This window comes from Sinohyriopsis cumingii, chromosome 2, assembly GCF_028554795.1.
Source record: "Sinohyriopsis cumingii isolate HCF-2022 chromosome 2, ASM2855479v2, whole genome shotgun sequence".
NCBI classification, from domain to species: Eukaryota; Metazoa; Mollusca; class Bivalvia; order Unionida; family Unionidae; genus Sinohyriopsis; species Sinohyriopsis cumingii.
Genome location: NC_142962.1, coordinates 158,568,663 through 158,671,196, shown reverse-complemented (window position 1 = coordinate 158,671,196; position 102,534 = coordinate 158,568,663). Strand labels below are relative to the sequence as shown.

At 36.6% G+C, this 102,534-nt stretch overlaps 2 protein-coding genes and 1 long non-coding RNA gene across 3 annotated transcripts; 2 read left to right on the top strand and 1 right to left on the bottom strand.

The window, feature by feature from the left end:
• The first annotated feature begins 16,950 nt into the window (after positions 1-16,950).
• Positions 16,951-39,687, top strand: LOC149806192 (ADP-ribosylation factor-like protein 16). The gene is made up of 5 exons (XM_089951105.1): positions 16,951-17,094; positions 23,395-23,450; positions 24,310-24,429; positions 31,665-31,780; positions 34,177-39,687. Exons 1-5 carry the CDS (start codon positions 17,028-17,030, stop codon positions 34,343-34,345), a joined length of 528 nt encoding a protein of 175 aa, XP_089807231.1. The 5' UTR covers positions 16,951-17,027; the 3' UTR covers positions 34,346-39,687.
• Positions 39,688-51,236: 11,549 nt separating this feature from the next.
• On the bottom strand, positions 51,237-56,867 carry LOC149806191 (uncharacterized). Its single transcript, XR_016415096.1, has 3 exons — positions 53,612-56,867; positions 53,247-53,424; positions 51,237-53,025 (listed from the first exon to the last, which is right to left on the bottom strand). It is a non-coding gene; the product is annotated as an uncharacterized LOC149806191 (long non-coding RNA).
• A 16,433-nt stretch (positions 56,868-73,300) lies between these two features.
• LOC149806190 (uncharacterized) lies at positions 73,301-92,070 on the top strand. Its single transcript, XM_089951104.1, has 4 exons — positions 73,301-73,417; positions 77,022-78,028; positions 82,782-82,920; positions 87,527-92,070. Exons 2-4 carry the CDS (start codon positions 77,063-77,065, stop codon positions 87,589-87,591), a joined length of 1,170 nt encoding a protein of 389 aa, XP_089807230.1. The 5' UTR covers positions 73,301-73,417; positions 77,022-77,062; the 3' UTR covers positions 87,592-92,070.
• The last annotated feature ends 10,464 nt before the right edge of the window (positions 92,071-102,534 follow it).

Below are 102,534 nucleotides of genomic sequence, written 5' to 3'. Positions count from 1 at the left end.
CCAAGGTGGACTGACGATTTCGTCTTTTTTGTAAACGTACAATCTTGGTGGTCACTTTAAAGTTTCCATCCTCGCCAGACTGCAGTGCTTCTTTCAATACGCCAAAGTTCACCACTCGACTGTTGCAATAATTGTGAGTCAATCCTTTCATTTTACACTCAGTGTGCACTTCTCCTTCTTTGTCCCTTTATTCGTAGCCATATTTTCTAGGACCACAAATAGTAAACTTAGAATCTTCTTGTCCGGGTGTTCGTCTGTCCAGGCTCCTAAACGGTCTCCTTCGATATCAGGGTGACGTTGACCCTGACGATCGATGTAGATGCAACTGTCCGTGTAATTGTACAGGACGCGATCACTTAACAGTTCTATAGCTTTGTACAATTTTAAGCGAGCATGGGCTGTCACGTAAGTCGCAATGATGACATTTCCAAATTCGTTGGCTTCTACAAAGTCCAGTTCTTCTTCGTAATTCACTAAGATCAAGTCCTACGAACAACGTCCACGTGTTTCATGGATTTTGTTTTGTCGTGAACCATCTGGAAGTACTGAGGAGGTTCTGTCAAATACTCTGTCTTCAGTAAACACGGTCGTTGTGCCATTTTACCCCACAAGCAATTTAACACCACTTTGGCAAAAGATCGCCTTCATTCGTTTTTCTCGATGTGGTCTAAAGTGATGCCTTCCTGCTCCAAGTATTTCTCTTTGTGAATTTCATTTGGTCTTCGGGAGTGTGGCACCAGAAAGGATAGCCGCTGTCTTCTTGTTTCAGTTTCAAAAGGCATTCACGTAGTCTGCGAAAATGCCTTTCTGAGTCTCGTCGCTCTTATGGTACTGTTCTGTCTTGGAAAAGTCGTAAATTTCGTACACTTTTAATAGTTGGTATCCCATCAAGGCGCGTTCTTCTTGTATGTGCTGACAAGGTCGGTCTTCGTTGCAGGATTCAGCACAAGTACGGCACAAAGAAAACATTAGTTTCCCTTGGCAATGGTGAGATAAAACGGGATGGTACAAGCAGTGGCGTCGCTAGGGGGGGTGCGGGGGTGCGGACCGCACCGGGTGACACCATCTCAGAGGGGTGACATCAAAATGAAAAATTGCAAATTTTACAGAGCACACACTGCTCGGTCTAGTCGGATTTCATAAGCGGATAACCGATCATAGTTAAATACATGACTAGCAGGCACAGCAGTGGCGTCGCTAGGGGGATGCGGGGGGGGGGGGTGCGGACTGCACCGGGTGACACCATCAGAGGGGGTGACACCAAAATGACATTACTAAGGATTCTGTATGGTCTGTTACGGAAGGAGGACCATGGGGGTGACACCATGAGCTACCGCACTGGGTGACACCAACCCGAGTGACGCCACTGGGTACAAGTCCGTGGGAGGCAAGACTTTGCACTTGATGAAGCCTTGTCGAATGTTGTCCAGGTCAGTGTGTTCCGTCAGCAATTGCGGGTGCCCTGCAGGAAAGCGACAATATTTGCACACGTAAGGATACAGTGAACACGCGTTCAAGAATATGATTTCTTCTCCTTTCTCCTCGTCTGCTTGGTACATAAAACAGAAGACATTTGTCCATCCTCCATACAAACTATCACGCGGGTTCAGTGGGTCCACCAGTTTGTAACTTTCCACGATGCGTTTAAACTCGGGATCTGTTTTCAAACGGTGATTGTACTCGTGTTCCCACATTTCCACCACTTGGTATCCTTGCTGTTCTAACTTCAAGCGTTGTTGACAAGTGGCCTCGTACAAATCTTCCATGGTCCGGTGTAAAAACTGATTTTTAGTGTCTCGTTCAGGGTAGCAAAGGGGAGATACGTGCAATAAGCAGCCGTTAAACTCGTATACGATCTTGGGGTTTTCTAAGTCCCAACCATCCACAGAATACGTTCCGATGGTCTTTTCGCCTCATCCGTTGGATCTTTCTGTCTTACTTATCGCATAAGTAATGTAGACAGCGTAGGGCATTGACCGAGTATTGACGTTTGACAAAGCTGGTCATTTGAGGTCTGATGAGAGCCAGAGTATTTTCAGGCATATATCGTTGGCGATATACTAAGGGACACGCTTTCGCTTTAGTGCAGGCTTCTTTCAAATGGTCGATCCCTCCGTGTTTCATGAACAGTTCTCGAAATTTTCCACAGCAACGCCGTAAAGTGTCCACGTAAAAAAAACAACAATACTTTAACATTCCTTCCTGAAAATCGAAGGGGTCAGATGCATGAGCGTGGTACCAAGCAAAGTAAGCTTCTCGCTGTTTGGTACGCATGTTGTCGGGGTCGTAGTGGTGAGCCTCAGGCATATGGGGTAGAACGGCGTGTTGATTCCCGTCGGTATTGAAAAAGTGCGGAAAATAACCTTTGGCCATTTCTGTCATTCCAAGCTGTTTAGGCATTCGATTCAAAGGCATGGCCAAGTAACTCATTGAATCTTTAAACTGCACTAGACCCACTTGCATGGAAATGATTTTGGGCCCGTTCAAAGTGAATTTAGGACGTTCGGTGCCTTGTTCCGTATAGTATCTCAAAAGAAACTTCCATCGTATCCCGAGAAATTGTGAGCCATCACCATGGCATGGCGATGACAATCTCCGTAACGTTCGATGTCCTCTTGGCTCCACGTATCGTCGATGGGGTCTAAGATCCATTGGGAGAAATCGGCCGGCGTGTTCGGTCCCCGATATATTTTTTCACGTCCTCTAGGAATCTTGCTGCTGTGACGGCAATGACTAAAGATAGGTTCTTGGATGCACATCTAGCACGCTCGGTGAGCCACGCACAAATTAGGAATGTGAATGCCAGTCTCTTGCATTCATTCGAAATCGAGAAAGATGAAATTGCCTTTCTTCTGGTCATCGTCCTCCTCTTGTTTGGAATGATATTTTTGAATGTAGTATTCGTGTTCCAAGTCAACGATTTGGTGACAAATGTGACATCATTTCTTTCCTCGACATACGTGTAACTTGGCACTATTGGTACGTATACATTGTGCACAACTAGGGTACAATCTTAGCAGTTGACAAGCACTTAGCGGCTGTGAACCTTGCGTCTTTAGATATTGTTGGTAACAAGCAGGGCTGATTTAAAATGAGCTAACAAGCAGGGCAATGCACACGTGGTTGTCCTTTGTCCAGACACGGTTGAGAGACCAAACGTCCCTCACATTTTAATTCACATTGCTTGTGTTGCTGTCGATTGTTATAGCCATTGTCACATTTCTCCCAAAGACAACCGCATCCCAAGAATGCAGCGATACTGGTGATAGCATCGAAAAATTCATCGTGATGATAGACGTGAATGTATTTTTCGTCTTGGAAATCTTGGCCTCGAAACAACAGAGGGCAACGCACTTCGTGAGGGTGTACCTTCAATGTGTAGCGTGGAGCAAGACGTTTTGCTATTTTTGCATTTCAGGAATTCCACAAGGTGTGTCTTTGGATAGCCCCGCTTGTTGTAACAGGAGTTCTGCTTCTCTTCGCTGTTTGGCTCGGTCCGATCGTTGAATAGTTTTCCAGGCTCTTTTCCATTCTACCGTGACGTTCTTGTTGGATACGTTCGTCCTACGACGATGGCACGGGCAAAACACATCTGGTCTTCAGAGTTCTTAATTTGGACGAGGGCTTTAGAAGGTGTCAATTCTGCTGGGCTGCTAAACTCGATCCGAAACGGGGGACTTCAGACTGTCGTGATGAATGGAAAGTCTCAAGCGATCGTCTTCTTTGGCTTGACACTGTCGTTTCGGAGTGGATAACAAAGAATCCCACACCTCGGTGATGAAGCCCTCTGCATTCTCCAGTGGTACGTTGGACTTGAAATCTTTAAGCTTCATCATGTATATGTAAGCCGTTGTTCTAAATTTTCTAGAGGAGCGCTTTTCCGTCTCTCGAATGTGGTAATACTTTTCAGGGTTATATAATGGTGCTGAAAATTGGTTGGGCGTAGACTCTCTGGGTCTAGATTCTGGCTCACTCATATCATCTTGAAAATCACTGGCATGAATCTGTGCCAAGACTTCAGCTACTGTACGAGGCGATAAATCACGTTTCTGCCTATTACTTTCGTCTCTTTTATTGACTGCGAAAAGTCAAATGACTACATTTTAAAAGCCATGAGTCACTTTATATCCATGTCAGACAGCGTATATAAAAAGGGTGTGTGACTTCCGTTCCAATATTCATTTCACTCTCAAACCGAGTAGAACGATGGAAGAGCCCTCACAGATCGAACTTCTGATCAGAGCTTTCCGATGTGTCATAAAAAGTTATCTTCAGACAAGCCGACGGACTACTCTCCCTCCTTTCGAGATAAAAGTCAAGATACTTGCTATATCTGTTAGAAGAAAGGACATTGGACTACAGACTGTCCAGACCGTCCAAAAAGCAAGAAATGTGCCAAAAGAGACAAAAGTGAAGATACCTGTTATTATTGTCAAGAAAAAGGACATTGGTCTTCAGAATGCACTTAGAAACAACAGGAGCAAGAAGAAGAGAGCCGTTTCAAACAGGAAGAAGAAGACGTACCCTCCCCAAAGGAGGAACCCAGATACGTGCAGAAAGAGAAAAATGAGAAGAAAAGAAGACGAGGAGAAAGTGAGGAAGAAGAGGAGGAAAAACTGTGAAAGTGAAGAAATTATAAAAAGAACAGAGAGACTGAAAAAAAACCACAGAAGAAGTCTATGAACTTTCTATAGTGTTGTGTTGTGCTGTGAATTGGATTGTAAAGTTTGTAACAATATACATCAGACAGAAAACGTAAGTGTCTCTTGTTTTGATTTTTTAGAATAACTACCTACACTCACGCACACACTCACACATGTACATCATGGGTAAAAAACACGGTTTCTGAGTTTTAATTGCTTCTGGCAATTGAAATATTATATGTTTTCGAGAGAAGTGGGTGGCCCTGAAAAGGACCGTTAGGTATTTGTTTGCTGTTTTTTTTTTAAAAAAACTCAGGAACGGGACATAATCATCTTTAACTGCCTTAAGCCTTTACCACGGACAAGGCATACTTCTGGACTAGCTCCTGTCAATGATTTGGTAGAAATCACTAGGAGTGTTATCGCAGGCATAGTAACAGGGCTGGGTTGTTTGGCTCGGGAAGGTCATTTTTTCTTGGGTCATAATAAAGAAGTCTAATACATTTGTTTCAGACTCCTTAACTCTGCTGAAATGTCTAAGAGTACCGTTACCGTTTGACTTTCACTGTCCTTCTCTCTTAGACCTTGTTTGTTCTCTGCTACTTCTTCCTGTCGTTTCCTTCTTGCACTTCTTTTTCTCGCTGTTGCTGTGGAAGGAGAAAAGCTTGCTTCCTTCTGCTGCTGTAAAAATTTCTCCAATTCTTCTTTATGTCTCTGTTTAAAATCCTCGACGTGTGGTAAAGAAGGAGGCGAAGATAATGGTACCGGAACAAGTTCTTGAGAAGAAAGAAATTCGACTAAATCCAAATTAAAATCGACAGCTTCTGGAAGTAGGTCTGTGTTGACTTTGGTAGCGGCTGCTATACTATCGCTTCTCGTCTCCACGGCCGGTGCACCCCAATTCATCGTCTTCTTAGGTTTCGTCATGTTTGAAAACTGTCGCATGGATTGATTGCGTACAGAAACTAACGCATCTATAAGGGGAAGGTGACGTCAAAGACTGCTCTCTTCAGATTGAAAGACCGACTCCGTGTTGTGACTGAATTTTATAACGTGTGTTTGGATTGGTGAATAAACTCAATCCGTTTCGATCCACCCTTCCACTATAACTAAGACCGTTCAGATCATTCCCTTCACCTGTTTTCGTCATAAGATGTGCACGAAGTGCCCGTTATTCTAATCAGACGTAAACAGCCCCTCCCCAAAGAGAATTTTGAACTATCGCGGTTTTTTCAAATCTCCTCGTCCGTCTTGAACTGCAGTGACTATCTGTGAAGACAATAGAGGAAAAGAAGTACATGTGTGGATAGAGAGGGTAACTTCTAAACCTCTCTCTTTACACACACACACACACACACACACACACACAAATAATTGTTGGATAAATCATATCAATAATAATCCTTACAAATTTAACAGAGTAGAGTGTTTAGCTTTAGAAGTAGAAATTTGGAAACAAAATAAAAAAATGGCAACAGTGCCCACCAAATTTATCAGAGGAGAAGACCTCCTTAGAGAATTTTTTAGGACTGAAGAAGAGGAAATAGATCAAGGCAAATTGTTTAAAACCCATAGGGACCAGTGGTCTCAAGCCATTGGTCTCTCGGAAATTTCAGCAATGGAAAGACCCAGTGACGTGATAATTTTAGCGGCTTTGGCTGCTAGAGGAATTAATTCCACAAATCTGGAAACATTTTACAACATAGGGAGGGGAATCTACATCCTCTACCCCAAAAAGAAAGGACTCCTATTAAAAAAAGGAAACATTATGATAGTAGACAAGGTGGCAAAGGTGTCATCACCCCACCCACCCCCAATCACCAGAATCGTGGAGAAGAAATTTACGGAGATATTTGTCTCCAAATTTCCCAAGGAGATCCCCTTGGAAGTATTCCAAGAGGGTTTTCATAAATTAACAGGAATAAACCCCATATAAATCAAACATGCGGAGAAAAAGGTAGGAATATTCAAAATAATATTTTGTCTATTAAAACCATAATAGAATACGTGGAGTCAAGTGATCTGTCAGGTGCATTACTTCTCTTTGATCAACAGAAAGCAATTGACAGGAAATCAATTTTATAATACACATACTTCAAAAATGTGGATTTGGACCAGTTTTCATACAGTGGGTTCAAACACTATATACCAACATTGAATCTATTATACAAACAAATGGGGCTAGAACAAAGCTCTTCCCAAAAAGCAGATCAGTAAGACAGGGCTGTCCCCTGTCTCTGTTGTTATACGTGCTTGGTATTGAAGTACTTCAATTAGCAATACAAAAAGATGAAAATGTAAAAGGAATAAACATACCCAATATAAAAAAAAGAATGCAAAACATTTCAGCACTCAGATGATTGCACTAATTTATTACAACACATCAGTCCTATCAATATTTAATAAAACAATATGACCTCTTTGTGCTCGCTTCAGGATCTAAAATAAATCATGAAAAGACAGAAATTTTTACTCACAGGAAAATGGAAGAATAATCATTAAGAAATTCCATCAGAAAAAGTTGGACAACAAGTAAAAGTTTTAGGAGTATACTTACTAAGGCAAAATAATAAAGTCTAAATTTAGAACAGATTAAAAATAGGATTATAAAGCAGATAAACACTTGCAAAAGCAGATACTTCAATATAGTAGAAAAAACGCATATTGCTAAAAACATATTTATATAATTCTATATGGTATGAGTTTGACATAATTGACTTTGAAATACACTATATTAAAAAATAGAAAAGTTAATATAACACTTTATATGGAGCAATGGAATACAAAAATTATACACTTCAAAAGTGAAAACACAAAGGAGGCCTAAATATACCTAATCTGAAAATAAAACAAACAAGAAACTATATAGAGAGATTTAAAAATTTAACTAATGAACCAAATTATTAATGGCAATTCATTAATTTCTATTGGTTTGGGTTCTTAATGTCTCACAGACAAGATATATATCAAAATAATAAACTTATCAAAATTATCAACCTACCAATTAATGCTTCCAGACAAGCAAATGCATTGAAAGAATATATAAATGACAAGGAAATATAGGCATAAAAGAATAAGGACGAGATTTACAATTTTATAAGAGATATAGAATTACTACCAAACAAGACAGAAATACAGCAGCAGAAAGGGCGACAAGACCACTTTTATAGGGTCCATTTTGGAAAACTAAGGCTTCCTACGAAAACGAAAAAAATACGCCGATAACATGAAACCGAAGCCTCTAACTTTCCGAGAGTCAGTCTCTCCGCCGGGTTAGTTGTTTTTGTGACATTTTTTTTTTTTTGCGTTAGTGTTTTTTTAAAAAGTTCACCCACCGTGACACATATCCGTGGCTGCACCCTCTCTGATACTATCCAAAACTTTTATCAAGGCCTATACGATATCGTGATCGGGGGTCATGTAAGTTTACTGTTATAAATCCATGCGGGGTTGACTGAGCCTGACTAAATAAATTTTAAAGTTAATTATGTCCATATCACCGCTACACCAAGTCTAGTGAATATTTCGCAACGTGTGTGCATCAACTCCGTTAAATACAGCGAAAATATTACAGTTGTCTCTGATCACTTTGGGTATTTGTGTATACCGCTGAATAACATAAACCACGTCTGCGTTTTATGCCTGCCTCGAGAAAATATCCGAACTGGATTTGACTGTTTAGCCAGCATCACGTCATCATATACAACTAAATTATTAATAAATCCATCAAGGTCATCCACTGACGGTGCTTCACTTATATCAGTAATAAATTCAATAACATCATCGCCGTTCTCGTCCAACAATTTTGCATTTTCATTAAAATCCTTTAGTACTTCGTAACATCTTTCATATCAACTTACGGAGCAACTAAATACAATTCATCTCAATTGATCCACCTCATTATTAAAATAAGTAACAGTTGTGTTTTGCCAGACCCGGACGGACCAATTATAATCATTCAGACATAATTTGGTAGCGTTGGATGATGCCTGACCGGCACTTGCTTTCGTGTCGCTGAAAAATAAATTACATATATGATATAGAAATATAATATCGATTTGTATTGTGTGAAATGCTGGCGCGTACCCCCACAGGTGGATTAACAACCGTCACAACAACAACAAAAAAATCAGCACTTACGGGTAAGTGTGAACGATGTGGAACCAAAAATGTAGGTTTATTTCCCCTGACAAACCAACGGGCAAGACTATAAAAAAGGGAGGTGATATTGCCGCGCATTTAACAAAGTTACCAGGAACACAATGGGCTAAGTACCCAGGAGAAAAACACCTTCCAGTATATAATTACTGTGGTCCTGCTACCAGACTATATGTCCGACTTGATAACCAAGATCAGCCAAGGCCTGGTGAGTATCCAGTAAACGCTATTGATAAAACGTGTCACGCTCATGATGTAGCTTATAAAAGTAAAAACCTACAAGATAGACATATTGCAGATGTGAAATTAATTCATGCGTTAACTTCCATAAAAAATAAATCTTTCAAAGAATCATTAGCTATTTGGTTGGTTCGATCTGCGATGAAGGGTTAAATAGCATTAGGAAGTTGAAAATTTACCGAGCTGGCAATTAATCAACCGATTATTATTATAATGGAGTCGATTTATTATAGTCCAAGAGGATATTGGAGGGGTAGAGCAGCGATTAGTAAGCTCGCCAACGCAGCAAATGTTACACTTGTTGCTGCTGAAAAATGGTTAGCACGACAGGCAATATGGCAAATTTACCTACTACCACCTAAAAACATTCAGCATGCACATTTTGATGTTAGCGTGCCAAATGAAGTTCATCAGGCTGATATTTTATTTTTACCTTATGATACTATTAAAATTGGAACACGTCAATGAACATACAAATATGCGTTAACTGTCGTTGATGTTGCAAGTAGATGCAAGGAAGAAGAACGGCTATCAACAAAGACAGCAACTGGAGTAGCTTCTGCTTTTAAACGAATTTATCAACGTGGTGGTCTACTATGGCCACAGCTGCTACAACCTGATCCTGGCAAAGAATTTCAGGGCGCAGTATGATCGTTGATGAAGCAACAGCGCGTTAAAATGCGACGAGGACATACTGCAATTCACCGTGATCAGGCAATTGTTGAGCGATTTAATCGAACACTTGCTAAGCGGTTATTTGGATATCAGTATGCGAAGGATATAATTCAAGACAAAGATCTCGCGAATGGGTTGCAAGATTACCAAGTGTGATAGATGCATTAAATAATGAAATTACTCGAACAACTAACATGAAACCTATTAGCGCGATAAAAAAAAAAACATATACCCGTACAACGACGTGATTTTTCAAAACAACTAGTATTGGGTAATGTTACTGTACGATATTTATATGAACCTGGTGAACTTGAAGGTGGTAAGAAAAAGAGCGACTGATTCTTTCTGGAGTATTACCACACATAAAATTTGCAGCGTGGTAAGATCCACGGGTAGACCCGCAATCAACATATTAGATTCAACTGCTCCTCAACGTGGATTTACACGCGAACAATTACAAGTAATTCCTGAAGACACACAATTACCACCGCTATCACTTAACTAGCACCACTACGCCGATTACACTCAAGACAGGTGAGCATCAATTTTCGCGTGTATGACCAAGACTACTATCTTTTTTATCTATGGTAAATTGTTTTGAATTATTACTCGAGTACTGCCACAACATTATACAATTACAGCTCACACAATGATTAACCTGCTGTTGTCTCAACGTCATGATAAATTCAACATCTAGATCAAAGTCGCGTTTGTTTTTGTTTTTATTGTCACACTGTTTATAACCAGCTAATTTTTTTCTTACTATATCGCTGTCAGTAACATCATTGATGGTTACGAATCTATGACAATTCTCCGCATCTGAGATATTCTTCTGACTCGAGACACTGCAAGATAAACTAAGTTTGCCCATTCGACGCGATCATCGACAATCCAAACAACTGTATCAGAAATAGTTAACCCCTGAGATGAGTGAATTGTCATTGCATATCGCAGCGTCCTTGGAGTCTTGTTCGCGTGCAGCGCATCCTCAACAACACTAGCATCAACTACGACAACATCATATAATAGATATGCTGTTTCTCAGTCTGTCCTGGTATATCAACGTCGATATTTTGTCGTCGTGTATTAGCTGGTCTATAACACAATGGTACACGAAGATCAGAAAACTTTCTTTATGCAGCTGAAATAACCGCTCTTGAAGTGTATCACGAACTATCTTTCTACTTGCCACTATCAAATCATTTGGTCTCCACGTTTGCAGGAAATCGTTCATAGAAGTTTCTGAAATTATTTTACGCATTATTTCAAACTGAATTTTGATCAGTTGTAGTCTGATTAATTTCTTAAACTCCCTTAATTCTACATCAAAAGATCTATCATCAGCAGTTATCTCCTCATAATAATGTACAAAATTCTTTAGTCACCCGTGCGGACATAATCCAACAAACGGCGGTGGTTGACCATGATCTCCACACATGATCACATCTGTATTTTGTAATAACAGCCAACTGAGAAACATTTTTAATGTTTTTTTAGATACTGTGCATACTTCATCTCAAATGATAACCCTTGGAATATATTTCTCGCCCAATCGGTCAGGAGTCCATGTGTCTCCCTTCCATCGGAAAAAGCTATGATAATTACATGATCGCACTCCTCGTTGTTTGATTTCTCTTGCGAGTCTGTGTGTAGGTGTTAAAAGAACTATATCATCTGAATTCTGTCTAAAAATTCGATCACTCGAGATGTTTTACCAGAACATCCCGGTCCCTTTAGATAAACCATCTGGTGTCTGGATATTGGATCATACGCGGATGCCGCAGACGATAATTCTGATATCTGATTATTTTTGTAATAAATATCTTTGATTTCAACATCTGCGGATTCAGAATAATTACATAACATTTTTTGTTTTATTCTCCATTCACCCCACGATGCACCATTAGCGGTAAACTGAGTCAGCAATTCTGAATATTTTCTTTCGATATAGAATGAATCCGTAGCAACTCTGACGGCGGTGTTAGGGAATCTGTTTATCATCGATAATAAATTTATAGAAACATAAGCGAGCATTGAAGATCTTAAATGAGTAAATTGAGGTGACTCGCAATCAATATAACCAACAATTGTACCTAATTCGTGTTCCGTTAGACAAGTAAGCGTTTTCTCGACTAACAAATATATTTCTCTTCGTTGCATCAGCAATTGTAAAATCATATTCAACATCGTCTATGATCAATCGTGCATAATGTCGTTTTATGGTCATATGCTCCGCCTTGAGTGAATTTACCAATTACTCTTCTACCAAGATCCTTTTCGATTTTATATTCATGAGGTGGTGGTAACCAAACTTCTTTCTGAGGACGGTATGATATAATTGCCTCACTTACAATCAACAATATTAGTATTTTACAATCAAGCATATATCGTAACAGCACTATTGGTGCCCAACGTTTTTCTGAAAAGTGTCTACCAAACCAAATATAACAAATAGGATGAAGACCTTTAGCAAACTCGAATGACTCAATACGGGTGAATCCAGTTAGACTAAAATCAGGTAGGGGTCCGTTTAGCGATACTCTAGTCATATCGTGTGTGGGGTGACCAAATCTTTTAAAATACCCAGAACACTCTCCGTAACCAAGAAAACTTCCAGGATAACACGCGACCATAGCAACCGAGATAACATCGTTGTGATCATACTCGGTATTCCACAATCCACAGTGTCCTTTTTCACAGCAACTTAGTTGTACGTCTTCAAGAAATTCAAATCGTGTTGGCTTCCACGAATTTTTCTCTCTTGCAAAGTGAGCTGCAACAGATGAAACTGTAAAACAATTATATAATAATTGTTCAGTATTCTCTGTTGAAACGTTCTGCGTAAGATTTTTCATTTCTTCATGAAAAGATTCTTTACGATATATTTCGCCGTTAGGTCGTACAAATTGATCATATTTTCATCATTGGAACTCTTAAATAGCCATACTGATACAGGATCGTTTTTGCTTATTTCGTGAATAAAATCAAACATGTTTCTTCCAGAGTCTTGAGGGTAAAATCTTACGGTTCGATCTCGTGGAAATATTGTCACTGCTGTAGTCCAAGCGTGCGCATTATCGATTATGAACGATTATCGATTATCTCAACGATCAAAATTATTTTTTTCAAAATGAAATTTGTTGTGCTAGCAGAAATAAATTCCGCTGAGTGGATTATCCGTGACAAACGTGACCCTGTCCTTGCTAATGGAAAACCGCTGTGCTAAGTAAACATTCCAAGCCAGGAATGTTGACTGGTATTGACAGACCATATTATGAACGACCGTATCATATAACAGCGGTTATTTATGGAATTTTTCATCTAAATGATAACCCCAACATCGATGATCTTGCACCAGTGAAACTGCCAACGCACGCGATGGGACTAAATTGTGCAGCCGAACGAGTAATCGAACATTTTACAAACGCGATACGTGGAAATTGGTTAACGAATCTACGACGTGAAATAATAAACAAATGGGCTGAATCGGTCAAAAATCCCGCAGCTACAATAAATGATGTCGCTCAGTTAGAAAAAACACACTATAATTTCCAATAAAAGTAAAAACGATAACAGGAGAGATTTTACACGAATCAAAGAATAAGTCGGGGGGGGGGGCGTTTGAAATTATTGATCATTATCCGGGTGGTACTTGCGGGGTAAACGTATGTAAGATATATCCTTATTGTGCTTGATTTGATATTTCACTATTTGTCTCATAGCTGCCAAAAGTTACGTCATATACAAGATTGACCGCGATCGTTGAGGTTATATTTACAATTCCCGGTGAAATATGACGGCCTTGTCCGTGTTGTCCATTGTTGTGCCTGAGAATATTATCCTGCTGTGGTGTTATATTTCTCCGTTCAGCGAGTATATTAGGCGAATTTTCATCGATGCTATCGTCGAGGGATTTTTTTTAATATCTCGAATTGGGTTATATATCCAGGAAAATTGAATGTCGGAAGATCTGCTTCTGTTATTTTATGTTTATTGAGAAAAGATCTTCTAAGTTCACTTGATGCTTCAATAACTAAATTCATAATTCTGTTGTGATAATATTCAATATCACCAATGATCTGATTTAGAATTTCTATTTGTGTGATGATTTCATCTTTCGTAGACGTCACGTTGAAAAGATACTCGCTGAAATGCTGACGTAATTTTTTATTCTTGTTGTTTATGGTCACGGTTCATATGGTCGAAATCTTGTTCAATGTGTTCCTCGTAAATGTAACCTCGCAATTCTTCTATGTCGCTGTTAAAAGCCAAGCGTGTTTACCACGTTCAATCCTAAACGCGTCCCGTCTATCCCACCTTTGGGTTTTTACGTTCCATGTCGGAGTAATTCCATGGTACGAGCGTTTATCCGAAGTAAAATCAGCCCGTGTAGGCTGAGGTATTGGCGGTGGCGCCTCAGGGGCAACTTCAGGCCATCCATATACTGATCTGATCGTTGATTGATAGATATCACGGCGTAATCGGGAGAGTTTATTTCTATTGTGGCCGATAACGTTGGTTCATGGACTGTTTTGCTTTCTTACCTAATTTTTTGCTTAGTTAGTTGTATAGTTGTTTGTGTTATATATGTTGTATGTTGTAGATATGACTCGAAAAGATTTGCTTTCTTGCCTAAAATTTTATTTTAGTCTGTTGTTTAGTTGTTTATGTATGTATGTTGTCTGTTGTATGTGTTATCTCTGTCTCTGTCCAGCCAAAAACGTTATAGGTTTTTTTTTCGCTCTTTGGTCTCCATTGAGGTCAGCCACTTGCTACATTGTTACCCTTCTTTAGTACCGTGCCGTCATCTTACCTGTAATTGTAATTTCCCATTGCCACTCTAAATCTTGTCGTTACATCGTCCCGGGGGGGGGGGGTCTCGTGATGATAATTCCTATTGTCGCTATATCATCCAAGGGGGTTCTTTAATGCATTTTCCCATTGTCGCTATATCGTCCCCTATTACTACTTTTGAACCTGTTTTTGATTTTGGTAATATGATTTTGTTCCCGGTGAGATCTTGATATTTTGTGTTGCAGTTATATAGCTTTGTCCCATCCTCTTATGCCATCTGATTACTTTTCTTTAATATACGTAATAGTAGTTCTCTAATTAGGCTTTCATCTTATTAGACTTTTACTAATAGTATATTGATCAACCAAACATATAACAGTTGCATTTGGCTGATGATGGGGTCAGCTATCCAAGGTGGACGAAATTGTCGCAATGATTAGTGTTCGATGTGGAAGTACCGGCCCAAAACAGCTGGTTTGTGGAGTTGGCGTTAAAGGAAAAACACAGTTTTGTGTAGCTGTGGTAGAAAAAATATCGTGCGTTGAAAAGATACTTCGAGACAACAAACGACCAAGATGATATCAAAATTAAAAATAAACAAGATTACAGCTACCGTTATATTAAAAACAAAAAAAAATTGATCAACTTAATAAATCTATTGAACAAGTTGGTGAAAACTCGTTCGGCACCCCTTAGGTCGATTAACTCCCCAATGTTGCTCATAGCGTGAATTAAAATATTTACAGTTCATAATACATACAAATAATCACGATGTGTCATATATAGTTTATGTTGCTGTTAGTTGTTCATTCCAACGGTCCCATGTATTTTTTGTGTGTTATTTTTTCACTCTCCTATGTCCGCCATTTTCTCTGCTCACCCCCTCCTGCTGCTTGGGAAATTACCATCATCCAAGACAAATCAGGAAAATGCCTCACAGAAGATCAAAGAGATCCTCAAGCGATGGACAGAATACTGATCAGAATTGTACAATCATAAGACCCAAAGAGATCCAGCTGTACTAAATTGCCCTCAGGCCGAAGAAATTGATGAAAACTCCATTTTTCGTGAGGAAATAGACATTACAGTTAGGTCAATAAAGAAAGGAAAGTCAGCCAGCTTTGACAACATGTTAGCAGAGCTTATTCAAGTAGGAGGAGAAGATATGCAAAAATAGGCCGACATACACAAGATATAATGCTGTCAGGCATTTCTGCGCACCTAAGGTTTCTGTCACCATAATTGGAGCAAAATTCATACCGAGTTCGACAGATTGACGAAAATAAAATACTGCAATGCTTACCTTTTGAAAAGAGGCAATTGTCACCAGGATATTCTTTTCAAAATAATATTAATTTTGGACACACGGGATACCACACCCGTGTTTTCGTGACTCGCGATATGTCAGCCTATTTTGCACATAGCTTTGAAAAGCTGTAATGTTTATCCATGGGGCTATGGAAATGAAATACATTACTTTGGACTGTTTCTGTCATCATTTCGGTCGAGTAATTAAGTCAGGTTTAGAGCTAGTTTTACAAAATTCAACGTAACAATGCCAATAAATGGCAAGATATATTAAGCAAACTAAACTGATCGTGTAAAAATTAGTAAAGTTCAACATTTTATTAAAAAATTAAGCTATTATGTTGAAGAGAACCAACAATGAATAGGATGTAATGTATTTACAACGTCTCGTTTATGGGAAAAAAGTTACTAAAGAATTTAGAAACAGACTACACGCTGGGGAATTTCTTGAGAATCCTGTTCTAGCGGCATGTTCACATTTTGCATAACAGACGATTTTGTAATTGTGGGACAAGTTCTTGCAAACTTGGAAGTTTGGATTAAAATGCAGTATTGTTTTAAGGTATACATTTCTATCTTTTACACAATGTATTTATTTTATGATTATAAAAGATACATAGTAAATAGGGTTTTCTGGGTTGAACGTTCAAGACGGTCATGGAGTGAGTCTTCATGTTGACTTTTAGAAATCACATTTTCATATGCAATTAGGGTATAAATGTGGGATAAGTTTGCACACTTTATGAATATCACTTTAATCAATTAAAAGAAGACCATTCTTTCCTGATTCAAATTCGACTTTTAACCAAAAAACAACATGTGATCCAATGTTTACAGAAATGACGTATCGTTGCGCAGAAATACTCGACGCGCAGAATTGGTCGACATGATGGATATATATATATATATATATATATATATATATATATATATATATATATATATATATATATATATATGTGTGTGTGTGTGTGTGTGTGTGTGTGTGTGTGTGTGTGTGTGTGTGTGTGTGTTTACAACAAAGTGCCAATTATTTTATTTGGAAAAGTGCTGTAACTATGTTGTGTTCAGCAGAGCAATTCATTCCGCTCCATGTTTCGTGTTTCAATCTCGCCCGTAGTTTAAAGGCGGGATGTCAAAGAAATTTAGAAACGGGAACATGCTCAATAGCTATGGGATTTTGTGAATCTTGAACCTTTCATTTATACTATGTGTCTTCTTTTAGGTACGTCAGGTGTTGGGAAAACCTTGCTTTTAAAAAAGCTGCAAGCAATACGTATCCTTCTTTTAGACTTGCGTTGTTTCGTCTGGGACAAACGATGTGTTCCAGTTTTCGACTGTGTGACGTGTTTTCGTGAATCAGCAGATACTTTGTTCTTTTCTGTTCAGCAGTTTATTTTGAAGCAATCCGCCATGTAGCTGAAGTGAAACCAATGTCATTGTCATTAATTTTGTCACCTGCCTTAGAATGCATTTTTCGACGGTGATGGTATTATTTGCTTAATTAATTTTCTAAACGTATTTACTGTATATCAAAGTCTTTTCATTTAAAACTTCAATATGTTCGTGGAGATTTACACCATAAATTGGTTTCAGTCTAGGTTTTGTATTTAACTGTAGTTAACTGATGGCTCAAGAAGCGGATAATAACTTATTGGTCTAGTGGAGATTAAATACAGTGACTTAATTTTCTGTCAAAAATCATAGTGTGTATGTCAGTAAAGACAGTCATTCATTTAATTGAGTAGAGACTTAGTGATTGACTTTATTAATTAGAGTCATTCACTTAATTGAATGAGGCAACCCTCTTAAGGGAGACAGTAAACAATTATTATGTTTAATAAAATCCTCTTGAATGTCCTTGTGCATTCATTAAGATACATCTTTTTCTCTAGTCCTACATGTAAGACTGTGACGCTGATATTTATGTTTTGGGCGTCAGGGTTTTACTGCCTAACTAACAGCGCTGTGTAGTATATTCAGGAATATCTCACACAACTAGCAACTAAAATAACAGCGCTTTTCTACAAAGTAAAGTCATAATGTTTTAGTCAGACTTTAATTACTCTGATTTCTTTTTCTCAAATAAATTCAAATTCTCACAAAGGAAGTGGACTTGTTTTAAAGTTTCATTGGCCTACATTTCAGTTGACTAGAAAGCAATGAAAGTCAGGAATGCCAAAACAAAACCAGCATGTGCTATGTCTTACATTGAAGGAGTACTTTTTCTCCAAATGAAACATCAGAGAACCTTGGCATAAATTCATCTTAAATTTTGTAACTTAAACCTGACAATACAATACCTTTGTAACACAACCTACCTTCAGATAGTCAGTTACTTTATGATGTTTTTATGGACTAAAGTAAGAAATGTAAATGTGACACAAAGTACTATCATGCAAACTAATTACGAAACTTGAAGCTGTTTTTACTGCTTATATACAAACAATCATTACCTTGCCCACTTCGTTTTTGTTTTCAACTTTGATTAAGAAATACTGAGCTTTTATCCAAGTTACCAGCCCTATCATGCTAATTACGAAACTTGAAGCTGGGCTGTGTTTGAAAGAAATTTTGTTTGAGATACTGATGATGCTTATACAGCTACTGGCTGCATCAGGGGGCAGATATATTAGATTGTTTCAGTTTATGCTTAAAGCTAGTTTTTAAAGAAAAGACTACAGGGTTCCCATGCTATTGGGAAACAGTCTGGAGAAATAATAATTTTTTTGTGAAAAGTCCTTGAATTTTGCAAATAGTGATGTAAGTCGGGGAAAACCCGGAAATTTTCCTTCACAACTTGACATCTGAAACAGTTACGCAGTTAAGTTGTAACTGAACTGATCATGAGTTAAATTTATCTAGTTCTAACGAGAATATTAGGAGATTGTAGTATGGATCATTTGGGTCCTTGCCATAAATATATTTGTTGAGTCAATCAAAATGCTCAGTGGATTAGATTCGTCTGGTAGACTGTTTTTTTTTTTCACAGACAGTTCGATATCCATATATTTTTTATATATGGAAGGTATGAAAACCAGCCTAGAATCACAAGAGGCCAACATGGTTGCCTTAAAGCATTGCCACTTTGCACATGGGCTAGCAAACTTAAACGTTAAATTGAGTTATACCTGCGTGAAATCAATATGAAAATTATTTATTTTCTCAGAAATTGCGAGCATGAAAATCATTATGCCTTTAATCTGCTGAAAGTTGATAAAACTAATGCGTTGATGAAATTTGAGCTGGTACTAGTGGTTTTGATTGCTAGTCTCGCAAGCACACAGAATCTCACAACCATCATTTTCAAATATTGTAGAAAAAATTAAATGACTGTCGTATACTGGTTGTAATAAAAATACAAAAACGAAAGAGCACAAAATTCTCTATATTTATTCCGAGACCAACTTCCAGGGTTTTGTTGTATCTCATGACTACCAAGTTGACATGTGCTCTCTCATGCAGGGAACATGCGAAACTGAGAACCAGGCTACTCTTCTTGATGAATCAGACTGGCTAAGTTTCTTGTAGTTGTTCTCGAAATAAATATGTTGAGAATTATATATTCTTTTTGGTTTTTACAACAGGTTTCAGACTTTCATTTAATATAATTGAAATTTTGTACAACAACGTTAAAGAGAAGTTTGTTGCTGATATCACGTGACTATTGGACTTCGATGTCATTGTGTGAAAGTTGTGAAGTCATGTGACTATTAAAGCAAATGGCGAGTACCAGGTCAGGTTTCATCTATGCTGAGTTTCATCTAGTCTGTCAGTGGATTAAAGACATAAAGATTATAATACTATCTTACGGTGGTCGCAGATTCCAAATTTTTTAGATGTAATTGCTCTGAACCTACATTCCATCCTAAATGTCCAAATGTGAAAAAACGGGGTTGGAATATTCGGAGGAAACCCGGATTAGAAAATTGTAAACCTCTGAGCTGAACTTTGGTGCGAAACTATTACACAGTGACATGTAGCTTGAAGCATTGGTTCAGATCTTAAAAGAATGCAGGAAAAATTGGAAATTGTCCTCCCTTTGATTATATATCTAGAAACGATAAGAGTACATGTATCAATAGGTTTTGGGACTGTTTATTGAACTACAAAAAGACAAGTTGATTTGACAGAAAATTCAGTCCTTGTTTATACAACAATATATAATTTTGAAGGTCTTTTGTCAGAATTTAAATCAATCCTTTTGTTCCTAAATTCCCAGTGCATTGGTAACATTTGATAGGATCAATAATGTTTTCAAAATACAAAACAAAAAAATACAGTCTGAAAGTGATAAATTGTTTTGCACATATATGATACTGAAACATTAGTTCTAAGTAAAAGATGGCAGCATTCCCTGATCCATTCTGCAAGGAGCTAAATATAACATTACAGGATTTAGAAGATGAAACCAGCCTGAATCCTGTTCATGAAATTAGGTCTTGCAACATTGTTTCAATGACAATAATGAATAAACATTGATTTTTTTTCGAAGTTGTTTTACAGACATATGAACTATTGCTAATATGATATATTTGTATTAAGTTAAATGTCATAAAAGTTGTGAAGTGTTTATGTGCTGTTTGTAAATGAAAATATATAAGTCAGACAACACATTTAATAAGAGCAATGAATTCAGCAGGAAAAATGCAATCAGAATATCAAATATCAAATTTCATAATAATATCTCAACACAAAAGAAAGTTATAATTTTTTTATATGGAAATAACATTTTACTCGGTTCCATGCCTGCCACATCAGAATACATTTATATAAGACAAATTCTAGAAATATGTAAATATTTTGGAACTTAAAAATTGCATAACTTTTTTTCTAATGGAGATATTTTAAAAAATAAAACTGTTTTGGAATGCTGTTAAACAGATCTATATGACGAAATCAAGTGTTTGCAGTTATTTCAGTATCAGAAAAATGATGGGTTGCTTTTAGGGGACAATTAGCCAGTTACCAATTTGTGTAACTAATTATCACTAGTACTTGAACTCTCAATGGTTTACCCTGGTAATTGTTACATGTTGGCATTATATATGCTATTTACCAATCAATCATCATCAAATAAGTTCATTTAGACAGTGGTATATATTCACATTAATTAAATGAGGATTACTTTCATGTGTCTTTTGAATATCCATAGTGATCATGAGTAGGCTTCAAGGGTTTTTATTTAAAACATCCAACAACTAATTCATCTGAGAATGCAAGAGAAGTCTCAAATACGACTTCAGAACAATGCTGATGGTTAAAGAAAAGATAAGCATTGTGCATAGATATTCCCATAGCTCTAAGAAAGAAAGAAAGAGAATGCTGTTTGTTCCTGGTGTGCAGAGTACCAAAAAAAAATGCTTTATTGGAAGTACTGATTTGCACTTCTCTCCAATTACCAGACATGAGATATACCAGGATCATGTGCATGCTGTTGCATGGAGGATTGCCCACAATGTGTCAGCCCCATCCTCTCTCTCTCTCTCTCAGATGTTTTTTCTGCATAATCTGTTTTCTTTGATCCTTTCTCAGCCTCTCCAATACAGAAAATCTCTATGAGATACAACATTAAAAAACCTATTGTTTTATTTATATCTAACAGGGCTCTTGAAGACCCATGCTTCTGGCTCAGATATTCCAGAAATTCTCTTAAGAATGCACAGATTCTATTTGTAACACACCTCATTTTCCCCAGGGCTCTCGAGGACCCATGCTTCTGGCTCAAATATGCCAGAAATTATCTAAGAATCACAGATTCTCTCTGTAACACACCTCATTTTCCCCAGGGCTCTCGAGGAGCCATCCTTCTGTGTCAGATATGCCAGAAATTCTCTAAGAATGCACAGATTCTATTTGTAACACACCTCATTTTCCCCAGGGCTCTCAAGGACCCATGCTTCTGGCTCAAATATGCCAGAAATTATCTAAGAATGCACAGATTCTCTGTAACACACCTCATTTTCCCCAGGGCTCTTGAGGACCCATGCTTCTGGGTCAAATATGTGAGAAATTCTCTAAGAATGCACAGTTTCTTCCTGTAATACACATCATTTTCCCCAGGATGCTCAACCTTTTCATATTTTGGTCATCTGTGGCCAGTCTGCAGAATAGCTGATGGCTAGACTTAATGAGGCATGAAACCAGTGGGACTCATTAACAGTTAATAATTGCTAAGTATGTGTACATAATTTTAAATGATCATTCTTAGGATTGAACCTAATTGTTGAAATTTTATTGCGGAGGTGGGGGTGCTGGTTTGTGTTGTAGGGGTATAAAAATATAAATTTAGATGTATAATGTTAAATTTTAAATTTTGTTTACTGAAAAATATTTTCTTTTTAGCATAATATTATAAAATGGAGGAATTCAATCCTGATATTAAAAAATATATATCATGTGCTTTTTTATTTCCTTTATATCCTTTGAAAGTGATGGGCTGTCTATTTTATGCCAGGAAAGGGACTCACAGAAATATGCTGGGGACTCCTAAGTTCCAGGGGTGACAAGTCCAGGGCTAAGAATCTAGAAATTCTGTTGAGAGCCCTGCCTAAAATGTAATTGACTTGTGTTAAAGTATTTTCAGTATGTGGTCTGACCCCTAACCTCTCAAATTAACAGTCCAGATATTTAATATGGGATCAGGGATAACGTTACCAGGCAAAGTGGGTGACTAGTCACCTAAATAATGTGAGCTTTGCCTTCTTCTGTCAGGAAAGCAGAAATGACTTTGACAGTGAAAGACCATAGTTTGTGACTTTTGAGATGCTCCTTCACCATATCCAGGTAGTTGAGTTGTGTCCCAAGGCAAAATGTACTGCATACAGTATTGATATTCCACAAATTAGCTCTTGCACATTCACAGGCATTCTGTCTAAACAATGCATGACACTACTACAATTACATAGGCAAATAATAAAACCATAAATTTGTAATCCCATCAGTTGATTGTTGTAACAAACCTAGAAAGTGATTAGTTATATAAAAAAAATCCCTCTTTCTAAAAATAAATGAACTTGCATGTTATTCATGGGCTGTTTTCTTGGTTGTGTCAATTTAGCTGGAAAGAAATGTCTGGTTCATTCATATATCCACTTTACTGTTTCATTGTGTTGTCTATGAGTTGTTACAGCAATGATTGTTTGGCAGCAAATAAATTAGGACAAACAGTGTAGTATGAAGACACTTGGGGATTTTCTCTCATGTACATATTACAGGGGTTGTTTTAAAGTAGTTTAGAAATCGTTTTGACTTCCATTTTATTGCGAACTTTCAGAAAGTAAATGTATGTGAATGCCAACTTTGTATTGGTAAAGGAAAAACAAAGTGCATGAATATGTCCGACTCTGAACCTTCCCCTTTCCTACCATCATTTCCACCTGTCCTTCCAATAGTTGGAATGGAACAGTATTACGCAGTGTAGAATATAACAAGTAAATACACTTACATTAGACTTCATGTTTATTAAAGTGATATCCCATTCTAAAAAATCTCCATTTATATTCTGTTAAATGCACTTATTTTTAGTATCACTGTCTTCAGATATTTTCCTGTTTCCATTAACTCAGACTCTCAGATTCTAGTGCAGCTGCAGACAAAGAAAATGAAGAGGTGCCTGCCACTATTCCGACAGTGAGTAATCTTTACAAGCTTGTGGGATGAATGCCATTTTGTCATATTTGCAGCCAAGATGGTAACAGAAAAATAATATTTAACCAATGACAGTAAGACATGTGTTACATTATGTTAATGATAGAACACACATTATGCTGCATTTGACTGACTGGTATTCCCATTTGATTTAATGATCATGAAAAACAGAATAATGTGAAATCTCAAATGTGAAACAGATTGTACTATCATTGGTTGAATGCCATTTTTTTTTCTATTACACTCAGTTGAATTATAATAATTGCAAATTGGTTATCTTATAAATCCTTATTCAGATTCCCAGCATTAATTCTTTATGTCATCTTACAAGTGTCTTTTTTTATGACCCTATATTTATTTGCTCTTGTAAGTCCATCCAACCTTCCATGGCTAACTTTATTTTGGATTCTTTTACTGTCTGGACTTTTTATTCTGTAGGGGGCCGTGGGCATATTTTGCCAGTACAACAACAGATATGTCGTCTTTATATCTGAACTGTTATTAGACTTTGGATGTTATGTGCTAATAGTTTTGAGACAGTATATTGAGATTAAGGACAAATTAGAAATTTTGCTTAATAAATAAAAATATTTGTTAAATGCTAGGCCAATTGTGCAGAATTTACTGTCCACAAAATATGATGGAAAAAAATGTTTTTTGTGCAGTTTTGTGAAACTAAATGCAATAGATTTTTTCTGTAATGGCCAGTGTTACTAAAGTGCAGAAATTACTAGTAGTGCATATAGATTTTTATAAATGTTTATAACAGTTGTTTGAGTTAGTGCTTGATTTGCAGGTTATTGCCACCTTGTTTAAATACTTTTGCTTCTATTCTTCATAGGTTGGAACAAACCTTGTTAACCTCAATATTGGGAGGAGGAGTGAGCTCACTGTGAGGGAACTAGGGGGATGTATGGGGCCCATCTGGTTCAACTATCTCAAGGACTGTTCCTGTCTCATGGTAACTAAATAATAGTGGGTTTTTGGGGTCGGGGGATTGACTAGCTGTAATGCCAAGTGAGCTTATTGTATGGTGTCGCATACATTGTGTCTGTCATGCATGTGTTAAAAATTGATTTTTGCCACACTGGATGCCAAATTTTTTATCTGATTTTGATCAGACTTGGAATATCCACTTATATCATCAAGGTCTTTGACAGATATAATAATGAGTGAACCACTCCAGTGACCGAATTATGTAGAGCATCTGCCTCAGATGTGGGAGGTCAAGGTTCAAACCCTGGCAGAGTCATACCAAAGACTTATAAAATTGATATGCGCAGCTGCCTCGCTTGGTACTCAGCATTAAGAAGTTAGTGCTAGGAATGGTCGACCTGGTGTCAGGATAATGTGACTTGGTGGGATATGATGCATGATGACTAAGTACCAGACACTTCTATAAACTGCCACACTGCAGACATGTTAGCAATTTGACTAAAAATTTTAAAGCTACATTAAAAATCTAAATTACACATGCACGCACACATAAATTAACACACACATACAATGAGTGAGACTCATGCATAATAAAGAGGTGATCTTGCATATGATTGGCTGAACCTGTTACCACTCTGGAGGCCATATTTCTGGTCTGATTGTGATTAGGTCAGGCCTGGCTTATCTCATCAGATCTTTTTTCAGGCTCAGTATTGATGGCATTATTGCCTTTTTCCCATGAATATTATATGTCCACTAGAGCAGGTCCTTGTAACCATCATAGCTGTAGAAACCATTCAGCGTATTCTGATTGGTGTATACACTGTCTCATAGACATAGATATGCATTTTACGGTGCTGTCTCATAAACCTAATTACGGATATAGTTCTCACTTTTCATAATTAACTTTATATCTTCAAATGGTATGTTGCCTGTAACCAGAATAGTTCTGTAACCCTTACATATAATTGGACACTGTGGTAGGTGAGTTTGCCTATTACATGTAGATGTGCCTTTTAAATGTATCATCATTTTGGTCATATTTTGACAGAGTTATTGCTGCTGCTTTTAACTGCAATAACCAGAATCTACTTGGAAGATATACACCACTCACTCAATAACTCACACCCTGAAAACTCGCAAACCCGCTTTTAACGCATGGGTCAGGCATGTATCCCATATTTTAAACCAAAAATTACCAAAATATTGATCCCTATTTGTTGAACTTAAAAATCTCGATCAAAATTGGTACTGGAAACTTTGATATATCGCTTGTTTTATCATCAAAAATGGTAGATAGGACCTGGAAATTTTAATCAACATTATGAAAAATCAACTTTTAATAAGATGTCATATAATTTGATACGTTTTCTTTCCAAACAACATTTTTAGTACATCGCAATTACCAATATTTCAGGGAAATTTTGATCAATGAAAATGTCATGCCTAGTGAGGACAGTACTTTATTAAATAAATACCAATTAAATAACTTTTCTATCAATTGAAATTTGTGTTCTGGTTCTATATTTTAGTACCTGTTAAGTGTAATCATCATAAATGCAATGTGTCCTCTTGTCATTGTATGTGATATGTTCAATCTACTGTAGCATTTATGTCTGCAAGCATTTCTCTGAGAACCTAATTAAGTGCCCACCGTGTTTTGATATCGGACTAGTGGAATCATTTGTTGTATTATTGTACTAAATATAAAGCAGGCCTCCTTTTCTGTTATCACGTTAATTAGGTCTTTTGAATCGAATAAAGGGGGTGGAATTTTAAAAAAATATTAAAAGGCATGCAAATCCTACATTCTTAAGAACTAGTGGCCCCAATCATATGTCAGATAACTCATTTCAGTTGATCAATCGAACACTGTTGTACCGGTAAATGTTAATGTGTATGTAATCTAATTAAACTTCCTTAAAATTACCTGCTCAATCATAACTGTGATTAAAAATCGCAAGGAAATCAAGCAAAATGAGTACTTCCTGAAATAAAGAGCTTTTTTTCACAGATACAGACTATTATGGGGAAAACGAGTTTCAGAGAATTCCTGAATTCACATATAGAGATATCCTCAAGGATGATAAGAAGTTTTACTATTACTTGCAATGAAATCATGGCATCAACATTTTTCTAATTGAACAATACAAAAAATGAGTTTCAGTGTAGATAATTGTCTCATGAAATAATTGTTGCGTGTTTTTGATAAAAAAGGAATCTTGTTTGGTAGTGTATCAACAGTTAGTCTGGTTCCCCGCATAGTAGTCTCCTTGTTTCAGAAATATTGTTGAACATCACTCTGGGAACCAGACTAGTCAACAAAACAAAAAGCGTGACATAAACACGAATGTTTTCCAGTACTGTGGAATCATGTTATCGATCTTTCAGATGTTGAACATTTTGAAAACAAATTTAATTTATAGTGAATAATGAACAACTTCATCAGAAAAATGTTCTTGATTGACAATTATTCTTGACACGATTAAGGGTTCGGTCATAAAATAACCCCCTTCCGGTGGTTCTCTGGATGTCTAAGAGATTCTTTTTAGATCCCTCGGTAACTTGTGCCCTCGCTTAAAACTGCGTTCACAAGGTATCGAGGGAGAGGTGTACCATTACAAGTTTTCACTTCCAAGGAAAGTATACTCCATCTATATTCCCAACATTTTCCCTTCCTATGCCAGCAGAGTTTTGCCTTTACAATTTTCTAACACTTTGTCATTGTCACACATTTAGGTACTTGCATGAGGAGCCTAAGTGACTTCACATTCAGTTCAGACTATAATTATTTTATGTACATTCTCCCGTTACGAATGGGTACATATCAGTGAGTTTCTAAACCAAGGCATTCAGTATGTCTGGGCGCCAAGCTTAAATGATTTACTTGTACAGGCGGTCTGTGGACCTTTTTTCCTACAGGAATTGACTCGTAATTTATATTGTAACATCTGCTTTGTAAGTATCTAATAATGGTACTTTGGTTTTTTGTTATGTGCTGGATTTTGTGTGATATAGACACTTGAGTACATATCTGAATTGCTTCCACTCTGGTTGAACAAATACAGGTAAGCTTTCTATGCATGGTTTACTCAGTCACATCCTGCTCGTGTAAGTTACTATAGGCAACGCTTGAGTGACGTTTACCTGCATAAGCATTCCTTCCTTTTTAAAGAGCATTTGCATGGACAGCCTATGCGACTTCACAAGTTAGGTTCAGGCTACAAAATTTTTATATGTGTGCATGTCATTTATGCTCTTAAGAAATTCTTTATATATGTATAATTACATCTTTACTGGTACATACAGGTGAGTTTCCTTTATCCTGGCATCCTTAGCATTGGAACATCATGCTTTAGTGATTATACCTGTTCTTGCCATACTTGACCTTCCCTACAGGTAATTGAGATCGACTGCTAGGTAACCATCATTTGGTATAGCTCTATGCCCACACCGTATTCAAACATCACATGTACAGGCCCATAGGTTTATACTTCTCCTCCCTACAAGTGGTATTGTCATCATATTTTACTTGTATGCTTCATTGCTTTATTAGATTTTCTGTTATCAATTTCTAGGTCAAGTTTTTAAGATATAGCCCTGCATGGACATTGCATTCCAAAAGCAGGTGAAGGCTACACAGTTTTATATGTTTTGCTTTATCTGTCTTACAGAATAGAACTATGGGCAAAACAGGAATGCACAGCCAAGGACAATACATACATCTTCATGCTGACCTTCCCTCAGTGGGAGAATTTCTGGTTGACAAAGGAAAAAAGATAACTCTTACCATTTAGCCATGAAGCAGCGAACATCGACACCCTCTGAAACAACTTCATCTCCCAAGGAACCACCACAGGACTCAGCATTATTGGCAACTTCTATAGGCCTTACCAACTTGGGGTTCATCTATTTCTTTTGCAGAACAGTGCAGGAAGAACTAAACAAACAGCCCTATTCCCTCTCGCTCATCAGACACATTGATGGGGCACCTGGATCAAGCATCCTATAACCTGTCCCAACTTGACGGTCCAGACAACATCCTCCCTACATTGATGGCCTATATCCGTTAGACTGGCCTAAGCCATATACTAGGGATCATGAGATGCCAAAACAGCAACTCATAAGGGCTCAGTCACCAGAAAACAGCCTGGCTTCCACTTTGTCGAACACAACCTATACAGGCATTTATGGGAACCAGTCTAACCCATCATTTGTTACAATGCCCGACTGCGTTCCTCATGTTCTGACAGATGTCGCTTTGCAATTTCTTGACACTGTCATGAGACAAGACTCCTTAATTAGCAATCGCTTGGAAGTCATGTTTTGTTAAAAATTCAAGGTGCTTTAGGAGTTTAATGAGTGAGAGATCTCGTCACTCTTCGCCAGCTTGTTCTCAAGTGATGTCATCAGTTCTTGACTACCTGATGTCACGGAAAGATTCAGTCTTCCGAACCTCCATTGAGAAACTTTCCACCTTCAAATTTAAAATTGGTGGAATGTGACTCGGTGCTCTCTTCCTCACTTTCCTGAAGAACCACCATAAGGTCAAGCTACCGGCAAAGCCTTTTTCCACTAACCTTCCATTTATTGGCCACATTAAAGATGTCCACAAACAGGCCACCAAAGAGACCGACTATCCCTCCCCAGCAACCACAGCTTCGATACTGGGCGATTACGGGAAAACAACAAAAGGGCCCAAGGGCCACACATAAGGTACAAACCTCTGATGATCTTCCTATTGAAACTCCACCCAGCGAAAGCCACAGCTCTCACAAACCAAAGCAGATAAAGTTATGAGAGGGCCCTATCATTCATTCCAATGTTTGTCTGGACAGCTGATTGGGACAAGATTTGCCATCATGATTCTTGGACTCAACAAGTAATTTCCGAGGGGCTCTACATCACTTTACACACTCCTCACCGTCTGACCAAAGTCCAAACAGTTACAAATGTTGCAATGGACCTATTCAAAACCACCACATTGCAGCAAGAATAAATTACCTTCTTCAGAAAAGGACAGTAGAAAACATATGAAACACAAATTCTCTGGGGTTTTATTCCAGACTTTTCTTGATCCCAAAGGCAGTTGGCAGTTTGAGTCTGTTATCAACCCAAGCACCCTCAGTCAGTTCATTCACACCCCTTATTTCTCAATGGAAACTGCATGGCACATTTTGAATGCTGTCCAAGATGGAAACTTTGCCATCAGTGTGGACTTAAAAGATGCATAACTTCATGTCGCTATTCACAAAGCTTCCAGGAAGTTGCAGTGATTTGCCTACATCAATTCAGGGTACTCCCATTGGGACTCACCATCAGCCCCTGGGTCTTCACACATCAGAAGTACTGAGTAATTGTGTATGTCCAGACCATTTTGACAGCAGCAATAGCAAGTTACCTGAACAACAAGCTGCAGAAACATCAGGTGAATTATATCTTAAAACATGACCCTTGTTACACTGCATACCAATCTGGGCGCTCTCATCAGCAAGGAAAAATCTGACCTAGTACCATCTCAACAATTTGTTTGCCTTAATATGGAGTTCAATACACAGGTAACATAGTTCATCTCACTTGGGATCATGCAAAATGAGAACCATGGTGGCTTCTTTCCTTCCAAGGAAAACTCTATCAAGATGGGAATTCCTTTGCCTACTAGGTTTGCTCAACTCAGCAAAGGACCTCGTTGTCCAAGGTCACCTTTTTGCGCACCCAGGGAAAATTATTCTTGCCCCAATGGAGGCCAAAAGTTTGCCCACTGGACCAACCCATCGCCATCTGCACACAATTGAGACACCATCTGCTGAATTGTGGCAACCTAACTTAGCTCATGGCAGGTATACCTCTGCAAGTACAACAGCCCAAGATTACAGTCTGTATTGATCCAAGCATGGAGGGCTGGGGAGCTGTTTCATATACCTGAGGGGGACCAGAGATGGTATCTCCGGTGTAAGGGGATAAACATGCCTCCACCTCTTACCTATTCTCCTAAGGTATATGATTGCGTAACATGTTTAAAATAGAAACCAATTTTTCCTAGTAAAATGTTTCTTTGGGAATACTTTCCTAATCATAATATCTATATATCCTCCCAGCCTCACCAAAACTACATCCATAGGAAGCATAACTTACACTCCAGTAACTAGCAGGTTCACAGCTTTTGCCACCAATTATTATACCTAATGGGAGATCACTTTGCCTGACTGCCACCTAGGTCAGCAGAAAACTTTTAGGTCCCATTAGTTAAAAGTAGTATCTGGATTTGCAAGGTAGTAGTAGTTTTCCTAAGGTATCATGATTGGGTAAGTATTCTCAAAGAAACATTTACTAGGAAAAATGGTTCTAGTACAAGATTTTAATTTTACGGTTTTACTGAGCAAATAGTGGAGAACAGGGCCCTCTGATAGGTGAACAAAAAGAGTTCAACCACTAAAATAGAATGTATCAGATCTCTAATTATACTTAAATTGGTGTATATCTTTAACATATTTTATTTGTCTATACCATGCAAAGGTTTATTAAAAATTGTGCACATTGTTACACTCTGAACAGCATATTTTCAGTTGTTGGCTGCTTTGTTACATTGCCACAGGTACACAGATAGAAACATATATTGGTACTCAATTACATTTTTGTGATATGATAAATAATGTGCATGTGTGTATGATTTGGATTTTTAACATAGTTTTATAAACTTTTCAGTCATATTGCTACAGTGTATGTGGTGTGGCAGTTTATAGTGAATCTCTATCACAGGGGCATCAAGCCGCAGACATGTAGCATCTTGTCCCACTCAGTCACATTATCCTGGCACCAGGCCAACCAGTCCTAAAACTAACCTCTTAATGCCAAGCACAGCTATTAGTACCATTTTTTAAGTCTTTGGTATGTCTCGGCTGGGGTTCAAACCTGCGACCTCCCACATCTGAGGTGGATGCTCTAACCACTTAGGCAACTGGAGCAGTCCATATGAGAAATAATGAGTTTTAGGTTAAAATTCAGTTACTAATGTTCAAATACTTTTATTAATTTGAGCATTCAAGCAGGTGTGTTTGATTTGTACTTGTATTAATTTTGAGCATTCAAGCAGGTGTGTTAGATTTGTACTTGTATTAATTTCAGCATTCAGGCAGATGTGTTAGATTTTTACTTGTATTAATTCCAGCATTCAAGCAGGTATATTAGATTTGTGCTTGCTGATACATATTAATATTTCAGCATTCAAGCAGTTGTATTAGATTTGTAATTACATTTCAGTATATGGTGGATTTGTCAAATGCACTGCAAGTATCAGGTTCATGTATACAGCTGCTGACAGTCCTCAGTAACCAGTCATTGGCAGATGTTCCAGTCCTTCTTATCTTTAACAAGATGTGAGTATATGTATGTGTGAAATTAATGCATACATTAAACACCAGAACTGTCTGGTTATGTAAAACCCATAACTGTTCAGAACTAGTGATCAATCTATATAGGAATGAGTAATCTGCATAATCTTGTTATAATGAAACAAACTCTTTGTATGCCATCTGTATGTAAAAACATGTCTATCTGTCCTAGGCTAGGTCATCGGCAAGATCCTGTAGAACCATTTGACATAAATAAAATTGGTAGTCATGTTGTTATGGCTCAAAGGTCTTAAACTATATAACAGAAAGTAAGTAAAATTAACAATTTATTTCTCTAAGTTACAAAGTGAAAATATAAGAGGAAGTTTTATTATTGTGAATTAAATCAGAAATTATCCTAAGTGTTCTATCACAAGTCAAAAACTACAGAATATTCCAAAGGAATTCCAATAGTCTTGATGTTTCACAATGATATAATCCAGAATGTCTTTGAATGAGTCCTAAATATTCCCGAAGTAGTTATTTTATCCAAAAAGTCGATGAACACTGCAACTCCAATGAATAATTTATCTGAACACAACTATAAATGATTCCGTAGACTGATCATAAAATGGGAATGAATAATTGTTTACCAAATCCTCTTTTGTTCATACTGTCACCTGGCCTATGCTGCAATGGAATGTTCTGGAAAACTAATGATTTCTAATGGAAAATTTCTTCAAAATGTGAATAAGTTTAGGCCTTGAACTTAAATTTTAGAAAGCATCTTGTTTGCTTCATATAATTGTGACAAAAATCAGGTAGACAAAACATGACAATAGTCAGGTAGGCAAAAACTCTACCTTCAATCACAGACAAAAGTCAAGCATGCAATACAAATTAAATATACATAACAATGGTTCTATTCATATGTAGATACCAGATTAGAATTTTAGGCCATTGAAGCAGTATTTGCATTCTTTTTATTAGTTTCTTGCACTCTTTGGATTTTGGATAACTTAATTGAAAACCTTGTCAACAAGAGTACTCTGAAACTTTTTAATGGAGGCATATGAATTTTATACACATATGTAGATGACCCAAATGCATTTTTGTGCCATTAAAATGATTTTTTTTATCATTTGGGAGGTGGGAATTTATTGATCTATATGGATTGCTTTTGGTTTCAGTGGGGCATACTCTCCATGGTTTACAAGCACAAATCTAGCTGTGATTAGATTTTAGAAAACTCATGCAGTTCTTTTGTCCATTATGACAGTTACTCGCTACAAAAAAATCCATTAAATGACTTCTACTAAACAGAATGATTTGATGGAAAGCAATGAAACTAAATACAGCTGATCAGCTATCTAATATAGCGCAAGAGAGTAGAGAAAATTTCCATCATCTTTTTCATAATTAACAGAATTTAAAGACAGTTCAACAGAAAACACCCTTCTAGCCCAGATTTCATCATGATCTGCTCTTGGACTTGGCTTTTAGCCAGTTAAACATTCTGAGGTCTTCATGAGGCTCCCCCCACCCACCCCAGAGTTGTTTTCCCTGAGACCAGTGCAAGTATCCATGTAAACAATAATCATTAACCCTGCACCAAAATGTTTTGAAAATGAAAAATGTGTGGCCATTATCATTGACATAATTGGAGTTTCATAATTAAAAGTTAACCGTGGATGCGTTTTAAGGAATTTTACAAGCTGTACAAAATTTGAGTCACTGTGACATACCTTGCATGGTTATGGAAAAATGTTTTAGCAAAGTTTATATATACATACATGAGACCATTTAGCATTTATTTTACTACAAGTACGACCCGTTACCAAGGTTTAAATGTAGGCATAGCAGCTAAGTGCCCAAAGTAGGTCAATGTGACATGGTTTTAAAAAGATGGTTGAATCTTTTCATTGACATTTTTGCACACATACTAGGCTAGATTTTGACACTATGTTTTTCTATTCTGGAAGTCCTTATTTTCATTAGTTGCTAAATCAGATGGCAATCACTACATATTACACAGTCTAAAGCATGCATACAAGGGTGGAAACATGAACAGATGGACAGAATCACCAACTTGCCAGGTTTTCATTGGTAAAGGTTGTTGTTGTTGTTGTTGTGGGGTTTAACGCCATTTTTCAGCACGATAGGCTATACATGGCGGCCAGTATTAATGGTGGAGGAAGAACCCGGAAAACCCCGGAAAGAACCACCGACCCACGAGAAGCTACTGGCAGGCTTTCTCACATGCCCACATTCATTGGTAAAGGTGGGTAGAGGGATGGATGAAATTGGTAAATCATGTTGAATTAACAAAAGTTGTATGAACTGTAATTTCACTTTTGATGACAATATTCAATGGTCTTGTCTAGAATATATTCAGTGATAAAGTTTCTTTTCAACAATTCCTAAATTCTTTTTTATTTCAGAGACTTGCCAACAATTATGACTCGGAGTGAGGTTGAATCTCTGTTCAGACTGGATGAGATCATTTCCCATTCCAAACAAAAGATTACAGTAATTGAGATCAGTGCATACTCAGGTCAGGGGTTACAGACCATTCTAGACTGGCTACTGCAGAACTGTAATGCAAAGTAGAATGCAGGCTCAGTGCTTGTCATTTTCATTTAGTAATAGATAGTAGTCCAGTCCAAATGACATACAACTTTAAGAACAAATGAGCAAGTGCAGAAAAGTTATATGTAGATCTGTCAACCTTTGACTATTTGAAGGATGTGGAATTCACAACTACGAACTGTGTAGAAGTTATTTTACTTGTTTAATCTTCTGTTGTAAACTGCAGTCTTTGTTGTACACTGCAGTCATTGTTGCTTATTGATCTTCTAAGATGATCATGACAGTTAAATTAGCTTCATTACATAGCAGTATGTGACCATATGCCCCAATGTTTTGTATTTATTTAAAAGGTTACAAATCTTGTTGTTTGTTATTAGGACCCAGCACTGACATGCTGAAACAATATAGTAATCACCTCTTCATACATGTCCAGCCATTCACATTTCTTGTAATCACTACAGCTCTACAACCCATACTCGTAATTGGATGCCATTCAGTAGGTTAGTTGCATGTTGCATGTAGATGTTTCTTTTAAGGGTTGCTTTTTTCAGGTTCAGTTTTGATGGAGTTATTGCCTATTTTAATTCTCAGTGAAGTGGATCCTTGTAACTTGCATATCTCAGGAACTGTTCAACATATTCTGGTGACATTTTTGTGGTGAACATTGTCTCATAGACCTATAGAATGCCTCTTTGGGATTTTTCTCGTCAGCTCCATTTTGGTTAAAGTTATGGACTTGACAGTTATCATTATATCTTCACATGTTAATCACAATCAGCCTAGCTTGAGAATCATTCAGCATGTTCTCATGCAATCCGTCTTAACATTATCACATAGACTTGCATGTGAATACAGTAAGTTCTGATGCAGTAAGTCTGAACATTATCACATAGACTTGCATGTGAATACAGGAAGTTCTGATGCAATCAGTATGAATATTATCACATAGACTTGCATGTGAATACAGTAAGTTCTGATGCAATCAGTCTGAACATTATCACATAGACTTGCATGTGAATACAGTAAGTTCTGATGCAATCAGTATGAACATTATCACATGAACTTGCATGTGTCTACAGTAAGTTCAGTGTCATGTTTAGAGTTAAGCCACCAGATTGCTTGTCCCCCTGACTTTCCACAAGATAGCTTCACCAAAATTTGTTGGATTTCCAACAAATTTGGCTCATGGTTTCATGTTAATGAGACCATGAATGATCTTTGTTTCAGCATTCCATAGTCCATGTATCATTTATTGGAATTGCAGCCCTTCATTGCCTGTTGTGCTGACTTTGGTTTCTGCAGCACATCTTTACTAATCTTTGTTGGATTTTAACCATGTTAGGCATAGAGTTTAATATTACTAATTTCTGAAATGACTTTGATTTTCATTGTTCCACAATATTATTTATAGAAAGTTATAGCCCCTGGTTGCCCATTTTTTGGCTTTATTTCCAGAGCATTACATCTTTAATCGGTCTTGGATTTCAAGCAGTTTTTGCATGCATTTTTATATTGCTGAGATTTTGTACAGGTTTAATTTCCAGCATTCCACAGTGTCATTTGCAGGAGTTATGGCCCTTGATTGCCCGTTCATATGACTTGAGTTTTGACATCGCAACTTTACTAACCTTTTGTTTTATTTGAACCAAATATATCATGCATCTCTATACTGATGAGACCTTTAGTAAGTTAATATTAAATGTTCCACATTATTATTTGGATTATTATTATTTGGATTAGTTGTGTTACCTGATTTCCACTCCTCATAACTTTCATTTTTGCAGTATAACTTTAAAAAGTGTGTGATTTATGTGGATGTTTGGATTTTTAATGTAGCTTTAACAATTTTTCAGTCATATGGCTATGATGTGTGCATTGTGGCAGTTTATAGTGAACTTTAAAAAGAACATTGGTTTTCAGCCTAAGTTGTCATGCATTTTTATATCGATGGACCTTGACTGAATTGGATTTCAGTATTCCACCTCATAATTTAGAGGAGTCACTGAATGACCATCTTCTCCAAAATTTGTTTTTCCAACATACGTTCTTCTGTTTGATGCCAAGAAAACTAGTGGGAGAAAAGCCCTTTGTGTAGAACATTGCAGTGAGAGAGGCCCGTTGTGATGCACCTATTGTCAGTAGTTTTAGTTACTGTTGAAAATGTGATAATAAATTGAAATATTGTTCATTAAATCACAATTTATTATACATTCTGTCATTTAATTATGACATTCTACAATAACAGGGAAATAATTTGTTTCAGTGTTTGTAAAGTTGGATAGAACTTGTTCCATTTAATTATGTAATGCAAGGAATGTAGAGAAGACAGTCTAATTGCAAATAAAATATTCCACATAAATGGTAAAGAAAATTATTATTTTTGCCACTTTTTGAACAGCAGCTCTGTGGAGTGGGGGTGATGCTTCTATGTCCCATGGAGTTATTTTTGGCAATGTCTTATTGATGAATAATAATGTAAAATGATTTAGTTGAGAATGACATATTGAATACTTGATGAAAATATTTCACATAACAACTAAACTTTTGAATTCAAGGGACGTAGAGGAGACTTTCATTGCAACCAAAGTATCAACTTACAAAGTTACTTTTTATTCCATATCCACCAGCCTTGCACACTTGCTTTGGCAAAAAATCTTTTTGAAAATGAAGTTATTTAAATATTTCTTTTTTAAAAGTTCAAATATTGTTGTTTTATATGTGTTATATTTTTTTCAAAGAGGGTGATTCATACATATTTGACTAACAGTATTTTTGGTTGATTTTAACCCTGTGATATTTTAGACAGTATACTTTAATGATATACTTGATTTAAGTGTTTTGCATGATGGTCTGACTGCATTTGACAAATGTATGTTTGTATGTAGACTATAGTAATATACATGTAAAAATGTATGTTTGTATGTAGACTATAGTAATATGCATGTAAAAAATGTATGTTTGTAGACTATTGTAATATGCATGTAAAAATGTATGTTTGTATGTAGACTATAGTAATATGCATGTAAAAAATGTATGTTTGTATGTAGACTATAGTAATATGCATGTAAAAAAATGTATGTATGTAGACTATTGTAATATGCATGTAAAAATGTATGTTTGTATGTAGACTATAGTAATATGCCTGTAAAAAATGCCTGTATGTAGACTATAGTAATATGCATGTAAAAATGTATGTATGTAGACTATAGTAATATGCATGTAAAAATGTATGTATATAGACTATAGTAATATGCATGTAAAAATGTATGTATGTATGTAGACTATAGTAATATGCATGTAAAAAAATGCATGTATGTAGACTATAGTAATATGCATGTAAAAATGTGTGTATGTATGTAGACTATAGTAATATGCATGTAAAAAATGTATGTATGTAGAATATAGTAATATGCATGTAAAAAATGTATGTATGTAGACTATAGTAATATGCATGTAAAAATGTGTGTATGTATGTAGACTATAGTAATATGCATGTAAAAAATGCATGTGTGTAGACTATAGTAACATGCATGAAAAAATGTATGTATATATGTACACTATAGTAATATGCATGTAAAAATGTATGTATGTATGTAGACTATAGTAATATGCATGAAAAAATGTATGTATGTATGTATGTATGTATGTACACTATAGTAATATGCATGTAAATAATTCTTAGAGGCTTTTAGGAATGTTTAAGCAGCTTGCCTCGCTCAGATAGAAGTGGAGGGGAAAGGGATGGGTGCTAAATAATATATTACTCAAACAGATTAAAGTGTAAAAGTGGGGAGGGGGAAGGGATGTGTGCTAAATCATATATTATGCAAACAGATTAAAGTGTAGAAGTGGGGAGGGGGAAGGGATGGGTGCTAAATCATATATTATGCAAACAGATTAAAGTTTAGAAGTGGGAAACGGGAAGTGATGGGTGCTAAATCTTAGACTGTGACTGTACCATTGCTCACAGTACCTCATCACTGATCCAGATAAAGAAAGACAGAAATCATGAACTTACGCTGAACAATTACATTTTCTTGTGTTACTTTCCATTGATAAAATAGTCCTTTCTTTTCAGAGATGGTTTTTTTTTTGTTGACAATTAAAGTTTTAATAGAGGAAGTCATTGCAAAACCCACTACCATGCAATTATTGAGGTACTTAAATGTGTCATTTCAGCATTCCTGACTCTAATTGATAGTATAGCAGATTTCCAGTTCTGCTGGCAGTGGTTCAGTTTCAGACTTGTTTTTAGGGTAAAACTATGACTGATCCTCAGTATCAGGTGATTTGATTACGATGGAACATTCAGAACATTGTAATTTATTACGATGGAACATTCAGAACATTGTAATTTATTACGACAGAACATTCAGAACATTGTAATATGTTAGGATGGAACATTCAGAACATTGTAATATATTAGGATGGAACATTCAGAACATTGTAATTGTAATTTATTAGGATGGAACATTCAGAACATTGTAATTGTAATGTATTGCGATGGAACATTCAGAACATTGTAATTGTAATTTATTGTGATGGAACATTCACAACATTGTAATTGTAATTTATTAGGATGGAACATTCACAACATTGTAATTGTAATTTATTAGGATGGAACATTCACAACATTGTAATTTATTAGGATGTAACATTCAGAACATTGTAATTGATGGAACATTCAGAGCTTTGTAATTTATTTGGATGGAACATTCAGAACATTGTAATTTATTACAATGGAACATTCAGAACATTGTAATTTATTAGGATGGAACATTCAGAACATTGTAATTTATTACAATGGAACATTCAGAACATTGTAATTGTAATTTATTAGGATGGAACATTCAGAACATCACAATTTACTATGATGCAACAAAGTTTGTTCTCAGATAAAAATTGATACATTCTATTGAATCTTGTTCTGTGTAAGAAAAATTTAAATATTCACATTTTACAGCATGCACTGCTGGTACATTTTCTGGTCATACAGTAACCATATGTGTAAATTGATGTTGTGAATTAAAATAAAGAACAATTTTCACAGGTTCTGTAACTCTTTCCAGGCTCACTGATATATTTTATCTGCCTAGCATTAAAATATGGAATAGAAAGTTGTCTTAAGTTTATGCATTTTATTTTTAGTTTGAAAGGAACACAAATTTATATAAATGAAAAATTCAGCTAAATAAAAAGAATGAACAGTTAGATAATTTGGTACTCTTCTATTCATTTGTTTGGATGTAAAAAAAATTGTATTTATTAAAGATATATGTACTCTGTTTACTTTTTCCAAGACCCTCTGAATTAATGTTAGAAAATGCATGCCATTACAACTGAATAAATGACATCACTTTTGACATTCTGATTTTTTTTTGTTATTTACATATTTTAAAAAGAATAGGATAAAATTTAAGTGCATTAAATGAAACATGACACTGGAAGCTACCAGACGGAGTAGCATTATTTGATTTAAAAGTGTGCTAATTAGTTATGGGAATTTTTTTGTGTCTACTGTTGGACCAGTATATGCAGTGATAAGGAAAGTCATTAATGGAGAAAGTTCACTTTCAGTAAGAAAAATAATAATTTCTTTAAGTCTTTTGAAAACTTATGAAAATCCATTACCCTCCCTGAAACGCTTTTGAGAAAAAGCTTTCTGCAGCTGTATGAATAATGAGAAGATATTCAAATTATTAGTTTTTTTTTTGTTTCATTCAATACATTATTATTTTTTGCACAATACACTGTTTTACTGAGCTGTTAAATATAAATATTGATCTCTTTGTTTTTGGCCAGTATCTTGATTGGTTACATTGTCACAGTTCAGTAAAACGTGTTAAATTTAACAAATGCTGATTATTTTATCTCTTAAAAACAGCATTAGTAAATACAACAAAAAATTTGCTAAGAGTAAGCAAAAGACTTCATTGGTTTGTGTATTGTTTTTGTATCTCTTGCTGCATATAATTTTAGTTCTGTAATAAGTGTTTAATTTTGTCTATAAAATGTTTTAATATTCAAGACATGAAGAAATATAAAATGATTCGGAGAATAGTCAGGTTGTATGTAATACTGTAGTCTCTTGACAGTTTTTTTTGTGCACACATTACTGTTGTAAGATGCAAGAAAAAGCAGTCACTTTTCTGGCAATATTAATGGTGTTAGCATCAACAGTTTGTTAAACCATGCTTTGATTGTTGGTTTGATCCAGGCGTTGCTAGTAAGTTTGTGTCCAAGCAAATAAACAACTATGGGGGGAGTAATAAGGAAGGGTAATTTGTTCTACGGCAGTGTCATTTTATTTTACCCACAGTGGGTGATTATGAAATGTTGAAATTGGTAAATAGTATTTAAAAAAATCAATGTAATTTTGTACAATTGATATTGTGAATAGTAATATTGTATTGCAGATAGAATATATTCCATTTGAAATGGTAATTTTACAATTTTATAACGGTTAAATGTTACAATATATTTTGTAATAATTTATTGCAAATAAAATATTTTTGATTTTCTAACACCCAAGGACATGCTTTTTTACTAATTTTATAACACCCAAGGACATGCTTTTTTTTCCTGACTTTATTTTGTAATAATTTATTGCAAATAAAATATTTTTGATTTTCTAACACCCAAGGACATGCTTTTCTACTAATTTTCTAACACCCAAGGACATGCTTTTTTTCCCTGACTTTATAAAACCCAAGGACATGCCTTTTTACTGATTTTCTAACACCTAAGGACATGCTTTTTTATACAGATTCTCTAACACCAAAGGACATGCTTTTTTTAATACTGATTTTCTAACACCCAAGGATATTCTTTTTTACTGACTTTTGTAAAACCCAATGACATGCTTTTTTTAATACTGATTTTCTAACAGCCAAGGACATGCTTTTTTTACTATTTTCTAACAGCAAAGGACATATTTTTTTACTGATTTTCACCCAAGGACATTCTTTTTTAAAACTGATTTTTTAACACCCAAGGACATGCTTTTTAAAACTGATTTTCTAACACCTGAGAAGAGCCTTATTGCTGACATTCATAAAACCCAAGAACAGGCATTTTTTGTTGATTTTATAAAACCCAAAGACATGGCTTTTTGCTGACTTTATAAAACCCAAAGACATGCTCTTTTGTTGATTTTATAAACCCCAGTGATGGGGCTTGTTGCTGACTTTATAAAACCCAAAGACAGGCTGTTTTGTTGATTTTATAAAACCCAAAGATGACTTTTTACTGACTTTATAAAACCCAAGGATAGGCTTTTTTTGTGGCTGACTTTATAAAACCCAAGGACATGCCCTTTAGTTGATTTTATAAAACCTAAAGACAGTGCTTTTTGCTGACTTTATAAAACCCAAGGACAGTTTTTTTTACTCGCTTATAAAACCCAAGGACATGCTGTTTAGTTCATTGTATAAAACCCAAAGACAGGGCTTTTTGTTGATTTTATAAATCCAAGGACGGGGCCCCGAGTGGCCGAGTGGTCTAAAGCGCTCTTCGTTACGGATCACTGCCATCTCACCTCTGTCTGCGGCGGTTCGAGTCTAAGATTCAGCCAATGTGGGCATGTGAGAAAGCCTGCCAGTAGCTTCTCGTGGGTCGGTGGTTCTTTCCGGGGTTTTCCGGGTTCTTCCTCCACCATTAATACTGGCCGCCATGTATAGCCTATCGTGCTGAAAAATGGCGTTAAACCCCACAACAACAACAACAACAATAAATCCAAGGACAGGCTTTTTTGCTGATTTTATAAAACTGAAAGACATGGCTTTTTTGCTCTTTATGAAGATAGACAAGCCTCTTTTGATGGCTTCTTTTACCCATTATTATGATAAGTACAGAATTCACTAATTCACTAGGCTGTTGCCTATCAAGCCTGTTCTGAAACTTCATGGTATCCCATTCATGTCTTCTAAAACTTCATGGTAGTCCATTCATGTCTTCTAAAACTTCATGGTAGCCCATTCGTGTCTTCCAAAACTTCATGGTATCCCATTCATGTCTTCTGAAACTTCATGGTAGCCCATTCGTGTCTTCTAAAACTTCATGGTAGCCCATTCATGTCTTCTAAAACTTCATGGTAGTCCATTCATGTCTTCTGAAACTTCATGGTAGCCCATTCGTGTCTTCTAAAACTTCATGGTATCCCATTCATGTCTTCTAAAACTTCATGGTAGCCCATTCATGTCTTCTAAAACTTAATGGTAGTCCATTCATGTCTTCTAAAACTTCATGGTATCCCATTCATGTCTTCTAAAACTTCATGGTATCCCATTCATGTCTTCTAAAACTTCATGGTAGCCCATTCATGTCTTCTGAAACTTCATGGTAGTCCATTCATGTCTTCTAAAACTTCATGGTAGCCCATTCGTGTCTTCTAAAACTTCATGGTAGCCCATTCGTGTCTTCTGAAACTTCATGGTAGCCCATTCATGTCTTCTAAAACTTCATGGTAGTCCATTCATGTCTTCTGAAACTTCATGGTAGCCCATTCGTGTCTTCTAAAACTTCATGGTATCCCATTCATGTCTTCTAAAACTTCATGGTAGCCCATTCGTGTCTTCTAAAACTTCATGGTAGTCCATTCATGTCTTCTAAAACTTCATGGTAGCCCATTCATGTCTTCTAAAACTTCATGGTATCCCATTCATGTCTTCTAAAACTTCATGGTAGTCCATTCATGTCTTCTAAAACTTCATGGTAGCCCATTCATGTCTTCTAAAACTTCATGGTAGTCCATTCATATCTTCTAAAACTTCATGGTAGCCCATTCATGTCTTCTGAAACTTCATGGTAGTCCATTCATGTCTTCTGAAACTTCATGGTAGCCCATTCGTGTCTTCTAAAACTTCATGGTATCCCATTCATGTCTTCTAAAACTTCATGGTAGCCCATTCATGTCTTCTGAAACTTCATGGTATCCCATTCATGTCTTCTAAAACTTCATGGTAGCCCATTCGTGTCTTCTAAAACTTCATGGTAGCCCATTCGTGTCTTCTAAAACTTCATGGTAGCCCATTCGTGTCTTCTGAAACTTCATGGTATCCCATTCATGTCATCTCAGACTTCATGGTATCCTATTCATGTCTTCTGAAAATTCATGGTAGCCCAATCATGTCTTCTAAAACTTCATGGTATCCCATTCATATCATCTCAGACTTCATGGTATCCTATTCATGTCTTCTGAAAATTCATGGTAGCCCAATCATGTCTTAAGTTAAATGTATTTATGCCAGTTTTCATCCATGCTCCATGAACATGTATCTAAATTTTATTTATAAATGTACCATGTTAATTGTTAATAGGATAATTGTTCTGTCTTAAACATTTTTTAAACTTAATTTTAATTAGTCTAAAATTTTGACCTTTTTACACACATACACTTGTAAAGTAGATTTATTTTCTTCTTGAGATTCTAATGCTGCTAAAACATTTTCTCTTTTGATTTTACCAATAGAAAAAGTAGTTGGATTTCTGAATTAGCTGAGTGTAAACATATTATGCTTCTGTAGGACTGTAGGAATAAAGTGTACCTTGTTGATTTGAAATAGCTTTCTATCAGTCAAGGTACAAGTAATAAGGGCAGCAACCTAATATCATCCATCAGCCAAGGTACAAGTAATAAGGGCAGCAACCTAATATCCATCAGCCAAGGTATAAGTAATAAGGGAAGCAACCTAATATAATCCATCAGCCAAGGTAAAAGTAAAAAGGAAGCAACTTAATATGATCCATTAGCCTGGGTATGAGTATTAAGGACAGCAACCTAATATCATCCATCAGCCAAGGTACAAGTAATAAGGGAAGCAACCTAATATCATCCATCAGCCAAGGTACAAGTAATAAGGGAAGCAACCTAATATAATCCATCAGCCAAGGTAAAAGTAAAAAGGAAGCAACTTAATATGATCCATTAGCCTGGGTATGGGTAATAAGGGCAGCAGCCTAATATGATCCATCAGCCAAGGTACAAGTAAAAAGGGCAGCAACCTAATATCATCCATCAGCCAAGGTACAAGTAATAAGGGAAGCAACTTAATATAATCCTTCAGCCAAGGTAAAAGTAAAAAGGGAAGCAACTTAATATGATCCATTAGCCTGGGTATGAGTAATAAGGGCAGCAGCCTAATATGATCCATCAGCCAAGGTAAAAGTAAAAAGGAAGCAACTTAATATGATCCATTAGCCTGGGTATGAGTATTAAGGGCAGCAACCTAATATCATCCATCAACCAAGGTACAAGTAATAAGGGAAGCAAGCTAATATCCATCAGCCAAGGTACAAGTAATAAGGGAAGCAACCTAATATCATCCATCAGCCAAGGTACAATAAGGGAAGCAACCTAATATAATCCATCAGCCAAGGTAAACGTAAAAAGGAAGCAACTTAATATGATCCATTAGCCTGGGTATGAGTAATAAGGGCAGCAGCCTAATATGATCCATCAGCCAAGGTACAAGTAATAAGGGAAGCAACTTAATATGATCCATTAACCTGGGTATGAGTAATAAGGGCAGCAGCCTAATATGATCCATCAGCCAAGGTAAAAGTAAAAAGGGCAGCAACCTAATATGATCCATTAGCCTGGGTATGAGTAATAAGGGCAGCAGCCTAATATGATCCATCAGCCAAGGTAAAAGTAAAAAGGGCAGCAACCTAATATGATCCATCAGCCAAGGTAAAAGTAAAAAGGGAAGCAACTTAGTATGATCCATCAGCCAAGGTACAAGTAATAAGGGCAGCAACCTAATATGATCCATCAGCCAAGGTACAGTACAAGTAATAAGGGCAGCAACCTAATATGATCCATCAGCCAAGGTAAAGTACAAGTAATAAGGGCAGCAACCTAATATGATCCATCAGCCAAGGTACAGTACAAGTAATAAGGGCAGCAACCTAATATGATCCAACAGCCAAGGTACAGTACAAGTAATAAGGGCAGCAACCTAATATGATCCATTAGCCAGGGTACAGTACAAGTAATAAGGGCAGCAACCTATTATGATGCATCAGCCAAGGTACAATACAAGTAATAAGGGCAGCAACCTAATATGATTCATCAGCCAAGGTACAGTACAAGTAATAAGGGCAGCAACCTAATATGATCCATCATCCAAGGTACAGTACAAGTAATAAGGGAAGCAGCCTAATATGATAATATGAGCCATCAGCCTGGGAATGAGTAATAAGGGAAACAACCGTACAATTCTTGCTTTGTACGTAGCTGCATTATTGTCACCAACCTATTGGAACCTTGCTACTAAATAAACTGGTATTTTTGTGGCATCATAGCAAATCCTTATGAAATTTTTCACATGTTCTAAACCAGCTTCTACTATACTCAAACCCACAAAACTCTCTCCCACCCCAAACCAGGAATCCAAAACTTCTTATGTGAAATCCACCAGTTGGGGTTCATCTATTTAGTACTTATGCAAGAATCTGGCAAAGCTTGACCCCTCCCTGTACACATGTATACTTTTTACACACACACACACCTGCATATGTATGCTTGACACAGCCTTTCCCAAATTCTATAGAATGACCTATATTTAATCCATGCAGAAGCCATAAAAGATTAATAACATTAATGTGTAATAAAACAGATAGTCTACCGATATTGAAAATCAGGCTGCATCAAAGATATAAGCTGTGTAACTTTAAACAGTTTGTCTAGTGTCTGCTAAATTTCAAATGCCGTCTGAACCCAGTCGAACAGCTAGCTTGTTACATATTAGACAAATTATTATCAAGGTTTAACCCCCTTCCTGTTTCTTATCAGTACATAACATTATCAGAAGACCCTCCCCATAAGCAAGCGTATGCATTTGGGTTACCCCCCTCCATGTGTACATACTAAATGGATGGCCCCTTAAATGTTTTGCCTTTCTGTGATTGACTGCATATTTACAGTTTACTTATAGAGTATTTTAAAATGTCATAACTGAAGGTCTGGTTATCCAACTTAGAACCCTTCCAATACACCTGCCAGATGGAAACATAATGTGGCAACACTGTTGCAGATGGTTACCTGAAAGTGAATTTCTACCTTGCAGAAGATGTAATGAATAGGTGAAGCATGGTATGTGCTTGGATCAGCTCAACATGAATAGCAACAATTCCTACTTTTATTCATCACTGACAGTTTACTTCATGATGAAATTATTCTTGAAATACTGTAATAATATTTTTGCTGATTATTCAGATTTTCGGTAAACATCAAGAAATTTAGGAAACTTTATCTCCAATTTTCATGATCCACTGTTCATTTTTGGTGTGATAGTAATTTCAAAGGCTGATATCATGGATTTAATAAACATTTTATTGTTTCACAGTGGATTTATTTTTATTTCTGCGTTATTATGACACTTGTTATTTTCCATGGGATATTGATCTATAACATACTTTCACTGGTGTACCAATTTGCTCGTTTAATTTAAATTCATAACGCACTTCTTACGTTGTTTCCAAAAATGTGAATTTGACTAATGGTATTCACTATCTTTTTGCATTGTGCATTGTGGTAAGCACTTGTTTGTTTTCTTTATTTTCTCTAGTTCATTGCAGATATGTCATTCAGGTGCAAACATTTCCTTGCTTTAAGGTCATGGAAGATAACCATGAAACGTGCCGGGCATGCACAAAATACCCTTCATTGCACACATGTAGACTGCATGCAATGTGGGCTGAGGATGTTTGAGCTAATCGTTTGAAATGTTAGTTGAAAAGGTGCAGTAAGCGCACAATATTTTAAGTATTCATGCTAACTCTGAAGGAGTCCTGGGTGGCGCAGTGGTTTAAGGTGCTTGCTTTTACCGATCATCTCACCTCTGTCCACTTGGGTTTGAGTCTCTGCTTAACCAACATGGATATGTGAGAAAGCTTATCAGTAGCTTCCTGTGGGTTGGTGGTTCTTCCTAGGATTTTTTGTGGGCTCTTTTTCCACCAAATACACTGGCCACCATGTGTTGACAAATGGCGTTAAACTCAGAAAACCAAACCAAACCTAATTCTGAATCATTGGCCAGTTTCATACAGGACGTGTCAATGATGCCTCCACCCCAGCTGCCAATGAATCAGTTTAGCTCTCTGAAATTTATTATATGATCTAGTAGCTTTGAGATCGTCTCAGAATGGTTTACAGTGCCTTGATTAACATTTCCTATAACCAGCAAACCACCATGTCCAGCCAGTCAGTTGTATCAATGATAACTAATTTTACCTCGTACATCAAAGATTGCAGAAATTACCAGATGTTTTAGAGAAAATTTGTGACCATGGTACATGTAATTCTAAAGTAGCAAAATGAGATTCAAAAAATAAATAAAGCTTTGAAAATAAATATGATATAGTTAGACAGCTGAGATGAGCACTAAGTTTGAACCGCTGAGATGTACATCTTGTTACAACTCTCTGATCATAAAATTAGCAAAACTAACAAGTTTTGTATAACTTAACAAATAATGCAATTATCAAAGTTATAAAACACAATGTAAGAGAACTTCACAAATAGTATGAATTAATAAAAATAATTCTAAAAAGTCCTATTCAAGTCCAAAAGAATAAAATGCTCTGAAAGTTCCTTTTCCAGATTCTCTAATATTTCTGAAGTTTGCAGAATATTTCAACCAAAGAAACTATAATCCAGTTGCACGCCATCATTTAAATCCAAGACTATCTATGACCACATACTCCTTGAACATATATATATATATATATATATATATATATATATATATATATATATATATATATATATATATATATATATATATATATATATATATATATATATTTATGGCAGAGCTGTTTCTGTTTACCATGAGTGTTAATGATATAATTTAAGTAACTTTTATTTTAACTGTATTGGAACCATAATATCTAGAATGATGGGCAAGAGAGAGAGAACATTATCAATAAAGAAAAGTTCTTTACTTTGAGGTTTTGTCCTGTCTTAATTTCCTTTTTGAGTGTGTAGACTGAAGATTATTTCTTGCTACAATCATAGATACAATCAAGAAGTTTAGTCATTGAAAATCTACTGTTAAAGGTTTCTCTTTTTTAACAACTTCATTGATCCATGGACAATATGTCTAAAAAGCTGGTTCAAAAGAACTAAAACTAGCCATCTGACAAGTATGACAAGATCCACAGTATCTGGAAACATCACTTTTAATATTCAGCCAATAAATTGATTTAAGATCTTGTGATAAAGTTTATTGACTCCTAAATGACCAGCTAAGGGAGCATCATGAGCTAAACTGAGAATATCTTGTCAATACAACTTAGTTACAATAATTTATCATCACTGACCACTCATCACCAGCAGGCACCTAGGGTAGTCTCCATTTTCTCTTATGAACCCCCATTTTAACAAAATAGTTGGTACCTTTGCTAAATGATCTTTGCCAGTAGCTTTCTGAAACAAGCAGGAGATCTTGAGATCTGTTCGATGACAATTGATTGTCGTTTGTCACCCTGATTAGCAATGAGAGAATGAATAGGAAAAGGAGGAACACAATGACCATTAAATTTACATTGATCAATACCATGAACAAAAGTGGTCATAAAAAGCTAACCAGCAGATGTCAACTAAAGCAATAATTCCTGATCAATATCGTGCTCAAGAGCTCTTTTAAAAACTAATAGCAATCATAAATAGCGTGCCCCATTTATTGCAATGCGTACACATACAAAGAGACAAGGATTTCTGATCAGTCTTATCAAAAATTTGATTCTTTTATGTTGTACCAGATTGAAATTTGGAAGTACTCTCATGAAATTGAGATGGTTTCTTATTAAGTACTGATGAAAGGAAGACTTATTTACATATGAAACTTTATGAGGCGAGGAATTGTCCGCTGTACGAGACACATTTCCCAAGGTCCAGTGCTCTCTTTTTCTTTTACATATAACCTAATATTTTTGTTATCATCAAAAACTAAACATTCATCAGAGGAGTACATTCTCCTTGCTACATTCAATTCTTTTAATCTAAATTACATTTCCCTTTCTTTTTTCTGAATTTCCATCTCTCTTTTTGTATTTGCAATTTCATTTGCATCTTTCTTCATTTTGCTTTTGCATCTGCAATTGCTGCTCTTCCTTTCTCTTTCTTCCTTCTCTATTTGCATTTCTTTTTTTCCTTTCCTCTTTCTTAATTTGAATTTGAATATCTCTTTCTTCATTTTGATTTTGGATTTCCATCATTTCTTTTTGAAGCTGATATTTCTTTAATTCTATTTCCGTCTGTTTTTTTTTTAAAAATAATTCTTTGAATTTCATTTAAGAGCTAAATACAGACTTACTAATTAATTCCAAAGCACTTGCATCAAAATTTCTTTTCCTGCCAAATACCTGACCAAAATATTTTTAATTTCCTGTTTTAACAAAGAAGATTTTACATCTGAAATAGAACAGAGGCTGGCAAGGTCCAGCAACTCATCTTTCCTTAAGAACTCCATCCTGGGTTGGATTGAAAACAAAACTCTCCACTCTAAATGACTTTATGAAAGATTGCTGGTTTCACTACATAAAATTAAAAAAACAGGGACAAAGAAATTTCTGAAACAAAATGAATTTTAATTTACACAAATCAATGAAAAATTTTATGAAATTTTTCTAAAATTCATATCCTGGATGAGCCCCCTATTTCTGTTAGGACTCAGTGGTCATAACCTGAGTAAAGAAAGAAGCAAACCCAACACATTCTGTAAAAATTAAATAATGTAATTATCAAAGTTATAAAATAAAAATGTAAGAGTAACCTACAGTATTATGAACTGAAACCAAATTAATCCTACAAAAGTTCTATTAAAGTTCAAAACAATAGAATATTCCAAATGAATTTCAGATTCTGGTTTGCCAACAGTCCTGATGTATCTAAATGGAATTGTCCAGAACTCTTGAATAATTCACAATAGTCCTATAATAATATTTTAGTCCAATGAGCACTTTGTAATTCCAGGAACAATCCAAACAAATGTTTCCTCTCAAATAAAAACTAAGCATAACATTAAACATGCATGATGTTACAACAAGAATATATGACTGACTAAAATTGTCCAGCTCCATGCACTTATATACAAGCATGAGAAGTAGAAATGTATTTTGTTCCTACTAGCTACATGACATGTTGCAAATAACCACCTCATAAAAGAACCCACCTAACATAACCTATCCAGTGGAAAATATCTTAATTCTTCTAAGAACCCACTTGACCCCACCAAAGTCAGTAGTATATACACTCATACATCCAGAATGACTCTATAGTCAAATGAGAATTAACTACTATATTGATATGCAAGTTGGGGGCCCCGAGTGGTCTAAAGCACTCACTGTTCTGGATCACTGCCAGCTCAGCTCTGTCTGCGTGGGTCGAGTTGCAGGCTTGGCTAATGTGGATACATGAGAAAGCCTGCCAGTAGCCTCTTGTGGGTTGGTGGTTCTTCCCAGGGATTTCCAGGGTTCTTCCTCCACCAGTTATACTGGCCGCCATATATAGCCTATCTTGTGCTGAAAAATGTTGTTAAACCCTACAACAACAACAACGACATGCAAGTGTGTCTGCTATGTACAAGTGCATATTATACTACCAATTTGTACCATCACTTTTTGGTGATGTGTGCTTAGTCATGATGGTATATGGTCCTGGGTTCGAATCATCAAATCTGCATGTATATATATATATATATATATATATATATATATATATATATATATATATATGCACTCCCCAACTCACATAATATGCGACATACATAAACTTCGACATACGCACCCTTTCCCAAAAGGCCCAGCATACATTAGACCAACAAGTAGGTCTCCACTTTTTTTTTAGCTGTCAGATAAAAAATGCAGAGACCTACTTGTTGGTCTACAGTGTACATGTATTAAATTTTCGAGTTAGAAGAATTTTCTTTCGCTACTACCCTTTCTCTTCTGAAAGGTAATTACAGTTGGCTATTGAACAATGTGGCCCAAAGACAATTCTGTCCAACTTGGACTGAAAATAAGACAATTCGGTTCAACTTGGACTGAAAATAAGACAATTTGGCCCAACTTGGACTGAAAATAAGACAATTTGGCCCAACTTGAACTGAAAATAAGACAATTCGGCCCAACTTGGATTAAAAATAAGACAATTTGGCCCAACTCGAAAGATAATTCGGCCCAATTTGGACTGAAAATAAGACAATTTGGTCCAACTTGAAAGACAATTTGGCCCAACTCGAAAGACAATTCAGTCCAACTTTATAATTACAACTGACAATATTTTTAACAAGTATTTATTTTTTAAAGGAATTACTCAGTAAGAAATACTCAGTAATTTATAACTTATATATGCATAAGTTAAGAAAGACAAAATATTTTTGGACAAGTCTTATATAATTTGTTTTTCACCATATAGTTCAAATTCTTGGTAAATGTATTATTTTTTTATTTTGGGATATAATGAGTGTGATATATGAAATAAAGGGAGGGCACCTTTTCCTTTCTAGTACTTATTTTGTTTGTCAAAGTGAGAACGAATACAATAATTAGTTAATACCTGTGAATGTGTGCACTGGTTTGAGAACACCATTTCATTCCCAATTTAATTAGTTTGTAAAATAGAATATGCTGAGAATAAAATTAGAAACATTTGTTGAATTAGATAAATGTTTTTTGAAGTTATAAAGGTTTGGAGCTTTTGGATATCTTTAGGAAAAGCGTCCCAAAGACAAATATTACATGGGAGAAAGGATGTCTGAAATAAGAGAAGTATAGTAGAGGTGGATGTGATACTTTGGGAGTTTCATAGACAAAAATGAGATGCATCATATCTCCTGTGGAAGAAGGTCAATTTTGTTAGGCACCTGGTATTTATAACTAAATACAATATGCATAATCTCTTCTTACTTCCTTGTGTAAGAGTTTCTACATAAAAAGACTCTCTATAGCAATTAATGGGTGCAGCTTCCAATTTAATTTTTTTTTCAAATCTGCCTGTATAGCAATTGTTCCAGACTTTAGAAACATATTCTAAAATGCAATGTATGTATGAATAGTGTATATATATATATATATATATATATATATATATATATATATATATATATATATATATATATATATATATATATATATATATATAATTTGACCAAAGGAATAGTTTGATCAATGATTCTAAAACATAACTCAGTTTTTCAACTTCGTGGTCCATAGATGCTTCCACACATTCTTAGAAGACAGTTGACACTGATATCCTTATTTGTGTACTTCCTCCAAATCCTAAAAAAGTTTTCCATGCATGGTATAGATCTGCTTAGTTTGGTGTCTTGTCGATTTTCCTTCCAATACCATCTTTACTCAGATGGTATCATTTGGGCTTCTTTGTATAGTAGAGTAAGCATAAGATAAAACTGAAGGTCGCTTTTATGCACTTTGCAAGTCAATTGACTGTGCCAGCCCTCCATGTCAATGTTTGTTCGTACTGTTTTTCCAAAGACATTCTATGTGGATATGGGTCTAATTGTACTGGATATCCACCTGCCACTAATATACGTCATCCATTCCTCTAACGTGATGGTTCTGACCTTTACTTTTAATTATTCAAAAGCTGCGGGGATATGTTTGGATGGCAGAAAGGGCAAATCAATCACCTTTCTACAAAATTTGAAAACAGCATCCCGCTGGTTGTATGCCATCTACAAATACACAATATATACATATTAGCCTTCAAAATGATGATGAGATCATTAACATAATAAGGAAAATTTTACAAATGAACACTGTGAACCATCTTATCTCTAGGTTCAAATAGTGAAGAACTGAAAAAAATATAAATGAAGACTTAATGTGTCACAAATCGACTAAATATGAAAAATAGACTATAACAGTGGTATATAAAAAATAGAACATTATTTACCTGAATACCTTTTCCTGAATTTTTCACCACACAGCCTGGCCCCAGTGGAAGGCACATCCACTTATATGTGGATTATCGAAAACCAAGCAGAGTGCCTTCCATATACATGTACCAAGTCTGTTACAAATGAATTGACTGATGGTTCTTTGGGTAAAAGTTGAAGTAGAACCTGGAGCACCTAATAATAGAACATTATGTAAATTGATTTTAATATCGAGAAAAGAATATATAGCGAACAGAGAACATTTAAAATGTGAACACAATTTTTTTTCTTCATATGTTGCAGAATGAAGACATTGTAAAGTTACTCTCGTTTTTATTGACAGTGAATATTATCAAAAGTAGTGAGCAAAATAATAAACTACCTTCTTGTAATCTTGTTCTTGCCAGACACCATGATGAACACTAGTGGTACTTGCTTCATATTTTCTCCGGACTTCAATAAACTGTGAACCGTTAGTAACTGATAAAAAGGTTTCTTCACAATCTTGAAGGTACCATCGATGTACCATGTTTTAGCCTTGTTCAGGAGTTCCAGCTGGTAATCAGTAACAAACATTAAGTGGCGCTTGTCTTTGCAGATTACGTCTTGTCTGAAGAAGGGCTCTGTAGTTGCATTTGACAAGTAGTCTTTGTCGAGCTGAAAACTGAAAATCAACAACACCTTCTTAAGAACACATATTTAGTATGAATCAAACATAACATAGAAATAACTTTTTCAGTATAAGGTTCCGATTGTATTTGTCGTGTAATATTTAATAGAGAAAAATAATGAGTTATGTAACGCCATTTATGTACCTCGAATGACAATCGTATACTCATTATTTCCACTATGAAAACAAAGTCATATGGACAGCATTCTTTTGCATACCAGGGCCCAGCAACGTGGAATGAATTGCCCACAGAACTTAGACACAAAGACAGTGATCACATTCAAGAGGGCTCTCAAAATTCACTTATTCGACTGCAAGAACAAACTTAAAGACCTAATAATGTTTCCTACCTGAAATATTCTCAGCATGTTTTTATTTTTTTTAATGTTTTTCTAATTTGGTGTTGTTTGTTTTTGTAATAATATTATTATGTTTCTTATCTTATAGGTGTTGTCTAATGTTGTAAAGCGCTTAGAGCTTCTAAAGATTAGGCGCTATACAAAGTCCTCATTATTATTATTATGACAAGTCTGATGGGACTGTAGGTCTTTCTCTTTCTCTATATCTGTTACAGTTTCAAATCATGTTGTTGGTGGGTCTTGATGCTTCCGGTTGTTCAACATCTGTGTGCTCCTGAATCCGCAATCTACAATCATCTGGGCAGGATCAAACAAATCATGTACAGCTTTGACTCTCAGCTGAAAAAAGAATTTGATACATTTATGCAGCACTATAAGCCTTGAATTCAACTCAATATACATAATTACAACAATACTTATGAAAATTTAGTATTATGCATTATTCATATAGCGAAGTTTACAACAGAGCTGAACTCATGTAGAACAGATTTTAAGTTTGCAGATATATCATGTTTATGTATTATTATCGCGTCATCCTGTTGTTACTAGTTTGCCAATAAATGTATGTAATATAATTAAATTCTACCTCCTGTCAGTACACCAGGTTTAGCAGCATGTAAATGTGTCTGGTGAAGAACAATGAATGAGTAACCCTGCTGTCAGGTAATGACAGGACAGGCAGTGATCTTGTTGTGGATGCTGCAACGCCATTCTGTATTTACCTGTACATCAATAAACAAATGCACTTGGTTTTGCGTAACAAAGATTTTCAATGGGAGCATTGATTTTGAAAAATTTAAATACTTGTTTCTTCATTCACTCAGTTCAGGTACAAGTATGATTAATCATTATAGGGAGTATTTACTTCATTATTCTTTATGTTGTTGATCAAATGAGTCTGCTATAATCAATTTTCCTGGGACCAACTGAGTGTTGGAAAATTGGTATATATAAAATGGTGTAATTTGTAATTTGTTTCTATTAACAATATGTATGTCTGTTTGGAAGAAAAAATAACAAAACAACATATATACTTTTCTTGCCCTTCTTCATGTAGTTGAATCAAAGACCTATTCATTATATCAAAGGTAGAATTATCAACGGGGTGTACTGGTTCAGTGCTTTTGTTTGGTATGTTGAAAGATGATGCAAGGTTTTCTATAAAGGTGCTCCCCTCTTGTTTTCAAGATTTTTATTTTTTAATTTCAATTCATTCTTTAATCAGCAACTTGCACACTGAGAAGTACCAAGGAACAAACAAACAGTTTATGCTCTATTGCAGGGGTCTCAAATGTGTGTACAATAAACCTAGAATTCATTTTAACTTATACTGAGCTCAAGCATCGGCGGTTTATTGATGTCATCTGCTGGGTCGCTCTCTTTTCTTCTTATGGGCCAAATGCATGGACTGCAGATGACAATCAACCTACCCAACTTTTACACATTTAAAGAAAACAAATATGTATTATGATGATGTTATTGATAACAAAAGTCACAATATAGTTTAGTCCCAAAATTAAGTCATATATATATCAAAATTATGTGTGTGTGTGTGTGTGTATCAAAGTATGACCATTTTATTTTAAAGAATATCTAGATAGTTTAGTTTGTTCAAATTTGTTCATTTTTTGCCCTAAAACCTATTCTATTTTACAACCTATAAAAATAGTCAAAAACATTTGGTCCAACTTAATTATATATATCTTACATAGTATCTACTTGTTGTTTGAGGAAAGAGAACTTAATACAACTATCACAAAGTTGGGCCGAATTGTCTTTCAAGCTGAGGTGAATTGTCCAAATTTCATCCCAAGTCAGGCCTTATTATCTTGGGTCTCACTGGATAGTTTGGTATTTTGACACCTCCCTAATTTTTAAGGTAGAAAGCATGAACCTAATTATGATAAGCCTAGTATTTATAAATTCACATAGATTCTGTAATAATTTAATGTGGTTTAGATTTACTTTGAGTTAGGCTTGAAAATGGGTTGGCTTGTTTGGTGACTCATGCCTGTCACAGTTAGACTAGCACTGGAGATCAAATGCGTAACTTTGGCTGCAAATGAACAACCATCTTGGCTTATGTATTTACCTATGTCTGCTGCAGAGGTATATATAAAAATTGAGATGGTTGAGAGGTGATAAAAAGTATGCTAATTTGTATTAGTACTAGTGAACTTTATTCATGCATAAGGCACATACTGGTTCTTTTAGCTGCCTTGTCACAGGAAATTATTCAATAAAGCTCTTTGCTGTCAAAAATGAATGCAAATTAAAGAGGGGTTGGTGGCAGTGTTGGTTCATTATAAAAGCCACCAGTTGTATAAGGAATTAACATGATTGCCGCACTCAAAATCTCACATGCATGCTTTCAACAAAAATCATTAGTTTGTTTTTATTTGTCTCTTCAGTGTAAAATTATTCTTATTTTTCTGCAATAAGTCATATTTTGTTGGATGAAAATTCACCAGATAAACTGTCCAGTGAGACCTTGGGCCGAATTGTCTATAAGCCACTACAGTTACCGTAGAATTCAACACCACTTTTATAAATACAACAATATGTAGTTTGAGTCTGGTCATGTTGAACTATATTTGTCTCTATTTGACTCTCTTAGCAGAGGGGCTGTACAGACCGAAACTTTTTGCACAATAAACCCCTCCAGGAAACTATTCCTCGATAGAGGGCTTATTTCGACGAAATAAACCCTTCTATTCAGAATACAGGACAAAAAAAAATGTCCCCCGAAAACTCGAAGAGTTTCCAGGGACAAACTCGTTGAGTTTGCACTGACAACTTGGGTTACTTCAATAAATCTGAAACAGTTTCCGTGGCGGGGTCGTTATTGAAAAATCCATGGGTCGGGTCCATCCCCTCTGCTGCTCTGGGAAATGAGTTTCCAAGGAAAAACATTTTTATGTTAGCGGAATTAAATCATTGACAAATAAATAATGGCAAATATTGGAGAAGCACATACGACTAGATTAGCTCGAGAACGTCTCGAAGCAATTCAGAAATTTCTTCCTGTCCGTGATAGTGTCAGACAAAAATTACAACTAAGACAGCAAGCACGGGAAGGCTTTGCAGAGACTACGGAGGAATTATTTAAACCCGTGACCAAAGCTACTGAAAAATCCGCAGCTGTTACCAAAGAGGCTTTAATAGAGCAAAGGAAAATTTTACAGGATATTTCAGCTGGACTTAAACCCCCGCCTCCACCTGATGAAGTTGTTGTGTCAGTACCTGCTGGTAAGCGAGTAACAGGGAGAATTACTGACCCCGCCAAAAGATTTACGCCGGATTATATTGAACTTCTTAAAAATGTACCAGAAGAGAAATTACCTGAGACAATACTGTTAGGATTGATTAGAAGAGATGTGTCTTTAAACCCAGAACACGGTTCTATGACAGATGATAATTTTATCAAATATTCGTATCGTATACGTGAAAATAAAAAACAAATCAGCAGGGACGATACAAAATACGATAGACTTGTAGATGCTATACGTAAACTTGAAATTCCACCATCGCAACCTCAAGAAGAAAAATCACCGTTGCAACACACAGAACGACAACAATATCCTTCACGGCGAAGAGCAATAGATCCTGACCTAACTCCGTTAAGTGAATACGAGGCTGCATCTGAAGGAAGTCCGCGGGGCCAAAAATTCAAACAAACTAGGTCGCCGATAATTAGCTTAACAACATCTTCTGAAAGTTTGCCTCAAGACATTTTATCCCCAAGAATTGTACCATCAACAGGGGAGGGTTTAGGATCCGGTTTTATTGCCTGCCCTAATAATATCATCGATGATGTATCACGGTTGGAAGTTCTCATCGGAGGAAGACGTGCCGGAAACAATTCTCTGGAAATTATAAATGAAGCCGCAGATATCTGTCAGAGACTATTTCAGCGTGGCATCATGGATATCAGCATCTACCGGGGGCTCATTGATGAACTCGCAGACGGTTACCACAGCGACTAATAATTAAATTTGCTAGCAAATTCAGTTAGATAAACAATAATTAAATAAAATGATACTACACGATTCTTTTCGCAGACCAAGAAGTGTCAGAGTAGTAAACTCACGATTACCAGTATACGAGGTTGTTTACGGAGATGGAGTCGGTGATGTTGTTAGGGATTTAGTCACAAGAATCGCTCCGAAAGCTGGACCGTTAGCAAAACAATTCGCGATGAAAGCCGCTGATGTTGTCAAGGATAAAGCCATTGGCACTGTTGGTAGTCTTGCCGGGAAAGCATTTCAATCAATCAAGGATCGACTAGCACAGCTGATACGAAAAAAAAACCCAGTCGAGAGGTTGGTGCCAGTAAAACTACCATCCACTGAAGCTATGCCGGCAAATGTTAGTAGCGTAGTAAATAAGGCCGTAAATCAGAAATTAGCTGAGATCGCAACAGCAGGAATTACCTCCAAAGCGTTGCAAGATAGTGTAACTGCTAATTTGATAGCTGGTAGTGGTTTCCGGTGACGATAACATTTTAATTAGATCATCACAAATAATAATAATGTTTGCACGAAAATCCAATGACGCGTTTGATATGTCCAAACCAGTACTTAAAGATGATTCTGTACGTGATTTTCAATATTATTCTTATGAAGCACGTGATCCTAACCAACGCGGAAGAATTGAACTACAGGTCCAGGATACAAGTAGATACTTCTTGCCCGCTGAGGCCTTCATCGAAGTTGAAGGTAGGCTTTTAAAGAATGATAACACTAACTACGGAATCGGCGACCGAGTTGGATTTGTTAACAACGGCATCATGGCGTTATTTAAATCCGCTATTTACATGATAGATGGAAAAGAAATTGAAACAATTCATGATAACGTCGACGTTGCCACAACAATTCTCGGGTTGGCGAGATACTCGGATGATTACACCAGATCAGCCGGACCATCAATGATGTTTGCAAAGGATATAACCGACAGCCCCGAGAACAGGAATGTAACAATGAATAATGCCGGTGACGCAGTTGCATCGATGAACGAAAATTTTAATTTGGGTTTTGCAACACGTAGATCGATGTTAAGTGGAGATGAAGAGTTCTCAGGTGTGATTCCATTGTCTCACATCTTTGGATTCTGCAGAGATGTCCACAAGGTCATATTCGGTGCCAAACACACAGTTGTACTTGTGCGAAAACCTGATGATAATGACGCTATCTGGCGAGATGCTGCTGTTGCCCCTGGTCAGGTAATACTAACTAAACTGTGGTTGTGGATGCCAGTGTTGTCTCCGTCAATCACCGAAGAACAACGACTGTTGTCTTTCATGGACACGGGCGGTAAATCACTGCTATCCTGGAAAACAACAACCACAGACGTTATTCAGGGTGATAATGGTGGGTTGTTTACATGGCATATATCATCGCAACAAGGAGTATCAGCACCACGACATATTTTCATTGCATTTCAATACCGTGCTAGAACAGATAGCCAGGAAAGAAATCCAATGGTATTTGATACACTTGGAGTTTCTGAAGTTTCGTTGAGAATAAATGGGCATCAGGAGCCATCTGAGGATATATTAATAGATTTCGAACATCATCGTGTCGCACGCGCGTATCATCGTCTGATGTCATTTATGGGGCGCGACCTTAATGTAGACACTGGCCTGCAAATATCACAGCGAGACTTTATGAGTTTATATCCGATTTATTACTTTTCGCTGGAACATCTTGATCTGGTTAAACAATCTGTTGTCGACCTACATTTCCGAGCTCGTGTAGGTGTTCCTGCTGGTGGTTACAGAGCGATTGCTGTCATACTCTCCGATAAAGCAATGCTGCTTGAAGGTGTTGGCGGACGAATGAGGGTCATCGACGCTCCAATCGAGAATATGTAACGCAATTAAAATCAAACTTAGGATATAATGTCATACAGTCATGTTAATGTCACCTTGACTTCCGGTCAAACGAAGAAATTGCAATCAAAGAACGCAAGCACGTGCGGGACATCAATAACACTAAAACGAGATCAGATTACTGGTGGTCCAAACAAATTGTCGTTGACTAATACTCAGCTTAAACATTTTAATAAGGCACTAACAGCAAAAACCGGTGTCCGACTTGATTTCTCTGCTGCAGCTATCAAGGACATGACTAAAACCGGTGGAATATTTCCTCTTCTCGCAGCAATACCGGCGTTGATTGCCGCGGCAGCACCAGCCGTAGCAAAAGCCGCAGCACTCGGTGCAGTTGGAACTGCAGCTGGAATGGCACTAAAAAAGGCAACGGGAAAAGGATACAAGAAAAAAAAGGGACGCGGTCTAAGACTACCAGGAACTCCACCATCATGGTATCCAAAAAAATTCTAACGCCGTTGAGCAATTTTGATTTACTCGATGCTGTTAAAAAATTGCGTGTAAAACATTTCAGAGGCGTATTTATGCGAGATCAATTACCGCAACGACCGAATAATCCAGAAACTGGCATTATCAATCTCGACAACAAAGATGGTCCGGGAACTCACTGGGTTGCTTACGCGATCGATCCACGTGGAATTATCTATTTTGATTCGTACGGTTTAGCACCGCCAGTTGAGTTTCTCAAGTATGTCAGCAGATTTTCTAATGTTCCAGTGTGGCAGTCGACGTTACCAACACAAACATTAATTGATCCGCCCATTTGTGGGAGGGAGGTTTTAAATGTTCTTGATGCAATCTCAAGAAATCCAGCAACTCCTCCTCATAAAGTAGTGTATGAATATACCGCATCGAGAAATGCTAGCATTTGAAAAACAGCAATAAGAATAATGGTGGATATTTACGGAAGACCTTTCACACGAGGAGGTAAACCAAGCACAGATGCTGATCTCTCAAAATATGCGACCAAAGATGAAGTCGATAATCTTTTGAATATAGCTGGAGTTGACCCAGATGAAGTTGCTATTTTCCAAGACAGGCAAGGAAAACTAAGAACGAGCAACATTAAGTGGAATGATATAATTCGCAGAGTTCTTGGAGCTACCAAGGATAACTTCGTTGCATTTAGTGATGGCGGCCGGATCAAGGACTCGAATATATCAATCGCAAGCATCAAAGACAGTATTGATAAAGGTGTTGATAAATGTGTGAAAAAAGCCGGTGACACGATGACAGGCGAACTCAGCATGAGCGGCAACAAAATAACCGCGTTAGCGAATCCCGAATCCGACCAGGATGCGTCAAACAAACAATACGTGGACATCGTCAACGGTAAACTAAATACGCTGCGTGCAGAGCATGATGTTCACGTGGGCGCGTTTACAAGATTTCGAAGAAACTTCGTAAAAACTGATGAGGTCGTGGATAAGTTCTTTGGGACTCCTCCAGTCGTCGATGTAAAACTCGCTGATGTAAAGACCGACATTAACACGATCAAACAAACACAGCAGGATATCGTATCGGGTATTCCTGATATCGTTAACAAAACCAGTTTGATTAAAGTTCCCACTGGAGTTACTCCGGGGCATATCACCAACATCGTATTCACGGTATCATCGGGATTCGCAACATGGTCACGACAAAATAACACTATCAAATATACAGCAACAGCCACCGGTGTTTACAGGTTGTCTGTGTTTTCAGCCGCTAAATTTGAAATCTTCACAACATATCCTTGGAGACATTCCACCGATAAGTATTCCGGGGTTTGCACTGTAATACTAAACAGCGGAACCGAGGAAACATTTATGCTTGAAGCCGAGGACGATAGTTTAACAGCAACATCTTACTGGTTTTGTTTGGAATTCGTCGCTGCAACGCCTCAATTGGTTACCGCGTAATTGAATAATGTCAATGACGCCAGATGCTCAACAATATCGATACAATCAAGTCCGTGAGTGGCAATCTGAGTTAAAAACTGTCATCGAAGTAACTAGTCAAAAAGTAAAAAAATACAAGCGCCGCATAACAGTGCTGGATATTATGGTTTATTCAGTATCTGCCGTTGTTGCATCTGCCGGAGCAATACTATCAGCGGTCACTCCGGTAACTGCAGCAGTCGCCGCCACGATCTGTGTTTCCGCGGCCACAACAACAGCTGGAGTTTTCGGCATCATAGCAAAAAAATATCATCATGTGCTAACACAAAATTACACGATTACACGACAAAATTAAATACAGCCACGACCGCATATCAGAAATTATCATCGCTGATATCATCATCGTTAGACGTGCAAAGTAGCGACGCTACGATATCAGATTCTGAATTCAAACTAATGTCAGATGCGTACAATGACTATTTGAAAACTAAACAAATAAATAATGTCAATAGAACTGCTTCAACAAATAGTCACAAACACAACACCGGTAAGGACCACAATGATCTCAGTGTCCTCGACGACACCAGAATTCGGTATTAATTTTCGAACTCCAATTCCAGTGAGTGAAATCGCGTTAGCAAAGCTCAGTGTGTATCACAGCTGGCCCAATGTTAGGTCGGCATCATTTGGTGGTCTGCAGCCAAATAATTCATTCGTGTTCGGGAAAAGCAAAGCCGACTCCGGCGAACAGGGTGAACTTGACTGGAATACAATTACACTTCCCACTGGGAGTTATCAGATCGAAGAAATCAATAATGAGATACAACGCCAAATAAAACGAATCACCGGCAAGGAAGCCAAAATATCTATAACAGCTCATGAACCAACGCTGTCTGCGGTCATTGAAATCTCAACGCCAGGATACGCCGTGGATATTTATAACAGCTCAATCCGAACATTATTAGGATGGCCAAAGGACCCCGAGGTTAAACCTCGTCCACCAAAACCTGAAAAATCGGATTTTATGACCTATAAAGAAGCACTACACGACCTCGAGTACAATTATTATTTACTCCTTGCAGATCAATTACTAGCAAGAAAAAGTACTTTAATGCCCGATACTTGGAGTATAGAAGCTCCACGTGTTAAGGGGGGGCAGGAGCTCCGTGTTTACCGTCTAGATGATATAGAATCTGAATTATTTATTCCGATCAATCTAGTACATAAACAACAGCTACAACTCCTGCGAGTATATTTCCAAGATTATATTTCTGATTTAACAAGTCCGCGTGATAATATTATCACAACCATAGAAAAACTAAACAAACTCGCATCGGCCATGGAAACTATAAATCTAAGAATAATTCAGGCTTTACTGGATCTTAAAGACTATATCGATGATAATTATAGACAGATAGCCAGAGCAGATTTTGCAATTAAATATGGTATTCAAGTGAATGATATTTCAGATTTTAAATTTCCTGGATATAACGTGCCCGAGCTGAGAAAATCAGTCTCTGATCTCATCGATCAATCTTTCGAAGATATTCTTGCCGCGTACGAACGAATAAAACCACAACCTGTTATTCTCAAGCACGACAACAGTACAGCATCCGATGGCAGACACATCTCACCCGGGATCGTAAATATCACAGATGTTATTGCGGTCAATCTTGTATGTGACGTCATCGATGGCAGTTACAGCGCATCAGATACTACGACGGCACAACAGGGGTTTATCCTGTATACGTTCACACCAAGAGACCCCCCTGGTTTTCTGATTGTGCAAGAACCAATCAATCCGGTCTATCTACGGTGTCATAACCCGTGGTTGTCAACGATAAATTTCAAACTCACCGACCAGAGGGGGAATTTGTTGGACCTGCGTGACGAGACTGTTAGTATAAACTTACTGGTGAAGTCCTAAGTCAAGGGATCCATAATATTTATAATAGTTTTTTTTTCTGCACTGATCCATTTTCGTCATTTTATCGTGCAAATACCCTATCAAAACCAGCATAAGTTATCGTTGAAAGTGCTAGCACGCATTTAAAAAAAAACGGTTGTGTATAATGTATCAACCCGAGTACATTCATGCACGAGTTCATATTCATGATAAGCAAATTCTTTACGAGGCAATAAAAACCGCATTTCAAATACAGACATTCCCAGAACAGTATTTCCCCGTTAAAATAGTTATTGACGTGTATGGTGACGAAGACTTCTTGTTAACTCCGTCACAATTAACAGAGCTACAGCAAAATCATATGATCATAGTTTGGTGTCAACGAGAACAGATTATGAACTATTCTCATTCCTGTATTGATGTTGAAACGCTTAAGCAAATCCTGAAAATCTGAAAGCGCCCTTCACTTGAGAAACTCTTTGAGTTTCCAAGGGCAAAAAAAATAATACACTTTTTTTTTTACCCGTGGAAATGTGCTTTACACTCCAAGCGGGGGGGGGGGGGGCGCTAGCGTTCTCAGGTTCTACTTTCACTTTGTGCTGTGAGTCACACGCTATGCGGTTTATACTTCCTTGTCGGCCTCGTAGTCAGAAACACTAGTATTTTTGTCAGAAATGCAAGGCATTTCCGTGTCTAGATTCTTTATATAACCTTTTAACCGTCTCACCCTGGTGCTAATTAATTTTCGAGTCTCATACTCTTGTGACAATCCAAGACGAATCTTCTCAACTGCACGGCACAGTGGAATAAATTCAGATACCTGATTTTCAGTTATCCCGGCAAGTGATCTGTAAACACGATCTTGCAAACCCTTAATGAACCTATAACGAGCAGGGAGATTGTTCTTCCCCAAGCGTGATAGCTCATTCAAGGATTCAAAATCTGACATAATTGTTTCAGTGTCTAGTAAAATATTAAAACCTCGCTGTTGTAATTCTTTAATTTCAACAAGTATGGTATTTATATTTTCGTGATTCATATTATTATATATTTTTATATTTTTAATAGAAACACTTTGCATGAGAAACGCTAGCTTTCCAAAACAAAACGAGACAGTCGGAAACATTTATCCCCTGCAAGGGCCTAGATCGTCAAATAACGTTCTAGAACCCCACGAGGACTGCTTCCGACATGACAATACAACATGTAACACGAAACACTTTGTCCCCTGCAAGCCTCTAGATCGTCAAATAACGTTCTATAGGCTCAAGAAAACGTGTTTAGTGAATTGACAAGGACAAACATATAACACGTAACTTATCCTAAGGACGGACCCCTCTGACTGCCAAGTGACTCAGAGGCACATTTATTTACAAGACGAGACAGCCCTGGCTTCTAGGATCGAGTTCTCTAGCAGGCCCGGCAAACATTTATTTGACAACACAAACAACCTTTACCTCTGATTCGAGTATCACAGCAAGCAAAGGTACAATGAACATGTAATCTTATCCTAAGAGACGGTACAGAACAGACAACCTTTACCTCTGATTCGAGTATCACAGCAAGCAAAGGTACAATGAACATGTAATCTTATCCTAAGAGACGGTACAGAACAGACAACCTTTAACCTCTGATTCGAGTATGACAGCAAGTAAAGGCACAATGAACATGTAATCTTATCCTAACTTATCCTAAGACCTTATCCTATGACGACACAAACATACACAGGTGGGTCATTTTCTACGGTCAGCAGCAGAGCAAAACCATCCATTGAATCGACCATTGGATGGTGCACAAAAGACACCCGCCATTGGCGGATTAAATTTATGGTTTTGCTTGCGCGTGCTGACTTTCGATCGACCCAAAGGTCTTAGGGAGCGATTTCGTATATAACCCAACTGTTACTTGCGAGTTGGAAATTCGCTCTAGCAGTGGGCGGGACTTGTTTAAAATATTTTAATTGTATGTTTTCTTAAGCGCGGTCATATAACAAGCACAGAAGAGCAAAACAGTCGGATATATTCAGTAAAACGAGGATATTGTTTGTAAAAAAATATATATTCTACGGTAAATAAATGATTACATGTTATGAACTCGATAAAATATTTTATCAAGGTGGCTTTCTTAGGGGGAGCAAATCCTCTGACCAGCAACGACAACTCTGCAAAGCGTTACACACTCTCGGAAGAGTTATCGTCGTTTGTGTCAACGATAAGAGTTATATAACAGAATGAAATCTTCTGTTTGAGCTTCTTTGAAAATGCTGTTTTGTAGATCCCATCTGCGACATGCTGTACAGAAGGTGGACAAATACCGAAATACCTACCGGCGGCGTTTATTGACTGGAATACAATTTCTTCACCTGTAATTGCGTTTATAGATTTAATAGCTCTTCTTGCAACTGTTTTACAACGCCCTGTGTTACCCAGTAGGCAGTTCTTGCTCTGAGTGACCACGCGAAGATTGTTTATAGAGTTATCAAGCATGTTACCGTTAATGTGATCAATGACAAAACCCTTAGGGATCACTCCAAAGAAACATTCGTAAATAAAACGATGACATAAATACCTCTTTCCGCACGTGGCAGTAAATCTTGAATAACCACCATTATCAACTCCACCAACTGGTCGTCTTCGCGTGCAGTGTCGTACTATGCCATCTCGGTTTGCCTCATAATTTGGAATAGTTGGATGTCGGACGAATTCTTGATTCATTATACTATAAGCAAATCATTTGTCTAATTCATAATTTGTCTGAAAACTTATTTATGTAATCACGCTCCGAGAGAGCGTTATCACAGTCTGGATTTTTTTTATCATAATACCGTTTTAGTTCTCGATAGCGTTTTCCCCCACACGCTGAACATAATTGCGTTTTTCCTCGTACTCCAATGCCGCATCTGATACACGGTATCGGTCCTAGACTCCCACCGCGGACCTGTTGAGCATGTTGTCCACAGTATTCGCCTCTGCAGGGTTTGCTACACGGCGCTGATGAATTTAGTTTGATCCACTTGCATGAGAAACTCTTTGAGTTTCTGTTCATTATATATAATATTTTTGTCTATTTAAATACTTGTCTTAATTATAATATGGAGGAATTTGAAAGACTATCCAGAATAAAACCCGTATCAGGTTCTCGATTCGATCTTGACCGGTTAACCGCTGATCCACGACGAAGAGAGTTAGCAACGGTAATTGGTGTTATCAAGAACGCCAAAGAAGAGTTTCGTCGTGATGGTGCCGGACATGTGTTCTCTACGTATAAAATTATCCCCGACGCGAGCATTATCATTGATGCTACCATGAACGATACAATCGCGCGTAACATAATTGGGTATCTCGACGATAGAAGATATTTCATACAGATAAAATTTATTGTTAGAGTCGACGACGGAAAGTGGATTATCAGAGACAAACTAGACCCTGTTCTTGATGCCAAGGGGGTTCGTGGAAAAACCGTTCTGTTAAGTAAAGACTCAAAACCGGGAGTACTTGTTGGGATTGATATACCATATTATGCCAGAGCGTATCCTGTGACCGCAGTTGTTTATGGAATTTATCCGATGAAGAAACCACGCGTTGATAAACTCAAACCGATGAAGGTGTCGGTGTTGAATTGTGTAGCTGAGCGAGTAATGGAACATTTTAAAAATGCAATGCGAGGAAACGGCCTAACACCGCTAAGACAAACTAAAATAACAGCGTGGGCGACACGAGTAGCGGATAAAGGAGCGTCAATAAATGATGTTGCTGAGCTAGAGCGATTACTAAAATTTCCTATAACGGTTTCATCGTTAACCGGTGAGGTATTGTATGAGTGTAAATACAATTCCCGTGGAACACCAATAACTATTATCGATCATAACAGTCACGCCTGGACTGACTCGGTTAGGATATTTCCGCAAGACCGTGTTGTGAAGTATTATCCGGAATTGCAAAGCAATTCTGGGAGCATGTTTGATTTTATTTATCAGATAAGTAAAACCGATCCAGTGTCTGTGTGGTTATTCAGAAGTAGCGAAGATGGAGAATATGATCAGTTTGTGAGACCCAACGGGGAAATATACAGAACAATGGCGTTACAGCAGGAAATGAAAAAACTCGCAGAAAAATATCATGCTGGCAACACTGATACGTTACTGACACACTGTTTTACTGTCCCGGGTGTTGTCGCGCATGTAGCCCGGGAACGAAATTCATGGAGACCAACTCCGAAAAGTTTTCTTGCTGATATCCAGCAGAGCTGTGTCGAATACGGACACGGCGGTTTGTGGAATACTCAGTATGATCACCGCGGTATGATATCCGTGGACATGACGGCGTGTTATCCAGGAAGTTTCCTTGGGCGTGGAGAATGCAGCGAATATTTTAAACGGTTTGGCCACGCTGGCAATACCATGACAAGAGTAGCTGTCAACGGTGTTTTACCCGATTTTGACTTGACCGGATTTGCTTGTGTGTCGTCGTTTAAATTCGCTAAGGATTTACATCCTGTGTGTTATGTTTGGTTTGGCAGACATTTCGTTGAGAAGCGATGGGCACCGATAGTGTTATTGCGATACATGCTTGACAGTCGAATACTGTTGTCGCTGACGGTCAGCGAAGCGATTATATGTTATTGTCGTCAAACCGAAGTTTGGTTGCCAACTCCAACGCCGGTTACGTTAGAAGAAGTCATCGAAGATTGGTCACGAGAATATCCAGAAACTTCTATCGACGCTATCATCAAGAAAGCTCCTGAAGTACTTAAAAGCAAACTCAGAAATGATGAAAGCACAGCAAAAGATCTAGGACGAAGAATAATAGGGAAATTCACTCAAGGTGGAGCGTATGATCATAAACAACATCACAGTCGATTAATCATGGACAAGACTGAATTGGATCTTATTGTCGCTGATGCAGCCACGAACAACATGTTCTGTAACCGCAAAGATGTGTTTCTGTCAAACGGGGAAAAACTAGGGACTGTTTTTAGTTATATTGACGGAGAATCATCTCAGTACATACATTTGAGATCTTCGATGCTGGCTTATGTATCCATAAATTTGTTGTCGATGATCAATAGATTCCCTGTTGCCGCAGTGAGAGTTGCAACGGATTCATTTTATATTGATAAAAAACACTCAGCGCTGTTGGATAATGTTATATCGGATGATCCATCGTGGGGCTCGTGGAGAATAAAGAATGAAATGTTACACGGATATTGTAAATCGGCTGATGTTGAAATCGAGGATGAGTATCGCAGCGCAGAAATATCTTCGATGGTTTCGTCGGGGGCAACTTCGTTGTTGCCGCCGGTGCACGATCCTGTTACAAGACACAAAACAGTTTATCTGAACGGTCCTGGTGGTTCTGGTAAAACAACTCGAGCGATTGAATTATTTAGAAACTCTGACATGATTGTGCTAACACCCACACACAGACTTGCCAGGGAGATGAGACAACGGGATGTTAACGCGTGCACGTATCACAGTTTTTTCAAATACAGCGGCGGCACGTGGACACCTGAACGAATGGGAACGAAATATATTCCCGAGAAAATCATCTGGGATGAGATAGACACTGTGCCGTTGGATACATTAAAACAGTTTCTGGATTGGCTGCTAAAGAAAAATACCGCAGTGGTGATGTGCGGCGATCATGGTCAACCACCCCCATTTACAGGTGAATCTCCACACGAGTGGCTGAAAACTTTTGTAGATTATTATGAGGAAATAACTAACGATGTTAGAGCACTCGATGAAACGCTGAAAGAGTTTAAGGCACTGATCAGGCTACAAACCAATAAAGTCCAGTGTGAGATAATGCGTGAAATAATTCCAGAGACTTCGCTGAGCGACTTTTGGGAAACGTGGAAACCAGGTGATTTAATTGTGGCAAGTAGAAAGATAGTCAGGGACACACTTCAGCAGCGGTTATTTCAGTTACATCAGAAGAAATTTCCCATGTTGCCAGTGCCGTTGTGTTATAGACCAGCTGATACGCGATTGCAGAATATTGATGTTGATATTCCAGGGCGCCTGACTGCGTCGGGTCCGGAGAAACAGAATTTAGTATTAAATGATATTGTCACAGTTGATGTTGATGCTGTTGAACAGGCACTGAAAATGAGCAAATCCCCGTGGACGCTAGGATACGCTATGACCATCCACAGTTCGCAGGGACTAACTATTTCAGATACAACAGTTTGGATTGTTGATGATCGCATCGAGTGGTCAAATTTAGTTTATTTAGCCGTGTCAAGAGTAAGAAGGATAGGTCAGTTACGAAGAATTGTATTAGATGATGTTGTCAACGACAGCTCAATCGCTGATGACACAATAAGAAAGAAATTAGCCGGTTACAAACAGAGCGACAAAAAAAATGGTAGAGAGTTTGATCCCAAACAAAGTTTGGATGTTGAATTTGTAATACAATTACAACAACAGCAGAATAATCACTGTGCGAGTTGTAATTGTTTATTGCTGTGGCAGTATTCGAAAAACGACCCAAGGCAATTCACCGTAGATAGAATAGATAGCAGTCGCGGTCATACACGTGAAAATGTGATGTTGACCTGTCTTGAGTGTAACCGACGCAGAGGTGTTGCTGCAGTTATTTAAATGATTGAATCACTTCAGTGCGGATCACTTTAGTGATCGGGGTGGTAATTGTGTATCCTCGGGAATCACCTGAAGTTGCTCGCGTTTAAATCCGCGTTGAGGAGCAGTCGAATCTAATCTGTAGATTGCGTTTCTCCCAGTTGATCTGGTTATGCTGGATATCTTATGTGTAGTAACACTCCATGTGGGATCGGTTGCTCTTTTTTTTCCTCCTTCTAGTTCGCCTGGTTCGTATAAATACCTAACGGTGACATTACCCAGCAGTGGGGACGCTAGCGTCCCTGGCTGCGTTGAAACATTTTGTTGCTGTTGTCCGCGTTCACTGACGCGGGGTATATATTTTTTTGTGATTGCATTTACAGGTCTCATGTTTGTTGTTCTGGTAATTTCATTATTCAGTGCGGCTATCACGTTTGGCAGTCTTGCAACCCATTCACGAGATCTCGTATCGTAAATGAATTCCCTCGCGTACTGGTATCCGAATAATCTCTCAGCGAGTGTTCTATTAAATCGCTCAACAATTGCCTGATCCCGATGAATTTCAGTATGTCCTCGTCGTATGGTAACGTTATGCTGCTTTGTCAGTGATGACACCGCGCCCTGAAATTCCTTGCCAGGATCAACTTGTAATAATCGTGGCCAGTTTAGAGGTCCTCGTTGATAAATTCGTTTAAACGCAGAGGCGACTTCGGACGCTGTTTTAGTCGCTAACGGTTCTGCTTCTTTGTATCTACTGGCAACATCAACTACTGTTAGCGCGTATTTGTATATTTTTCTACGGACAGTATCATGAGGCAGGAATAGTATGTCAGCCTGATGAACTTCATTGGGCACACTAACATCAAAATGTGCAAAGTTGATTTGTCGAGGTGGTGGTAAGTAGATTTGCCATATTGCTTGTTTTGATAGCCAATTTTTGGCAACCTCGCGTGTTACTGATGCCGCGTTGGCGAGTTTATTAATTGCTGAGTTACCTCTCCAGTATCCGATTGGGGAATAATAAATCGCTTGCATTTTTATTTAATTATCCAGCGCCTAATACTAATTTAGATTTCATCGCTGATCTTACTAACCAATTAGCGAGTGACTCCTTAAATGATTTATTTTTTATGGCGCTTAGTGCATGAATTAATTTCACATCCGCGATATGCCTGTCTTGTAGATCTTTACTTCGATAAGCAACATCATGTATGTGACACGCTGCGTCGATAGCGTTTATCGGATACTCTCCCGGTTTTGGTTTAGATTGTTCATCAAGTCTGATATCTAGTCGGGTCCCTGGACCGCAGTAATTGTATCCTGGGAGATGTTTTTCTCCGGGATACTTTGCCCAGGGAGTTCCGGGGAGCTTTCCAAGTTTGGCTGCAATGTCACCTCCGCTAAATTCTCGCTTTTTTTTTGAAATCTAAATTTTTTGTGCCACATCGCGTACACTTACCAGAAAGTGCTTGTCTGTTATTTTTTGTTGTAATGGTTGTTAGATCATTCGTAGGGGTTCGTGCCTTACACTTCACACAATATAGATCCATAATTATTATTCTTTATATACAAATGGAAATTACAGATTTTTCTGCGACAAAAAAGAAAGAGCCAGTTAAGCATAATTCAGTGCTACCAAACTCTATCCGCGCGATTATAATTGGGCCATCCGGTTCAGGTAAAACACAGCTGTTGCTGAACTTGATAATGAAGTGGATGAAATGGGATAAACTGTATTTGATAGCTCCATCTGTAGATGATCAACGATGCTATAACGTTATAAAAGATTTTAATGAGAGTGCAAGCGCGCTGAGTAAAGACGGTGAGGATGTTGTTGAATTTATCACTGATATCGAAGAAGCCCCCAGCGTCGAGGATCTTGATGAATCAATTAACAACCTAGTAGTGTATGATGATGTTATGTTGGACAAGCAAAAAAATCCCGCAAGAATATTTTCCCGGGGACGTCACAAAAACACTGATGTGATTTATGTTACTCAGCGTTATACACAAATTCCTAAAGTAATCAGGGATAATTGTAATCTTCTTGCGATATTCAATGGAGTTGATACACATACACTGAGAAATATTCATCAAACCTGGTGTGGTGGCGATATGGATTTAAATAAATTTAAAAATTTCTTCAGTCATGCTCAAAGAAAACCTCACGGATTTGTGACAATAAATTTACACGATCCCAGAACAAGATACCGTATTGGACTTGATACACTATTTGCAACATAAAAATGTTTTTCCTTGGAAACTCATTTCCCAGAGCAGCAGAGGGGATGGACCCGACCCATGGATTTTTCAATAACGACCCCGCCACGGAAACTGTTTCAGATTTATTGAAGTAACCCAAGTTGTCAGTGCAAACTCAACGAGTTTGTCCCTGGAAACTCTTCGAGTTTTCGGGGGACATTTTTTTTTGTCCTGTATTCTGAATAGAAGGGTTTATTTCGTCGAAATAAGCCCTCTATCGAGGAATAGTTTCCTGGAGGGGTTTATTGTGCAAAAAGTTTCGGTCTGTACAGCCCCTCTGCTGCTCTCTTGCATGTGTAGATTTCATCAACCAGAATCCATTCCTGTTGTGGCCATGCAGCTGTGTGTGTGCGTGTGTGTGTGTGTGTGCGTGCGCGCGCGCGCCGATGAAAATCTATAAATAAGCCATCTGATCAAGTCTGACTTTTAAACAAAAAGTAAACCCAAACATGCAATTTCTTGAGAAAGAACTCGACAATTTAGATTGGAATTCTAAGTTGTTGCGCAGGATTTCTCGAGAAATGGATTATTTCAAATTGTCGCCCATGAGTGTCGACTCCAAAATAGAAGCACGTCGATACTTTCTTGCCATCTTTAAATCAAAGAAAATTGACTGAAAACTAATGTATCAGGATAAGGTGAGTTGACTTGTTTGTACATCATTATGCCTTCAGATCACAAGAAGTTGATATTCCAGATCGAACTTAAGTTAAGACGACTGTCTCCTTTACACTTACAGAACAATTAAAAACCAGAGTGATTCATAACCTCCAGAATGATCTCACAGCCCTCGAAAAATGGGCGTCTGATTGGGGGTATGACTTTCAGTGCCACTAAATGTTGCCTCATGTGTATGACCAGTAAAACAGAAAAAATCATCTCTACACCTTAAATAACCACATACTACAACATGTCAGTAAAAACCCCTATCTTGGATGAACACTAGACCAGCAAGTTGTTCTCCACCTTTTTTTTGTTTGACTGGCGGCGGTCAAACAAAACAAAAAAGAAAGTGGAGAACAACTTGTTGGTCTTGGATTAACACTATCTGAGGACTTCTAGTGATAATCGCATATTATCAAATCGACCAATAAAACAAACTACACTAGCATTTCTAAAAGGAAACCTTAGACATTGTCCGCAGACATTTGGACAAACTGCCTATCAAGCAGTAGTCAGATCCGTGTTAGAATATGGTTGTGTTGTCTGGAATCCGTACTACATTAAAGATGTTGATAGAATCGAGAAGGTTCAACAACAGGCACCAATATTTTTTTTTAATGGTGACTACAAAACCAGAGAAGTAGAATGACTCACCAAAATGTAAACTGAGACTCCAAGACAGATGTAGTAAAGGAATACGATTTTTAAAACCATTAAGACTAAAACGCCAGATTAAAGTGAAATCTTTTCCAAATTTTGAAAGTATAAATATTGTAGAAAAACTAGTATCAGATCGTAGATGTTTTGTTGAACAAGTAATGTTGAACAGAAAAATTTGGACATTTTTTCATTGTAAAAACAATTGTGGACTGGAATCATCTGAGTGACAGTGTTTTGTGTGCAGTCATTGGAGAGCTTCAAGAGAATAATACTACTTACGTTCTAATTGGCTCTCTTTTCCAGTGCACATTTCTGCCGTAATTGATCCTGCACTGTAGACATTCAGATTCCCAAATATCTTGTAGATTTTAATGTGCAGAACTATGCCCTTGGGTCCATCTCCAAACACCATTAAAATAAGTCTTGTTGCACAGGCACTCAATTATGTCATTAAAAAGGGGGGAAATTTGCACTACACCAACCTCTGTTTCCAATTAAATGTTAGTTGTGAGTGCATGTGATATCATCAGTTCCCCCATTTTTACTTTTATAATTGTCTGTCTCACTGACTTTTGTGAATATATAAATTACATTGTAATTGGGCAATACTTATGACCTATGGGCCCAAGTTCATTAAAGTATGGCTAATGCTATTAAAAGTTACCATGGGTGAATTGCAATTCCTTTTCTGTCATATATCAACTGTAACATCTACTTAGTCCTATAGTATAGGACATCAGCCCCGATATTTATTTTTGGGGTCTCTGTCGTACTGCCTAAATAACAGTATTGGGTAGCGTGTTTCCTTGTCGAATAACAGGGGACCGAGAGGCTAGATTTTTACAAATATCTCACACAAGACATCCAATGTTGGTGCTTTTCTACAAATTATAGTCATATTGCTTCAGTCTGGCTTTACTTACTCAGATGTCCTTTTTCTCATATGCCTAAACTTAAATTCTGACAAAAGAAAATGGATGTTTGTTCAAGTTCTGTTGACCTACATTTCATTTGGCAGGAATACTAACAATGCCAGGAATTCTGAAATCAGTGAAAAGGATGATAAGTATCTTGAATGAAAGGAAGCCATAAAATGCTTTCTTCAGTATTAGTATTTTTTGAATTCATTTCGTTAAAGAAACATGATGCAACTTAATCAGAGTTTGGCGGTGATCCTAAAACATAAATATTAAGGTTGATATCTTGCATTGTAGGACCAGCCTCAACCGAGACAAGTCCTTCAATGTAAGATGCCCACCTTGATATTTATATTGTTTGGGTTGACCCAAGCAACATGTTTATAATAGTTGATATATTGTAGAACTACTACTGAGACAAACCCATCACATGCACTCAAATAAACCACCGCAGAATATTCATGTTTTTCCTATGACTATTCTGCTTTTATCATGACACAGATAAAGCACCTGCTCGTACTATATCAAAAAGGGTGTTGCAAAATTAATAGATAAATAGATTAGCCTCAAGGAATCTGTTACCAAATGGCACAGCTTACCAAATGTTTTGTGTAAAATTGGCCCATATTACTGCAGTTGAATCAGCCATAGGATAAACTGCTAATGTTTTGGGGTCATATGTAGTGAATACTTATTTTAACTGCTAAGATTTTGGGGTCACATGTAGTGAATACTTATTTTAACTTATAACATTTTGGGGTCACAGGTAGTGAATACTTAATTTAAAACGTTAACGTTTTTGGGTCACATTAATGTTCTGGGGTCACATGCAGTGAATACTTATATAAAAATAATCGGTGACTGTTGATTATTAGAAAATCTCTATTTTTCTCTGCAGTTTACTCAACCATACTACATGAAAATGTTAAATATTTGCCTTTCATAAATCTGTCCTCATGAACAATATTGGTTATTATATTTTCTACTGACTGGTTTCAGTATTCTCTGCAGACTGGTATTTATATTCTCTACTGACTGGTTATTGTATTCTCTGCTGACTGGTTATGACTGGTTATTATATTCTCTGCTGACTGGTTATTATACTCTCTTCTGACTGGTTTCAGAATAAGAAAATACTTTTCTGTGAACATTTAAAATTGTTGGACTAATTTATTTGATTACATTCTCCGTTGTTATATCAGCAAACGAAAAGAGTACAATTCAAAATTTGATGACTGCAAAGTAAAACATCAAAATATTCTGAAGATTCAAGTTGTACTACCATGGCATGACTTTTATGCTTTGTTTTGTACACACGGTTACTACAATGTAAAAATTCACTTTCGTACATGTCTGTACCTTTTATATATATAACACAGCTCATATATATTTTAATTTTTATATAACACAGCTCATATATACTTGTATAACACAGCTCATATATATATATATATATATATATATATATATATATATATATATATATATATGCATATAACAGTTCATATATACTTGTATAACACAGCTCATATATATATATGCATATAACAAGGCCATTTAAAACGGCTTACAAGCATAGTGTCTACCAGTCCATAAAATTTACTTATCAGCATAAGGCATACTTAGGACTGAATGTACTGATTTCTTTACCTTCTGATTTCATCATTAACACAAAAAAGTTGTGACATTAAATGGAGAATGAAACTACACTATGCTTTCAAGCTAGCAATGTTCTTATAACATTAAAGATGACATTCCCTTCAATTTTACTTGAAGATGAAATTTTATTTACTGTCAGTGTACTAAGAATTGAATTTTGATATAACAAGTTCTTGTTGCATCCTTTCTTTTGCCTTTGACTGGTTACAGTTTCAGCTTGATACCCATTTCCTGCTGAAATATTATAGGGTGCCTAAATAATAGTACTTGCTTTCATGATTTCATTGTTATCAGTGAATTATTTTCAAACTTGTAAAATACATTATTTTTTTAAAATTTGCAGGTTAATGAAGTTCGGAGAAAAGACATAACACCTACCACACAATGAAACGAATGAGAGATGAAGAAAATGGAAAGTTGGATGAAGTGGAGATTAAAAAGTTGAAAAAGAAACACAAGAAGTCAAGTCATCACAACAAGAATGCGGTCTCTGTCAGTCTAGAGGAGAAATTGAAACCATTAGATTTGAAAGAATATAGAAGTGATGTCAGTAAAATTTCTACAGACCATAAAGTTTCAGGCTTTGAACTGCCTGAAATGGAGTCAAATAAAAAAATTGGAAAAACAAAGAAGAAACATAAAGTTACTGAAAAGAACACACCAGAAAAACAAGAAAAGGACACTGATGACCATTTATTCAAAGAGGAATTAAAGAAGCATGCAATTTCTGATGTAGGATTTTCAGAAACAAATAAAAAGGATACTATCAGAAAGAAAACAAAGAAAACCCACACAGCCAAAAAAACTGACAGTCCTGATAAGAGCGAGTCTAGGAATTCAAGTGTGCTAGTAGGTTTAGATGATTCAGAATTAAGATTGTTATACACCTCAGAGAGTGACAGTATTGGAATTAAAATGAAGAAAAAGCATAAACATGATAAAGACAGTAGAATATTTAAAGAAAACATAGAGGCTGAAAGTTCTTGTGTATCAGACATAATGAAAACTAAAAAGAAGAAAAAGAAAAATAAAGACAAGAATAAGCAAGTTGATTATCACATTCCAGTACTTGTAGAATCTACTGCTGACACTGAACCAGACAAAGAGATAAGTGAGAATAAAAATTCACTGGAAGAAAATTGTCAAAGTAGTGATGAAAAATGCAGCAAGCAAAGCAAGAAGAAAAAGAAGATGAAGTCCAAAGGAAAGACATTGAAGCAGAAATCGGATTCTGATTCCCAGACTAATGCTCTGGATTACCTCCGGCAATGGCAGTCAGATGGGGAAAACTGGAAGTTTCAAAAAGTGCGACAAGTCTGGCTGCTACACAATGTGTACAACAAAGACAAAGTAGGGTCTCCTTCCTTATGGTTTCATGTAGAATATTTAGTGAATTGCTGTCACATACTGTACTGACATTTCACTTTCTTGTGATGTTCATTTTGCTTGTGATTACAAGCAAGCATCACAGATCCTGACATGTTGGCACATTACAACACATCAGAACTGGGTCAGGTTTGGTTTGGTGTTTTACAGAACAGCAGCACATTTGGTTATTTGGTGCCAAGGGGACTGGAGTAGAGTGCCTTGCCCAAGGACATACCTTTTAATTTTGAGTTAGACATACTAACTACTAAACCACCATGGTGCCTGCCTCCATTAAGTTGCCTTAAGAGGCAACTTAATGGAGGCAGGCACCATGGTGGTTTAGTAGTTAGTATGAAAATACACTAGAGAGCTTAAGGCATATTTATGAGGGGCTCAGAACTTAGTAAGACATGTGATAATGATAATTTTATTTTCTTTAATGAGGGTGACCCAATTAGTTGTATCACACTAATCATCCTTGTGGCCCTCACACACAGCATTAATATTAAGCAATATTTATATACGGACATAATAAACAGACATTTTAACAAAAACACATAAAAGCATTGATGATAATCTATATTTTTATATGGGAATAATAAACAGAAAATTTAATTCAACATGTTCCAACTAGGTGCATTGTGTATATACAGTACAAAAGTAGTGAGACAACAAAATGGAAAGTTTGTGAATTTATTCTTTAAGTTGTACTTGTCAGATCATTTAGTCTCCACTTTTCATCCATTGAATTAGATTATAATTAAATGCATTTATTTTTTATAATTTCCTTTGCAATTCTTCCAAATTAGTGATTATGAATATTGAAAACATTTCATTAAGAGTTCATTATTGGTTTTGGGATGGAAAGGTGGTTGATCATAAATTGGGAGTGTTGCCTTGTTTCTGTCGTCAAATAATTCCTTGAAATATAATGGGGCCATAGTGTGTGAAAATTTTTGCATAAGTGTAGTCTTTCTCAGCAATATTAATTCACTTAATGTTAACATTTTATTGTCATTGATTGTATTTGGGATGTTTTCACCAGTATCTGGGTTGAGTCTACAAGCTCATTTTTGCATGCAGAATAATGTGTAAATATTCTTGTCTGCGGTGTTTCCCTAGATAACAGTCAGTAATCATAGTCATTTATAATTAGTTGTTAATTATCTAAGTAATCCCAGGAAATTACAGTGAAATATTTTTGATGGTATGAAACAGTTTCAGTTCTGGAGACTGATATTTTGAACAAAATGACCTGTCTCCGCCATAATAGGATGAAATTGGCTTAAATAGAGGGAAGTGAGATCCACTGTAGAAAGTTAAATATTTATAACTTAAAAAAGACTGTTTTGTGTATTATTAAGTCAGCTGATCAGAATACTGATGGCTGTTAAAAATAACGAAAATGTAAACTTCTTTGTTTTAGCTTCCACACATTTGTTGTGTAGCATAGTGAAGGTATAAACTAGCATAACTAACTTGAATATAGGAAACAGTTGAAATGTTTCTGTAATAGAAGTCCTCTCTTATATTTAATTGGATGAAGATATTTACCATAGAAGTCCTCTTTCATATGTTTATTGGATGAAATTCTGTACAGTAGAAGTTCTCTTGTCATGTTTATTGGATGAAATTCTATAGAGTAGAAGTCCTCTTGTCATGCTTATTGGATGAAATTCTGTACAGTAGAAGTCCTCATGTTTATTGGATGAAATTCTGTATGGTAGAAGTTCTCTTGTCATATGTTTATTGGATGAAATTCTGTACAGTAGAAGTCCTCTTTTCATCTGTTTATTGGATAATGACTTTATTTAAAGAGGATAACACAATTAGCTAAGAACTAATCTACCTTGAGGCCCTCATACAAACAAATTTATTTATTTAAGCTGCATCTCATAAGCCACTGGATATATTGGGTTTGGAAGAAGGAAATGAGTAATCTCAACTGGAATACTATTCCAGAGCAAAGCTCCAGAGTATTGGAAACTTTTTAAAAAATAATTCCTTATTTGGTTTGGGAATTTTATACTGTTTGGTAGACATGGATCGCAGGTGGACAGTATTGCCTGGTAGCCTATACTGGATTAGTGATTGTAAATATTCAGGAGCACTATTATTGGATATCCTGTACATTTATTTGGCTTTTCTCAAACAGATTCAGTTTTTAATAGGTAATATTTTTAACTAACCAGCTAAATATTCCTTTCTTTCTGGATTGATATAAGTCCAAATGTTCTTTTTTGAATATGTGCCAGCTGTCCTAAGTTTTTATCATTTGAATTACCCCATACTGTATTATAATTTATAGTGTTCTAAATAGGGTTGTATGTAACTGTTATATAATAGTTTTCTGTGCCTTTCAGGGAGAAAATGTCTTATCCTACTGAGAAGTAGTAAACTTGAATTAACTTTTTTACTGATATGTTTGATACGTTCAGTCCATGTTTGGTTATTATCTACCAAAACACCAAGTAGTCTGTCATGGCAGACTATTTGCAAACTTTTATCCTTCCATGTCAGACATAATTCATCACTATCAAGATTTGTCCTTTTTTGCAGTGTTGAGATAAGTAATATTCTAGTTTTACCAGTAATTACCACCATGCGATTGCATGTACACCAGTTTTCCAGTTTGTTTAGGGCATCCTTTATAGAAATTTTGAATTCATTCTTTGTGTTTTGGATGTATGACAGTGTTGTGTCATCTGCATAGAGATTTGTATATGATATTGGGTCCCTTAGTAAAAGTGGTAGGTCATTATTAAATAAAATAAATCATAATGGACCTAGAACTGAGTCGTGTGGTTCTACATATCTAATTGCTCCAGGTTCAGACAGAACATTATTTATATAAACATGTGTTCTCTCACTTAAGTGTGAAGTAAACCATCTAATTGTGCTTTCATCACACTGGTAAATTTTCATTTTCTTCAAAAGGATTTCATGATACACCATGTCAAAAGCTTTCCTGAAATCTACAAATACAGATCCTATTATTCTACCTTGGTCTGGTGCTTGAAGCCATTTATCAGCTAGGGAGATCAAGGCAATCCCACATGAATGTTTCTGTTATAAGCCTGATTGATTTGGGTGTAACGGCAAGTGTTTGGTTAAATATGACATGAATGAGTCATGGATATGTTTTTCAATCAATTTTGACAAGCTTGGTAGTATTAAGATTGGTCGGTTGTTATCAGCATCATCCTTAGAACCAGATTTGTGAATAGGAGTTACTTTTACAGTTTTCCCTATTTTGGGGACAGATGAGGTTGCAATACATAAATTGATTATGATTATTGTGCTATCTACAAAAGCAGAGGCAGAAGATTTAATGAGTCATGGACCAATCTGATCAAGTCCATTAGCTTTCGCGGTATCAAGTTCACTGAGACATTTTTTAACAAAGTTGTTTGATACTGGTGGGATAGAGAAAGATACCTCCTTTGAGATTTGCTGCTGCAGAACTTTTTCAGTTCATTAAAGTTGTTTCCTACTGCTGGTTCTTTTACCTTTGTGGTAATGTTGGTGAAAAAATCATTGAAAACATTTGCAGTCTCAGTGTCATTAGTGACTATGGTGTCATTTACCAGAAGTTAGTGAATTTTATTTGTCTGATATTTGTGTGTTATTCCATTAAGTTCATTGAAGACTTTCCAAATGGAGTTTGTGTTGCTCTTTTTGTTTTCAAGCAATGATTGATAATAAATTTTTTTGATAGCTTTTTAATTATACTTGTTATCTTATTTCTCCATACTTTATATTGTGCATGGTTTCCCCATAGCCTTGAATTTGTGTCATGTTTTCGTAGCATCTAGGATTTCAGTAGTAAACCAATTAGGTTGGATTTCATTCTTTACTTGATGTACTTCAGTGGTGCATGCTTAGATACTACATCCATAAATAAGTCAGTCCACACCCTCAGAGCTTCATCTACATCATCCAAATTTTGGATCATATATTCCATGGATATTTATATAAGTCACTGAGAAATTGTTCTTTATTAAAATGTTTGAACGATCAATAAGTGATAGTTTTCTTTTTCAGTAAAAATTTTGTTATTTATAACAAGGATGAAATTATTTACAGTAGAAGTTCTCTTTTCATTGGACGAAAAACTGGAAAAAAAATATTCATGTAATTAGTAATGGACCATCAAGTGTGTTGAAATTCTCTTCTGCTTGGGCTAGAAAAATTACATTTTTAGGTTTTTTGAATTTTAATTAGTTGTGAAAAGTTCTTTTTATAACCTTTGTCACTGAAAGGACAATCTGCACAAAAATTAACATTATACTTTGATTACACAAGGTTTATATTGAAATAAAAAGGGGGCAGGAACTGGCTTGAAATTTAGGTAAGGCGACAGGAACATAACTTCACAGTGTGTTTAGGTGTAATTACAGATTTGAGGCCAACTATTTTGAACTTCAGTTTGCTGTTTGTAACTTCTAGTCACCATCTTTACAAAGCAGAGTTAAATTCCAGTTATCTCAATTAATGTCATTAAAACAAACTATCGATCTCCCCCAAAAGTTGTCATTTATATAAATTATCATGCAATCCCAAATGACTTAAACTTCTTGTGAGAACAATATTAATTGATCAGCAGTTCATGATGGTGTACAGGTACGGTTGGTCAAACAGCAAGAATGTAAGTTGTGCAATTTGTTTCTCTTTTTCATGTCAGATTGGGGAAGAGGATTTTGATATATTATTAATTAAGACTTTTTCATTTCAGATTGGGGAAGAGGATTTTGATATATTATTAAGATATCTAGAACCTCTAAGAGGCAGAGCAAGGGAGAAAACTCTTTCTGAAGCTGAAGAAATAATGAAGTCAGCTGAGTCTAAAGAGGAAGCTGATATGGATGAAGAGAGTATGTGTTATATATTCCTTTTAAAACAATGACTTTTAAAAGGCTGCCAAAAGCCTCACTGAACAGTGTTATCACAAAATGTAGAAATTTTTGTAAGCATTTCTTCTTGGGTTCAAGTTCTACAAGGTTTCAAAAATATATATGTAGAAAACCTTGCAGTCAGAAGAAAACTTTAAAGGAATTTATTTGAATGTTGTAAACACTTTACTATTGGCAGAATACAAGATTCAGAAATGGCATCTCACTTAACATCATCATACTACATGGCAAAGAATTGTATCAAAGTACAATCTGTGTGAGTGTGTTTTTAATGTAGCTTTAACAATTATTCAGTCATATCGCTATGTTGTCTGCAGTGTGGCAGTTTGTAGTGATGCCTAGCACTGGGGCATCATGCCACAGACATGTAGCATCATGTCCCATCCTGTGATATTATCCTGACTCTAGGCTGACCAGTCTTAACATGAACCACTTAATGCTGAGCGCCAAGTGTGGCAGCTGTTTGTACCATTTTAAAAAGTCTATGATACGACTCAGCTGGGGTTTGAACCCATGACCTTCTGCAGCTGAGGCGGATGCTCTAACCACTTAGGCCACCATAGCAGTTTATCTGAATACAGAGTATTTTAATGTCGTCATACTATATAACAAAAAATGGCATCTCTGTAGAGAGTGTCTCACTAAATGTCATGTAACTAACAGTGAAATTGGTATCTCTGTGCAGTCTCACCAAATGTCATCATACCCCATAACAAAAAATGTTGTCTCTGTACACAGTGTCTCACTGACATTCATCATACTGTATAACAAAGTTTCAGTTTATCAAGAATATGGTTCTAAATGACAGGTGGTCTCCAGAAACAGGTATGTTTCCAATTGGGATTTTTGTGTTATTTTCAGACCTTATCATTACAAACCCGAGTACAAAAACTAACTTCTTTCTATCTGAGGTTGGAGTTAGAACATGTTGGCATTATCTTTTTGTTTGAATACCTACCTACATGCAAATTTTAAGTTATTTTAAGACATTCTAAAAAAGATCATTAAATTTGACACTTTGAGTCTGAGTTCTGATTTTGTTCTTTGCTATTTCGTGACTACTTGCAGAGTCAGGTATACAAATCATATGATACAAGATGAATTAGTTTCCATGTGATTCATTGTCTGTGTAAGGGGCAATTTGGGAGATCATTATCCTTTAGTTCATCATTTTTCATAAAAACTATGAAAAAAAAGTGAGTTATCTTTGCCTTGCCTTGATAGTCAATGTAAAACATCGAGTTTTGTGTCATCTTTCCCATTAAAGAAAGTTCTTTAGTTTTAGAAAGTTTTATTAGCATTTCATCAGTATTTTAATAATATGAAAATGTGCAAAATATTACTATTTTGAACATTAAAAATTTGTATTTTTTACACTCACTTCTCTGTTTTTGCCAACTTAGTCCAGTCCTGACTGGAAAGTAAAGTCATATCAGACATGGAACCTTGGGATATGATCTCTTTTGAAATGCTTAAGATAAATTTACTTTGCATAGTTTTGTGTCAGTGGTCATGTTGTAACTCCTGTGGTACTCATTTGATGGGATTTTATAATTCTAAGACCAAACCTTTCACAGATATACATCCACATCTCTCCCTTGCTAACTCACGTACAACGTGATCCAAAAACATAAACCGCACTATACATGAAAGCCAGTAGCTGAGGGTTCTCCCACTATGCCATCCCCTCTACCGCAGTGGTGTGTGTGTGTGTTAATGACTGAATACTTGTTTTATAATCACTCTGAGGTTAATTGTCAAAGCACTTTTTCTAAATAAGTTCGTTATTCTTATAAATTACATTTATTTTCAAGATGCCCAAAATCTAACCGATCAATGACATTTTTCCAACTGATTTCAACAATTTTCATATGTATGCGAAAACGTATGTTTATTGCATCACTGCTTTTTGTTGTTGTTGATTAGTCTGGGTCTTTGCATGGTGAGTGATAACAGAGTCCTAAGCGGGATGTGAGGACCATGGAACCAGACTAATGGTTGAGACATCGCAAAAACCAAGATTCCTTTTATCAAAGACTGGAGACATTTATTTGTTAAACAATCATCTACCTCGATACTCAGTTTTTGTATTGTTCATTTATTAAAATATTGATAACATTATTTCATTGCAACCAATAATTAAACTTCTTTCATCTCTGAGCACCAATTCAGAATTCTATGAAACTCCTTTCTCCACAACGATCCATTTCGTTGCAACAAAGCTCTTTATTTTATGTAGTCATTTCACTTGGTTGCCTTGTTCTCTTTGATCTCGTTTATGACTGAGTAGGTTCATTTAAGGTAGTTAAATTACATTACGTACACAATAATACTTATAACTGTGTTCGATTGATGAATTTAAATGAACTCACCAGACATGTGATCAGGGCTGCTAGATCTTAACGCATGTAGGATTTGCATGCCTTTTAACATTTCTTTTATTCCACCTCTTTTATTTGATACAAAAGATGCAGTTAACATGATAATACAAAGGAGGTCAGTTTTTAAATCAGCACAACAATAGAACAAGTACAAGTCAGAACACAGAAGGCATTAAATTAGGTACTCCGAGAACACTCGCAGACATAGCTGTTACAATAGATACACATTTTGCATTTAAATACAAGAGCACACGTTGCATTTATGATTAAACAGATCTAAAAGATAGAACTAAAACACAAATTTCACTTGATATAAATTAATTTAAATGGTTTTTATTTATTAAAATACTGCCTCCACTAGACATGACATTTTCATTGACTGAAATGTTGTTGAATAATGTCATTTACAGTGTACTAACGATGTCGTTTCGAAAGAAAACATAACAAAAATATGACCTCTTATTAAAAGTTGGTACTTTCATAATGTTAACTAAAATTTCATGGTCCTATCTACCATTTTTCGACGATAAAATGAGTGAAATATCAAAGTTTCTGTTACTAATTTTGATCGCGATTTTCTTCCAGTTCAGTAAAATAAAGATCAAATTTTGGGGTATTTCCTGGTCTAGAAAATGGGATCCACGCCGAACCCCTGCATTATAAGTGGGTTCGCGAGTTATCGAGGGAGTGGTGTATTTTGGAAAAATATGGAATTACCACATTATTCTCATATAAGTTGTCCCCAGGTATGACAAATGTATATTGATGTCTGCCATTATATAACTTATCCCCAGGTATGACAAATGTATATTGATGTCTGCCATTATATAACTTATCCCCATGTATGACAAATGTATATTGATGTCTGCCATTATATAACTTATCCCCATGTATGACAAATGTATATTGATGTCTGCCATTATATAACTTATCCCCATGTATGACAAATGTATATTGATGTCTGCCATTATATAACTTATCCCCAGGTATGACAAATGTATATTGATGTCTGCCATTATATAACTTATCCCCAGGTATGACAAATGTCTATCCATGTCTACCCTTATATTATTTGTCCCAATGTATGACAAGTGTCTATCTGTGTCTACCCGTATATTACTTGTCCCTGTATATGACAAATGTATATCCATGTCTACCCTTATATAACTTATCCCAATGTATGACAAATGTATACCCATGTCTACCCGTATACAACTTATCCCAATGTTTGACAAGTGTATATCCATGTCTACCCGTATACAACTTATCCCAATGTAAGACAAGTGTATATCTACCTTATATAACTTATCCCTAGGTACGATAAGTGTCTGCCTCTGTCCACAGAATATAAAACTCACGCACATGAGATTTTGTGTCAACTAATCACAGATGAGAGTACATTTAATTTTTTTCTCTTATTGGCTGATAGTTAAAATTAAATCTCATCTTGACACTCAGTCATTTATGTTATATGAACCAGAGACAATCATTACACAGTTCACAACAAAATCAATGTCTGCACTAATCACTTGAAGTTGTTAGGTTAATAAACTTCATTAACACAGGTTTGCTTGAGAATATCTGTGGCATTTCTGTTCATAGTATATGATTCAGATGCATGTATGCATAAAAGGGGCATTTCTGGTCATAATATATGATTCAGATACATGTATGCATAAAAGGGGCATTTCTGGTCATAGTATATGATTCAGATACATGTATGCATAAAAGGGGCATTTCTGGTCATAGTATATGATTCAGATGCATGTATGCGTAAAAGCATGGATGCATACATATTGTTACACAGCCCTTCAGTGAAATAAGATGGAATCTAATAATATTTGGGTGGAGGCAACTTGAAGAAAAAAAATATTCCTTCATACTTTATACCAGATCCTGGGCAAATGAAAATTAAATTGTCCAGCAAAGTTTCCAACTTGTCCTGGCCTGCAAGATTTTTCTGCCACCGTATAATGCCACCCAAGTTTCAGTCATAAGTAGTGCATGGATGGATTGTCTTTAACTCAGATAAACTTAAAGGTCCAAATTTCATAGTACCTTTCATTACAGGAAGTTTGTGGTGATAAAGCTTCTTTTTTGACTAAAAATATATTTGATTGTTGCCAGTAAATATTAAAACTTTTATAAAAATGTTGACTATAACTAAAGACTTTATTTTGTTTCAGAGTTGCTAAAGGTGCAGAGAGCTCGTCAGGTGATTCAGATTTTGTCTGTTGAACCAGGGCAGTAGGATGAGAGAATTTATTGACAAGGTTTACATACAAAATATAATTACCTAGAATCAGCAGTATGTCAATTAAAAGCTGAAAGTTTTATTCATATTCCAAAACCAGACTATTCGATTGTCAATTTTTGCTCATAAAATCAGTGCATATTTATGTATGCATATGCAGCCCATATTGGCATTCATGCTGCATGTTTCATATTAGTCTTGTATGTTTTGATCAGTAATCTGAAAATTGTATACAGTATCAAGATATTTTTGTTATGGAAATGTTGTTAATTTTTCAAGTCTTGATCTTATTTTTTTTTATTTTATCAGTGCTTGTTATTCATCCATCTGTATATTTTACTTACCAAAACTGATACAGCAGCATACTAAACTTAGAGACTTTATACATACTGCTAATTTTTCCAAATATGTAGCGCTAGTGATCATAGAGGAGATGAATTTATGGGATGACCTGTTGTCTGGCATCTGGCATCCAACTATTAGTACCAATTTGTTGTCAGTACTTCTTCCAAACTACTTGAAGGATTGCCATAAAACATTGCACATACATTCATCCCAAGGTCTAGTTGTTACATACAATATGGCCACTACAGCAGCCATCTTGAAAATCTTATTGCTGCTTTTGAATGGATGGTCTTGTTAACATGGGTTTTCATAAAAAGACTTTCTATGATGTCTTTCTGATTCTTTTGAAAATGGTGCTAGTCTGATGTACAGTATGGCCATCATGGCAGCCATCTTGACAATCTTGTTATTGCTACTCTTTCAGAATAATCATATCAGCATTGGTTTTTCACCAGAAGACATCTTGTGATGTCCAGTTGGTCCTAAATGAAAAAATTGAACCCTGACATCCAATAATGCCACCACCACAGTGGCCATCTTGAAAGTCTATTATCACAATTCCACTGAATGCATGGTCATATCAACATGGGGTTTTCTACAAAAATACTTCTTACGATGTTTAATTGCTCCTAACTGACAATGCTACTAATCTGACAGCCACCATGGAAATTTTGTTATCTACCTGAACAGAAAGTTAATCAACATGGGGTTTTCACCAGAAATCTTCTTATGGTGTCTGGTTGGTAAGAATTAAATGCCAATCCAACATCAGTTATCATCATGAGGAAACCATCTTCAGAATATCCACCAATGCTCTTTATATCAAGTTATGTCAACAATAGTTTTTCACTGGAAGACATCTTGTGATGTCTACTTTGTACTAAAGAAAAATGGTAATGATTTGGCCACCATGGCAGTTCCTCCTAATGGAAAGTCATATGAACATGGGATTTTTCACTTAAAGACTAATTATGATATCTAGTTTATCCTGAATGAAAATGATGCCAATCAAACCTCAAAAATTCTCCTGAATGGATGCTCATATCAACAATGGGTTCAGACTAAAATCAACTTTTAATGATGTTTGATTTGTTCCCAATGAAAATTATGCTGATCTTTTATCCAACATAGCTGCCACTGTGGCTAATTTGAAACTCTTATAACTGAGGAATAGCACAGATGGTATCAACACTTTCCAGCTAAAAAAGAAAGACTATTATTTTGAATTACTGTAAATTTGTTGCAGACATTATAATGTCAATCCCTTAAGTTGACTCTTGTTTCAGACAGGAGAATGTTGGTCCCTTCAAGGGACTCTAGTTTCAGACAGTAGAGTGTCAGTCCTTCAAGGGACTTTTATTTCTGACAGTAGAATATCACTCCCTTCTAGGGACTTTTGTTTCTGACAGTAGAGTGTCAGTCACTTTTAGGGACTTTTGTTATGCATCTAATCTAAATCAGAAAAAATAAACATTTAAATGCATCAAAAATCTTTTGTTACTTGATCCCTAGATCCATAAAAAAGCCACATAAAGAACTTTTACAGCTATTTACAAAATATCCATCAATAAATGCCATTATATTGTTGAAATGGTGAAGAATATTACTGTTTGTTTGGCTAGAACTACAGATAATGCAAATGCTCTAGTAATTTGGGATGAAAGATTCAAAGCTTTCAACTTTTATTTTAAAATTATCCATTTTCATAAAAAGATATAAATACAATAAATATCATAAATATAAAAAGAAAAACTTAGCCCATTTTCACTCAGTATGTAGAACTTTGCATGAAAAATGTTTTCATGAAATATATCAGACTGTATTGTTTGTTATTAATGATGTTTCACACATTTCATATATTTTAATATTCCACAATTTTATTATAAAACCATAACATCATTTCTGAGGTCCCCAGATGTATTTCAGAGTCAAAAGAAATCACATGTCCAGATTTTGTGTTTTGTGGTTCTTTAAACTACTAGCAAATGTAATGTTCTATATGATAAGAAGATATTGTTTATGATAATGGGTTATCTGAATTTTTGGAAATTTGTATCAGAATCAAAGAGAATTTGTCCCATTAATGACTTTGTCTTAAATTGTTCACTGTAGTTTATTTTGTTCTGACATTTTACATTTTTGCTCAATTGGTTAAAAATATGCCAAACCAGGATATCTGGAGATGTTTGCTTACTAGCATTTTGAAATGTTGTTTGAGTTTTGACCATGTTTTCTAGTTTGCAATTTCAAATTTGCTTTTATTTTGTGGGAACAAGAGGGCCCTGTAAAATTGTCCAAGTGTTTCCAGGGGTGGGCAGGTTTCTAACGTGTGGAAGTCTGATGGACTACCCAAAGGGAAACTTTGTCATTTCATAACATTTTGGTAGCTCACATTTTTTCAGTGAATAACCATTTCCATTTAAGAGGCCATTAAAGGCATGCAGATAGATAAAATTATATGGTGGTAAAAAGTTCAGAAAAAGGAAAAAGACAGAAAAGTACATAAAATGGGTTATACCGTTACTTTTTGTACATTTTTTTGTTACATTCAGCACTCAGATATCTTTGATTTATACTCAACAAACAACCCAGTGAAACTGTTTTTGCCCTGTGGCTGCAAAAAAGTGCACATGCTTGAGAAATTAGAAATTTCTTTTTAGTTCTCACAAAATAAATATCAGAAAAAATGGTTTAGCTGAAATTTAAAAATAAAATAAAATGAAAATGAAATGTTAGACCCTGATAATTAGGTGCAAGTGGGGTTTTATAACACGCTGCTACACTGCACTTTATACTTACTGTCATACTCTAGTATTCTAACCCCCCCTCCAGTTTGTACTCCTGATTTTAAAATGAAAAGCCTGAATGATATGAAAAATGCACAAAACTTATTCATTTAATTCACTGACATAGTTTCAAACCTGATTATCTTTTGGGGGTCCCAGGCACACTCGCCTTCATATTTCAAACAAAAGTTTTTCTGCTAACACTGTCCATATTTATGTGAGTGAGTCTATTTTGATAAATTTGTGTAATAAATTTACAATTCTTCAGACTACTTGCTGTGGTTGTTTTCAAATTTGGGGACATATTTTGTTTTTTAAAAAATATTTTGGAAATAGAGTTGGATATTAAACAAACTGGATGCAAACATAGTGTTTACTTTCTGTGCATGTGCAGTCCAAAGTTCCAACCCCTTCACTGAAAATGGACTTTTCTAGGAACCAGAAGACAACCACAGTTTTTCTCATCATTTACATTGGAAACGTCTGTTTGATCTAAATGCAAGGAAGATGACATTGTTAGGGATCACCTGCTGTTAATTAGGTTAGAAATGATAAATGAAATAGTTTTGTGTCATTTTCATGTCCTTTAAGCTTTTGGGTTTTGAAATCAGAAGAGGGGTGGCTGTCTTGAAAATCTTTATCACAACTCCACCTGAAAACATATCAACATGGTGGTTTAAAAATACTTCTTATGAGGTATAATTTGTAACTAGATTACATTGATGTTTATGTCTATATTAAATAAAGTAGCCGTATCAACCAGCTTGAAAATCTTGATATCCTCCTGAATGGAAAGTTATATCAACATTATTATTATGGTGTCTGGTTGGTCTTACCAACATGGAGTGTTGACCAAAAAGTCTTTTTATGGTGTCTGGTTTGTTCTTAATAAAAATGGTGCCAGTCTTGCATCCAACATAGCTGCCAAAGTGGCAAATTTAAAATCTTACATTTCTTCTGAAATGCGAAGAAGATGGCTTTTTTTTTGGCCTCCCTGCAGTTAATTGGGTTAGAAATGATAAATTACTTTTTAGTTTTGTAATTGGAGGTGGGGGAGCCTAATTAAAATCTTGAATAAAAAATATCAGCTGCTGCCAGTATTCCAACAGGTTTCAGAATTTTACATTTAAATAGTTTAATAGAAACAGTTTGAGCTACCAATTTGTTCACCTGGATTACATCATTTATTTGTTCATATGTCTTTTTTGATGTTTGTACCTGTGTTATTAAGGTACTAGCATATTCTTTGAAATCATAAAATCTTGCATAAGCTTCTAAAACAAGCTAATAATTGTTGTCTATTCTTATTTGTATTGAACCATCAACAATAAATATGATAATGCTTCTTTGTGTTTGTCTTAAGTGCATTGTATGCAATTGCTGTTCACTCCAGGACAAAGAATAAACCACCAAAATGTACTTGATCAATCCAAAACTCACCCAAGCACATACATGCCAACTATTATGCTTTTGGCATAATCATTATGCTTTTCTTCACAAAATTATGCCTTATGCATAAACGTATATGGATTACGCTTTTTCGGTATATCCACCTTCCCCCAAAAAATCAATTGTTTGTTTTCTTGTTTTTATTAACATCTCATTAATCCCACAGACCGTATATTAGAAAAGATGGCTTCTACATAACTACAATATAAGAGTACGCTTGTCCTTGCACTTTCCTAACAGTATTATGTTCTATTTATAGCAACTATCCTGTTACCCAGAAACATGCTGGTTCTACTTTCAAACTTTTGACCACGTATTATATTTTTAGCAGTTGTATGGCTTTGTGAGGAGAGAACAGACTGGTTTTCTAATTTTTAATCTTTACTTGCAGATTCTTTTTTCTAATTTATATTTAGTACAGAACCAGTCTATAGGTATTTGGCGCTAAAAAGTATAATTTATTTTAGTTGATGCGTGTATGAGAGCAAAATTATCTCCTTTCAAATAATTTCACAGATGGATTAGAAAAAGGCCAAAAATAAACAAAACAAAAAAATAACAGAATCCTCCAAAGATGAGGACACAAGGGCAGCATCACGTGACATCTATTGAAGGCTGTGTGGAAATAATTTTACTATTTGGCGCTAAAAGTCTTGTTATGTATTCTAGTTGATGTTTGTGTTAGAGCACATATATTTTTTCAGAGAATTTCACAGGTGGATCAGGAAAAGACAAAAAAAAGAATCCTTCAAAGATCAATACATGAATGACATAATACAGTGTTCCATTCTCGGGCACAGGGGCTCATATCATTGCTTAAAATTGACCTGTCACATAGCTGCCAACCCTCATGAATTTGGTTTGAATTTCACAATTTTTTCAACGATTCACAGATTCAAGCCACAAGCCAAAAATTCACGAATTCTCTAATCCTCAATTATTTTAAATCTTTAATAAAATAACCGATTTCCCGTTAAGCGCTATTCGTGATATTCGCAGTTGCCGAAATGGTCCGGTACTGCTGGTCATGATATTAGTAGATCTACAGCTGATTAGTACAGTTCGCCCGGTAGCAAGCATTTTAGCCTATTTTAATCTATATGTATAAGAGTAGTTTTACAAACTGGGGCCTAACCGGAATTTTGCTCAGCGCATGTGTCACCAACACTGATTTGAGTTACTGTTCAGCATCGCATGTAAGATCTTGAAAATGTCTTCACCACCAAGGAAAAAGAAATGTATTACTCAAAAAGTGAAGTTTAATTTGGAATATATCAAAACTTGGCCGTGCATTCTGCCATTAAACATTGATATTCATCATGCTTTTTGCACTTAGTGTGCCATCGCAGAGACAATGTGAGGAAGCATGTCGGTTGCAAAAAACACGTAGAAGTTGGGAAAATTAAGAATTCGCAGATTTCAACTCTGGAATATTTTAAACCTTTGGCGGAAGACCTGCAGGCTACCAATGCTGAAGCATTATTTGTGAGTTTTCTCATTGAACACAATCTACCTTTATCAGCTGGAGACCATGCTAAATATTTGTTCTGACAAATGTTCCCGGACTCGAAAATCGCTTCCAAATTTTCCTGTGGAAGAACCAAAAATGCTGCAGCTCCTATGCATTCCTCACAGCAACAGTGACAGCAAAAGAGTATTTTCTTCAGTGAGGAAAAAAAGACAGACTTTAGGGCCTCCTTAGCTGCAGAAAATTTGTCAGCAATTTTAGTCACCAAGATCAACCAGTAGGCAAGAAGTCTGAACTGTTTAGAAAACAAATTTACGATCAAGCATTTTTGCAAACTTGATATAATGTAGTATTGACAGTCAGAGAGGATGGAGTGGTCAGAGTGGATGGAGTTATTATCATGGTATTTTTTTCACGAATTTATGTCCAAATTCACGACTTTTTATCCCTATTTTCACTAATTGTGAGCCTTGAAGGTTGGCAGCTATGCTGTCATACATGTACTATATAGTACATGTATGACGGGTCATTTTTAAGCAACGATATGAATCCCTGTATTCTAGGGCAGCATCATGCTCATTGCAGTCTGTGCGGAAACGATTTTAAAATTGGGCATGTTGGTAAATTTTATTTGGAAAAACACTTGAAAACAAAGAAACCCATTGAATTAGCTCGTCTTTCGAACTCCAATACTAAGGTAACTTCTTATCTGCAGCAGAACTAAAGTGCGGACATGAATGTTATAAATGCAGAGGTGTTATTTACCGAGTTTTTAATAGAAAGATAGTGAAGATCTTGCTATTGGTGCAGAAGCAAGAAAATTCATAAAACACAATTCTACTCTATCTGTGAAGGTGTCTTATGATGTTGGAGATTATTAATCTACAGCCTGTGATTATATGCTCCAGAAATTCCCCTGTCAAGATGAAGTGCTTTTAAATGCTTCAGTTGCAGATGTAAATGAGAGACAGTCAAAAAGCTTCAAAAGTGTTTGATTCTTTGCCAAGAGATTTCCCTTTCTATTACCATCCTTGTCTACCTTGGATCATCTGGAAGGAGAATTCCTGAAGTATAAAGTTGGGATTCTACCTGACAATATACTTAATGCAGATAGAGTTGATGTGCAGTGGCACCTTATTTCCCAGCTAAAAGACACAATCTCTGGAAGATAAAAAGTTCCTCTTCTTTGTCAGGTTATGAAAGGAATATTGGTTCTTTACCATTCTAATGCTGACTGTGAGAGATTGTTTAGTATTGTTAACAAACAAAAGTGAATTCAGATCCGGCTCGGTAACCCAGTACTTTGTGCTCTACTGGTGTGCAAAACATTTATAGTCTCAGCTAGTACAAAGTGTTTTAAAATGCAACTTGAAAATCTGTTGCATTTTAAAGCTAAAAGTGCTACATATGAAAACTTGAAGCAGTAAAGGATGTTAAAAGACGAAAGGGGGAAATAAATCATTGTTTATTGAATTTTTAGCATGATTTTTGTGGATACCTCTTTTTCTGCTTGGATTCCTCTTTTTGTCCACTTGGATTACTCTTTTTCCTTGTCAGGGGTTGGCATGTATGCAAGCACAAGACAATGCCATTAATGAAATAAATGTGTCACTTTCCCATTCTTGCTCATTAGGAACTGCTAGTATACATATCGTGTTCCAAAATATTTCCCTTACCATTATTGCTGTATAATGAGCATAATCTATCAATTTTTAGTAGGACATGCCAAGTTGGTTGTGCTTCTTAGACAGTGCAGAAGATCTTCAAGCTATGCTTTTTGTCCTCCATGTGGAAGATCTTCAAGTTATGCTTTTTGTCCGCCATGTGGAAGATCTTCAAGCTATGCTTTTTGTCCTCCATGTGGAAGATCTTCAAGCAATGCTTTTTGTCCTCCATCTGGAAGATCTTCAAGCTATGCTTTTTGTCCTCCATGTAGAAGATCCTCAAGCTATGCTTTAAGGTCCTCCATGTGGAAGATCTTCAGGCTATGCTTTTTTGTCCTCCATATGGAAGATCTTCAAGCTATGCTTTTTGTCCTCCATGTAGAAGATCTTCAAGCTATGCTTTTTGTCCTCCATGAAATAGTTTCTACAAAACTCTGGAGTAGGTCCTACAGCATTTGTGGCCTAGACTGTGTATACTTTCCCACATGCATTGAGAACAACTTAGTCTGCATCAGTGCTTTCCTTGTTTCTATGAAAGCCTAGCAGCGGAGCTTGCTTGGTTATTTCAACAATGTTTGAAATTTTTGTAGTCTCTTTTCTCAATAGTTCCTTGTGTACCATCACAAGAATGCATTCAGAAATTCTTTTGTATTCTTTGTGCACATGCAGGTTCTCTTTCTTCCATTGCAGTTGGGACTTTACAAGTATTTCCACTGTCTCATTTGCCATAATTCCAACAACCTCATATTTGCAGTCTCCAACATCTTGTCCCATCCAACATGGACAGCAGCGATTTCTTTGTCTGTTGACAATTCTTCCAATAGCCACACCAGCTGCTCTACCCCTATGGTGCTGCTTTTCTGCCTTTATAAATCCAAGCAATTTGTGTAAATTTGGGAAGTAGTATGTGGCCTCCAAATAACTTGCTAATCTCCCTAACCTCAAAGTTGGGAACAATTATGTTGTAGATCTTGCATAGTACGGTGCAGGAACCATAGGTCTATTGTAGATACAAAAGGACTGATAGCCAGTATTGCTTATAATTTCCAAAATTATATTTGTTGCATTATATATTGAAATCTACAAGATGCAGATGATCAAGAACACTGGCGAAATCTCATGTTCATGGAGTAGAGACCATACCCATGTGCAAGTAGTTTTACTTAAGTGTCTGCCATACACATCTGCATTTCTTCCAAAGTTACTTCAGATACATCTACCTTGACTAGGAAAACAGTGATGGTAGTGTGCTATCATCAGTGTTTTGCGATTCCCATTCCCATGATGGTAGTGTGCTACCATCAGTGTGTGGTATCAACAGTGTTTTGCGATTTCCATGATGGTAGTGTGCTATCATCAGTGTTTTGCGATTCCCATGAAACATGAGCTAAATTCTCTAAATCTGCTTCAGTTTGTGCTAGTGCCAAACATGCTATCCTGGAAATGTCACCAAGACCAATGATGTGCAAAATATAAATGTCTGCCTCAGTGGTGCGGTTCATAATGATTGTTTTCTGCACCCCTCCCAGGATATGAGCAATGGCATTTGCAGACCTGTACAGAGCACACTGCCATTAGTGTATGTGTTGTATTTGCAGCAAAGGTATCCAAATAGGTACACATCGTTTACAAATGTCAACAGTCACACATGCATGCAACTGTCATACCCTTCCAAATTATCAATGTTGGTAATGTCTGGTACTAGATTGCTTTCCTACATATTTTCTTAGAGTATGTAAAGTGTTATAGTGCTACTGCTGTTTTTCACATGGAGATCCATGCTGTTGCATACCCTGATTGTTGCATTGGAACATTTGTGTCAGTGATGTATGTCTATCCCTAAATCTTGGCAGACAATGGAGTTGCACTCTGAAGTAGTCAGTCAGTTTATTAACAAGCAGCATCTATTTTAGCAGAGGAGTGACAATCTGTTGCATCTACTGCATCTATTTCACTTATAGCTGATGTCTTGGGTTTCCATATGTTGTTTCATCTTGTTCTTTCTGTGGCTTTGCAACTGTAGTCTCTTGCTCTCTAAAGTCTTTGTTTGACCTCATGCCTCCAGCTATTTCAGTCCCGTTGCAAATACATCCCAGCTGTCCACATCAGTGTCTAAAGCCACAAGGTCTCTCTTGCACACATCTGTGAAGTGCGGTTGTGAGCGACATAGCAGCCTTTTGCCAGAGGTCAGCTCGATGTAGAGGATATCATTAGGCAGAGGGAAGAATATCCCGAATAGAATGGGGGAAAGAAAACAACCCTGTTTTCGTCCACTTCATATCTCAAAAGCACTGGAAGAGCTGTCATACTGAACTTTGACATGCATGTTTTCATGGAATGACAGGATCTTGCAGAGGGACTTTGGGGGACAGCCAATCCACTTCTGCTGACAATGTTGAAAGTCTTCATGAGATCACAGAAGACTATATATAACAGTATTCCCGGCACTTATGTTATAGTTGTCTAAGTATGAAAATGATATTGATGGTGGACCTTTCTGCTCTGAAGCTGTTGTGACTCAAGGTAGATTAGATTCACAAGTTTCTGAAATCTAAGTCTTTTTAGGACAATTCGAGCAAACTTTCCTATGTTGCTCAGCATGGACATGCCATGGTATGTATTGTGATTGCTCCTGTCACCTTTGTTTTTGAAGACTGGTGATGTTAGGATCTCTCATATCTAGTGGTACTTTCCAGCAGAGTTATAAAAGGCTTGTGGAGGTGTTTGAGTAGGATAGATTTTGCACATTTCATGACTTCTGGTATGCCATATCATCTAGGAGACCTTCTCTTTGCTAGGCTATCTATGGCTTTGCCGAATTCATCAATGGTTGGTTCATCGAGTTTGTCCAAGGAAGTTAACTTCTCTAGGGCTGTACATTGACAATGTTTAACCAGGGTAAAGCTCTGAGTAGTATTCTACCTACCGCTCCATTTGCTTTTCACAATCATTGCCATCCATGTAACTGATTTTAGTGGGGTTGTCTTCTCATAAATATGACCTATTGCCTTCTTGTTACCATCGTTCATGCCCCTCTTGTTGCATTCATCTGAAAGATCTCATTGCTTGTAAAGTTTTATGGTTTGGGGCATTCTTGTAGATGGCAAAGACAATGCATTTGGCCTCATTAACTGGGATCAGTTCACTAGAGTTTGCTTTGAAACAATCATTGGTCGTGTTTTGCTGTTTGCCAGAAACTGCTAAGGCTGTGTTGTAGATAACATTCTTCATTAGCTCCCATTTCTGCTGGACATGCACGCAAAGGCAGTAGGAGAGAGAACTTGTTGCAGGACGTTAGTGCATAGCTATGACATCTCTTTGTTAGCTGTGGTGTTAACAATGATGTTGGGTATTCCTTTATTTTTCAACCAGTACAGTTTCTTTGGCTGAAGTCTGACCTGATCTGTCTACTAGTGTTATTGTAGATGTTTGAGGCTGATACGCCTGATGGTGGTCAGATCGAGTTGGTGCCAGTGGCCAGATCTGGGATGTCTCCATGATATTATGTGATGAGGCCTTATCTGGAAGTACATGTTTGTGATGCAGAGCTAATGGTAGGTGGAAAGTTCAAGTAGTTTCTGCCCATTGTCATTCATTTTCCCAGTGCCTTGATATCCTATACAAATGGACAATGAGTCACAATCGGCACATACTCATGCATTAATATCCCCTAAGAGGTATTAATATTTTGGGGATATGTTAATGATTCCATCGAGTTCGTCATAGAACTGGTCCTTTGTTCTAAAGGAGTATTGGAGTGTACACGCTTTCCTTACAAGATGCTCTCTAAACTGCCTGTGGGAGGGACGATCATCCCCAGGACACTTTTTCACTGCGAAACATTCTCCATATTCCCTTGTTTCTTCTGGGTTTTTTCCTTTTTAGAAGAAGATGTATTCTCTCTAATTGCGATGCGTACTTCTTGGAGGGTTGCAATGTCAACATTTAGTTTATTTTCAGCTTGACACTGATCACAGCTGTTTTGTGAACGTGGTTGATTTGTTGGAGGTCTTCGGACAGCCAGTTGTTATGGTTCTGACATTCCAGTTTCATATTCATAGGGCTGCTTTCTTCTTTCCATTTGTCTTTGTCTTGCCTGTTGCAATGATTTCAACCCGCTTGTCGAGTGTAGCGTCTATGCCACAAGCACCCATAGAAGCAAGAGGGCTGCGGTGGGACTACACTTTATTGTCTGGTGGCTGTCCAGCTTTATGGTGGGTGGTAGCTACGCATTGAGTTGAGACTTTGTATTTTTTAAGTTCCACAGGTCAGTATTTAAACAGACTGCCACTAACCCCAACTACGTTTAGTATTTCTGCTGACACGGTTTGCCGGGATACGGCCACAGACAAGCAGAAGCGGGTACTTGGAGCTAGCAGTGATATTTGAGTGTTAGGCGAGGACCAGTGCTTTCGCCCATGGATGCAGCTGCAAGAAAGCCAAATATACTACAGATGCTACCAATGAACTACATACAGGCTACAATATTTATCCAGTTGTTTGTTTGCTGTATAGAAGAAGGAATTTGGACCTTTTCTGTCAACTGACCTAAGGGCAGCCAGACATGGGTGAAAATGACGCCAAAAAATATACAAGGCCTTGTTTTAGTAACCAATCACTGTAAGAAAATTTTGTTATTGTCACCGTTGTGCGATTTCGTAGCTTCGTTATTGTTTTCTCTTGATAAAGACAAGGTTGAATTTTATAGTTACCGGATGACCAAATCATAACGAAAAAATAGTATTGACAAAAGATCTTGAATATGTAGTTGTTTACTGGTCAATATGCTGAAATTTTATTCTTTGGTTGACCTTCTTCGTGGTAGCAGAATTGGTTATACCTTTAGCTATTTGTTGTGCAGAAGATGTAATAATATCAAAATATTTTCCAGCAGAGTGCATCGAATTGAATTCTTTTCGCTTGTAACTAGATTGATTGATTTAAAAGGTCTTGGTGCTTTTTTTTGTTTTCCCGCTTTTCCCAGTTAATCTATGTTGTGGTGTTCCACAGGGGTCTGTTCTTGGACCCGTTCCCTTCCTTCTTTACACTCAGCCGCTCTCGAGTGTCATAGATCGTCATCCATTGTCTCACCAATTGTACGCTGACGACACTCAAATATACAAATCTAGCCACCCAACTGAAGTTGATGCAACCATCCAAGGTGTAGAGAGGTGCATTTCTGATGTGAAATCATGGATGACATGTAACAAGCTGCAGATGAATGATGATAAAACTGAGGCCATTCCGATCACAACACAAAAACTTTCTCATTCACATCCTTTACCTCAAACTATTAATATCAGCAACACCAACATTAAATTCACACAATCAGTACGAAACCTAGGTGTCACGCTAGACAGTACTCTCACATTGCACCAACATGTCATTAACATATGCAAGGCTGCATATCTTGAGCTGAGACTCATCTGCTCAATTCGCAAATATCTTTCAGTTGATGCCACTAAACACCTGTGTGTTCATTAGTACTTTCAAGACTGGACTATTGGAACTCAATTCTGTCTGGTTCATCTCAACATCTACCCCAAAAACTTCAAAACACAGTTTTTCGGATCATCCTTAGAGTACCACGATCAGAGCACACCTCCCCACTGCTGTGTACCATACACTGGTTATCCATTCGATCCAGAATCAAACACACAATTTGTTCTTTGTGCTACGTTTCACTGACGGACTCCAGTCCAACATACCTATCCGATATCACACACGTGTACACACGAGCAAGATACTTACGCTCCTCTTCTGTCAATCGTATACTCATTATTCCCACTATGAAAACGAAGTCATATGGACAACGTTCGTTTGCAGACCAGGGCCCAGCAACGTGGAATGAATTGCCCACTGAACTTAGACACAAAGACACAGTGATCCCATTCAAGAGTGCTCTTAAAACTCGCTTATTTCAACTGCAAGAACAAACTTAAAGACCTAATAATGTTTCCTACCTTAAATATTTTCAGCATGTTTTTTTTATGTTTTCTAATTTCATGGTGTATGTTTTTTGTAATCCTATCATTACATACGTTTTTTATGTTATAACTGTTGTCTAATGTTGTAAAGCGCTTAGAGCTTCTAAAGATTAGGCGCTATACAAAGTTATTATTATTATTATTATTATTACATGGTTATTACCAAATATCTAAACTGTACACAGGTGTGTTCTGGGAAAATCTGCATGCAGCAAGATTGCGTGTTTTAATAGACATGTGTCAGCGTACCCACATATCCTCCATCCCTATCAACACAAATTTAAGGGATTGATGTATCGGACTAAGTCAGAAGTTAACACTTCAAATACTTTTTGGCCTTTTGAACGGGAAATTGCGCCCAGACTTTATAAGATATCTAAGCCATAATAGTGTGATGACATGTGGTCCAAGTGGCTCGGGTTGTTACTTAAAGTGTCTTGTAATAGTGTTTTGGTGGGTTTTATTTTAAATAATTCTTTAAAAATATTAATAAGAAATATGGCTCCAAAATTTTTCAGATGACCCGAAAGGTACTTTTTCTATACTACCTGCACTTCAAAATCTTGGTCTTTTTTGACTAAACACTACGTATGCTATTTTAAAAATACATGATGACTGTTGCTGTGGACACATTGTGTGGTTAAAGAAGCTGAAGGCATAACTTCTGTTACTGGATTCGGATCTGCATTTCGATATAGATCTATACGGTGATACAACTGACGTATGATCGATGACTAGATAAGATTAGAAAGCTTGAATCGATAAAAGAGATGATAAAGTCGATTCCTATCTTTAGAAATTTTGTTGACATATCTAAATGTTTATTATTCTTCTATTTTTACTGGTAATTTGTGAGCACTATAATAAGAATGAATAATTATTCCTTTCATATCGCCTATAGTCTTGCAGATAGTCCGTTAACCCCAGTGTCATAGTAGCGGAATGCATCAGTAAACATGGCAGAGAATATAATTAAGAGGGTTGGGGCGAACACACAATTTTGCTTGACTCCATTTGTGACTGGGATTAGTCTCGATGACTCACCATTGTCCAGGACACAGGCGAGCATGATATAATGAAATTCCCTAGCCATCACGATTAACCTCTCTGGCAAACAATTGCCATGATTTACCAATGGCCTCCACGGCTGACAGTGTTAGCGACTGTTGTCAGGTCGACGAATGTCGTGCACAGATTGGAGTTATGTTTCTGGTATTTCTCCTGGGGTTGTTGAGTTGCAA

What these genes read in the sequence shown, in the direction of transcription:
- LOC149806192 (XM_089951105.1), top strand. Translation starts at nt 17,028, where the DNA reads ATGTGTCTTCTTTTAGGTACGTCAGGTGTTGGGAAAACCTTGCTTTTA. An exon ending in AAAAAAGCTGCAAGCAATAC is followed by an intron (nt 17,095 to 23,394) that starts GTATCCTTCTTT and finishes TCAGACTCTCAG; the next exon opens with ATTCTAGTGCAGCTGCAGAC. An exon ending in CTTCTTATCTTTAACAAGAT is followed by an intron (nt 31,781 to 34,176) that starts GTGAGTATATGT and finishes TTTTTATTTCAG; the next exon opens with AGACTTGCCAACAATTATGA.
- LOC149806190 (XM_089951104.1), top strand. Translation starts at nt 77,063, where the DNA reads ATGAAACGAATGAGAGATGAAGAAAATGGAAAGTTGGATGAAGTGGAG. An exon ending in ATGTGTACAACAAAGACAAA is followed by an intron (nt 78,029 to 82,781) that starts GTAGGGTCTCCT and finishes TTTTCATTTCAG; the next exon opens with ATTGGGGAAGAGGATTTTGA. An exon ending in AGCTGATATGGATGAAGAGA is followed by an intron (nt 82,921 to 87,526) that starts GTATGTGTTATA and finishes ATTTTGTTTCAG; the next exon opens with AGTTGCTAAAGGTGCAGAGA.